General features: G+C 48.3%; 2 protein-coding genes across 8 annotated transcripts; both read left to right on the top strand.

Annotated features, from left to right (window-relative positions):
- Positions 1-10,276: 10,276 nt before the first annotated feature.
- Positions 10,277-91,990, top strand: CUEDC1 (CUE domain containing 1). 6 transcript variants are annotated; one of them, XM_090291270.1, is made up of 12 exons: positions 10,279-10,440; positions 62,527-62,646; positions 72,168-72,820; positions 77,032-77,159; positions 82,079-82,205; positions 82,904-83,096; positions 84,007-84,090; positions 85,886-85,957; positions 86,750-86,843; positions 87,536-87,594; positions 88,238-88,320; positions 90,575-91,990. In XM_090291270.1, exons 3-12 carry the CDS (start codon positions 72,473-72,475, stop codon positions 90,602-90,604), a joined length of 1,218 nt encoding a protein of 405 aa, XP_090147396.1. In that variant the 5' UTR covers positions 10,279-10,440; positions 62,527-62,646; positions 72,168-72,472; the 3' UTR covers positions 90,605-91,990. The 6 variants fall into 6 exon arrangements, with proteins under 6 accessions (XP_090147393.1, XP_090147396.1, XP_090147392.1 ...); XM_090291269.1 differs by lacking the exon at positions 10,279-10,440 and adding an exon at positions 60,457-60,557; XM_090291267.1 differs by lacking the exon at positions 62,527-62,646 and having other exon boundaries at positions 10,277-10,440; positions 88,219-88,320.
- Positions 91,991-99,877: 7,887 nt separating this feature from the next.
- Positions 99,878-104,859, top strand: MRPS23 (mitochondrial ribosomal protein S23). 2 transcript variants are annotated; one of them, XM_090292268.1, is made up of 5 exons: positions 99,878-100,341; positions 100,868-101,038; positions 103,083-103,160; positions 103,357-103,483; positions 103,869-104,859. In XM_090292268.1, the coding sequence occupies exons 1-5, from the start codon at positions 100,298-100,300 to the stop codon at positions 104,010-104,012; spliced, it is 564 nt and encodes a 187-aa protein (XP_090148394.1). In that variant the 5' UTR covers positions 99,878-100,297; the 3' UTR covers positions 104,013-104,859. The 2 variants fall into 2 exon arrangements, with proteins under 2 accessions (XP_090148394.1, XP_090148393.1); XM_090292267.1 differs by having other exon boundaries at positions 99,885-100,341; positions 103,863-104,859.
- The last annotated feature ends 37,377 nt before the right edge of the window (positions 104,860-142,236 follow it).

Here is a 142,236-nt window from a genome sequence, read left to right on the forward strand (position 1 = left end):
AGTCCTGTAAAGCTCAATTTAAAGGTTAATCCCTCATGCCCTGACCGGTGTGGTTCAGTTGGTTGGAGCGTCGTCCTGCAAACCAAAAGGTTGCCAGTTCGATTCCAGTCAGGGCACATCCCTGGGTTGCGGGTTCAGTCCCCGGTCAGGGAGCGTGGGAGAGGCAACTGATGGATATTTCTCTCCCACATTGATGTTTCTCTCCCTTTCTTTCTCTCTCCTTTCCCCTCTCTCTACAAATAAATAAAATCTTTAAAAATAAATAAATAAATAATGTTGATCCCTCTGAAACTTTCCCTGTAACCTTATGCAGTTAGTTGATTCCTCCTTGGTATACAAATTAAAGGTAATCCAGCACTGCCCTTAGAGGGAAGACTAATTCCTAAGTTTGACTATATTCATTCCAAATGTTTTGTCACATCCCCTAAATCTCTGGTTCCAGATTAGTAGGGCCATGGCAGCCTGTGGTATTTACTGACTTTCCTTCAGGAAGCCTGAAACACAAGAGGAACCAAGCACCAAGGCCAAAAATAGCAGACACAGGTCAGATGAGGCCCCCAGAAGACCCAGAGCAGGGCAGGACCAGGCATAAAAGCCGGTCAGCCAGTAGGTGCTGTGATACAGGGTTGCAATCAAGAGCAGAGGTTTGGAATCCACCAGGCCTGGGTGTAAATCCGGGTTGTGTCACTTGGAGCAAGAAAACTAACCTCTCTGGCCTAATTTTCCTTGGCTGTAAAATATGAATGATAGTTCCAAACTACTAAAGTTTTTGAGGATCTAATTCATATAAAGTGCTTAGCACAGACCCTAGTATGGAGAAGGGAGCCACAGAGTTAATGTACCCTACCTCCACCTGGTCCTCCTGTTTCCAGTTTTTGTAAGGACATCATTTAGCTCAGAGGCACCAACCAACTACATTCTCTGAAAGACCTGCAAAGGAACCGAATGGCTTCCCCGCCTCAGACAGATTTTGAGGATCGGCATCCAGCATGGGAACCAGAGCCTCATTCCAGGAAAGATAAAGTTGGTTGGAAGACACATCTCAAAAGCAGCTGGCCGGAGGTGTGGCAGGAAGGGTTCAGATTAGACCCAAGGAAGAATCGCCAGGCTGGAAGACTTGGAAAAGCTGTCATGATTATGTGCCTATCTGGGGATAGTGCATCCTGCTTCAGACAAGTTGTTCCATCCAGCTTCATTTCCCCCATCATACGCTGTATCCAGAGAAGGCACCTGTATGTACTGCTTCCCTCTGCAATCGCACCGTCCTCTCTCAGTTCTTAGAGCTTGCTGCAAGCCTGGCACAGGTCTTCTCAAGAGGACAGGAAGCGCCACCGCCTACCCAGCAGGGATGGGGAGCAGAAGCCTGACATCTTTCTCAGATCTGCTTGCTCTGCAGTCAGCTCTCATTTGCTCCACTTGCTCTCTCGACAGCACCCTGGACTCCAGCACCTGAGAGAGGGGCCCCGCAGAGCGCGCAGCAAACGTGGGTTGTGCCACGGCTAGATCAGTCAACCTCTTGTGGTACCCTAGCATCACTACTGCCAGGTCTAGCATCCGAGGCCCTCCACTCTTTAGCCTAATCTATTGTGCTTTGCAGCGCTCCTATCCGCGATTTCCCCCAGGGAAGGCTACAGTTGGAGCTGGGCTAGCGGGGAGCGGAGGCAAACCAACAACTCTGGGCGTGTCGGCCCCGCCCCGACTAGGGAATGCCGATCTCTGATTGGTTGATATCTCCTGTGTTCTGATTGGTCCGGTAGCATTACTCCTGCAGAAGTTTCTGTCTACCATGCCGCTGCACTTTCTAGACTGAACAATATTGGTACGCATTCTATGTAAGTAGAGAAAATTAAGTTCTGTGGTTTCCACAGTTGACATGCCCCAAATACAGCGTTGGCTCTCTGAAGGATGGCTGAATCTGTCCGCTTACTGTATCCTATATCCAAATCACACATGTGCGGGGGGACTGGGGAGAGGCTTGTAGGAAGCTGTTGGGGGCCGCGTTCTGCATCCCCCGTGGAGGCCACAATTAATCCTCGGTTGCCTTTCAGAAGACCCACTTTTGCTAGAACCTATCCTTTCTATCATCTACACTTATATTTAATATTTCCTTGTCTTTGGTCATACCGTTCCATATGCTAAGAATGCTTTTCTTCTCTTTTTTAAAATGTGGTTAAATACTCCTGCTCAGGAGGATCCTCTGGAGAAAAACCCAGTTGCAAGGTTTGGGCAGGAGAAAACACAGAGTGAGCCTGGAATATTTTTGAAAAGCTATACTCTTTACCCAGATTCACCTATTGTTAACATTTTATCCCTTGATTAATCACATATGGGCTCTCCCTCGCTATCTTTCTAATTTTTTTCTTGAACCATTTCCAGGTTTTATACATTATGGCCCTTACCTCTAAATACTTATGTGTGTATTTCCTAAAAACAGTGGTATGTTCTTACATCACAGGCCCGTTATTAACTTTATACATTTACATTTGTATGCTTTTTATACTTTTATTTAATGTACCATGCATATTCTAATTTTGTGAGTTGATCTTGATAGCATTTTCTCCCCTCGGGTAAGCACATGGTCTAGTATTGCATATGGTTGACCTGTCTCTTGAGTCTCCTGAAACATTCACATAACTGGCCTTTTAAAAATTAATATTACAGACCCCTGTCTTTTTTAAAAATAGGATATTCCTCATTTTGTGTTTGTCTGATGTTTCCCCATGATTAAGTTGTGAATATTCATTCTCAGCTGGAAAACTGCCGAGGCAATGTGTTCACAGGACATCATATCTGGAGGCACACGATCTCTCCCTATTCCTGGTAAATGATGCTAATTTAGATCATCCAGTCTAGGTGTTGCCCATGTTCTCTATTGTATAATTACTCTGCCCCCATTCCCCTTGCAACTAATTTGAAGTCTGTAGGGAAACACTTTAAGATTATTCAAATATCCTACTCTTCATCAAAATTTCTCCCTAGATTTAGCATCCATTGATGATCTGATGCAGTCTTTGTCTAGATGGTGGAAAGATCTCTTTGTACAAGAAATTAGGTGGAAATGTATCAAAGAAGATGGGAATGTATCAAAAGAACACAGGAGCCAGCATGTGGCCATATCTGGAACAATCTAAGCATCAAAAGAAATCATGATAAGAAATTATAAGCTATTGAAGGAAAGTAATAATCCATGAATACATAACTAAATGAATTACTGTATTTTCCTGCTCCTTTAAATCTCAGTTCAGCCTTCTGGTGAACCAGCCCTGCCATGGTAGCTGGATCCCTCTGTGCTATCACACCGACTTCGCCTCAACTCTGACCAGCCACCATCACATGACACTTCCTCGACTAGGGGATGCGCTGAACTGAGACCCCACTCTACCTCCGCCCAGCCCCAAAAGCAGCAAGCCCTGTAGGTTCAAGTGTGAGACCTGGGGCTGAGGCTCTGGACCCTGGGACCCAGTCCTGTTGTAGCCTCAGGGTCTCCTTGTCCCAACGGGCACAGTCCTGCCTCAGGGAGAGGTTTCTATTTTCTCTATTAAAGACACATCCATAGTGTGAAATCTCTCTCAAAGACATCACTCAGTCCTCTAGGGTTCTCTACCCACCACCCTCACCCTGGAACTGGCTATGATACAATCCCAGTGATGTCCTTCTGCTGAAGAATAAGACATTTTTGCCATTCCCAACAGTGCCCTGAGCCCCGCTCAGGGGCTATGCCAATGAGGTCATGCCAGCTTTCTCTCCTTCCTTCCCTCCAAGCAGGAAGGAACCCAACCAGTACACCCAAGCCCACAGGCTTCTCCACCTGTGCCCTTGCTCCCCAAGTCCCACTCAAGAATATTCATCCTGTCCACCCCCAGCCTCTTCCATGGATCTTCATTCCTGAAAAGAACCAGATCTGAACATCTGGACTAAATTAATAGAGGCAGGCCTCCTTGGAACTATAAAAATGACAATAGGTAAAACAGGCATCATTTATTGAATGCATTAGAGTGAGGAGGAGCAGACAATGCATCCAAACCACCCGAGTCCCTATCCTGGCTCTGCGAAGAAACTTGGGCAAGTTACTTAAATCTCTCTATGCCTTGGTTTCCTAATCTGTAGACAGGGTCTTGTGGCGATACCTACCACGGGGTCATTGAAGAGTAAATGAGTTAACAATGTGAATGTTAACTGGTATATGCTAAGTACTGTGTGTTTGCTTTGATAATTATTTTGATTGTGATCTCCAGGGAGGTAGTGAAGTAGTGGGCTCTAGAATCACTGGCTGGGTTTGTATCTTGTTTCTACCCCTTATTGTTGGAACTTGGGCAAGATTTTTTAAAAAGATTTTACTTATTTATTTTTAGAGAGAGGGGAAGGGAGGGAGAAAGAGAGGGAGAAAAACATCAATGTTTATTTGCCTCTTGCATACCCCCAACTGGGGACCGGGCCTGCAGCCCAGGCATGTGCCCTGACTGGGAATTGAACCAGCGACTCTTTGGTTCACAGACTGACACTCAATCCACTGAGCCACACCAGCGAGGGCAGGCAAGACTTTTGACCTCTCTATGTCTCAGTTTCCACATCTGTAGAACAGAAATGGTAATAATGCTTGCCTCTTAAGGCTTTTCTGAACCTTATATGAAATTAAATGTGCAGAAGTGCTTAAAATAAGGAGAGATACATTGTAAGTGTTCAAGAAACTTTATCATTTACTATTATTATTACTTATCTAACGAGGAGAAAGGTAATATTCTTATCATCATTTTAGAAATGTGGAAACGGAAATTCAGAGAGGTTCAGTAACTCACCCAAGGTCACCCAGCTTGAAAGTGGGTACAACAGGGATTGAGTTGTCCCTTGGTCTGACTGGCACTTAGCCACTACACTAGACTAATCAGGCAGAGAGGGAGTTTAGGAGGAGCTAAACTCTGCAGATTTGAACCTCTAAGCTTCTGTGAATTATTTGTATCAAATGCTTAACTCCAGGCTGGCTTTTCCCAGGAGCTGGTCAGGGGCAGGAGTGGGAGACCTTACTGCCTCAACTCTTGGTGTTGTCAGGAAAGTCAAAGTCAATGTTAATATTCTGTTTTGATATTCAGGCCGGAGCCTGTAACACACTTCTTCTCTGCAGATTCCTTAGTTTGGTGTTGCAGGCCATTCATTCACTGTCACAGCCCCCTCACCTTCCCAGCCTCATCTCGCTGTCTGACATCTCCCACTGTCACTGTTGCCATCCACCCTGCACTCTGGCCACAGAGGATATCACCCAAATATGCCTTAGCTTATGCTGTGGCCCAGAATGGAATGCCCTTAACCCCAGTTAAAAGGGTTCAGTTCTCAAGGCCCAGCTCAAAAGCAGCAGTTTAAGGTGCCATCTCTGACCTCTTCCCCACAAGAATTAACCCCTTCGTCCTCGTGCAGTCCCGGAACCCTCTGCTTACATCTTGATTTTAGTAAGTGTCCCACTGTGCCTTGTATTGCTTGCTAGCTGCTTCACATCCCCTGCCCCCTCAGACCTGGGGGATGAAGAAGGGTACATACTGTTCATCTTTGGGGTTGGTCATGGAACTGGACTGAAATAGCCTAAAGTACACATAGTTATGGAGGAAAGTTAGTTATGTTTAACTTTTGTCCTTCTAATCATAATTATCTCAAAAGCTAAATATATATACCATTTAAAGGAATGTATGTTCAATGGAAGAAATTTGGAAAATCTGGAAAAAAATATTAATAGCAAAGTAAAAATTATCTATAAAACCCTCCTCTAACAATTGTTAACATGTTGACATATTTTCTTCTATGTTAATAACCAAATAAAAATAAATGGGCTCATATTGCATGTACTGGTTTGTAGTCTCCCTTTCCTGAAACATATCGTAACATTTTTTATAGGCATTAAATATACTTTAAAAGCAATTTTTATGGTTACATGGAATTCCATTGATCTATGCCTACTCTCCACCTCACCACCTTGTGCAGGACAAGCTGGCAGCCTCCATCCCAAGGGAAGGACCCCTGGAGCCTCACAAACTATTACCAGTGAAGGCAAGGCACGTGGTTTTTGTGAGGACAAATCAGGCATATCTCACCCACCTGTCAGAAGTCAGCCCTTGGGCAAATATTTACTCACTCACGGGCCTGCCAGACCTTGGGCTTGGGAGGTTCAGGCACTGAGACAGAAGGCAGCCCCTATCTCCCTGGAACACACAGAGAGACCAGCTACTATATCACGTGCTATAGATAGGCTGGCAGGAGGGACAAAGGGACTGCAAGGGAGCAGTTTGTTATGCAAGAGACAAAGGTTCAGAGAGAATGCCAAAGGCATGACATTGGTGCTGGCACTCTGGGGAAGGGGGAAGGTCCCACAAAGTCTTCCCTAAATTAGGGTTGAGATTGGCAATCCCACAGGCACCCCTCTACTTATTGGCCCAGAAGGAGCTTGTTTCCTCATTTCTGGGGGAGGGGGAGTCACTGCTTCCAACTTTCACCTGTCTTTTCTTTCACAACCCCCAAGGGATAGCACCAATTCTTTCAAAGTTCCCTGAGTTTCTTAGTCAGATCGGTGAATATGGAGAAAGGAAGAGGATTACCCAAGTTATCTGGATGTTTACACCACTTTCTTTCCCACCTTGGGTCGTGTTAAGCTGCCCATTGCTGTTGGAGGAAGGGAGTGCACCTCCTGGGGGCTGGGACTATGTGGTCGATTCCTAAATTACAGGTACATGCTCTTGTGCATCATGTGTACCCCTGCATTTGTCCTGGGCTAGGGAAATCCCAGAGGGAGATGTCCTCGTTTTCCTCTGATCCAGCTGGAACCCACTCCTTCCAAGCCTGAGCCCCGCAACTCCCTCTCAGCCTCATCCTCACGGTGGAGGTGAGACATGGCAGACGTGCTTCCATCTCCCTGCGCTTAATATGCCTGGAGACTTAGCAAGAGGCTTTCCTCAGCTTCCCATGTCCTGAGTGGGAGCAAGTGACCTTAGCTGTTCTAGCCTGGGGTGGGCAGGTGGGGAGAGCATGGAAAGGAGAAGGGCTCGATCATAGGTTTAAGGGCAGGCCGGGAAGGGCCTCTCCAAGCTGTTTAATTTCATTCTCCAAACAGTAGGGAGTCACCCATCTTTTCAACAGGAGGGAGACACACATCTCTAGTCTATGCTTTAGGAAAAACTGCTGGCATTGAGGAGGATGGATTGAAAGGCAGGGGCCTGGTGGCCTGACCCAGGAATGAATGAAGACAGGGCAGAATCCAGAGAAAATCAGGAAGTAGAAAGCCCTGAGTTTACGTAGCGGTTTGAGTGTGGGAGAAAGGGTGGTGGCATGTGAAATTGGTAGCCCGGGTGAGTGGGAGGTGCCCTTCTCCAGGACAGAGATTTCTGGCAAAGGAGTATGTGGAGATGATGGATGCTAGGCTTGTCATGCTGATGGCAAGGTGACTGTAGGACAGCTTGTCCAATGGCAGCCACACATGCCAGTCAGGAGCCAGAGAGAGGGAACACGAGCAGGAATCAATCTTCAGAACACTCCACCAGACAGCAGATGCGGTAATATTATAGATAACACTACTAGCACTTACTGAACATTTCACATGCCAGGCACTGTTCTGGGCACGTCACCTGTGTGGATTTAATCCTCACCACTGTCCTTTGAGGTGGGCACTGTTGTGAGTGCCAAATACATAAGAGGAAACTGAGGCATAGAGAGAATTAGGGGTTGGTACCTGCTCCACTCTAGTCCCTCTATGAGAACATCCTGAGAATTGTGAGATTTATGGAAAAGTTAAGAGGATTGCACCCTGGAGAAGCCCCTGGGTAAGGCAGAGCTGAAGGAATGAAGGAGTTGGAAACCAAGCAGGTCAGAAGCCAAGCTGTGGGTGTGGGAGTCATTTCAAGGAGGTGTTAACTTCATCCAGGGCTGCAAGGGGACCAAGGAGTAGAATAGGGAGAGTGCCTACAGGTTGGAAAGACTGGGAGCCTACTGGAATGACAGGGAAGAAAGCCAGATTGTAGAAGACTGGGGATTAAGTGGGGACAGAAGAAGCAGAGAGAGTAGAAGTTGTTTCTTACAGGAAGAAGATGAATGGGCAAGAGGGAACTAGGGCAATGGCCTGAGGGTAGGGCAAGGCTTGGGTAGAGTTTCTTAGAAGTGGGCATCCTGTACTGCTTGTAGGTTGCAAGCAGAGAGGGTGAGGAAGAAAGGACAGTCTCCTGAAGCAGGCAGGAGGGTTGGTTGGGCTTGAAAGCAAAAGAGACATTTCATTCTCTGAGATGAGCTCTGAGATGAGCAGGGACAATGGGGGTCTAAGCCAGGGCAGAAGCTGGGGGAATAAGGGAGTGAAGGGAGGGAGGGATAAAGAGAACCTGACAACCAATAGAATTCAGGGGAAGGGACAGGAGGACTGAGATTTCCAACTGCTAAGCCAGAGGGTGAGGAGGAGGCTTGGCGAGGAAAGCGCTCCAAGTTCGAGTTCGCTTTTAGCCTCCTTGCGGTGAGGTGTCTGGGAGGCCTGCAGGTGGAGAGCCTTTGTAGGCGGCTCTGCATGAGGGCCTGGAGTGCCGGAGGGAGGTCTGGCCTGGGACCCAGGAGAACGGTTAGCTCAGAGGCAGTGGTGGGAGTTAGGGTGGTTCCCTTGGTGTCTGAAAGGCAGGAAAGGAGTCTGAGGAAAGCTTCCAGGAAGGCAGCTCTGAAAGGAAGTGCTTCAAGGAAGATCATTCATTCCAGTGACTAATTTCATTTAACTATGTTTATAATATATTAAATGCTTTAATGAGCACTCAGAGTGGAGTACAAATAGGGACAGCTTCAAGTTGGCAGATGCTTTCTCCTGGCCCCCCAAAATGCCAAGGTGACAGGGAAGATCTTGCAAGTAAGCAGAAGAGTGGCCGATGAACTGCATGGTGGGCAAGTGTAAGGTAACACACATGACAACGTGATGTAGACAGCCAGAAATGAAGATAAATCCCGAGCTCTCAGCCACAATTTCAGGACAGGAGCCAGGAGTCAGCATGGAGGCATGGGTCAGTCCCTCTAGATTAAATATCTTTAACCTGGGATTGATGGGATCACCCGTCACTCCCCAAATTGAATGTACCAACAAGCGAAGGAGCCAGGGAAAGGGGATGGGAGAGAGGAGATACCCCGAGGGGTCTGGGATCCAGCTCTGGAACTCCACTCTACATGCTGCCTTAAGGAGGGTGTGGTTCTGAGGTTTCTCCCCCTCCCGGGTTCCCAATATGCTGAAGGAACTTACTCTTGACATGTAAATGATGGAAACACATGGTGTCTGGGTGCTTTGGTTTGTGGTTTTTACCATCAGGTCTCTGTGGCTGAGCATGTTGATTTGTCTCTGCAGAACTAGGGGACTGCAAGGGAGAGGGCTCCTCCTTGAGGGCTGGGCCCAGATGAGCAAGTGGGTCCCCAAGGCAGGCTTATCCAGGAGGAGGGCACAGACCCTTTGCGAGAGGTATGGGGCACGGCTGCAACTGCATTCTGGCCTTCACCCCCCTCAGATCCCCTATGTAGCTCCTCTTCGGAGCAGCGGCTTGGTGATCACCACGTGCCCCCCCTCCCCCTCCCCCCAGAGTGGAGTTTTAAACCAAACCACATGGAAAAAGAATAGTCAAAGTTGATTTCCCATTTATTGTTCAAGTTTTGAAGTTTTGCGGAAAACCTTCTCAGGTCTCAGAAGCCCCTGAAATGGCCAGGGATGCTGGGGAGGCAAAGGGGAGATGGCAGGTGGCAGCTGACGGTGTGAACGGGTAATAATTGATTTCCCGACATCCTTCCTACCACCTCCTCTGACTTCGCCTTTCCATTTTATTTTGTTTCCTTTCCTGAGCTCTAACTCCCAGGGGGCCGCCTCTCCCCTGCACCTCAGCTGTCCCAGGCTCCTAACCTTCTGCGGGTTCCCCTCGGAGACGAGGTCTTCCCGCCCCACTCCCTCCCGGGTGCGCTGTCCCATCGCCGCTCCCCGAGCCTTTAGGGGCAGGACGCCAGGCACCAAGGCTCTGCCCGGGATACCGAGGCTCCTCGCTCATGCCCTCCTGGCCTCCAGCAGGGGAGGGACATCACGGCTGGGGTTTTCCTGACCTTCACCCGGCGACCCCCTAGCCCCCGCCTCCGTGTTGCTTTCCTGTTGTCGCCCCTCTCTCGAATGGGTCGGGCGTCGGAGAGGGTCTTGGGGGCGCCGCCGCCACCGCCGGGCCCCCGCCCCGCCCGCAGCCCCGCTCCTCCCCGCGCGGCCCCACTTGTGGCCCCGCCGGCAGGCGCGCAAGGACAGCTGCATTTCTAGCCGCCCGCCTCTAGGAAGCCGGCCTCGCCTCGCTTTCTCCGCCTCCCGCGCCTCAGCCGCGCCGCCGCGCCGGGCCCGCTGCCGCTGCCGCGGGATCGCCGCCCCTCCCCCAGCCCGCCGGCCCCACTGGCCCGCGGGGCGCGGACGCGCGTGGCGGGTGCTCGGTAAGACCTCCCTTTCGTCCCCAGGCGCGGCCCCAGCCGGCCGCCCCTCTCGCCATCCCGGCCCCGGCCCGGCGGCCCCACCTTCTCGGTACCGATCGCCGAAGCACCGCCGGGAGGGCTGGGCCAGCATGAGTTTGATTCCCGGTGCTGCTGCCGCGGCTCCCCGGGAGCCCATGCCGCCCAGCCGCGTGCGACAGGTCCCGGGCTCGCTTCCCTCCCGAGACCCCACCTCATTCCCGGCCGTGGGCGCGCGGGGCGTGCGGGCCTCTGGGGACTGGGAACGGGGCGCGGAATTAAAGGGTGGGCGCGGGGCAGGGCAGCGAGGCCTCCCCCCAGCGGGCGCCGCCCGGGGTCCCTTATGTGACCGCTCCCCCTTTTGTGTGGGCGCCCCTCCCCGCTTTGCCCGGGTCCGGGGGCCCTGGCTGGTTGGCGACGGCTGGCTGGGGCGCTCGCTGGGGGAAGAGCTCCTTTTAGGAGGATGGGAGGTTCACTTCCTGCCCCCGCCGAAGTCACAGGTCGGCTCAGCCTGAGCTGGTCCCACCCGGTCCCCTGAGAGCCGCATCTCCAGGCGTCTGGGCTACAGAAAGTTCAGAAAGCACTGTCCCCGCCCCTGCTCCCCCCGCCCCTCCGTCTCCCTGTGCCCCGGGCTCTAAGCTCTGGGGGGTTGGTGTTTGGGTTAATTCATTCCTTCCTCTTCATTTTCTCCTTGTATTGTTGCCTGACACCTAGGAAAGGCTTGTCTATTTCTTTCCCCCGTAAAAGAAGTTTTAGTTCCTGTAAGTTTATACTGAACTTAAGTTCCATAAGAGGAGTTTATTTTAGGGGGAGAGAGGTTTTTTTAAAATTTTTCTTCTTTATTCTTCTTCCTTCTTCTTCTAGTGTACGGTGGGGGGAATGACTAGGAGTTTAGAAATAAAATGTACTAGAGGGGACACAGAATATAGGAAGATCCTCTCACTCCTCACCTGACCCTCAGGCAGGAGCATCGCCAAAGATTCTGGGTGATGGGACAGCGGGAACAAGCCTTCCTGTTGGTTATCCTGCCACACTCTGAACCACCTAGCCCAAGAGAAAGGACTCAGGAAGATTTTCTGGTCTTGCATCTCTTTTCTTTGTCAAGGAGGCTCATCTTTACAGTCTGGGTGGAGTTAGCTATAGGTAGGTGTGCCTCAAGGAGGTGAAGGACACCAGGAATTCTCTCATGGAGGAAGTCATCTCGCCATGAGATTGGACCTCTGTGGGATTAAGTGTGAAATCGGGCCCTCTCTGCAGTTGGGGGTCAATGCCATTGGAACCTCAGTTTGAATGGCGGGTGGCATCTCTGGGATGGAGAGAAAAACCTGGTTTAGATTACCAGGAAGCTGGAGCCTGTGAGCAGGAGGGTTGGGTTTGAAAGCCCCTGTCCTCTGTCTGCAGCTGGAAGGAGCGGGAGACAGGGGTACAAGAGTGGGGCCTCAGGGGCGGGCACATCCTTGAATAGGAGAGAGACCTTGGAGAGCTGAGTATGGCCTAGAGATGATAAGATGAATAGGGGATATCTGGGGGCCAGGGGTTGGGATCATGGCCCCCTTTGAGAATTGGGTGAAAACTCTTAACTCCCCCCACCCTGCCCCAAACATGCACATAATGCAAAGACACATTCTATATGCAATATCAGAGAGTTACTGTACTCCTTGGAACTGGGACCCTATGAAGACCCCCTGGTCTAGAGTCTGTGGTCCAACCTAGGCCTTTCAGAACAATTCCCTCCTTTGTGGCCCGCTGGTCAGTGAGTAATCCCGGAGTGTGAAGAGTAGACCTCTCAGGAGGCCCTTCCTCCTGTCCTTCTGATGTCACTTTGGGCTTGTGGCCATGGAGGCCTATAAACTCTGGACTAGATTCCAGGCTTCTACAGCTAGCCAGAGGATGGGGCAGATGTGGAACCCTTCTCCAGGGGCTAATTTTGCTGTCTTTCTGGTGGGAAGGCTCTGGGCACTGAGCTGGGGCCACAGGACTATTGAATTCGATGTAAATACAGGGATAAGGTAAGGTTGTTTCAGCTGTGTATAGGATCCAGGTGCTTGAAGAGCTCCAGCTCATTCTTGGGAAAAAAGGGGTTGAGGTAGGAGAAAGTGCTCAGTGGAAAGTGTAATTGTGAAAGTTGCACCTCCTTTTGAGGAGGTCTTGAGGTAGAGTTGTCTAAGACCAGGGTCTACATATTATAGGTTCCTTAGGTTCCTGTGGACTTTAAAAGGCACATGGAGGCCAGAGAAGATGACTGTCACCATCCCAGTACATCCGAGGAGGTCTGGCCTGCCTTTTGTTTCTGAGCCAAAGCTCACTGTGCCCTGGCTGCCACTCAGGTGTCTGTGACATCTACCCTCGCTGGGGGTCTGGAAGAGCCTTTGGTAGAGTCTGCCATCTGCAACTTCTTTGCCTTGGTAATGAGAAGCCCTTCTGAGGCTCAAGTGCCCCCAGACAGTGAGCTCAGGGGGATTTTTCTTTGTTTAAATAGCAAGCACAGTGTTTGGCATATAGTAGCATTCACACTTGTTTCTTCCTTCAGAGCTTCCTACATTTACTCTGATGGATTATTCCCATCCTGGCAATAAGCAACATAGGCAGGAGCATTCTAAAACCTTGGAGGCAGGAAGCTGCAAGTCAGACAGGGATCACCTCGGACTACACAAGGTGTCCTGGAGGAGGCGGTGCCTCTGTTTTGTTGGCTCTTAGACTTCTGGAAAGTGAGAGCCACAGAGGGCCTTGGAGATGCTGTGATCCAACGATCCCTGCCTTCTGACTTGGAAGTTGTCTTAGTGGGATGTAAGGTCCTGTGTCAGTGACTAAAAATTCACATTTCTCAGTGGCCAGGACTTGTCTGTCTGCTACTGCCCGGGCTGCCACAGGTTGGTGAGTTTAGGTTGCTGGTTTGAGTTGGCTTACTCAGCGCTTCTCTGGTCCCCTCTGCTTCTGGCCTCCCAGTTAGTACCTCCGATGTGTCAGAGCAATATGTGCGCTCCTCGTAATGCAGCCATTGCGCTTATCTTTAAAACAGGTCATAATGATGAATACAGTAATACTGCCTGTAAACATAAACTCCCTTTCCGTAAAATGTGCCCATTTCACTTTCATTATGGTGGCACCACGTGTCTTTGAGGAGTGATTGGTGGCATAAAGGAGTTCCAGCTCCATTGGTCGAACCTCCACCCCTAGAGGCAATTCAGCCGCTGTATGCCCATTTCCGCACAGTTTAGTGGCTTAGAGCACAGACTTTGAAGTTACGCATCCTCAGTTAGAACCCCAACTTTCCGTCTTACTCTGTGACTTTGTGCCTCACTTTCTCAGCTCGAGGAAGAGTTAAAGGAGATCTAACATGTTTGCCAGACGAAGGGTAAGCATTCCTTTTGTAAATTACATCTGTATTCCTTATAAAACGATCCCCCCGATAAATCTTTCACCCACTTGACACCATATATAGTTATCAAAATATTATTGACTATATTTCTTTTGCTGTACTTGACATCCCCGTGACTAGTTTATAACTGCCAATGTGTACTTTTTAAACCTTTCACCTTTTTTACCCAGACTCCCAAACTCCCTCCTATCTGGCAACCAAGAGTAAACATTTCTGGAGTAGACACCGTTATTTTTATTTGTGCAGGCGGTGCTACCGTTCTGAGTCTCCTTATTGTCAAGGAAAATCTTTGGCAAAAACCGTGGAGGCTGAGTCTGGAGGGCTGGGCTGGGGTGGGGTGCGGCTTGCTCTTAAATTATGAGCAGAGAGGATCGCACAGAGGGAAGCTGGGGAGCCTGAAATGTCAAGGGGGATGGGTAGAGAAGCACAGTTGGGGGCAGAATTACTCAGCATTTATAGCCTTGCTATGGAACCAACTCTTCTCCCTTCTCTTTGGAGAATTTGCCTTAAAGGTTGGTAGAGGTAAGGTGGGGAGAGGATCATAATCATGAGGACAGGTGAATGACTTTTTATGTTAATGCTGACATTGGTCCTGGAGGAACAGGGCAAAGGGGTCCTGGAGGATGGGGGTCTTGTGGCAGGGGAGGGGGACAAGAGTGGAAGCTGCAGGTGGTGGGTGGGGAGTTCTGTAAAATAATAGGCTTGGGAAATAATAACTCTTAACACTCACTGAGCACTTGCTATGGGTCAGACCCTGTTCCAAATGTTTCTCATGGATCAGCTCATTTAATCCTCACAAGACCCCATGAGACCTCTCTTTTTCAGTGACAAAAGAGACATAAAGAGGTTAAATAACTTACCCAAGACCACATAACTAGAAAATGGCAGAGCCAGGATTTGAGCCTAAGAGGCCCAGGCTACAGAGTGTACATCCTTCAAGAAATTCTCAGAGAGACCCCTACTGAGCTGGGGGAATGGAGGGAGGTGGTGGTGGTGGTGGGAATTGGAGGGGTTTGATGCTCTGCCTGAAGGGCTGTCAATGTCTAGGCACCATTGGAACATGTCTGGAGGGTTCAGGCTAGCACAGGCTGCTGAGAATCCCTGGCCAAGTACCAGACACTACTGGAACCTATCCCTGAGTACAAAGGTCCCTAAGACATGGCCTCTGCCTGCAAGATGCTTACAGTCTAGTAGGGGAGATAAATACATTAGCCTAGAACTCCAGTTGCCATGGCAAGTGCTGCAGTGAAGCAGAACACTGAGGAAAGGGTGCTTTGCCATCCAGAAGAGTTGGGGCAGGGAAGGCTTCTTGGAAGAGGGGCACTTGGGCTGAGTGAGGGTCAAGGTGGCTGCTATTTCTGCGGCTTTTGATCTGACCATGGGGCAGTGACATTATTCTCCTACTCCGTGAACTCAGAGTGTAACCTAGGATCACATTTTCTGGATCAGGCAGGAACTGGGAAGTGTGGTTGGCTTCCTTGATGTCTTTGTGGTTTTTAATAGTCACTGCCTGTAATGCCTGCAGTGAATATGCTGAAGAAGAAATAAAAATCTCGTAAGAGTTACTGCCCAGAACACAGTGATTCACTCCTGTCTGCGTACTTAGAAGGATAACCAGAGGCAAATGAATGCAAGCCGTGGAAGAAGGATTCCAGTAAGGTATGAGGACAAGGTTCCAGATAGGATGTGAGAGCAAGTGACTCAGGAGCAGAGGGGAATGGCCTCCCCCAAAGGTCTTTAGAAATGGGAACCAATTGCATTTGTCTTTGTGGTTTAAGAGGTTTCATCTGGAGACAGGAAGATGAAATAGATACCCAGAGAGGTCTGTGTTGGCTCAGTGATATAAGGGTCAAAGGAGCTGGAACTTTTGAGCTAGGAGGTTGCTGGTATCTGGCCTAACCACTCATTTTACCATTGAAGTAACTGAAGAATGCCCAGTAATGAGAGGCTCACCCATTAATTAATGAGCCAAGACACAAACCAAATCCGCCCAAAAAGGGGAGGGGGGTTCCCCTGCTCTGATCCCGATCAGAGGGGATGCTTCCTGGGAGTTCCCCACAGCCCTCGAGGATGGAGCCCAACCAAGCCTTGTGAAGAGGGCTGTAGAAAACCTGTATCAACCATTTGTCTGGCTGTTGAAACTAGAGAAAGCATCCGCTCCTACTCAGATGTTCCTGAGAATGGTGTGCCCCGTTGGAGCTAGAGGCCATCTCATGTACCCTGCCGGCCCAGTACCTAGAAGAGTTTCAGGCGCATATATGGGACCCTCTAGAACTTTTGCTGAATGAAGAATAAATAGCAGACAGTCCAAAAGCTATTTTTCACCCGTCAGTTGTGGGGCCAATACATTTACCCTTCCAATTCTGTTTTGCTTCAGCCAGAAGTAGTATTATTCTATAATACGCCCCCAGCAACAGAGAAGGGTGCCCAAAATGGTGCTGGAGGCAAGGGTAATCAACAAAATACAGTTTAAGATCTTTCCCAAAATGTAGAGTTCTTTGAAGGATCATTAGGGGCTGACGTTATGTTCATTTATAGTGACTTGCTTTATTTGTTTGTTTTAGTTTTTTTGATTGTTGTTCCTTGCACAGAAGTAAAGGTTGCATTTTTCAAATTTAGGAAAATGTAGTATGGCAATCTACTATCCAGAATGCCTATAGAGATCTCCAAAAAGAACAAGGCTTGCTCGCAGAAGAGAATCTTATTAAGGATGAGCCAAATAAGAACCGATGCTGGACAATAAGTTTAAAATACCGGGTGGCGAACTGCAGTTCCTAGGGTGAATTTAAATCGACTTGTGGAAATTGAAGAGAAGCAGCCGCAGAAAACATTATGGCATGAACTCTTGCTTCCTCCTCTAACCCTGTCATCCCTTATTCATTAAGGAAGCATTAGGTTCTAGGGGGGCACCTACAGGGCTCCGTTTCTTCGGGTGACCAACAAGCTGGACTTGGAGGTCTTCTGAGGAGAAGATTCTCTGCGGTCATGTAGGATGATCAGGCGTAGGAAATGATTTCATTTTGTTCAGATTTGAGATTAGTTTTGGTTTCAGGCTGTACCAGGAGCTGAGAGAGTGAGCTGGGAACAGTGAGAGGAGGGTGAGCTGGGAGAGAGTTTCACCATTGGTTGTTATCAGCTGCTGGCAAGGTGGGTGGGCAGAGGGAGGAAGGAGATAAGTCAGAGATGGACTCGGGGAGGCAGCCCACTGAGTGTGCATCAGGAGACGGGGCTGGGTGGTGAGGGAGGGACTGTGTCAAGGTGTCAGCAGGCGTGCACAGGACAAAGCTCCGTGCAGTTACGGGATTACTGAGCCACAGGCTCGGAGGACGTGCGGAAGCTGTAAAACATTTTCTGGATAAGGGGGGTTTTCCATGAGAGGGTGTAGACCTGAGAGGCAAGCAAAGTGTTACCCAACTGTGCAGTATTTTCTTGCATTTGACTTTCCTTAAAGGGGAAAAAAAAAAGGTCCAATTAAGGTTTGCGAGCTGATGATAGTTGAGAACTTGCAGACCTTTGCAAGTTGGTGCATCCTCTAAGAGCCTCAAGCTGTCGTTTTTCATGAGGTGGTCTGGGGCCAGTCTGGTTGTTTCCCAGGGCATCATTATCCTAGAAGATCAGCCGTTTCCTCCCCTGCCTGGTTCTGGGGGAGGCCTGCGCAGATGTCTCATTCCACTTCAGCAGTAGGAGAGCTTCGCTACATTGTATTTCTCACAGTTGTAAATTCATATGATTTCTAAAAGAGAGAATCATTGAATCTTAAAGCCGGAAAGGATTTTGAAGATCATCCAGATGGCTCCTAGAGGAATTTGTGGTCCTGGGCCATTAAGCACCTGGAAAAGACCTATGGTATGTGGTTAAAAACACCAAGTCAGACCGCCCTTGTCTTAATCCAGCCTCTGCTAGTCGCTGCTGTGTTCTTGGGCAATTTACTCAATCTGAGTTCCCTGATCCACCCAATGGGAATAATAATAGTCCCTAGGGGTTGTTGGATGAGGATTCAATACTTATAAAGCCCTGAGCACAATGTTTGGCATATTATAAGCCCTCAATAAATGTTAAGTGCTGCTGCTGTTGTTATTACTATTATTTCATAAAGTCCATGGCTGGTGTGGTAGAGCCAGGGCTACAACGCTAGACTCTTTTTATCCCTAGCTCTCTCCAGCATGGCCATGAGGTTATTTCAACACAGTCTTGAAATACATGTTCATGAAAGCGCTTATGTAGAAATCTCATGAGCGTTCATAGAGTTAGATGAGTTTAATCCATTTATTAGATATAATTAAACTTTGGGCATGAGGTTGTATGTTTACATCCTTTGTTTCCACAAAAATAATGTACTCATGTTTAGAACTTCCAATCTGTTACCTCTACTGGAAGGGTTGGGGTGATTTTAGATGTTTTTACCGAGCAGTTCTTTTCAAATTGGAAACCTCCACTTCAATGAGTGTGGTGGCACACAGGCTTTGGGTGTAATGGAAATATTTCTGTAGCCTGTCTGCTATTTATCAAGGGTGAAGACAGTGCATGTTTTTTTAAAAATGTGGGCTTGGCAGAAGTCCACATGTCTTAGGCTGTGCATACACTCCCAAGTGATTTGCTCTGACCTTTTTGCAAATCGCTGACAGCCTAGGGAGTAGGGGCCTCCCCAGGGAGCCCTTTTAGTCTGAAACATTGTTGAGGCCAGTGTGATCCTCAGCCTTTGGGGTCTTTTGACACCTTGGGTAGGGTGGCACCCACTCCTGTAAGGCCTAGTTGGTGTATTTTCTTGAAATCTGAAAACAAATAGAAATTAATTTTGTTTGACAGATCCTGCAGCACTCCCTTGAGATCTTGCTGGTCTCTGGGGGTTACAGAATTGAAATGTGTTTTTGATGCTGATCCATGGGACTTCTCAAATTTCCATGCCTGAGGGAGGAGGGGTTTTAAAGTGTGAAATTGGTGTGTGTTTGTAATTTGTGTGTGTGCAATGTGGAGCTCAAGGGCAGAGATTCAAGTCCTGGCTGAGTAGCATCATCCCAATACACCAAAATTGTGGGTTCGATCCCTGATCAGGGTGTATACAAGAATCAATGAATGTATAAATAAGTGGAACAACAAATCGATATTTCTCTCTGTCTTTCTCTCTCCCTTCCTCTCTTTCTAAAAGTTAATCAATAAATAAAAAAATTAAAAGACCAGAGATCCAGTCTCAACTCAGATATGCATGGACTGTGTCATTCTGGACAGATTACTTAACTTCTTAATTTGTACTTTCCTTGAGGTTAATCTATTATTATACTCACAATAAGAAGTGGCTATTGAACTCATCAATTAAACCGAGCTGGTAATAATCACTCCCTATGCACAGGATTGTTGTGAACGTCTAATAATAGTAGTTAATACTTATTACATGCATACTGCATGCCAGGAACCTTTCTAAGCATTTTAAGAGTATTAACTTATTTACTCAAACCGACAAATATAGTATTATCACCACCTTACATATAAGGAGAACAAGATGCAAAGGGTTAAGTCAAGTTGCCCAAGGCCACACAGCTAGTGAGTTGTGGAGCTGAGATCACACTCAGCCAGGCTGCTGAGTCCGAACAAGGAGCTGAGGAGAGGCCTTTATAACGCTGCAGTGTTGTGCTTATTCTATGACAGTTTCTCTTGCTTGAGCTGAGGGAGGGATAAGCTGAGCCTGGAGGTAGATTAACTGTACAGATCACAGTGTTGGAAAGAATGAGGAGACGGAGCATATGAGAGCTTTTTTTGGAGTTATATGGAAACAGCTGTTTCTAAGTTTGGGACAGAGCTGAAGAGAGCCAGCAGGGACAGAGAAGGACGTTTTCTTGGGTTCATTTTTACTATCTGCTCTGAGGGATTGGGCCGTCTGCAGATTTGAGCGCCACGTGTCTCCTCTCCTATCACGTTTTATTTGGAAGCCTGTCTTTAAATCCTAACTCAGCCCAAAGCTGTGACAGCTTTAGAATCTTAGAAAACCACCAAGCATAGTGAATTCTTGGGATATTAAAGGGAAGGTGAAGGATGAGCTTTTTTAGTGGAATTTCTGTTACTGCATTTCTATGAAGTGAGTATGGGGACGAGCCATGGAGAGGTTCATGCTCCACAGAGAGAGGATTGGGAACTTGGGTGACTTCCCTTTTTCTCATGAGTTCAATTTAATAAGAGAATGAATCATCCTATTAGCTTTCATGCTGGAAGAGAAAAAAGAAAGGAGAGAGTGAGTGAGATGGCATTTGACTGAAACCAGAAGCCTTCTGTGTCCTCCCAGGGCAGAGGCCAGCCGGACGCACAGGCCCTTGGGATTCCAGCCAAGGGTGAGGTCCCTCCAGGGCCTTTGGGAAGGATTCCCAGCTTCCTGTCCCTGCCACCCTCAGCCCTCTCCATCCCTGTGAGGTTTGGGACATGAACTTTAGGGGAAATTAATAGGAGTGTGTCATTTTCTAATAACAAACTACTGGGGAAATTCACACAGCGGTGATAATAGACACTAACATAAAAGTTTATTACATGAAAATAGACAATTCAAAAATAGTCTTTGACCTTCAGAGATGTGAATGGCTACTCATACTGACCAGTGAAGTTGGCAGGGGCCCTCCCCGTGCTAGTGCTTGACCCTGGGACATTTGGGGGACCTCTGGTTCTCTTCTAGGACTCCAGAAAGGAGCCATCCAGGAGGGAGTGCTTCCTACCCACCAAGCCCCACCGCCCAGTTGCTCTGTTCTCTGAGTTTGCTGGGAGGCTGGGGAGCACATCCTTTTCTGAGCCACTCTTTGTGACCTTTCTGTGGACCTTAATTTGGATTCTGAGCTGAGGCTGCTGTCCCCAGACAGATGTAAAGATGGCCTCAGAGGAAGAGGTGGCAAGAAAACGCTCTCCGTCTGACCAACCTTCCGGAAGCCCGACATAGGCACGTTAATAGGGTGGTTGTGTTTTCAGACTCTTGCTGGTTTCTTGGCACACGTTTCTCAGGGCGTTTGCTTTTTCTCAGCAATGCCCCTGGGCCCTCACTCCTGCCTCAATTTCCTTCCTGCCCCTCATCATCAGCAGCTACTATTAATAGCTCCCATTTGTAGGAGGACTTAACTCAGTGTCAAGCACTTTGCTTAATGTAATTGAGTCTTGATACCAAACCTGTGAGCCAAGGACTATGGTCATCTGAGATGTGAGAACTGAGGCTGAGGGCTAAGCGGTAAAGTACAGTAAGTCTTCACTTAACATCATCCATAAGTTCTTGGAACTGTGGTGAAATAACAGATAACTAGACCAATTGATATAAACAAGAGTTAAGTTCCTCCAGCATCTCATCAACGTTGTAACGAAATGACATGGAACAAAACGACAATGTTATTTGAGGACCACTTATACCTTTGTCCCAATAACACAGCCACTTCCTGGGTGAGATTTTTTTTTTTCGTTTCTTTGTTTGAAACTTTTGTTGTGAAAATGTTCAAACAGACACAAAAGTAGAGAGCCTAGTATAGTAAATTCCCACACACCCACCGCCAAGCTTCACTCATTATGGAAAAGCCCCAGCTGCAGTGCTTGTATGGCGATGGCATGTAGCAGACACCTGTGTGTGAACTAGAAGAGGGGACCCTTTCTCCTGGGTACACAGCTTGGTAAGCAGAGCACGGGCTGGATTCGAGCCCCACTCACCCCTCTGCATGGGCATCCTGTGCAGTGAACAGTGCACACAGCTGTACCTGGCAACCTTGCCTGCCTAACTGGCATCTAGCTTCTGGCGTAAAGAGGCGTGCAGCGAGACAGCAGTTCCTGACAGTGATGATTTCTCTGGTTGGTCCTTAACGGTGTGGTGTAAGGGACAGAAAAGCTCAGTTGTTGGGGATTTTGGCGGCTAAAATAAATTAGGCAGGGGGGTGAGTCCCAGAGAAGATACTTCTGCAGAGGATGGGCAGGGCAGCTGAGCTGTGCCTTGTGCTACTTCGGTTTTCTACCGGCCACCTGCTCTCTCGATGACTCCTCCTTGATGCTCTGTCTCCTCTGTTCTGTGCCCTGGGCAAGGGAAACACTGTGTGTGGCCATGAGGCTGGCAGGAGGGGAGCTGGTAGAGCCCAGGGTGTGAAAGCCTGGTATGAATTCACTCTTGGCTGCCACCCTCTTAGAGTCCCAGGGACAAGCTGTCTTTGTCTCCTGGCAGCTTACCTTTTCTCCAGGCTCAGTTTAGCCAATGGCAGGGTGGGAGGTCCTGCTTTCACGCCTATACAACTGTTCCTTTTAGTCCCAAAGTGGGGGCTGGGGGAGTCATCAGATAGGGAGCTTCTTAAGGGGAGGGGGCGTTAGGTCATTTTTACTCTTGTGCTCTTGGCTGTACCCATTACAGCATCTGGCATTGGTGCTCTAGAAATATTTGTTAAATAAATGAATGTTAAACAAACAAATGTAGCATCCTACAGACCAGAGCAGTGTGCTGAAGGGCCCAGGTTGAAGAATTGGTCCGCTTCAGTCTGGAGAAGCTAGACTATGCTGTGTTAATAATCAAGTCCAGACATCCCAGTAGCTTGACACAGTCTAGATTAAATTTGTGCTTTTGGAAGGTCTGATGTGGGTTAGGGCTATCCTCCTCCACCTGGAGCCACACCTTGCGGAATATGGGGCCTTCAGGGTTACCCCAGACGGGGAAGAGAGGGACAGAGGCAGCCCCTGGCCTTTGACTGCCTTGGCAAGGAACTGACACCTGTACTTCCATCTTCATTTTATTGGCCAGAACTAGTCACACGGCTCCAACGTAGCTGCAAGGGAGACTGGGAAATGTAGAGGGCGAAGGGCTGTCTTGACTGTCTTGACGGTGTCAAGGGGAGGATTTTGTATTTCTTATCCCTGGCTTTAGTCCTTGGGAGTACTTCTGGCTAATCACTTATCCTCAGCTAGGATTTTTTTACACTTAAGGAAGGGAACACCTGTCACTTCCTTTAATCCGGGGAAGCAGACACGGGATGGCACTGAAGGAAAGTCACATAGCAGAGATGGAAGCTCTTCTTTAGGACATGTTGGTCATGTGACATTCATTGAGTCACTTCACTTCTGTGAGCCTCTTTCCTCATCTCTAAAAGGAGGATAATAATCCAGCCCATCTTTTAGTTCAGACTTTAGTGGTTGCAAGTAACAGAAACCAGCGTGAGCTATTTGAAGCCACAGGGGAATGGAAGAACCAAGGCAGGAAACATGACAGACCTTCTAAGGGCCTGGAGCCGCAGGGCGCCACTGCTTCTGTGTTACTCCGGACGTCATGGCGGTCAGCTCCCAACGCCACCAGCCTCATTCTTGACTCAATAGTGTCTCAGAACCCTGATTCAAATTCCTGGGAAGAGAATCTGATTGGCCCATTTGTGTCAGCGGTTTCCTGTTGGTCCAATCAGCTGTAGCCTGGAGGACCACCATGGCTTGGGGGGGCCTTCCCCCGTGAATGGGGCAAGAGGCACTCCTCAAAAAGGTGCCCAAGCTCACCTCAGGTTGATTTGATAATATCTCTAAGAAAGCTGCATAAATGTGAGCTGGCTACACCTGGGATTTCTCCTTAGGAATCCTAGAAGTTGTTGCCCTGCCCTGAAGGGGGATGAGAGAGATTATAATGCTATGTGAGAGAATTTAAAAGTCTTGGTGGAGGCAGGGGAGCTGTTTGTTGGAAGGTCGTGGAGCAGGGACCTGAGAGGGTGAGCTGGACAAGCAAGGGGTATTGCCAGTGGCCAAGCTAGCTTTATAGGCCATTAGGCCATTACATTGTAAAAGAGAGAGTACTTTGAGGCTGCTCTCACCTAGGTAAATATGGATGCTTCTGTGGTTGAAACTGTGTGATGTGGAAAGGATGTTTGCCCTGATTATGCACTTTGATCCTTGTCCAACCGACTGCCCCAGCTGGCTGTGTGAATGTGGGCAAGTCACTTCACCTGTCTGGGCTTCGTTCTGCTCTGTGAGGGTTCTGTGCGTGCACATCTGCACGTGTCTGTGTGTTGTGGGGATGAAGGCGTGGAGTCCAGAATTAGACGGTGGAGTCTGAATGCTTGTTCTCCATTTCCTAGCTGGATGACCTGGGGGGGTTTCTTAACTTCCTTGAGTCTCCATTTCCGCGCTTGTGAAATGAAGGTATTTGTAGTCCTACCTCATATGGTTACTGTGGGGATTACATGAAAAGAAGGCTCAATAAAATATCGGCAAATTAATAATCAGATTATTAATAAAAGGTAAAACTGGCCGATTCTAAGGCCCTGTGGCTGTGTAGTAATACTGTGTCCCGACCTTGTGAGAGTTGGAATGAACAGGAGGGCTTGATAGGGGCCGGTGGGGATGCAGGAAGAGGCCTGAGAGAGGCTAGGAAGCTGGAGGTCAGGAGACCGCTGACAGAGAGGCAAGTCTAGCAGGCTGCCAGCACCGGGAGGTGCAGCGTGGTGCAGACACAGCCCCCAGGGCCTGTGGCTCCTCCTCCCCCTGCCCCGTCCTGCTTCCCAGCCACTGTGGCCGGGGCCCAGCGATTTGTTGAATTCCAGATGACTGTAGACACTTAAAAGTTTAGTGGCTCCTTCACCTCACTCCTGGGCCTAAAACCAGGTCCAGGTTTGGGATTCAAGTGCTTCCTGCTGTGAAACTGCAGAGCCTGGAGAGTTAAAAAATAAATGAAGGAACCCTCCTGACCACAGAGCAATTTGAGGGCTGAATTATTTAGAGGCTCAGCTCCCTCTGGCTTCTTCTGGGGGAAGGGACAAGGGAGGAATGTGGGGCCAGCGAGAGCTGAAGATCCCTGGGGCTGAGGCAGGGCCGGGAGAGGGGAGACAGGAGATGCGGTCAGGCCTGGTCCTCTGCCTCTGCCACTCAGGCCCTGCTGGGCCCTGCTTGGCTCTGGGGCAGGGTGATAATGAATTACATAAATAAGCCATCGCCATTAGCAGGTGGATGAGTGTGGGTGAGGAGGCAGGGCCACATGGGAGGCCGGTGTTGCTGGGCCAGCCTCCTCTCTCTGCCTGACCCCGAGGTCTCTGCCCCTAGAAGGCAGCAGGCAGGTCAAGTCACCGGCCTTTCTCTGGGGAGCCTCTGGGATGGCTCAGGGAAGAGCTTTAATCTTCTTTCATTCCCTTTAGGATTATGTTTTCAACTGAGGACTTGATGAAAATTGACGCAAGGACTTTATGAATATCAGTGTTTCCAACAATACAATATACAGATGATGTATTATTGAATCCTACACCTGAAACCTGTATAATTTTATTAGTGTCAGCCCAGTCAATTCAAGAAATAAATTTTTAAAAATAAAATAAATGAAATGAAATAGGGGAGAAAAATCAGCATTTTCAGCAGTTGTGGGGGCTTAAGAGAGGGGTGGTGGGGGGCAGTAGGGTCCCCCAGAAGGAAGTCAGGGCTAGTTCCTGGCCTGAGGCCTGCTCTGGGCCGCCAAAGTGGCCGGTGGCCATGGCAACCCCGGCCCTGGACTGGGGTAAACACAGCTCTCAAAGGGGGCCTTGTTCCTTGTGGGAGCCCTTCAGTGCCAGCCTGCTGGCGTTCTCAAACCTAGGGGGAAAGGGAGGGCAGCTGGGAGGGTGCAGGCCCGTTGTGAGGAACTGTCACTCTGGGTTCTCCTCCTCTCTCCTGCTCCGGGCGTGTTTCCTGGAGGCCCCGTTTCCAAAGCTCCAGCTTCTGGAGAATGAAAAGAAACGTAAGCATCAGGAATGTGTTCGGTCTCTAGGCAACGGTATGTGTGTGTCTGTGTGTGTGTGTCACTGAGGGAGGGAAGGAAGCTTGAAAAAAGTCGCTGTCCCGCTGGTCACCTAGGCTGATTCAATAAACTGGCCAGGACCACCTGAAGCAGATCATTATGGCTTGCTCATCCTGTTGGCAATGAAGATCAAACAAGTATCATCTCAGAAAAAAAGAAACCCTAAATCATTCATTATATGCAGTGTAACCACATTGTCAATTTACATTCTTATGTATTAGCCCATGAATCTTAGTGAGAAATCTGACTTGAGAGCTTAAATAGCCTTTGCTGACTTCGGGGGAGCTTGGTCCCTAGATTCGCCGCCCATCAGTTGGCCTTTAAGCTAACTCAAGTATAAACATCAGGAAGGAGGGCATGTCTGCTCTCTAAGCACGTAGGTCACTTACAAGGCATTTTCTCTACATTTGCTACTGAATGAGTGGGTGATGAATGCATTTCCACTTCTTAGGGATGACAGGGGTTAATAACCCCCTCTTCTCCCTTGACACTGCCACCTCAGGTGTGTGGAGGAGAGGCGGTAGGACACAGACCCAACCACCCCTGGGAATGCTGGCCAGGCCTACCTCAGTCAGCTCTCCAGATCCTCCTGGGGATCCTTAAGGGGGATGTGGGAAAAGATCCTAGACTTGGGGCTCAGAAAGGAGCTGATTCTGGGTCTGCATATATGCATTCTCAAATCACTGTCAGCCTGAGGACACCGGCCGTGTCCAGCCTGGTAGACTGGCGTTCCTACCACTGCTGCTGACCCCCAGCCTCACGCCTTCCATTCTGGTTGGGAGTGGCGGGGTCGGGGTTGGGGGCTCAGTGAACTGGCGTATACACAGCTGGCACCCTGTCTGTGCAGTGGGTTCCTCACACCCAAGGGAGAATCCTGAAGGGGGTCTCATTCAGAGCTTGGACCAAGATCAGGTGGCTAGGTTCTGATGGACCCCTATCTCTTCTGCCAATGTGTGCCCCACCCCTGCCCTGCCCTGCCCTTTGAAATGTGGAAGTGTGGAAGTTCTTCCTTGTCACATGCTGTTGAATTTGGGCTGTTGGAAGTGGCTTCTTCATCTGAAGTAGGGGTGAAGGAGGCTCAATAACTTTCCAGACTTTTCCAATGAGCATAAAAAAGGAGGAACCTCATGGAGCACTGTCTGGAACTTTGTGGAGAGAGGAAAAAAAGAAGATATAGTTCGTGCTTCTGGAGAGATTCTGAATGACCGAGCCAACACCTTAAAAGAACATTAAGGACTTCTAAAGTGACAGGCATTCATGTTTACTTGTGAAATTTGGACCAGAATCAGAATGTGTGTGTGGGGTGGTGCCCAGGCATGGGTGAGTTTTATAAGCTTCCCGGGTGTTTCTCAGGTGGCACCAGGAGATGCTTTTGTCCCCCTGGAGACATTGGTAGTGTCTAAAGATATTTCTGGTTGTCACAACTGGGGATGGCGGTGCTACTGGCATTTGTGGGTAGAGGCCAGGGATCTTGCTGCTAAACATCTTCCAACAGACAGGACAAGCCCCCAAACAGAGAATTATCTGGCCCCAAATGGCAATGGTGCCCAAGGTTGAGAAACCCTATGTTAGTGCCTGAAGATTTGTTTTAAGCACAATTCTGAGAGAGGGAAGGATATGGTTGAGGGGAGAGGAGTGAGGGGCAGGGAGGGTTATGATGTAGGGAAATGGCCCATGGCAGAGCTGGGAGCTAGGAGAATATGATGTGATTTTTGCAAAAGAGAAAGAGGTTCATGGTTTTATCAGAGTCATCTGAGATCCAGAGGGGTTTCGAGCCTGATGCTCCCTGGAGTTGGGCTGGCATCTTGTGCAGACACTTTTGGTCGGGGTATCAAGCCCCTCTGACTAGGTTTGCTGTGTATGTCGGTAACCCTCGGGTCTTTTTCTGCCTTGTGTGAGTGAAGTACCATCAGCTTCAAATGCCCAGTCCAACCCTGAGGCCGACTTTCCCTAAGTCAGTGCCTATGTGAACTCTCTTTCCCTTTGGCTCCAGGAACAGGCAGTGTGCCCTTTGCCTTAGTTAACAGAGGCGTGGCCCGTTCTATCATGTATTCCCTGCTTCTCAGAGACGGAGGAGAAAAGGCCCTGGCTCCTGAGTCCATGCTCTATGCCCACTTCCTGATGGAGCCTGGCACATGGCAGCTGCTCCATAAATGAATGCATGAGTGAACCCCCTGAATGAACAGGAGGTCTGGGGTTATACTGATAATTGCCCCTTTCATAAGTACATAGTCCTTCAGTCTTGTGCCAGTAAGAAGAATTAGGAATAACTGAGATTGGTAATAAAGAGGTCTCTACTGTCAAGAATTTTCAGGAAATAGGAGAGGTAACCTGAGGGTTACCTGAGGGCAGTAGGGACTGTTTCCTTTTGGAGGTAAGCTGCTCGTGGCCCTTTCTCGCTGCGGGAGTGGCGACCAATGGGCCATTTCTGCCCTCCTGGAGAGACCCATGTTACACCCCTTCCTCAGAGGTTTCTAGCTCTTAGGTTCTCAGCACTCACTCTTTTTTTAAGAAGTGGAAAGTGCTGTCCTAACACGTGTGTGTAGTAATCCTCCCAGGGCATCACTGTCCAAGACCCCGCTGTAGCCTGGCACGAGCAGAGTCAAGGCAGTGCACACTTTTCTCAGAACATCTCTTCTCGGATATGGTTATAGCTGGATTGCTCTGGATGTTTGCAAATGTTTCTGAGCTGTTTTTCTCTGCCTTCTGCCAAGCCCTTGGGATAGAAAGGGCTTCCATTTCTTCAACTCCAGAAGAAAGGGCCCTTGGGTATTTCAGTCTCAGACTACAGTAGGGAAAGGTGTGTTGGAAGGGCTGTCTGTGAGCTGAGCCCAATGGAGCTTCCGGCCCCGGCCTCATCTGCCCCAGTGCGTTTGTCCAATCAGAGCCTTGCTCCTCAAAGTCTGTCCTGGTCCAGCCATACCAACCAGCCAGATTAGAAATGGAGAGTCTCAGGCCCAAGGCAGTCTGCACTTTAACCAGATTCCCCAGGTTGGGTCGTGTGCACATTCGGGTTCGAGAAGCACTGTGGTAGAAAACTGCATGCCGGAGGCCCTGTTTGAGGGTCGCATGTGCCCCTGTCTTTGCAGAATCCCTGGGAATGGTGCTTTTCAAACTATCTGAAGTGAAAGTCGTTTTTGTTTTTGTTTTTCACTATTCAGGGATGAATTTTCATATGTGGTCTCAATGAGCATGAGCAGTCTGCACAAGTGCAACAGTGACTAGTCTATGCATACCCCTCTCTCCAAAGTGGAAGTCCATGGTCACATGTTCAGATGCTATAGCAATGTCAAATTGTTAGAAATGTCTCTAAATCCTTACTTTTCCCCCGGTACTTAAAGGACTCATAACTAGAGAGTCTGTGGATGGTCTGTGGTCTCGCTTGTAGTGGCCCTGGTCTAGAGCCCCATCTTTTAGGGCCAGGTAGACCCCAGCTTAAATCCTGGCTCTGTCACTTACTTGCTGTGTGTTCTTGAGCAGATAATTAACTACTCTGAGCCTTCATTTTGTGCTCTGGAAGTCAGAGATGATAAGGGCCCTGCCTCCTAGGGCTGAGGTGAGGATTACATAAGATAAATGTGGGGAAAGCGCGGAGGGCAGCGCACAGAACGTGCACTTGATGGTACTGGCGCTCACATGTGGGCAGCAGCGCCGTTGCCATTGTTGGCTGCCTTGGAGCATCTGAAAATGAAGACAGTGGCCTCAGTTAAGGGATGCCTTTGTTTTAAGACAGACAATGGTCTTAAAACTGTAGTAAATTAGTTTGGAATAGAAACTTTTCCTCCCTGCTAATTTCTGATCGTTTGGGGCTTCTGGTAATGAGTTTTCTTCTATGTAGATTCAAGCAAAATCTGGGATCTGATTGGGACAACGACGGAAATTGTGTTTATGTGATGGAAAGAAGTAATAAACATCTTGTGGGAAACCCCTTTTACCCTGCAGGACCCAGCTGTTCAGCCTTTCACTCCCCTCCCCCACGGTGTATCTCCTGGTGCCCTCTCCCCAAGCAGGTTGGGTGGGATTTAGTGCCAAGTTGCCAAATTCTGAACTGCCTTTGCTCCTTTTCTGGAGAAGCTCATGCCGCCCTCTTGGCTGTTCTTCAAAGCAAGGAGGTGAAGTGAAACAGCAGAGGACTCAGATCAGAAGTTCTGTGTTCTAGAGTCAACTTGGCAAACCTTGTTGGCCCATGGTTCTTAACCTCTTTCTGGGTCCCAGACCCCTTTGATAATCTAAAGAGAACTTTGACATCCCTCTTCCACCCTGAAAAGTGCATGCGCACACGAATACCTTAAATGGTGCAGTTGATCTCAGGGGAGGGAGGGGTCCATCGATCTCATCAAAACCTGGAGGACCCTTGGCTAAGAATCTTCTATCAGCTTGTAAGCTCCATGAGGCTTGTTTCTGGTGTTCTAGAATATCTGAGTGACCCTCAGCAGGGTGGAGGTTAAATGCACAGGCTTTCTAATCAGGGTGCCGGAGGTCTGAATCAGTCGTCTGCTACTTGCTAGTTTGCTGACCTTGGGTAAGTACTGATCTCCTCGAAGCCTCAGTCTCCCCATCTATAAAGTGGGAATAAGAATAGTACCTATCTTCATAGGATAGTCGTGACATTAGACGAGGTTATATCTGTCAGATGCTTATGTTGCATTATTGTTGTTTAGCCTGCAGAACGTCCCATTGCCCTCTGAGAACTTGAGACTTTCCTTTGGATGGGAGGAAAGTGGACCCCTTGATCATGCCTCTGGGAAATTTGCAGGGCTGGAGAGCCGGTGGAGCAAGGCTCCCACGAGCCCTCTAATTCCAGCTGCTCCTGTTCAATAATTTCCATGTACTGTTGTTGGTTTTGGCTCCCCGCACAGAGATCCCTGCCTCTGGAGCTTCCCTGAAACTAGACGCCCAACCCAGAGCGTGTGGGGAGGAGAGAAATGAAAAACGGAGAAGCAGACTTTTTTTCTCTCTCCTTAATTAACTCTGACTCTTTTGCTCCTCCGGCTTTCGGAGGCTGCAACCCCAGCAATTAGTGGGCGTGTTAACTGGGGTCAGGGCAGTGGCAGGGCTTCAGGGAGCTGCTGGGGACAGTGCCGAGGAGGAGGAAGTGCCTCGCAGGCGCTGAATGAGCGCTTGGCCTCCTGCTGCCCTGGCCCTTCTGCCCCTGGATGCCCCATTTTAGCGGAGCTGCCCAGAAGCCCAGGGCCACTCTGCCAGTCACAGCAGCACGCTCTGGCTCAGCTGTTGCGTGAGAATGAGGAGGAGCTAAAGGATTCCAAACATCGGCCCCCACTGGGCCCTTAATTACATTAAGGCACAAAGCACAGTGCAGGCTGGCTGCTCGGCTGCAGTGCCGGGTCTGTCCTGGGGAACAATTGCCCTTCTGTTCTCACAGCCTGTTTTCCCCCAGCTGCGCCTCCCTTTCATCTTGGCCTCTTTCTCAGGGATGAAGGCTCGTTCCCAAGAGGGTGGAATCTCGGTTCTAACCTTCTTACTTCTTCCCTGGTTTCCTTGGTTTTGTTTGCTCCTCTTTTCCCCTTTCTCCCCTGGGCCGGCCCTCTCCCTCTGGCTCTCCAGACCCCATGTGGCCTGCAGCAGCTTCTGAGCCCCGTTTCATACATTCCTGAGGCAGCCCTATCTGATCCTGTGTTAGGGCGGATCAGTGAATGGTTTGAAAAAAGTTAATGTGCTTGTCTGATTTTGCTTCTCATTTGCATGTTGTCATGAAAAGGAAGCAAAGTGCCCCCACTTCCTAATGACACCCCACTAATCATAATGACACCCCACTAATCATAGTGACACCGTCCATTTGTTTAGAGTTGGGTAGTTTTTAGAAGGACGGTTCCTTACATTCCTCTGCAGACATTTCCATGCGGTAGCTAGGATGGATACCGAGGCCCTTCCTGCCTCCTTGGCATCATGAGCATGGGCCTTTTTCAGTTCTCCCCAGGGTCTCAGCAGAAATGCCAGCAGCAGGAAGACATCCTCGAGGGGCCCCGTCAGTGATGGTGAACTTGAGCACCTTGCCCTGAGCCTTGAGTGAGGGACCCCTGAGAACTTGCATTTTTAATCTCTCTTATTTGTGCCCCTTCCCCAGCTTCAAGGGATGAGGATGTCACTTTTTTCCCATTTTAGTGTTGAACTATTCCAGATGCTTAGGTCTTTAGAATTTCCAGAGAAGAAAATTTCTAGTCCAGTGTCTCCCCGCCTGGCACAGGATGCAGGCCTCTTGACCTTATGCTGCAGGCCTGTCAGGATGCCACTTTGTGGACCTGAGCTTCCGTGTCCAGCTTGGGGCGGCAACAGGCCTGCAGCCCCAACCAGATTCCTGCTTGTGCCTCTGGGCCAGCCACAGGCAGCCACACCTAGACAGCTGGGGAACTGCTGAGCTGCGGGGAGGATCTTTGCCTGCAGTACCAGGTCTTGTTCAGGCAGAGAAGCCCCTGCCATTAGTTTTCTTTTAGAGACAGCTGATGGAGTTCTTATTCTTTAAACCCTGTCCTTATCCACATTTGCACATGGCTTAGGGACCTGCCATTTCCCCCTCCCATTGACATTCCCAAGAGGCTCCTGAGCCCCATATGGTGAAGTTCGTCTATTTTATATCTTTGTGCTGGAGTGGGGGGAGGTATATAGTGAGCAGGAATCCTCATCTGCTCAGGGTCTCAGTGGGGCATCAGACCCCAAAGTGGCAGTTGTCTTCTGCTTCTCTGCCTGGGGCGGAGCCCCTGACTGGGCTGTGTTTCACTTTGGCATCTTTCCCCCAAATCTTAAGAGCATTTTAAGGGCTAATGGGCTTTTTGTTATGTTCCCTGGAGAATTTCAGCCCCTTGGAAAGGGTACGCACTGGCTTGCTTGTCCGGAGGCCTATGGATTGTAGCTGCGTCTGTTCCATGTTGTGGCGTGGGCTGCCTGGGGTGAGGATGGGGGTGTATGCCATCACAGCGGGTTTTCACCCCGACTTCCCACACACACTGAGTTTAGTTAGAATATGTTCCTATTGTCCCTGTGTAGTTTATATGTTCATTCAAGGAAAGGAAAATGCTTAACTTCCAACACAAAGTGATTATTCTGATCACTTAAAAACTGCCATGGATAACATTTGGGTGTATTTCCTTCTGTTTTCTTTTTTTTTTTCAATGTGCAGAGATTTAAAAAAAAATAGTTGTGCTCTTCTGATTATGTCCTTTTGTATACAGTAGTCCTTCTCTATATCGCGGTTCATTTATCGCGGCCTCACTGTATTGCAGGATTTTAAAAAATATTATATTTAATTATTTATCGTGGATTTTTTGCTATATCGCGGGATTTTGTCGTACTGTATACATATGTTAAAGTTACGTAGGTTTAAGAGTGTAGAATAAATGTAAGGTTCCTACTTCGTGGGGGGTACTGGAATGTAATACCTGTGATAAGTGAGGGAATACTGTATAGCTTTTTCATGTAATGCCTAATTAGCATTTTTAATGACGTGGTAAGATTTTAAAACATTTTAAATGGCTGTCTACTATTTTGTCCAGTGAAATATTGGCTATACTGTTGCTTACCTGAGCACTTCCCTATTGTTGGCTGCTCCCTTCCCAACTAGTCTTCGTGCCTCAGAACTTTATGGAGCATGACAGTCAGGAGCCATTTGTTTGGGTTTTGTTGGGATAAAATTAATTCAGAGTGGGGCCTCTGCCAAGGTCAGTGCCTTGGCAAGAAGGGGGCCTGGCTGGGGCTCTTAGCCTGGTGTATTCATTCCTCACACCCCTAGTCCTGAAAGTGTGGCACTCATTTCTAGTGGCCTTTGGTTGCTTCAAGAAGCTTCTGGTGGCTTATGCAGGGGGGAGGCATTGGGATGCCGGTTCAGGTTCGCTCTCAGGGCCCATTGATGCATTGGTTGAATCTCATCTTCAGCCTTGGGCCTGGCATGCTGACCCAGCTGCCAGGAACATGCTGCTGTGACTCAGCTTGGTCTCCTTCCTTGAGTGCTGGGTTTTTAGAGTCATTCTATCCCTCAGACAGAGCCTTCCCCCAAAGGCTGCTGGGTATTCACCCTGAAGTTATCAGGTGCTATCCACCCTTTCTCAGAGGGACTGGGGACTTCAGCGACCTGGGCTGCCAGAAACTGCCTGGGGCCAGTGCCTTGCTGAGTCACCTGAATGTCAGGAGAGACATTCCCAATGTCTCTTAATTACACTTCTAATGATGATAATGATTTGTAATCAGTATAATGATAATAAGCATTTTCCTTTGTTCCTGGAGACCCAAAGCCCCTTTCAATTCTGTTGATTTCTATCCTTTTTCCTTTCTTCCCTGTCCTAGTGAAAGGGTAAATTGAGGACTGAGAGATATAAGACTTTTGAGCTGCAATGTAAGGAAGTGGGAAGGATTGGCCAGGTTTGGGTTCCAGTCCTGGCTCCGTCCTCTTAAGTTCTGTTGTCACTTGTGCACTGAGCCTCAGTTTTCTCATCTACCCACTGGAAACAATGCTGCCCGACTTACAAAGTTGATGTGAGGATCCAATGAGAGTATTTCTGTAAAATCCTCTGGCACATAGTAGGCGCCCAGTCAGTGCTGTTTTGTGATGTTGTTCAGAGTCACAAAATGCACCAATCTCAAAGCCGAAAGGGACTTGCCTGCCAGCCCCCTCCCCTCCCTGCTCATATTTCCTGGAGTCCCTTCAACTGTGCACTTACCTAGCCAGCTCCAGGCAGGAAGCTTTCCTGCTTGGCTGATCAGAGGAGTCTGGCTGATGAGAGTTGCTATTGTTTTCAGCTCCTTCTGGCTGGGACATCCTGCCAAGTCAGGCCATGTTCGCCTACACGCCGCTCATCCAAGTGAAAGTAACTAGGGCCCTTTCCTTCTGGCTTTTCCCCTGGATGGTGTTGAGAAGGCAACTCCACGTGAATGTGTAGGGTGTGGTGTCATGATTAATTTGCCAGTGAGTCTTTGTGGCCACACTTGTCTGCAGGCTCTTGCTAGAACGCAAAAAGCCAACAGGAAGCCAAAGAGAGAGTCATCTGAGGACACACTTTGGTTCTGGGTCCTTGTACCCTAGTCTGAGGTCGTATAGTTGACTGTCTGCTTCCAGGAGGCAGTGGACTCTAGCCTGGCTAGACAGAGCTGGCCTTTGAGACTGCCTTTATAAGAATCTTAAAAACTTTCCAGCCATCTGCCCAAGACCTTGAGTTTTGGGTACCATTCCTCTTGAGGCTGTGGACCAGCTGCACTGGCCTCCTCCCCTGGGAACTAGTTGGAAATGCAGAATCTTGGACCTCACACCAAACCTACTGAGTCAGAACTTGGACTTAAGCAAGACCCTTAGGAGACCTGTACACATTGCTAAAGGTCGAAAAGCGCTCATTTAAAGTTTTTATTTATTTTTAGACAGAGGTGAAAGGAGGGGGGAGAGGGAGAGAAACATTGATGTGAGAGAGAAACATCAATTGGTTGCCTCTTGTATGTGCCCCAAATGGGGACTGAACCCGCAACCTGGACATGTGGCCTAACTGGGAATTGAACCAGCAACCTTTCGTTCTGCGGGATGATGTCCAACCAACTGAGCCACACCTATCAGGGTGAGAAGCATTGATTTAAAGCACAGTTCTCAGCCAGAGGCCCACATTAGCATCATCTAGAGAGCTATTAAAAATGTACTAGAAACTACAGCCAGGCAGGGACATTGTATGGAAAGCAAAAATGCAGAGCAGAATGCAGCTGCTGGAGCAGGGTCTTTATTTCTTCCGCTGATGGTCCCAAGTGCCTGCACGTTGCCCCCCGCACAGCAGGCACCTTACATTTTTGCTTGTGAAGGTAGATGCAAACAGTCTGAAATAAAGTATTTTAGAAAACCAAATCCATACCTGAACCATGTTTATCCAGTAGTATAAAAATTTGTCAATGTCATTTCCTATCTCTACAGGTTAAAAGAACCATAAGCATGTCAATAGAGATAGAAAGATAAAACACTGATGCCATGATAAAAATACTGTACACTACAAAATGATAGGATTTTAAAAAATAAACCATAGCAAGGAGGGTGATAGCTAAAAGGTACAGGTTTTTTGGTTTATTTATTTCTTTCTTGATGGGATGAAAATATGCTAAAATTTACTGTGGTGATGGTTTTAAAAACCATTGAATCATACCAAAAACAATTGAATTATATACTTTAAGTGACTGAATCATATGGTATGTGAATTATATCTCAATAAAATAGTATTTTTAAAAAATTGTACTGACTTCCTAGGTCCCACCCAGACCACTGAATCAGAATCCCTGAGGGTAAATCTGGGCATTAGTATTAAAAAAGAAAACACTTTCCTAGCTGATTTTAATGGGCAGCTGGATTTAGACTCCTGTCTTTGGGAGGATAGTCATGATGGTAATAGTTGCTGATTGAATTCCTACTCTGCAGGAAGAGCTTTATTCTTATCTAGATTCTTCTTTCCAAATCTTAAAAGTGTTAGGGCTCTCACTATCTTATGTGTAAGCAATGGGGCTGGAACTGTCTGCCCTGGGGCATCTTTTGCCATTACTTAGCTGTAACAGAAGCTCATAATGGTTTAGAAGGGACTGGTTCTCTTTGGAAAATCCGGCAGGGGATTCTTTTTTTTTTTTCAGAGGATTCTCTTCTGGCTCCATTTCAAGGATACTTTCAGACTGTGGTTTTAGGATCATTCAGTGTGATGAAAATCACAGTGGCTTTTAGTCCTTGGGTTCCTCTGTCTCCTAGAATGAAGAAACGGAAGGCAAGGTCAGTGTCAGACGAGCTGCAAACAAATGATAGAGAAATCTTAAGGAAAGGCCATATTTCCAAAGGTCACAGAGACCTGACCCAGCTCTATTTATTTTGAACTAACTATGTGAGTTTGAGCAACTCATTTTATATCAGTCTGTACCCAAGCTCCACACTTGCCAGAGGAGTGAGGGGTGACTCTTACTGCTCTTTCCAGTCCTGCAAATCTGAGCTGTAAGATAAAGCGGGAGGAAACCTAAGGCATTGTCCAGAAGCGAGCCAAACGGTGAACCCCAAGTCTTTTGCGCTCAGAGCAGCTGGGAGGCCCGAGTCATAGAAAGCACAGGAGTGTGCAGCTGCTCTGCCCACACAGGAAGTCCACAGAACCCTGCAACAGAACCTCCAGGGAGTTGGGAGCCTGCAGAGAAAGCCAGTGACAAGCACAGAGAAAATGGGCCAGATAGAGAAATAGCCCTTTCTTTTCCTATTTTGAACCACGTCCAAACTTAACTTCTAAGTTCGAATAAGGATTTGAAAGTCAGACTGAGGCTTACAGAATCTAAATCCAGGTTGTTCTGTATAGCTTCCTTATAAAGTCATGGACTGTCTGTGTTTAGGGAATGGAATGAGTGAGTGAATGTTCCACTGCTTTTTTTCACTGCTTTTCTTTTTAAGAAAGCTCTTGGCCCTTGCATTGTACAGCCCCTTGCAGTTCATAGGGGCTTTTAATGTATTTCACTGTATGGTTAGGCCCTGCACCAATGCTTTGGGGTTGGGAGGGTGTGTGGGGTGACCCCCATCTTATAGCAGAGGAAACACAGCCTCACACATGCTAAGTGAGAACCTTGAGGTCCCTCAGAGAATTAGGGGCAGAGCCTGGACTTGAATCTGAGTCTTCTGACTCCAAGCACAGCACCCTTTTTGTTTCATCAGCCCGTCCCTATGGACTCTGTCTCCTAGCCCTGCAGGGCGTGAAGTTGGGAACTGTTAATGGCCTTGGATAGATGTAGCTCATAAAGTATAATCAATTTCCAGTGACCTGTATGTGTATTTTAAAACAATGCCTTCCTTTTTAAATTATATAACCAACAAACAACTACATTATTTTTATTAAAGATTTTAAATAATACAAATAGAAAGCTCCTTTGGCTACCCCCTCTCCCAATCCCATCCCACTCTTCAGAGGTAACCACTGATGACAGTTTGATATGAATCTTCCTAGCCCTTTTAACAAAATGCACTTTTATGTGTGTTACTAATGGATTATTATAATCCCCAACCACCTTGTTTGCTTTAATTGCTAGTTGTGTGTGCGTGAGGAGAAAGAAAACATTCTAATATTACCTTTAGCCAGATAAAAAACCAGGATGGTAAATCAGCCAGACTGATGGTTTAGAGCAGTGACTCTCCAACCTGGATGTGCATAGAAATCACCCAAGATGAAAATGCAGATTGTGATTCAGTAGGTTTGGAATGGGTCCTAGGACCCTGCATTTCTTTCTTTCTTTTTTTTTTTTTTTTTAATTTTATTGATTGATTTTAGAGGTATGGGGGAAGAGAGAGAGAGAGAGCGAGAGAGAGAGAGAGATTTGTTTTTCCACTTACTGTTGCATTCATTGGCTTAATCTTGTATGCTCCCTGACTGAGGATCGAACCCATAACCTTGGTGTATCGGGACAATGCTGTAACCAGCTGAGCTACCCGGCCCGGGCCATGACCCTACGTTTCTAATAAGGTCCCAGTTGGGGCAGATGCTGCTGGCTGCAGGCCACACTTCGAGTAGGGAGGGTTTACAGCACAAGCTCTGGAATCAAACAGACCCCTGGGATTTTCATTGCTAGCTGACTGAGCTGGACAAGCGTATAAGTTTTCTATGCTTGTAAATTGGGGATAAGAATGACACCTTACCCACAGGGATTGTTGTGAAAACAAATGAGTGGGGGCCTTTGAAGCACTTAGACCTGTGCCTGACACATAGTGAGTGCTTAATAAATACCAGTTATTTGCATCATCTAGGAAAAAAACATACCATAAAGTTGTCCAAGCCCAACAGAAGACACTTGCTGGTTAGCTATGGGGCTCTTTATGCTGATACACTTCTCCATTATTCATTTAATATCATCATTATCATCATCATCAGGATTTTTAATATGCCTTCTATGGTATTATTCCCATTTACTTGTGGGGAAACTGAGGCTCAGGGAGTTTGATGTCTTAACCAGATCCAGACAGCTAAGAAGGAGCAGAAACAAACTTACGCCTAGGTTCCAGGTCTAATGCTTATCATATACACTGTAGCTGCCTTCTCCTGAGAACTTACCACGTGCGTGGCCCAGTAGGTCTGTTGGTGGCGTGGAAGTTACAGCCTTTGAACGTGGCTCCAGGAGAGGGACACAACAGGCTTCAACCTTTTTTTGCCTCCATACCTGTTAAAAGAATTTTGAAGATTTTTATCCCCTTATACATTAAAAAATTCACATATAAAATTTTTTTTTATCATAGCTAAGTAGAGTACATTTCCAGGCTTATTGCATGTCATCTACTTGCTTAGAATATATATTTTTCATAGCCTTACAATGGCAGATTCAGCCCATGGAGTTATGGAAATTGCCGGCTGTAATTCCTACTTGGCCAAGCTGGACCTTGTGGTTAGAGCCATCAGCCAAATCATATTTTATGTCAGAAAAAGTCAAACTCCTCTTTTTGATTTCAATAAATGTGTTAAACAGGTGTCCCTGTGGCAGATTCCTTCCTTCCTAATTCAAATCCTGAAATGAACAGGTGGGTATATAAGACAGATAAGGCTCCATCCTCCTCCCAGGAGTGTGGCATTCTCCAGTCATCTCTTTTGTGGCTTTTACACCCCAGGGAAGATCAAGAGGATACAGTTGGATAGCCAGGAGTGGTCCTTTCCTTTAGGAAGGATTTAGGGGGGCCATTATGAAAGGAGTACAGGTAGACCAGATGGTCCCCAACACCTCAGTTTAAAGAAGGATTCCATATGGAAGTGGAGATTTTGGAAATAGAGCTCAGACACCCCCAGGAAGCCCCCAGTTTCCCAAATGTACCCTGGTGGGAAGACCATTGAACCAGAAGCCTCTTGGAGATGCCACCCAGGGTTTTTGCTCAAGGTTCACTCTGGAGCCTGTAGGGATTTGGGAATCTTTCGCTAGAACTAGAACTGAGTCTGTTCCTCCCACAGGCTCCCTGGTGACACCTTGGATGCATGCCTTATGTTTCTTCCCAGCCCATCTTCTCTCAGTGACATGGTAGGAGCTCACACTATAATAATGCCTCCCTGTTACAGAAAAACTGGGGCCCAGAACAGGGACTTCATGGCCACAGAGCAGTCCACATGTCCCACCAAGAAAGCCAGCTGGCCTTCCCAGGGGAGGTATCACAAGGCGAAAAAGCCTTGGCTGGGTCAGGAGAGCAGGTCTTCAGAGTCCGGCCCAGGCCTCAGGGCAAGTTGCTTGCCTTCTGCCATCCTCAGCATCTCTATCTGTTACGTGGGCTGATGTGGCAGGCGTTGAGCCTGGTGTTCACAGGCTTTGAAGTTGGGCAGCTGTGTTTGAGTACCAGCTGCTTGACTTTGGGCAAATGACTTGCCCCTGTGTGCCTGTCTCTTCCATCGGTAAACAGCGGTAAGAGTCGTCTCCCTCATGGGATGGTTGAGAGGATAAACGAGACGATGGCTGTTTAGTGCCTGGTCCACACAACATGCTCAGTACTTAGTGTTGTTACGCTTAATTTTTGTCCTCTGTAGGAATTATAGTCAGAAAAAGACTGAGTGGAGTGAAGGCCTGGGTGAGACTCTTCAAGGGCAGGGCTGTGCGAGTGTGTGGCATTGTTCCCAGGACCACAACATGTTCGAAGAAGCGCTTAATCCATGTCCCCAATGACCAATGACCGGCAAGAGCAAGCCAGGGGGCTCTTATTACAGCTCTTGAGCCCCTGCCATCTACTGAGCCTACTGTTGGCGTTTCCCTCAGGCCTTCATCCAGGAGCATTTCAAGCCTCTGGCCTTCTTGATGCCCTGCAGGGATGAGGGCTGCCCCCTACTGCTCCCCACATTTGCTCTTACCTAATGGCTTTGAGAGTGCCATGCTTTGGTGGGTGGTGGGGTAGGGACGGGGACGCTGTTGGAAACCTGGGGCTGCCCAGCCTCCTCTGCATAGTCTAGGTCCCCGTGCCCTCTGTGTGACTGGACACAGGCGCTCCGCTCAGTCCCCTTTCTGTCTTAAAGCTGCCCTGTCTCAGTTTCTTGTGGGCCACTCCCAACAGATGTCTTATGAACAGATGTCTTGTCTCCACCTCTCCTCCCTTCCCCTTAGGAATTTTGTCATCTTTTCTTACAAACTTGCAACTGGAAGTTACTCTCCTGCCCTTCTCAGTCTCAGAGGAGCAAATAGTGAAACAAAACAAGCATTCCAAGGCACCGGGAAGCTTTGGTGTTTCAAGGAATCCCTTTGCAAGCAAAGAATCCTTTTGTAAAGTGAATAATCACTCACTTTGGATCTCTCTTTGGGATTTTTTGTTGTTGTTCAGGATCTTTCTCAAGAGTGGGGGCCACCCTCTTTACTAACTGAAAGGGCTCCTGGTAAGGCTTCTAGATCTTCTGATTACCTTTAATCTTCCCGCTGTCTTCCTGTCAGGCCTCTAGCCCGCCAACATCCATCATGCGGGCCCGGAAGGTGGTGACAGGCTTGTGTTTCTCCCTCTGTTCCTCTGCTTAGCCAATCGCGTCTCCATGGAAACAGGTGCAGCCTTTGTGTTGCCTTTGCTTTGGGCAAATCGATGCCCACCGAAGGTTTTTCTTTGCTCTCTAGCCCCCTCCTCTTTTGGGGATCAAAGAGGGGAGGTGGGGATAGTGCAAGGATTGACAGGAGGCCTTGGGGTGGCCTGGAACACCCTGGGTGGAAAGCTATGGTCAGTTCCAGCCAGGGACTCTATGGTGTGGCACCTGGCCTGGCCTGCCCTGTGTGGTCATGCCTGGTGCATCATGAGGCTATCAGATGGAGCTAAGTGTGCAATGGTTTATAGACTCTCTCAGTCCCCCTGGGTCCCCTCATTAGGGCAGCTGCTGGCCACTTGGGTTGGGACACTGAGTGATGACGAGTCACCAGCTCTGATTCTTTGGTGGGGCCTTGAGGATGAGGCCTTTAACCTTTCTGGGCCTTGGTTTCTTCTGCGGGGGTCGAGAGGTTTTGAACCTCATTGGTAATGCAGCTCCTTTTACTTTTTTTTTTTTTCTTTTTACCGACCGTCGCGACACCTCCTTTTACTTTAAGGAAACCCCACATCTGGATAAACTCTGCAAACTTATCATCACGTGATTGTTTTAGGATGAATAGTAAATCCTGTGTTTGAGTCAAACAGTGAAGCCTGCTTTGAAATGAAACATTCAGAAACAGGAACTTCTCTTTAGACTGAGCATCTTGCTCGTAATCTAGCCCCCACAGGTTCCCCCACCCTCTGCCTAGGGTGTTCTACGTTCCAGTCCAGCCACAGCCTATTGGGGGAGCCTTCTGTTCCGGGCCAAAGCACAGACATTGACTTGAGCAACCCGGGGGCAGCCCAGGTCTGCCCTGCATCCTCATGGGACCTCAGTGTTTCAGCAGCAAGTGGGCGACGGTGCCCCATGTAGGACGGGGTTTCTGGAGACCAGGCAGCAGTTTTCTGCTTGAGCTTTTTGCCTGCCACACTACCCACAGCTATCTCCATCGCTGCTGGTTTGAGAACCTACGACACCCAACAGGGGAACTGTAGACTTTTAGCAATACCGCACCAGTGCTAACTTTAACGCAGTCACGTTAACCTCAGTGATTAAATCCACCAACTCCACACTTCATTTTAATATCTGATCTCTCTAAGCCCATCTGCTTGTTAAATTTAGCAAAGGAAATGTTTAGCCTCAGATTTTGCATTGTTTAAGAGCCTCCCTTGAGACTGGAGCCAAGCCGAGCTGCCCAAGGAGACTTCTGTGCATGTTAGGGGATGCTCTGGTGGTGGTAAAGGTCAAGTTGTTCAATCTCCTGCCTGCAGAATTGGCAGCAGATGGAGCTGCCACTTCTGGGGAATCTGTCCCGGGATGTGAACTCTGTAACGCCTCTTTACAGTTAAGAAGTTTCTCCTAGAATCTAACTGAAATCCCATTTTATTTTGTCTGTCTTTAAGAAAGAGGACAGAGAGCAATTGTCTTGAACGCTTGACTCAGAAACCCTTAACTCTCTACCCAGCCTTGGCCAAACACTTCCAGTCTTTGAGGGTTGCCCCCTTGCTTTCTTTCCTTCCGGCAGAACCATGCCCGACTTTGCTGTTGGTAAGACGGGGAGAAAAGTAGCTGCCTCACTGGGCTGGTATGAAAATTAAATACTTTGGGGATGTACCTTGCCGAGTGCATTGCATATGGTTTATTTTCAGTTACTCTAGTTGACTTAGAATACATTTTCTTTCCCGCCTGCTTTTGTGCTGTTCAGGATTCCTGCTTTTTATTCACAGCCTCTTCTGAGTAAAGCCCCCTGGGCTAGTGCCACATGCTCCTCACTGGCCTATTCCTGGGCCCAGAGAGGTTAGGTAGGGGAGAAGCGAGCCGCAGTCCTCTGCTGCTCCCCAACCAGAGGACCAGGAGACTTGGACACGGGAGCAAAGAGCCTTTTTGGGTCAAGGCCCTGGATGGCATTATATTTGTCCCTGTTTCCAGATTGACCTTCAAGAGTTCCTCCCTGGGACCGCCGACTCCCGGGCTCTCCCAAATGGATGCAGCAGTGTCCTTGGTACCCGATTGACAGGAACCTGTGGCAGAGACAAACTGCTCTTACTCCTGTGGACAGCCACCTGGATCAGTGCTTTGCCCAAAGGATAAAGTATGGAGTTGCTGTGACTCCAAAGCCACAGAGAGTGAGGATTTCCGAGGTAGCTATTTTTTTTTTCCAGATTAAAAATATCTTCCTCTCTTTGAACCACAGATATCAGAGCAGAGTCGTTGAGCACAAGGATTATGGAGCCAGACTGCCTGGTTCTTGCCCAGCTCGGCCACTGTGGGCACACCTACCTCTCCATGTCTCACTTTTCTCTTTGGCACATAAGAAGTGCTTTAAAAACATGTTTTCTGTAATTTCCCTAGAGTTCTGAAAAAGTTGCCTAGTGGAGCTCTTTGATTTAAAATTTCCTACCCTCCCTTTCTCCTGATCAGCATAAACCTACATGTTGCTCACCTGCTCTATGCTTGCTCATTGCTGGGCTCTGAGCTAGGTGTTGAGGACAGAGAGCTAAATGAAACAAAAATTAAATAAAATCCCTGCCCTCCAGGTGGGTTCTGTCTGTTGGGGCCACCAACTGGCACCCTAGTGATTGTGATATCATGTGACTAGCGCTACCATGTTGATTTGCAGAAGGAGTAAGAATCTAATGGGCTGAGGCTGTGTGCCCATGAGCCAACGAGTGAATCTGGGAAGACTTCCTGGAGGAGAGGGTCTGAAGTCTGAATCGTGAAATAAAGAGTCACAGTGGGTCAGGGAGCAGAACCAGGGAAATGTGCTGGGGTGTGGTGGTGGCCACTGGGAGTAGCACTCCAGGATGAAGTCATCAGTGCTGATGCTCTTTTCCTCCCCTGCTGGACTCTGGGCACCCTGGGTACTTTACAGCCCCTGTGTCCCCTGCCTCACCCTCCACCGTCCTCCCCTCTTAGATGGTGATCTGCTGCCCACTTCTGGGGTAGTGTCTCTTCAGTAGGAGTGACCCAGAATACTCAAACCTCTCTGACTTGCTTGGGCTTGGAGGATGGGGATTGTGTGCATCAGGAGATGCTGATTCAGTAGGGGCCCCAGGCTTTTGTCTTTCTAGAGCTCCTCAGGGAGCCTGCTGTACCCTCCCGCTGAGATCGCTGCTCCTGAGAGCCCGTGTGTATTTTGGGTTTCCCCACCGGGCACTGACGGGGCTTCCCTGCCCGGCTTCTTGCAGGTTCTTTAACTTTTGCACAGCGGCATTATTGCTCTTAGTTTTTTTTCTAAAATTGGCTCTAGTGTTCTTTCTTCTCACCTTCTATTCTGCCAAAAGGGATCTCTACTATCTTGTTCTTTGGCTTAGACAGCAAAACTGGGACACAAAGAAGTAAAAGTTGCCTCAGGTCCCAGAGAAGCTTGCTTAAAATGTCTGGCAGAGGCCTAAGTGTCCAGAGCCCTACATGTTTGAGGAAATGGGACAGGGGTGTGCCCCTCAGACATACCACCTTGTCTTTACGAGGCAGTGTCTTCTTGTCTCCCTCCAGGGGGGTCCAGGCCTGCACTGTCACAACCACTGTTCTGCTGCTCTGACTTCTTGCCTGGATACCTGTTCTTCTAACAATATCTGCCCATAAACCCTGTCCCCAAGTACAGACAGGGTGGTTTCACTAGGGAACAGTGAAGTCTGCGACTGGCTGCCAAACCTTTATGGCTACACCAGGGTGTGACCACGACTGTGTGTGCTTGCTGGAGGGCACTGACACCTGTGTCTCAGCAGAGGTTGTGTGTGTGTACACACACCAGGCAGTGGTCTCTGGGGCTGGAGGGGGGCTGTGTTTGGCTGCCTCCCTCCCCCCAGAGCCCCTTCTGCACGCTCCTATTATAATTCATCCTGAGTCTCCGTGAAGAAAAGAGATTTTTATCTTGTGCCATTCTGGCATACAGTACCTACTCATTAAGAGGTCTTTGACTGATGGTAAATGAATGAGTGGATGTCACGGGGGTACTTGTGAATGAAGCAGATTCAGTTCACCCGGAACATGCAGCAGGCGACCTCCCGGGTAATGTGGGGTCCCTGGAATGTGCCTCTGCCTTTAAGACCTGATAAGATAGAGGGAGACAGAAAGTGACAAAGAGCCACATTAAGGCCACTAAATACTCTGTCTCCTCTTTCAGACCACCAGAACACTTGGAAGTGCTAGAGGTGGTCTGGAAGAGCAGAGAGAGATCAATACTGGCTAGAGTTACCAGAGACTCCCTCGTGGAAAGGAGGAACTTGAGTGAGGTCTTGAAAGATGAACAGGGCTTGTTTGGGAGGACCGAGGAACGATGCAGATCAGGATTCTAGTGTGGTCCTGGAACGTGTGGCATCAGCGTCTCCCCAGATCTTGTTGGATATGCAAAATTTGGGGCTCCACCCCTGATCTAGGAGCTTTGAGGGTACAGGCTAGCAATGTCCCATAGGTCACCCTGCTGCTTATTGAGTGCGGTGACCGCTGATGCAGAAAAAGAAAGGGGTCTGATGCTTACATGAGAGACTGGGGAGCTGGGAAGCGACCTGGCTTGTTTTAAATTTCTATTGGTGGCACAGACAAGGGGGAGAAGAGAAGACAAACTAGGAGGCGTCAAAGGAAGCTGGGGACCTCAGCTGGATTGGTGGTGGCCGTGGGAACAGGGAGCAAAGCCAGGTGGTCCTGCAAAGGGAGAGTGGACAAGCTTGGTGCCTGCCACATTGATCTTGTGCCACAGTGAAGAGCACTGTTTTCTTTAAAATGTTTAAAAATGGCCTGTCCCCTCTCACACTGGTATATGCTCATTGTGGAAAAATTTAAGAAAGAAAAAAGGGGAGTGCACAGAATTCCACCGTTGACACAGCTATTGACACATTAGGCTATTTCCTTCTGGTCCTTTATCCTATGCGTTTTTTCTTTATGTCGTTGAAAGCATATCGTATACATTAGTTTGCATCCTGCGTCCTTTGCTTAACAAAATAAGCCTTTCCTGATGAGCTTCCAGGCTGTCTCCTTTATTGTCACAGGGGCCTCATAAACGGGGCAAGACTGTGCTGGTTGAGAAGAAGTAACTGAGGGTCAGAGAGAAAAGGAAACTTGCCCTGTGAACTTAAGACAGTTGGGAAGTCTATAGTCAAATGGCCTGGTTCTTCAACTCATAAATTATAAGAAAAAAAGGGGCTAAACAGGGAATCTGTAGATTAAAATAGGTTTAAAAGACAAACAACATTCAGGATTATCCTGTTCAGGGATGTACATTTGAGTGACAAAGAAATGCTACAAAAATCAGCTGGTGGCACGTGGACAGGGCTTTGAAGTGGCTGGTGAAGTTTCCTTTCTGGACAGGAATGGTTATAAAGGTGTGTGCCTTATTCAGTCAATTCATTCATTAAACTTACATGTGTTTTGTGCAGTTTTCTATACCCGTTTTATTATTATTATTATTTCTTTAAAAAGGTTAAAAGGAATGAGGAACTTGCTCCCTGTAGCAGAGCCAGGACCAGAAGCCAGGTTCCCCACTTCTCCCCCCCGGGTTTTCAATTCCCATCGTTCCCACACTTTGTGGGTTGTGGATTCACTCCCTTCCCACACTCCAGCCCTGATTCTGGGGTTTGCTGGAAACCCTGCAGAGTTATAGCTCCTTTTGGTTGACTTTTGGGGCCAAGCTGAGACAACTTGGTGGGGGACAATGGTGATGTCCCTTTGACTCAAATGGGGAAATTCTTTAGGAGGTTGGTTCAATTAAGAGGGAAGGTGTCTCAGCCGTTTTGTATCATCGTATTGGTGGGTGTTGCAGGGGTGGGAGGTGCTTGACCCGCTTTCCTCTCTCTGGTTAGTTCAGAGATACAGGCCCAGACACCCAGCCCATCATCTGCATTCTCAGAACCCCTTTCCATTCTTTTCCGTAGGCTGACCCATCAGGTTCCTTGAAATGATGTTTTTTTCTTTAATAAACACACACACACACACACACACACACACACACACAACACACAACCCCCCCCCCCGTCTCATCAGGTTCCTTGAAATGATGTTTTTTTCTTTAATAAACACACACACGCACACACACACACACAACCCCCCGCCCCCCATCCCATCAGGTTCCTTGAAATGATGTTTTTTTCTTTAATAAACACACACACACACACACACACACACACACACCTGTCCCATCAGTTTCCTTGAAATGATGTTCTTTTCTTTAATAAACACACACACACACACACACACACACACACACACACCTGTCCCATCAGTTTCCTTGAAATGATGTTCTTTTCTTTAATAAACACACACACACACACACACACACACACACCCTGTCCCATCAGGTTCCTTTTTCCTCTGACTCCTTCCTATTGCTCTGGAGAGGCCCCAGGAGGCAGTGCCTGGGCCAACGTGGGGCACACCCTGGAGCCTGGAGTGGGGACCGTGGGTGAACCCTGACAATGCTCAGCACCCCCTTCCTCCTGGCAAAGCAAACTGAAGGGCATTGGGTCCTGTGCATGTTGAAACCTGGACTTGGGCTCCGAAGGGGACTTCTTCTCTCTGCCTGGGGTGTCAGGTTTCATGGGAAGAAGGTCAAAGCTTTGATCTCCGATAAAGGGGACCTAGTGCCCACTCTAGCTCTGCCTGCCCTGGAGAGGGGGTCTTCACACTTACCCACCCTTCCCAGAAGGATGTAAAAGGGCTCCCCTGTTGGGGATCAACAGTTCACAGTCCTTGGTCTCCCCCAGATAACTGTAATACAGCTCTCCAATCTTCATACCGCTAAGGAGGAGGGCTCCCGTTTGGGTTCTAGAACAGCGCTGCCTGATAGAATCTCCTGCGATGCAGGAAATGTACTGTTCAATGGGATGGCCATTCGCCTCGGTGGCTACTGAACCCTTGAAGTGTGGTGATGACACTGAGGATCGGAGCTGTAAATTTATTTACTTTCCATGAATTAAGAGTTAAATTTATACTGTCACATGTGACTAGCCCCTACCTTATTGGGCAGTACCGTTTTATGGGCAGGTCTCTGTGAAAGGCCAGAAGTGGCCTAGGTGAGAGGTTTCAGAGCCGCCTGCCTCCTTGTCCAGTGCACACGTCCACACATGACAGATTCCAGGAAGGCCTTGGATACAACACCCTTTTACCACAGAGTCCACTGTTTACATATTCCTATCTTGAGTGAGGCAGAGCTGCTACTGACCACAGATGTGCCCCCCCCCCCCCGGCTTCTCTGTCCTCCACAGCTGGAGATAAGCAGGGTAAGAGCTCAGGCACCCATGTACCTGAGAAGCCTGCATTCAACAGTCACAGCCTCCAGACCTGGGGTCCCAGCCTGGTGTCCCCATGCTCCTCTCTTTGCCTTTCTCCTTTGGGAAGAAAGAGTCTGGTATCGGTCGGTGCCTGGTAACTGGTGGACAGGCCACGCCTGTGTGAAGAAGGCCCAGTTACCAGGGAGGCCAGCCCACGCTGGCAGTTTCGATCTTATTTCCTATTCTGGATGGAAATGCTTGGCCTTGAGTAAGAGGGGTTTTCACTTTCTGCGAGAAGGTGGAGGCGGGGGCAGCTTTTGGTTTCTTTTTATATATGTATTTCTTTTTGAGCAAGGTGGGTGGTGGGACTGAACGGACACTAAGGTATTTACAAGATGAGTGGGTCTTCCTAGTCCCCTCCACCCCCACTGTCCCACTGCCTAGCACCTGGGAGTGCACTGTGATATTTATTAAATGATTGATGAATGAATGAGATTTCTGCCTGCCAGAGCACCCTCTAGGACAGACTGCTGCTTATTCTCTCTCTCTCTCTTTCTCCTGATCTTCCCTTCCTATCCCCCTGAAGTATAAGCAAACCATCTCACTGCCGCCCCATCCAAGGCTCTTAAGTGCAGGCTTCATTTTCTAACACACTAAGCTTTTCTAATGTATCATAATCCAGCTATTACAAATGTCTCAGAAAATATCCCTGCGCCGCCATCTCCCTCAGCCTGGTGGCATGTGTGACTCTGCAGACCATGTGAACAGTCCCCATCAACAGGGATGCCATTGTCCCCTGGCCCACTCCATGCAGATGGGGACAGAGCTCCTCTGTGCAGGCAGGATTTCCTGTGTGCTGGTTGCCGTCTCTCTGAATAGTCCAAGTAGTGCCCCCTTCTGCCCGGGGAGTCACAGTCTCTTCTGTAACCCAGAGCCTCACCCTGCCTGATATCTCTTTCTTTCCTTTTATTGTAATAAATTATGCAAAGCAAAAAATTTACCATTTTGACCATTTTAAGTGGCAATTCAGTAGCATTGTTATATTTACAATGGTGTACAGCCGTCACTCAGAACCTAGGTCTTTCTGACTCTGAGATTTGTGCTCAGATGCCTCCATTACCCTGCCTCTTCACTGAGCTGTTTTTCCTGCACTAGTGATAGTTTCAAATTCGATTCGATACCTCATACATTAATGAGGGCCTGCTCTGTAGTAGGTGCTACTTGGGTAGAAAAATGAACAAATTGTGGTTTCAGCCCTCAAAAAACTTACATATTATTTTAAGAGCTTAAAGTCTATGGCAGGAACTCAATAAATAATTATTGAATCAACAGTAATATAGAGTACATCTTGGGTTAGTTTACAGATATCCACAATCCCAGTCAGATAATGATGCAGCTCATAAAGTAGGCACACATAAAATCCTTTAGGAATTTAAAGAAGGGAGAGAATACCTCTTTTTGAAAAAATCAGGGAAAAGCAAGTTGAGTGTAATTTTTGAGATGAACCTCAAAGAATGGTAGGGATTTTGACAGGTAGAGATGGTGAGTTAGTTCCCATCCGACATTTTCTTGGGGTATAAACTGAACCTGCTGCCCACTGGTTGATTCTTACAACTGACCCTGTGCCCCTGCTTTGTTTCTCTTTGTAATTTCACTTCTCAATGATGTTTACCACTGAGAACTCAGAAATGGAATTTTATTATAATGAACATAGTTAGTCTCAAGAGACCACTCTGAAAAAGTATGATCTCTAATCTCCTCTTCGATATTACCTTTATCTTTATTGTAGAATTCTCGCTTGTACTTCTAATACACCTGACTGAGAATCTAAACTTGGTTATCCAAGCATTCTCTTAGACTTAAGTGTAAAACAGAATTTATCACATCCCCATTCTCTCTTCAATGTGAGCTCCCAACTTTCCAACCACCTGATCTGCTTGACATCTCATGGTGGTAACAAGGATGGTCACTTTCACTGTATTTTATTATTAGGGAAAGGATAGGGGATCGGTCTAGAGTTCTGTGTTAAAAGGTGACCTTGGATGCCAGGATCTTTTGTTGTTGACTCACTTTGGGATCTTGGGCAGTAACATAATTGCCATCAATTTCCTGATGAAGAAAAGGCAACTTGGCTTTCTTTGTATGAGCAGACAGATCAGTGTCGGAGATAATTAAATTGTAATGCACCTTGGGGTCCAAAGATGGGAGGCCTTGTGTAAACATCACTATGCTGTTGCTGTTGTCACAGGGGTGTGATAATGTAATGTCTGTTTACAAATTGGTTTCAGTTGAAAGAGACAATATGTACCTGAGCCAACTGTTAGGGCTATTTTTTTCCCAGCACAATTTATAAAGTGCTTTTTGCCACACCCAGAATTTGCAGGACTGAAGAACTTGCATGTTTAAGTTGTGGTTTTTTAGAATGAATGAATAAACAATAGCACTCCAAATTGAAGAGTACGAACACTGTCAGACCTTCCTTACTAATTTGCTTTCTCTTCTCATGCAAGTCATTGCACCTCTCTTCTTTGTTTCTCTGTCTGTAAGATATTGCTCAGTTGGCCAGGATATCTTCAATACGAGTAAGGTAATGTGTGTGGAACCCTTTCAGCTGCAGCATCATTGAAAAGCATTTATTCAGCACTTACGTGATGTTGCACAAAAATAATTGTAAAGACTAGATCCCTGCCTTGCCTGCTAGATTATATTCTAATATCTTCTTAAAAATGAAGGAACTAGGCAGCTAAGGGGAGCAATAATTTGAATGTTATCTTTGTGTTATGTGATACAAATAACAGTGTATAAATAATTAAGAAGAACTGATATGGAAAGAAATTCGGTTTTCAAGATGAAGCTCACATAAAAAATATGGAGCTAAGTGATTGGAAAGTTCTCGCCTCTCTGGAACTAAGTCCTACAGGAACCTTTTTCCTGTAATGAAACTGTCAAGCACTGTCTACTGGGACCCAAGCAAGGAGAGGATTCTGGTATTTAGGTTTCTGTCACTGTCTCTTCTCCCCTCAACAAAACTAATACAACTAAGGCTCAGACATTAAGGTGTAAGACTCCAAAGGAAGAAAAAGGCCTTTGTTTTAGAGAGGGTGCTCCAGGGCAGTAGGTAGTTGCCCCTTCATTCTCTGAACATTGTAGTCAAACATAATATGCCTTTGTGAGAATCATGTGTATGTGAATCATCTGAGGAACTTTCATAAGTCTGTTTACATCTGACTTCCCCATCTCTTAAATGCTTTGAAGAGTTAGCCCCAGAGAGAAGAATGCCATTTGCTTCCCCAATGCTGGGTGAAGGAGGTGATTCTCCAGGTTACTTACTAAAGGATTCCCTGTTTCTTCTCAGTCACACACACACACACACACACACACACACACACACACACACACACACACACACTTTTCTTTATAGAGGGGTAGTGAAACCTGCCAGGAAATTAATTAAAGTGGCTATTATTTGTGCTTCTCTACATAGTCAGGGCACATCAGAGAAGGAAAACTCTGACTCCAAAAAACCTCCGCTGCCTTGCGGCATACCTCTTCAGGGGAAAGGCTAAGGGAGTAAACCCCGACAGAAAATCCGGAGCCGGAGTCCCTAAGGCGGTTTGACGTTGTAGTCAACACCAGCAACTCCTGCGGCGCACCTGAAGCCAAGCTGTATTGACTCCGTCTTTCCCTTGGACCCTTCAGCTGCGAAGAGAGGGGGGGTCTGCTGCATGGGCAACAGCAGACCCTCCATATCACCCTGCCCAGGCTCTGTAGCTTCAGCTTCACTGGAGAGGACACTCCAGCGTCATCGCAAGATGTCGATTCAACACGGGAGGAGACAGATACCGTGTCACTCCCGAGTCGGACTGCACAACCATTCTCGGCGGTGCAGATGGACTCTTGGGAAGCTACACCATCGTCTCTCGAGACGGACGGCTGCCAACGACGACGACAGCCGTCACTATCCATTTCTAGACCTTATTCATCATCCCAAACAGAAACTCTGTGCCCATGAAACAAAACTCTCCATTCCCCTCTGCCCTCAGCCCCTGGCCCCTCTATTTTAATTTCTGTCTCTATGAATTTGTCTCTTGAAGCACTTCATAAAAGTGCAGTCATACAGTACTTGTCCTTTTGTGTCTGGCTTCTATCATTTAGCATGTTTTCAAGGTTCTTCTATGTTGTAGCATATACCAGAATTTCATTCCTTTTTATGGCTGAATAATATTCTGTTACATGTATATTCCACACTTAGTTTACCCGTTCACCTATTGACTGACACTTAGGCCATTGTGAATACTGTGGCTATGAACACGCATGTATGCATATCTGTTTGAATCACAGCTTTCCATTCTCTTGGGTATAGATTTAGGAGTGGAACTGCTGGGTCATAGGGTAATTCTAGGTTTAACTTTTTGAGGAACCACCCAACTTTTCCGCAGCAGCTGTACTATTTTATATTCCCACCAGCAGTGTAACATTGTTTTTTAATTCTTAATTTTAAGCTACAGAAATAATGCATGTTTGTTGTAAAAACTTCAAAGGATGCAGAGGTGCATGAAGCAAACAGTGTGCAATCCTGCTCCTTAGACAACTGCCACTTAGTATATGCTGTGTTTCCACCCAAACATCTTCGTCTTCCTGTGCATATCCAAACATAACAAGGACAATCGAACAAATGTGTTGTGTGCATGTGGCTCTGCAACGTGGTTTTTCATGGCACTACACACCAAGGTCTTGGCTGCTTGCCTTTCCATTTCGTGGATGTACCTTGTGTTCTTCATTCGTTACTGGGTGTTGAGTGAAAAGAAGGAAATGTTCCTTTTTTTAAAAATATGCTGTATTGATTATGCTGTTACAGTGGTCCCAATTTCTTTTCCCTTTGTCCCCCTCCACCCAGTGACATCCCTCCCTCCAGTTGTCCCCCCCTTAGTCCATGCCCATTGGTTGTGCATATAGTTCTTCTCAACATCTTCCTATCTACTCCACTCCCTCCTACTATGCTTCTTAATTCCTGCATCATCTCCCTCCCTTCCCCTCTTCCCCCCTCCCTGTTGACCTCCCCCCAAAATGTTCTCCATACCTATAATTCTTTTCTCACTCTTGATGCCTACTTAGTTTGCTTTTGTTTTGATTCCCTAGCTTCTGTTGTTGGTTGTTGTGATACAGTTTTCATTTTAATGTTCATAGTTCTGATCCTCTTTCTCCTAAACAATCCCATTAACATTTCCTATAACAGTGGTTTGGATCTGATGAACTCCTTCAGTTTTACTTTGTCCTGGAAGCACTTTCTCTGCCCTTCTGTTCTGAATGACAGCTTCGCTGGATAGAGTAATCGTGGTTGTAGGTTTTTGCTTTTCATTACTTTGAATATTTCTTGCCAGTCTCTTCTTGCCTGTAGAGTTCCTTTTGAGAAATCAGCTCATAGTCTTATTGGGACCCCTTTGTATGTAATTCTCTTCTTCTGTCTTGCTGCTTTTAAGATTCTCTCTTTATCCTTAATTTTTGACATTTTGATTATAATGTGTCTTGGTGTGGTTCTCCCTGGGTCCAGTTTTTTTGGAACTCTCTGTGCTTCCTGGACCTCTAAGTATATTTCCTTCCCCAAGTTGGGGAAGTTCTGCTTCATTATTTTTTCACGTAACTTTTCAATTTCTAGTTCTTCTTCTTCACCTCTGGCAACCCTTTGATTCGGATGTAGGCCTGCTTACAGCTGTCCCATAGGTTTCTGAGCCTCTCCTCATTCTCCTCACTTTTCGTTTCCTCTTTCTGCACTGGTTGACTGTTCCTTCCCTAGGTTCTGATTTGTTGATTTGATCTTTGGTTTTCCTGCCCTCACCACTAGTTTCGTGTGTGTTTTCATTCATTTCAGCAGGACTAGCCTTCATTCCTTCCCTATCTTGTTTAAGATCTGCTGTTAGGTCTGTAAGCATTTTTATAACCAAAGCTCTGAACTGAGCCTCAGAAAGATTTCCTATCTGCTGGTCCCTTAGATTAGATATTTGCTGTCTGGTCAGCTGTGTGATTGGGATCTCTATCATGACCCCTGCCATCCTGACAGTTTTGTGTTTACCTTTGCTTCCTGGGTGGGGCTGTCACACCTCCTATGCTATAGGGGGTGGAGCCCCGTGCACTCTTCACTACCGGATGACCCTTCTCACCACACTCTGGCGTTTTGTGTGAGGGTGGGGGTCCAAGATGGATTCCTGCTGTTCACTCTCTGCTGAGAGAGAGGGAGCCTCCTCTTCCATCCCCACCTCCTCTGGGCCTCACAGTACGAGGCAATGGGAGTCTGCCTTCCCCGGTGTTGGAATTGCGAGCTGACAGATTTGGTCTGCAGCTGGGGGTGCTCCCGAGGCGCTTATCGCCTGCTCTTAAATATGAATGTCTGTGTTTACCGCTGTCCCGCTGCTGTTGCTGCAGCTACCGCCGGCAGCACAGCTTGACCTCTCTGCCCCGGCTTCACCCCTCCTACCCGTCCAGATGAGCATCACTTCTTTATAACTTCATACATTGGACTTCCATGTATCTTTATTTTCTGGAACTTCTTGTTATTTCTGGTTTTGCGGTAGTTGTATTCCTTCTTAGTTGTGGAGGGAGATGGAGCGTGTCAGTCTAGGCCTCCATCTTGGCTGGAAGTCACCTTTTTTTCTTTTTTAAAAATATTTTATTTTTTTAATTTTAGAGAGAGGAGAAGGGAGAGAGAGAGAGGGAAAGAAACATTGATCAGTTGCCTCTCACACATCCCCAACTGGGGGCCTGGCCTGCAACCCAGGCATGTGCCCCGACCGGTAATCGAACCCGCGATTCTTAGTTCGCAGACCAGCACTCAATCCACTGAGCCACACCAGCCAGGGCACAAACCAACGTACACTCATGGCTTGGCACACGTGGGCCACCATTTCCCCAGCTTGCAACGTCTTTGAGGAATGTGAGCTGAGCTTGGCACTGGGGAGGCCATGCAAGCCCAGAACCACCTTCCCTGCTAGTCTCAACTTTTCCCAAGGTGTTCTCCACTCCCAGGGCAGCTAAACTAAGCTGAGCTGTGAGCTTCTTTGTAAAGGCGAGCCACCCACCTGGCCTGAGCTAGCTGGCAGATTGGACAGGCACACCCTCCCCTCTGGGAGTCTCCTCCAAAGTAAGGGAGCAATGTAGAGCTTAGTGGAGGGGTGAGCAGGAGCTGGAGAGAGAGAAAGCCGTAGCTACCAGCAGGCTGGGCTCCAGTTACAGGGTTTCTCTTTGAGGCTATGAGAAGGTGCTTGGGGAACCATCAAGGCGTGCAGTCCCCTCACAGATGCTGTGAAAGACCCAGCTTAGTCCGTCAAAAAGACCCCCTTTCAAACCAAAGACCGGTCTGTCTTTCACCAGCACCTTTTCCTCCAGAGCCCCAGGCAGCTGGTGGGAGAGTACAGAGAGGCCTGGGAAGTCCACAAACAGCATAATCAGCCCCTGCGTCTTGGCCACCTGACTCTGTTTATCGCTTCCTGTCCCCAAAAGCCCTTTACAGACAGAGAGGCTTTGAGGGGGGTGAGCTGGACCTGGTGGGTGGCCTGCCCCTGCCAGGCAGAGGTCCCACTACACAGCTGGAAAGCACAGCTTCCCTGACCAGGCCACCCCCTACAGTGGAGCGGAGGGAAGTTGGGACAGTCCGGTCTGAGAGTGTGAGAAGACCCCCCCAAAGGAAGGCAGTCCCCCAGAGAGCTGTTTACTTTGTAATTGACAAAGGGCAAGAGTCCCATTTCTCCCAATTTCCTCATGGGCTGGAGGTTAAGCTCTAATGAGGAGCAGGAGGGGAGCAGAGTGAAACCTTAGCCTCGGACTGACCCCCACGAGGTGGGGAGGGGTGCAGGGCCCATTCCCAGGGGTGTAGGAACAGCCCTGGTGCCAAGGGCCTGTGGGGCTTGCTCAAAGCCTTTTTATTCTTGTTGTTTGTATTACATTTTTAAAAATAGACTTTTCCTTGTCGACTGACTTGTCTCCGTAAAAACACTTTGCCCTGGCCAGTGTTTCCAGGCCGCAGGGGGTGCCTGGGAGGGCTGTTCCTTGCTCGTGCCTTGCACCTGGGAGACACTGGGGACACATGGCACCTACGTGATTGGAAGAGGGATGCTGTATTTTGAGAAGGGGGGTTCGTGTAGGAAGGCAGTCTTCCCAGAGCTGGAGTTGCCCCTCCCAGCCGGACGTGGGGGGCATCATTCATCTCTGGGACCTGGGGCCCCCACCATGGTTGCGGTACAGGCCTGAGTTCCCAGTCTTCCTCTGCTGCCTTTCTGCTTCCTTCCTTCGCTTGGCTTCCCTGACTCGGAAGACGTTTGACCACAGAGCCCCGTGGACAGACCCCCAACTGGAAGGCCTCCCTGACTTGAAAAGCAGTGGAGCTAGCGTGGCTGGTATCCTCTCTCCGTGTGGACCCACTGGGTGTGAGGGCCATGGGTGTGCTGCTGCCTTCCCTCAGGGCCCTGTAGGCTGATTTCCACGATTTCCATGTGGGACCTGTGTGTGTCTGAGCCTGTGCCTTTGGTTGTGCAAGGCTGAGCCTGCCCCACCCTCCCAGCTCCTTCCTGAAAGTGAAATGCTCCAGTCCTTGCTCAAGAACAAAGGCCCCAAGCTCAGCCCTGCATGTTAATGATTTTCGAGTGTGGCCACTTCCTCCTGCCAGGCCTTGACTCACTCAGGCGGTTGCCGGTGTGGTTGGGACGGAAACACAACTTGACCAGAGCCCAGTCTGGGGCAGGGAGGCCCTGCGGGGTGGGAGTGGGGGCTCAGGTCCCCTCTGGGCCTGGGATGGCTGTGGGGCTGAGGAGGCCTGCGGTGGGCATGCCCAGCTCTGCGCTGGGTGCACCCACTCTTTCTCCATCTCTCTGCTGCTGGGTCTGCTCCACACCGTGCTTCTCTCCTGCCTCGGCTGCCTAGAGGTGGGACCTTGCCAGGCTGCCTCTGTATTCCCAGCCCTTCCGGAGCCTGAGTTTCTCTCTTTGCCCCATGCAGAGTTGTAGAGGCTCACCACTGCGAATTGGGTGATGGTGTGGTGAGGGGTTGGGAGTGTGGGCTTTGGGGTAGAATCTTGACTCCACCGCTTCCTGGCTGTGAGACTGTGGGCAAGTTATTTAATTCCTCTGTGCCTCAATTTCCTCACTGCAAATACCATTTCCTGCCTCGCATTTCTGTTGTGAGGGTTGTGTGTAGGTAAAGTGCCTCACACAGTACCAGGGAGAGTCCCCTGCTGTGGGGCACATACCCAGCCTAGAGCCTGGCTGAATAGAAAGGGCTTGTGGACCCGTTCCCAGCATTGTAAACTGTTAAGCGCTATACACATGTAAAACAATGATTTGGGGCAGTCAGTGTGCTCAGAGTGAGAGAATGATCTATTCCAGGGTTTTTAGATGACGAGGGTCAACAGACTCTGGGTACAGTTCACAGATTTTTCCCACTGTACACCCTTCCCCTTTGGTTCTTTTGCGCACGGGCATGAGCGCACACAGGTTCACCACACGCAAAGATCGCATGAATCAGAATTCACCCAGTGTCCAGGGGCCATGGCTCTGAGAACCCCCACATTCCCCATTCACGGGCTCATAGAGCTTAAAGGATGAGCGAGTCATGTATCTGCCACTAGCGAGCAGTGCTTGCGCACTAGCTGAACTCGGGTTTGAATGGTGCTCTCCAGGAGCCAAGGAAATAAGGAATGTCTGGCTGCTTTTGGAAGGTGCTGGCTACTGCTGGACGCTTCCCCTGGCGTCACCTCATACTCTTTAAGTCTGGATAACTTTGTAACCTGCCTGTAGGCTAGAGCCCTTTTGGCCACACCCTCTCTTTGACCTGCCCCTCATTCCCATTCTATGGCAGGAAGAAGGGACAGGGTCCACACATCCCAGGCTGCTGCTTCCCTGTGACAGACAGAGCTGGATGAGTCTGGGCTTGTGAGGTGACTTGGCAGTGCCTTTGTTTGATGACTGTTGACTAAGCTCAGGTGTGGGACCCAGTGTTTACAGAATCTGGCTGGCTCAGTCTGAAATGAAGAAAATAGATATTCGTAGGGGCAGGGAGGTGTCATGGGTAATCCAAAGGCATTTGTTTAGGGCTTGGAGCCAGAGCAAGGTATTTTTGCAGATCTTCCTAGATCAAACAGTTAGGAACTCTTTTTAAATGTGTGCCTACAGTGTGTATTGGCTGGTACAGGGACTGAAGAGTCCATGAAACTCAGTTCATACACCTACGGACCATGTGGGGACTCAGTTCAGACCCTGAGGATGTTAGGGGTGAAAGGGGTGCTTGGAGATTATACCATCCTCCCCTCCCATTTTTCAGGTGGGAACCTGAAGGTCCAGGAGGAAAAATGACTTGCCTAATGTTGCTTGGCTGGTTTGTGTTGGAGCTAAAACCAGAATCCAGGGCTCTGAACTGAATCACCCTGTAAGGTAATGGTCCTCACACTTCACTGGGCATCAGCCTAACCTTGGGAGCTTGTTAACATGCAGATTCCCAGGCCATGCCTCCAGAGATTCTGATTTAATAGTGGGATGGAGAATGTGGGTTCTTAGCAAACACCTCGGGGGAGTCTGATGAAGTCTCACCACCCTCTGAGGTGCAACACTATAGTGCAGGGCGCATTTGCTTCTTAGACCGATGGGGAAGGACATTTTCATTTCCAGAAGAGCAGCTTGGTAGCAGTGGGGGAAACAAGCAGAGGGACAAACAGCTGGGAGATGAGAGCATATGGGGTTAAAGTCAGGCTTGAAAACACTTGCAAGTACCTGCTGTGTCAGGAGACTTGGCAAGTACCCTGGTATCTGCCCTGTACAGCCATGCAGTTTGGATATGGCACAGTCCCGGACAGCCTCTGGGTCACACAGAACTCAGCGTCCCTACCTGTAAAATGGCTCCGATAAAGACAGAAGGCGGTAATCTACAGTACTCGGTTATCATGAGGATTAACTGACGTCATGCACCAGGAACACTGCCTAGCACTTAGTAAATGGTAGGTTCTCTGATTACACGTAATTGCTGGGTGCAGGGGGGTGAGGGCAGGCTTCTACTTAATGTCGTTATAGAATGGGCTTCTGCTGAGGATTTCATATGAGGAAAGGAATCTGGTTCTGTAGCTAAACAAAGGGCACAGGGCCTTCCAGCCACTTCCTCCTGCAGAGGCGTCATTATGGTTTGTACCTAATGCAGTGGTGCCTTTCTCTGACCCTGATGCATCCTCTCACCCCCACCCATGCCCCTGCTTCCCCTGTCAGGGTGGGGTGGGGTGGGTGGCGGTTCAGTGATGAGAAAGGTCAGATCAGTCTACTGGGACTACTTCCCTCTATTTTCTAGAGGCAGAGACTGAGGCCCCCTGAAGGCAAAGAAGGCAGGTTAGGAGACCCCTAGGAGCCCCTGCCTCCTCCTCCTGACTGTGAGACTTGAGGGCTAGGCCTAGGCTCTTCCTGGGCCTCCCTTCCAGGCGCTGATCCTTCAGGCAACCAGGAAGCCGATGCCTTGGCCAGGCTTCCCAGTCTGGCCAGTTTTGCTGCAAGTCAGGTCAGCCCAACCTCACTGTTGCTGTACCAGGTGCTGTGAAAGCTATTCTGGGCAAAGATGGGGAGGAGATAGGGATCTGGGGCCATATCTGGCTCTGCTGTCAGATAGTGAAGGGAGTGGCTTGCAGGGTGGGCTGTGGGAAGGATGAGGGGGCTGTCAGTGCACATTACTACGGGTTTAGGGGACTGGCTGAAATTTCAAAAACACAGCTTCAGAGTTGGGTGGAGAGAGAAGTGGACTGAGTCCCCGGGCTGGATGCGAGAGTTCAGGAAAAATCTAAAGCAGGTGTCTCTGCCCTGTGGCTGGAGGCCTGAGACTAGCACGTGGCACTGTGTGTGTGTGTGTGTTAATGGGTTTGAGTGAGCTAGTACTTGGGGCACACATAGGCCCAGGAGCTGGTCTGGAGTGTGCAGGTGTGTGCACCCACACAGGGAGAGAGCACTGGCTGAGGAGTCTTGGGATCGGGGTTCAAATCCCAGCTCTGTGGCTGTTGCGTTCTGTGATCTTTGGCAGCACGCACCATCTGGAAGTGAGAACAGGAGGTTTCTTCCTGCCTTCTTAACCACGGCCTCTCCAGAGGGCCTGTGTAGGCACGTGGGTATGTAGCGGCGAGGTCATGTGGAAGAGGCAGGGCTGCAGGTGGCGAGAGAAGGCCTGGCAGCTGGCCTCTGGGCACCCCTATGGCAGCTGTGGAAGGGGAGCTGTGGTGCTACATGGGCAGAGAAGGGTAGGAATGGCAGAGGAGAAGAGGGAGCAGCCAGTGACTGGAGGAAGAAGCTGGCCTGGTAAGTGGCTCTAAACAATCTCATCTGCTGTCTGGGCTGGGCCCTTCTGGCTGGGCTAGAATTTCTGATGGTGTCCTGGCTGCCTGAGTCAGGGTGGTGCTACTCCCAACCGCAGCTGCCTCCTGCTCTTTTTTTCTTTTAAATTCTTCTAGAAGTATTTTTTTTTAAGACTTTATTTATTTATTTTTAGAGAGAGGGGAAAGAAGGAAGGGAAACATCAATCGATTGCCTCTCCTGTGGCCTGGACTGGAAATCAAACCTGCGACCTTTCACTTTCCAGGACGATGCCCAACCAATTGAGCCACATAGGTCAGGGCACCTCCTGCTCTTTTGAAGCTCAGGGCCAACCACCCCGACCCCAGGCCTCTGTTCCCAGCCCTGGGCTTGCCCCAGGCAGCACTTCTGAGAAGGCCACTCTGCCTGTGTGCCTTGTGCCTGTGCTACTGTCTCCAAGGGGTCAGGCCCCTGTCAGACCACCCACTGTCCTTCAGCTCCAGCAGGAGAGGGGGGCCTTGGCAACCCAGGGCCCGTGGAATATTACAGATACTTCATTTCTCCTTCCCTAGGAAGCTTCTCTAGGGGCAGAGTATGGGCAGGAATGGAGCTGTTGGCCCAGCTCCCTGCTCCACTCAGCAGCTCCAAAGCCCCGTAACCCGAGGTCCTGGAGGCCCCAAAGGGGAAGACTTTGTGCTGCATATGCTCCCCCTTCAGGGCTGGAGTCAGGACCATAATCCCAGGCCTGACTCCTGGGCCCTCTAGACTCAGCCCCATAGATGATGTGGCTTTGGAGCCTGTGTGTGCCCATCACAGGAGCTCCCTTGGGAGCCCATCTGAGGAGGTGCAGGTATCCCATGCTACAGGGGAGGAAACTCACTTGCAGAAGGTCTCTCGGCCCCCTGCCCCCATGGAGTGGGGGTCAAGGTGTAAGCTGAGCTTGGCCCCACCTTAACCACTGTGCTCTGTGGCCTCTTACCCCACACTCAGTCCCAGTAAAAGCAACTCATGGTTCCCCCTCCACACAGAGCTTCCTAGCCAGACCTGACCCCACTCTGCCCTAGTGGGCCCTCCATGCTGTAGTCTGACCTCTGAAAAAGCTGTGGCTGCGGCCATCACCTTGCCCACTGGGCCTTATTCTCCCTGGCAACCCCACCAGGAAGTGGACGTGAGGGACACAGTGAACCATGGGAGGAGCCTAGCCTGGTCCCACTGAGGCAGGACTGGAGAAGGCCTTTGATATTAGTTGGGGCAGGAAGGATTGAGTTGAGGTTCTAAGGATTATAAATGTTTTAAAACCCTGCAGGCTTTATCGTTCACCTTTTTCTTAAGATTTTTTTCTATCATTCAGTTTTTGTTTGGGTTTTATTTTATTTTATTTTTTAAGTAGACAATATAAGGTAGAGATTAAGAAGAGCAGGGACTATGGGGTGGAGCAGACCATTGGAATTCAAATTTTGTCTGTCACAGACTGTGGCCCTACATGAGCTATTTAAACTCTCTGAGCCTCAGTTTCCTATTCTGTAAAGTGGGTATAATACTTCATTTACTGTGGGGCTTTCCATGCCAAGTGCCTGGAAAGGACGTGGCACATAGTAAGTGCTTATAGATATTTTCTGTAATTATTATTAAAAAGTAATTCATGTTCATTGCAGATAATGCAAAAAAACATGAAAAAACCCACTGGCAAGACTGTTACTTTGATATTCTTTATAGATTATTTGCTTATGTTATTTTAAAATTAATAAATAAATATGAAACAAAATTTAAAAGATATACAAGGATTTACAGAGAAAAGTTTCCCTGATCTGTCTCTTATGACTAATGCTCCCCACTAGCAGCCTGTATTATTATTTTCCTGTGACTCTTTTCAGAGTGATCTCTCTCTCCCTCTCCATCCATACACAAACCACAATGCACTGCAGCATACAGGCTCAGTTTGTTTTATTGTATTCCACTTTATTGCACTTTGCAGGTGCTGAATTGTTTACAAATTGAAGGCAAGATCCTCCACCAGCAAAAAGATTACGACTCACTTAATTGCGGTAGTCACTTTATTGTGGTGGTCTGGAGCCGAGCCCACAGTAGCTCCGAGGTATGTCTACAGTGACTATACCCATGTTTGTGTCTGGCATTGTTCCCCTTAGCAATACGTCTTGGGCATAGAGACATACAGAGGTGCCTCATTTTACTTTACCGTTGTATAGTGTTCCATTAAATATAATATGAATTCCATGGAAATGGAATTAGGATCAGTGGGTAGGTGCAAAGAACTATGTGTTAGTGGGGGTGGGGTGGGGAGGGAGCAGGAGTTGGGACTTCTGTTCCCAGGACCCTCCTCCACTGCTCACCCTGAGCACTCATCCCTAATTTTGTTTCTTTGGCCTGGATTCCCTGGGCATGCTCAGATACTAAATTACAATAAATACTGACTGTGGTGTCACTGACTGGCCACCTGTCCCAGGGGCCCAGAGACATCTTCTGGGGCTGTCCAGACATCAGGGCTCAGCCCCCAGACCCTGGAGGCCTCACCTGTGGAGGGTCATTCACCCTAACTGCCTGAAGGAGAGGCCGAGGGCGGGGCAGCTGGCTCCTCTTTCCCAAGGGGCTGGGCCTGGGCCAGGAGGAGCTCACGGCTGGATCCAGCCCAGCCTCACAGCCATGCGCCTGAGCTGCCGGTGATCCCCTTCTCCCAGGTTAGGCCTGGTCTGCACACCGTCAGGCCAGCCTCGAGGGCCTGCTCAGACCTAGGGCTTCCAGCTGAGGCAGTGTGGTGGTTGGATCTCCTCCAGGCATCTGCATTGAGTGTCTTGGCTGAGCTGGTAATGTTTGTGAATGGAGAGAGGGATTGTTATGGAAACAGTTCCAACCATCTCAGGTGGAGGTGGGAACAAACAGTTGTCAAGTCCTGGCAACTTGATAACCTTGGTGGGGTGGGAAAAAGATTATTGTAAGGAAACTACCAGGGTTCTTACTTCCTAATGAAATTTTTTGTGAAGACTCCTCCCTTCTTCCCCCAGCCTGTCCAGGGGCACCTGTGCCCAGTTAGTGACTCAATTCAGTTCACAGTTACTGAGTTTCTGCTGCCCGGTCCAATGCTCAGCTCCAGGGACCTCAGAGGGGTGGGCAAGCCCATAGATTAAGAATGTTGACTCTGGAATCACACTTCCTGGGCTCAAATATCAGCTTGGCCACTTAGCTGTGTGACCTTGAACAAGTTACTCTACTCTGCTGTGCCTCATTTTTCTATCTGTAAAGAGGAAATAGTGGTGGGTACTAAGTACTTCACAGGGTTGTAGAGAGAATGCAGAGTTAACATGCAGAATGTGCTTGGAATAGCAGTTGGCACATCAAGAGACAGGCAGTAGGTTATGTTGCCATTATTATTATTATTACCGTTAGCTACCAAGATGAGCCAAACAAATGACATGGTCCTCGTGCCTGAGGACCTTCATCTGGGATCTTTTCAACTGGAAGGCAGAGTTGGGCTTCTCGATTGTGCCTTTTATGGCAGCCAAGCCTGACAGTTGGGCCTCAGAAGCAGACGTGAATGATGGTGTCCTTAGGACTGAGGCTGCGGGGCCAGTCCTTTCACAGGTGACCTTATTACTTTCCTTTGACACCTCTTGCCTTAGTCCTTGCCCGACAGCTCCCATCAGCTACAGACCTGGCCACAGGAGGGAGAGAAAAAAATTAGGAGAGAACATTTCTTTTTTCCCTTTTTCTATTTTTTCAGTTCCTCACCTGTGGATATGTTTATTGATTTGAGAGAGAGGAAGGGGGAGGGAGAAACATCAATGTGAGAGAGAAACATTGATTGGTGGCCTCCTATATGCGCCCCGACTGGGGATCAAAACTGTAACCCAGGTGTGTGTCCTGACTGGGAATTGAACCCACAACCTTTTGGTGTACGGGACGGCAGTCCAACCAACTGAGCCACCTGGCAAGGGCTTTACCCTTTTTTTTCTTCTACAGATTTTTTTCTGGGGAGAAGGACTTTTTTTCCCTGCCCCACCCTTGTTTTAGACTAAATGATGGGGGATGGCCCAGAGAGGCAAATGGCTAACCCAAGGTCACACAGCAGAGCATGGCAGAGCTGAATCTGTCTCTGCGTCTCTCCCTCTCCTCTCAGGTCCAACCAGGCCTCCTTTCCCCAACAGCTGTGCCCAAGGGTCCTCTCTGTTCTTACTGACTCACGCCCCACCCTGGAGTTGGACGCAGGGGTGGCCGCCCAGGTGCCCCAGGCACCTCGGGAACAAGGATGGCTTTGCTGCGGCCGCGACAGCTGTGGCCGTTGGAGTTTCCATTAAGCCATTTCCGCGCCTTGGGTAGAAGGAGGAGGCTCAGCATTTAAAGGTCGCCGGCTTTTGAAGCTGCAGCGACATTAATAGCTTGGGAAGAAAACAAGCCTGTGCGGAGGCAGAAGGACAGGACGCCTCTGTCACTCAGGGCTGTCCCCTCCTCCTCCCTGCTGGAAGCTCACACAAGGACACACACACACTTACACACTCACACACGCACACACACACGCAGACCCCGAGAGCCTCTCTCTGTCTATCCCCCTGTCCCTTCATTTCTCCCCCTTTTGGCGCCTTTCCAGCTCAGAAGCCAATAAGTTCCCTGTGCCCTGCCCCCCACCACATCTGAGGTGACAATTGGACAAAGATGCAGCTGCCCCGGGCCCAGCAGCCTCTCCATTAATGATGCCATTACCCACTTGAGGTTTCCCCAGAACTTAACCATGGTTACACAAGCGTCCCAGGGGTCATATGACCTCATTCTGGCCCTGCTGGCTTTTGCAGCCTGGATTCCTGATGAGACAAAGTTAGCCGGGGCCTCCTCTTCTTGTACGGGAAATGAAAGGGCTGGCAAGCAGGATGTGTCTTGCCTGCCAGTTCTAACCACTGGGTAGTGGCTTGCCCAGAGCCCTTTGTTAAAAAAAAGTTCTGAGGACATGAATACCTGGATGGATTAGTGATGTCTGCCAAGGACATGGGATAGAAATGAATGGCATGTGTGCCTTGTATGTCCTACCTTGAAAATAAATTATTTTGAAACTCTCGAATCTTGGATTCTAAGGCCCCTAGGGTGGTTGGGTGGCTCCTTTCCCTTTTAGTTAGTCCAAGTGTGGGGGTGGGGCAGATTCTTGGTTTCTAAGAGAGAAGATGCTCTGTCAGCCCTTTCCTTAGAAGCAGACGTGGCCTGAGCCCTGAGACACCACCTAGTGGCCCTGTGCAATGGCACTGGACTGGGCCCAGGTCTGAGATAAGAGACAGAGAGTCCCTTTGCAGGCTGAGATCAAAGCAATGCCAGATGGATCACTAGATCCTATCTATCCCTTGTTCCTGTCCCTGGGGGATTTTCAGAGAAGGAAGCCAGGGGTGTGTAGGGATGAAGATGGCCTGGGGCAGTCCCATCCCTTTTCAGATGAATGAGGTGGAGGGGTGGGGGCAGGGACGTGCTGGCAGTTGGGTGGGGTGGGTGTAAGAGAATGTGAGCACTCAAGAATGACTCCTAAGTGTTTGGCCTGAGGCAAATGGAGTTGCCATTAACAGGTGGAGAAGGTGGGGAGGAGCAGGCTGGGGTTGGAAGAAATCACAAAGGTGGAGGACCTGTTATGTTGCAGCTGCTCTTGAACATCCAAATGGATGCAGCAGGTTGGGTGGACAAGTATGGAGTTGAAGGGTGTGTTCCAAGGGACCATAAGGTGAGACAATATGGGGGCCAGTATTCAGTGTGGAGTTGGTACAGGTATTTAAAGCTGTGGGATTGGATAATATTGCTCAAGGTGTGAATAGTCGGGGAAAAGGGCTAAGACCCGAGGCTGAGGCCCCACCAGCCTATCTCATTGGGTGTTTACTATGCTCCAGGCACCTTGTAAGATTTATCACAACGTCTCTGCTAGGTTGGTATTCCTCCTATTTTTGTAAATGAAGAAGCTGAGGTTCAGAGAAGTGAAATGATTTCTCCAAGTCACACAATCTTATTAGGTTCAGGCAGAACAAAAACCTAGAACTCTGGCTCCAGGGCTCTCACATCACTGGGGTGGACCCTGCCTGGCCCTGCAGGACACTGGCTGGGATGACTTTGGACAAGGTCAAGAGAACAACACTGGGGCAGCTTGCCCACCTCTCCTGGCCAGGAGGGAGTGACTCAGGCCTTGGCTGCCTACTCAGGCCTGGAGTGAGGCTTGGCCATTTGCCACCCCCTGCTGGGCCTGGATTCCTAAGTGAAAGGCCTGGCTCCCTGGGGCCTGGGGGAGGACAGGTGTGGGGTTTCTGTTTCCTAGTCCCCAAGTCACTGACAACTGTGAGTTCAGGAGAACCTTTGAGTCAGCCTTCAAGATGTCTAACGAGCTCAGTGGGTTTGATTCACTTCCTTCTTCGGAAGCCAGTCAGGGTTATGTTTCCCTGCCAGTGCCCAGCACCTGGGGTTCAGAGAGGTGAAGTGGTTTCCCCAAGGTCACAGAGCCAGCTTTGGGGCACAGCCAAGAGACAACCCTCCCCCTCCCTTCCCCAGGGCTGTCTGGGTCACATTTCCTCTGCTGGAATGTCATCCAGGCTATGCCGGCCTCTTGAGCCTGGGGCACACATGGCTGCCTTTTGAGGCTCCCTGGCTCTTAGCCCTGCAAGCCTGACTTGGCACTTTTGGCTCTTAGGTAGTAGGTTCCTAATTCTGGCCTCTTTCTGCACCAGCTGTGTGACTTTGTCCAAGTTACCTAACTTTTCTGAACTGGTTTCCACAGCTATGAAATGGAGAGCTCTATCTCTGGAGTTGTTTAAAAAAAAAAAAAAAAAAAAAAAGAAAGCACCTGGCACAGCTTATAAACCTAAATCTCCTGCCTTAATTCTTTCATGCGTTTTAAGTTGCTTTTCATTTGAGCAGTGCTGGTTGCAAAAGGTGGCCTGGGACAGAGAGGACTCATCTTGCTCCCAGTCACAAGAGCCACACCTCAGCCCTGGCCTCAGATTGCACTTGAATTTAGTGAGAGGGGCAGGGGGAGGGTCCTCGGAGGCCTTACAGTCCCACCTGGTGTGAATTATAGGCAGCCTGGCTTAGGAGTCTGGGAGACCTTGTGGAGTCCTGTGAAAGCATATTTATGTAGACTAAATCCTGCATTTGCCATTATTGTTTCTGAGCCACTTTCTCCTCCTGCACAGAACCGCCCTTGGATGGAAAAGTCTGGGCTTTGCCACAGCTGGCTCTGTGTCCTTGGGCAACTCCCTCCTAGTCTTGCGTCTCAACTCTTCATCCGTATTGTGGAGCAGGGTGTGAGGCTGGCTTAGAGTCGTCAGCTGTTCCCATGTCACGGCACACACAAAGTACTTTTTCAAAGCTGTGCACCTGCGGTAAATGGAAGCGCCTTCTTGACCTGTCGTGTCTCCAGCTGTCCAGGCCAGCCAGGCTTCCCCTGGGGCTTCAAGGACCAGAATCTCCTTCTGGAGGGAATTCCAGGTGTTGACATTCTGATGGGGGCAGGGTGGGGAAGGATCCCTTAAAATGCTCCACCCCATCTACTCAGGGTGGCAGTGTGGCCAGTATCAACTGCTCCTGGCTCTCTGCTAGTCTTCTGGGGCAGTGGCAACAGCAGTCACAGAGCTAACCATGTTCCAGGCACTGGGCTGAGGAATATCTGGTTCAATTCTCTTGGAAGCTCCGTACATATGGATGAAGACATTGGGCACAGAGAAGAGATGAGACTTGTAGGTCCCACAGCAGCCGGGGAATGACCACAGGAATCGCAGCTGGGTCTGAACCAGTGCACTTACTGCAAATGGTAAGTGTGTGAGAATGTCTCTCCAGGGCTTCCTAACACTCAGAGAGGCCCAGAGGTTGGGTCCAGAGGACTATTAATGGTTTTCACTCCACCAGGGATGGGCGAGCTCCTGGCTTCTTTCTCTAAGGGATTTCCCTTTGCAGAATAAGAGCTGTGTCCTCCATCTCTCTCACTAAATTACTTGGGGGCGGGGGTGGGGAGGGGCACAGGGAGATGGTGGTGCCAGAGGCCGTTAGCACTAGGCACTGACCCCTGTGTGTGATGACATCAAGATAGAAAGCAGCAGCCCAGGACACTGGTTTCTGGGGCCTCCTGGCCCTGAGGTCCTTGTTCAAGGCCTCAGAGCAGGTTCCAGAGTGTAGGCTACCTTCCTGTGTTCATTCTCATAACGGAATTCTTGGACTGATCGTTTGAAGTCATCCTTATGTGTCTCCTTGTGAAATGGCTTGGCCTTTCTGGGCTGTGACTTGCTCATCTGGGAGGTGATGGGGAGGAGGAGGTTGCATCATACATAAATCATGCTTCACCCAATCCATAGAATACTACTCATGCATTAAAAATGGTGGGGACTTCCAGCCAAGATGGAGGCCTAGACTGACATGCTCCGTTTCCCTCCACAACTAAGAAGGAATACAACTACTGCAAAACGAGAAATAACTAGAAGTTCTAGAAAATAAATGGAAGTACACGTATGAAGTTATAAACAAGTGGTGCTTGTCTGGACGGGTAGGAGGGGTGAAGTCAGGGAGGAGAGGTCAAGCAGTGCTGTTCACGGCAACAGCAGTGATGGCAGCAGGACAGTGGTAAGCACAGACACCCGTATTTAAGGGGAGGTGAGAAGCGCCTGGGGAGCACCCCCAGCTGCAGACCAGACCCGTCAGTTTACGATTCCAAAGCCAGGGAAGGCAGACCTCCATTGCCTTGGACTGTGAGGCCCGGAGGGGGTGGGGACGGAGGAGGAGGCTCCCGGTCTCTCAGTGGAGAGTGAATGGCAAGAAACCATCTTGGACCCCCACCGGTGCAGAAAATGCCAGCATGGTGAGATGAGTTGCCCGGTTGTGATGAGTGCATGGGGTTCCGCCCCCTATAGCATAGGAGGTGTGACAGCCCCACCCAGGAAGCAAAGGTAAACACAAAACTGTCAGGATGGCAGGGGTCATGATAGAGATCCCAATCACACAGCTGACCAGACAGCAAATATCTAATCTAAGGGACCAGCAGATAGGAAATCTCTCTGAGGCACAGTTCAGAGCTTTGGTTATAAAAATGCTTACAGACCTAATAGCAGATCTTAAACAAGATGGGAAAGGAATGAAGGCTAGTCCTGCTGAAATGAATGAAAACAAATATGAAACTAGTGGTGAGGGCAAGAAAATAAGGGATCAAATCAACAAATCAGAACAAAGGGAAGGAACAGTCAATCAGTGCAGAAAGAGGAAACGAAAAGTGAGGAGAATGAGGAGAGGCTCAGAAACCTACAGGACAGCTATAAGCGTGCCAACATCTGCATCACAGGGTTGCCAGAGGTGAAGAAGAAGAACTAGATATTGAAAAATTATGTGAAAAAATAATGAAGCAGAACTTCCCTAACTTGGGGAAGGAAATAGGCTTACAGGTCCAGGAAGCACAGAGAGTTCCAAAAAATCTGGACCCAGGGAGAACCACACCAAGACACATTATAATCAAAATGTCAAAAATTAAGGATAAAGAGAGAATCTTAAAAGCAGCAAGACAGAAGAAGAGAATTACATACAAAGGGGTCCCAATAAGACTCTCAACTGATTTCTCGAAAGAAACTCTGCAGGCAAGAAGGGACTGGCAAGAAATATTCAAAGTAATGAAAAGCAAAAACCTACAACCACGATTACTCTATCCAGCGAAGCTGTCATTCAGAACAGAAGGGCAGAGAAAGTGCTTCCAGGACAAAGTAAAACTGAAGGAGTTCATCAGATCCAAACCACTGTTATAGGAAATGTTAAAGGGACTTGTTTAGGAGAAAGAGGATCAGAACTATGAACATTAAAATGAAAACTGTATCACAGCAACCAACAACAAAAGCTAGGGAATCAAAACAAAGGCAAACTAAGTAGGCAACGAGAGTGGGAAAAGAATGATAGGTATGGGGAACATTATGGGGGGAGGTCAGCAGGGAGGGGGAAGGGGGGAAAGGAAGGGAGATGGTACAGGAATTAAGCATAGTAGGAGGGAGTGGAGTAGATAGAAAGATGTTGAGAAGAACTATGTACAACCAATGGGCATGGACTAAGGGGGGGGACAACTGGAGGGTGGGATGTCACTGGGTGGAGGGGAACAAAGGGAAGAGAAATTGGGGCAACTGTAACAGCATAATAAATAAAGCATATTAAAAAAATGGTGGAGTAGATCTATATGCTCTGACATGGGCAGATGACTGTAATAAATTATTAAGTGGAAAATATAAGTTGCAAAGTAGAATTTATGGTTTGATCCCATTTCAGTAAAGTAAATTTATACATATGGTAGTAAATGCATAGACAAGTATGTTGATGTAGATATACCAGAATGTTAACTGGTTTTCTCTGGCAATGGGAGGGGATTATAGTTCTGTGACACCAGTGTTGGGAGTGCTGGGGGGCTCTGTGGGGTCTCTGTGCTTCTAGTTTCCCATTCTTGAGTCCAGCCCAACTCCCTGAGACTAGGCAGACACCCACCCAGCGAGCCCCAGAACAGGACCCCTGGACCATTCCCATGTCCCTCCAAGGAGGTGGAGGTGAGAATCTCAGCATGGTGTCTCCAGAAGGCATTGGGGGATAGTATGGGTTCCTGTTTTACCTTTGAGGAGACTGACCTGTTGGGACCAAGAGCATCAGTGGCAGTGATGGGTGTTCTGACCCGGGGTGAGGGAGGGACACTGAACCTTCCTCACCCCCCTGGCCTCCTCTTCCTTACAGCGTTGACTCCTGAGATCGTGACAAGGGAGGTCATCCCACTGAGTGCTCATGCCGACATTTCCTTGTCAGCTGTTCAGATAATGACCCAAGTCCTAAAAAAGGGAAAACAGGTTTACACCTCTTTCATCAAACTTAAGAATATCCTGCAATAGAACAGGCCCTTAAAATAAAGCTGCCACATTTGTATAATTAACAAAATTACTGTAAAAACTTGGGATACGTGTGAGAAAGTCAGAACTTAATGACTTTAGGCACGTTCAACTCTCAATTGGCTTCGCTAGTAGAAATGTGACCTTGGCAGCTATTTACATGCCGGGATCTGAGTGGGCTGGACAGTGTTCTGTCACAGATGTAAAGGAGCCCTGCGCAGATTGGGCACCATGATGTGGGACCACAATGGTGGGACCCAGAGGTGGCAAAATGAGAAAAGCAGGGACTGGATGGGGTTAGAGACGGGAGAGGCAGGACGTCACCTATACAGAGCCCCTCTTGCCCCAATCAGGTCCCCAAGGGTCTCTGGCAATGTGTGTAGTGGTTGAGACCAGTGGCTGCCAGGCAATAGTCCTGGGTTCAAATTCCAGCTCCTCCCCTTTCTCAAAGTCTATACCTCAGTTTTCCCGTCTCCGAGACAGATACTAGCACCGGCCTCGTGGCGGTGTCTTGCGTTAGCCCACACAGAACACTTAGGATGGTGCCTGGCACAGAGTGAGAGCCAACTGGTAAAGCGCTCCTGTGTCACTCAAGAACTGTGGCTATTTCATTATTGCAGTTGGAGGAAGCGGAAGGCCGCAGTTCTCCCGTCGGGTGGGCGTGGCAGGGGTCTCCCTAATCCCCTTGGCCATCACCCTGAGCTACACAGTTTGTTGCATTCTTGCATTCTGCTCCTGACTCTGTGTCCCTCGGTTTCAGGTGTGACCGGCTGTGAAGCTGCCCCAGGATGCCCCGAGGGTGTGGATGACCAGCCGTCCAGCCCCCCCCACAGCCTAGGTCCGGATGCCGCCGCCCAGGAGGACCGCTCCCTGAGGGCCGCCCGTGGTGCCCTAGCTGCCTGCCGCGGGGACCCCTCTTGTCCGGTCCCCACCTGGCTGCCCAGGGGCCAGGGAAGGTGCGCGAGCAGCTTCCCCGCTGAGCACGCACGCGCGGTGACGGCGCAGGGACCCGGAGGAAGGGACTTGGCACCCGAGGGCACCACCTTCGCTCAACGGCTCGGCAAAATGACCAGCCTGTTCCGCCGGAGCAGTGGCGGAGGTGGGGGCGGAGGTGGTGGTGGGGGCGGCTCCGCCGGCGCGCGCGGGGCCGGGGACAGTGCGACGGCCGCCTCGCAGGAGCTCAACAACAGCCGGCCAGCGCGGCAGGTGCGCCGCCTCGAGTTCAACCAGGCCATGGATGACTTCAAGACCATGTTCCCCAACATGGATTACGATATCATTGAGTGCGTGCTGCGCGCCAACAGTGGTGCTGTGGACGCCACCATCGACCAGCTGCTGCAGATGAACCTGGAGGGTGGCGGGGGCGGCGTCTATGAAGACAGCTCCGACTCGGAGGACAGCATCCCCCCGGAGGTAGGGTGGCCCTGGTGATGCACTGGGAGCTCCAGCACTATTTGAACCTTAGAGGGCTTGGGTTCTACTCCTGCATGGGTTCTAACTAGCGAGCAGCCTTATTTCCCGTAGGGAAATGGTACCCAGTTCAGTCAGTGGCCTTATTTTGGGGGCAGGAATCATGCAGTCATTCAACAAGCACTGAGCGCCTACTCAGAGGTATGCCAGGCATGGTGCTAGACCCTGGGTCAGGGGTCCTCAGAATCAAGGAGCTGGTTAAAAAGGCAGACACCTGGGTCCATCCAGCACAGTGAAGGTCAATCCAGGCTGGAGCCTCCTAGTCTGTATTTTTCATGAAATGGTACTCTTAAACCTCTGGGTATCCACCTTGGTCAAGTCGGACAAAGTTTCTGCCCTCACAGAGTTTGCAGTGCAGCGGAGAATGGGGACCAGAGTCAGGCAATGACGGCCTGGAGTGGTAAGTGCTAGGATGGGAGAAACGGAAGCAGGAGAGGATGGGATGGCTTCCCAGAGGTGGGGATGGCTAAGCTGAGACCGAAAAGAAGAGTGAGGGCAAAGGTGTGCAGGCAGAGGGAACAGCTGTACAAAAGCTGTGAGGTGACGTAGGGCATGAATCGCTGGGGAACTGGCAATAGGACCATGTGTCAGGACCCCCAAGTGAGCAGAGACCAGGAGGTTGATGATGCGGCCTTACTCTGGGAGAGTGGGGCTGTGTCCCCAGAGCATAGGGGGCCACGGAAGAGGAGTGACATCAGACTTCCTCTGGCTGAGCCGTGGTGGAGGGAAACCTAAGCCCTCCTCTCCTCACTCCAGGGAGGAGGATGGGGGAGAGGCAACGCCCCCACTGCATCAAGGCCCACCTGCTGGGTGTGGCCGATCCTCCCTGGCCCCGTCGAAGGGTTCAGTACACATTTGTTCCCCCAGTCTCTGTAGGACCTGCAGTGCTGGGTGCAGATGGGCACATAGTCTTTCAGTGAGAAGGTCACTGTCTGTAGGGGCATGTGAGACAGGCAGCCAGGGATGGAAGGACCGACTGGATGGGATTCAGCTCTGCTCTTCATTGAGTCCCAGCCTGTGCCAGGCCCTATCCTCCAGCTTTAGATATATCACCTCTTCTAGTCTTTCCCAGCTTTGTGAGGTGGCATTATTATGGCCTCATTTCTAGTGAGAAAACCTAGATCCAGATGTGGTCTCAGGGTCGTACTCAGCACAGCCCTGCAGGCAGCCAGTGTCCGCCAATCCATCCAGCAGGGCGAAGAAGCCCACTGGCTTCACTTAGTGAGTGCTGCCTGGGATTCCTCTCTCCAGGTAGGAGAGAGGCTCTGTGGGCAATGACGTCTGGCTCATCCCTGTGCCACCTGCAGCACCTGGGACAGTCCTGGCACATAGCAGGCACTCAGGGAATATTGTGAAGTGAATAAATGTCGCTACTGTCTTTATACAGTTTTCTTCAGTCTCCTTCCCCTGGAGACCATTGGATTCTTTGACCTGCCTAGATTAGCAAGTGCAGGCAGTATTGGAAAGCCAAGATTTTCTTTGTGAAAAAGAAGGGTGAGTGTATGTATGAATGTGTGTTTGCAGATACATCCTTTACGTGTGAGCTGGAAGGAAGGCTCTCTGCAGACTCTGACCCTTCTGCAGTCTCATCTGTTCTGACAGTGTGGCTGGGAGGATACTCTTTCCTCCTTTGGCCACCACACCCACAGCCCTGAGCACCTCTGCAAGGCTTCGGCGTCCCCTAGAGAGGCCTGCACTGTGTGTGCTTTTGCTTTTCTAAGAATCGTGCTTTCCAGATTGAGTCCCTTCTCAGCCCCCCTCCTGGGCTGTTTCCCCAACCCCCTATGTTTGGAGCTCTGCCTGGGCCCTTCACGGGCAGCTCCTGAGCCAGCGGAAAGTGCTTCGGAAAATTTATGAGCAGCAGCTGGAATGACAATAACTGCTGACTGGAAAAAGCCCCCTCCCTGGGGGGTGATGGATGGTGGGCTGGCCCTAGGGGTACCCTTGCCACAGAGAAACATCTTCTGTCAGATAAATGGCCAGACCCTGACCCTTAGAGCACCTGGTAGGCATCCATCACCCACGCTGAATTAAGCAGGAGGCCACAGAGCCGGAAACTTCAACACCTTCAGGGCTAGAAGGACAACCTCACTGTGGCTGGTGGGGTTGCGAGGAGAGAGGAAGGGGGAGTCCAGAAACATGGCTGGAGTTACTCTCCATGGAGGCTGGGATCAGCCTTTCTGGAGCGTGCCTGGCCCACTGCCTACCTCTTTGGCGGTTCCTTTCTACTCCAGGAGCCTCTGTTAAATGCCTGGTTCTTGCCACCCGAAGGCATAGGAGCGGCTGAGAAACGAGGGGTCCTGCTGGTGCAACTGTGGAGGCCTGACCTCCCTCAATCTGGGGGGCCAACTGCTTGGGAAACCCCCAAATAGCTTCCTTATGGGAACAATTCCCACTGAGCTCTTCCTGCCTCCCTCATCTCACCCAGACTAACCTCAGTGGGGACACACCAGACCAGCCGCTGCGGGAGGAGGGGCTCAGCCTCCACAGGGTGGCCTCAAGGCCCCAGCCTGGAACCCGGTCCTTCAGAGCAGCGGCACCTGAGAGCGAGGAATAGGGCTGGGGGGGGTGGGCGTGGCAGCAGTGTGGGCGCCAGATGTGCCAGGTAGTTGCTGAGTTGCTGTCCTGTGCCGGGCCCCAGGGTTTGCCCATGAACGGAAATGGGGCTGACAGTGTTCTCTCTCTCTCTCTCTTTTTTACTTCTTGTGGAAATTTGAGGTAGACAGAGCAGTGGCCCACGAAGCAGTAACATTCTTCTTCTTCTGCAAGAGCATCTGTTTTAATACTTTCCGCCTCAAAGAAAAGAACGTTAGTGCATTCCAGGGCAGGAGGCCTCCTTGGGTCAGGCTGGCTGTGTATGCACAAAGCGGGGCGGTGTGTGTGTGTGTGTGTGTGCGCACGTGTGCGTGTTCTGTGCTCACTCCCCACCTGCCCATCTATCTGCCAGGTGTCACTGCGAGACTCGGTGCCTGGGCACGACCAGGCCCAGAGCAGGGATGGGCCAGTGCAGCCCGGCCCAGTCCAGGCTTGCAGAGGCAGAGCAGAGTCGGTTTAGCGGTGACTTCTGCAAACTCACCTGAGGTTAAAACATGGGGCCTGGGGACTCTGGGGCTGCTTGATGGCCTCGGAGCCCTTCCCATGTTCTTGGGTCTCAGAGGAGATGGAAACAGAGCTGGGCAGGAGAGGAGAGAGGAGCAGGAAGCTAAGATACAGGCTGGTTGGGATTGTATGACCTGAGTTCTCCTGGTTATGGCTGCCTTCTGCCCCAGACTCCAGTATGGACCTTCGGGGAATGGCCCAGGTTAGTCCATGTAGCAGGAACCCTGGCCTTTGTCCATCCCTTGGCCTCTCCCTGTCCCTCATTCTGGGTCCTGGATGAAAAAAGGAGTCTGGGAGGGAGAGCCATCCAGGGCACCTACCTAGCCACTGTCCACCCTGAGAATCCACGCTGGGAATGCAGGCATTGTGGCTGAAGGACGGACCCTTGCTTTGGAGACCATGTCCAAATTGAGATTCAGTTCTAAAAACACCCTGTGGCTTTTGGCCATGTCACTTAGTCAGCCTGGGCCTCAGTTTCCTCATCGGTAAAATGGGGGTAACATTCCATATCCTGCCTGGCTAAGTTGTTTGAGGTTAAGGCAAGATAATCCATGTGGAAGTACTTTGAGAGAGAGTGCAACAATAACACGTATGTAGAAGAATCCATGAATTATAAGTGGGCAGTTTAGTGATGTTCTCAAGCACCCAGATAAGAAACATCAGTGGAGCCTGGAAGCCCCCTTGTGCCCCTTCATGGTCTTCCCCACCCACACAGCGGTCACGCTGCTCTGACTTCTATCACGGTATTTTGCTTTGCTTGTTTTTGAACCTTACTTGGGTGAATAATGCTGCTCTGAACATTGTTTTCGGGACATGTGCCTTCATGTCTGTTGAAGAATTGTAGGGTCAGGGGTAGCCATGCGTATAGCTTCAGTATACAAAGCCAGACTGTTTTTGCAAAGTGTTGGCTGTTAACAGTTTACATTCCCACCGGCAGTGGCAGAGTTCCCTTACTACACCCCTCCTCACCCACACTGGGTTTTGTAGAAATGTTATTCCAATGCAAGGAAGAGGACGGGCTGTAACTATTTCTTTCTTTCTTCTCCCTGCTATAGATCCTGGAAAGGACTTTGGAACCTACTAGCTCCGATGAAGAGCCCCCACCTGTGTACTCCCCGCCAGCCTACCACATGCACATGTTCGACAGGCCTTACCCGCTGGCTCCCCCAACACCACCTCCCCGGTGAGAATCCACCTCCCCTCAGAGCACAAGGCAGCAGGGAAGGTATCAGAGGTTGGGGTTGAGTAGAAATACTGTGGGAATCTTGGCTGGACCCCTCAGCAAGAACATGCTTCTACTGTAGCAAGAAACATTTCAGTTAGATACCAAGGAGAACTTTCAAGAGCAAACATTCACTAAATTCCTGCTGTAGGCCAGGTGCTATGCTGAACACCATATGGGACACAGAGTCAAGGCTCAGCCTCTGCTTTAGCCAATAGTCAAGGGATATGCAGGGCAGGAATGACAGCCACGTGGGATGTGTCCTGACATTTCCCCTCCTGGGCCCATGGCAAACGTTACTAATTGATCACCGTGCTCTGTCCTGCTCAGTTGAGACAGAACCTCAGAATCTTCCTCAACACAGTATTCCCAGGCAGTCATCAGTAGTTGATGGGATGGACATGCCTTTGCCATCTCTGGTCTAGGAATGTGTGGGGAATTTTTAAAGTAATGGGAGCAAGTAAGTCTCTTTTTCTGGGATAGTTTAATCATGGAGGCAGGGGAGTAGATTGCTAGGTTCTTGGAGACTTCTTCCAGGCCAGGGGCTCTGTAATTTGGAAATATAACATTAAACTGGTTGCCAGCTGGGTCTCATGGGTCTCCGAAGTGATTGTTTCTCTGGGCTTCGTGTGTGTAGTAGGGCTTGCTGGAGCCCAGGTGTCGCTTTGTCCTAAAGCTGCTATTCCTTTGAATGACTCAGGCCTAGAGTGGTGAGGGGTGGGGGGAAGTGATGGGGCAGGGGACTTGTTCTACTGGATCTTATTTTCTGGGGATCTTGGGAGCCTCAGACACTGATAGTGGAGAACTCTGTTACCATACTGGTACAGACAATAAAACAGCTACCATTGACAAAGCACTGGAAACCATCACATTCAAATCTGCTAACAACTTCTGAGGAAGGCACTGTGGTCATCCATATTTTACAGATGAGGAGACTGAGCCCAGGAGAGGTATCATAACTTCCCCAAGACTACATAGCTGGGATTTGAACCCAGGTCATTTGACTCTAAAACCACTACTTTTTATTGCTGTGTCCTGTTGCCTCCCAGGTGAGAAAATTCTCTGTGGTTGAACCTCAGGGAGCTGATAGAGGCCTAGGAGATTATGAAGGGAGGTAGGGGAGCAATGTTTTGAGTCACGGACAGGAGCAAAGCTAGGGTCCTTTTATCACAGAAGTACTAGGAAGCTGTAATGAAGTGGGAGGCAGGGAGTAAGTAGGAGGATCTGGATGAGACCTTGGCATGACTTTCAGCCTGGAATGGGGATAAATGATTCCCCTTTGACTTTTTAAAATTTTTATCCCAAGTTGCTTTTGCAAATGGTTCAGTTTCTGTTAGGCAGAGTGGTTCTACCCATTTTTCAGAAGCGAACATTGAGGCCACAAGGGACAGGACCCCAGTGTAAACCTGGTGTAGGTATCCTGGCCATGTCCTCCCTCCCATACTCTGGCTGTGTGTTCAGTTGCTGTGGGTGGGGTAGGGCTGGGGGCAGGGGCAAGGGCAGGGCAGCCCAGTGATGGGAGCTTCGGCAGGGAGCGAGGTGACCTGAGCAGTAGACCAAGACTCAGGTGTTCTCCTTCAGGCCCTGTGACTTTAGACGAGTGTCTGACCCAGAAATCAAGGCTTTACTAGGCTGGGAGTGGATACAGGGAAGGGAACTTGAGTTGTGGCATTTGCCAGAGCAGAGTGCTCTCTACCCCCTTCCTTCAGCTGCCTAACTTCTGATTCTTCAGGTGCCTTTGTTATGTAGCCTTTGGTCCACTACTTAATGGTTAGGAGCTTTGTTTGCCTCATCTGTGAGATGGGAATGGTAGTCCCCGCCCCAGCACTGCTGGAAGGATTGAATGAGAGTTGTGTGTGGAGCACTCAGCAGGGTGCCAGGCATGGATCAGGTCTACTACCATCCTCAGTTCACTGCTCCTCCCACCCCTGCTGCATGGCTGGCTTCTGGGCTTGAACACTGAACACAGAGACCAGTGGTGAGGCTCCCCTAGAGGCCAGTGTTCCAAAAGGCAGGGCCAGCCTCTGAGCGTGTGCCCCTTTGTTCCAGGATGGCCCTGCTAGGCCCAGATCCACCCCTGGGCCATTTTGAGTCTCTCTATCCAGGGCATTCATTTCTGCATTTATTGAGTCAGGTGCAGGATGTAGGTGCTGAATCATGTGTGTGATACAGCAAAGAATACAGCACAGTCTGGACACTGCCACCCCCCCCCCCCCCCCAGGAGATCAGAGTCCAGGGGAGGAGTAGACCTGGGGGCAGGAGTGCAGCGAAGGTTGCCTAGAGGAGCTGACCTCCAAGCTGTGACCTGGTGAAGTGTAGGAGAGGGCATTGCAGGCAAAGAGGGAACTGTCTGGGGACCTCCAGGAAGCATGGAATGGCTGTGTGAGGCTAGAGAGGTGAGCAGGTCTTGGGGTCCTCGTGGGTCCTTCGAAGAGGTGTACCTTATCCCACAGCCAGTGGGTTTAAGCTGGAGGTTGCTATGATCAGGTTAGTGTTTTAGGCTCCCCCTCTGGCTGCTGGTGGAGATCAGACTTGAGTAGGAGGTTGGGGGAGGAATGGCCCAGCACCTTTCTGTCCCTCAAGCCACTGGAGTGTCAGAGATTGCAAGTGGGGCTTGTCCCGCTGGGGCAGAGAGGCAGGGTGATACCAGGAGCGTGTGCCAGGAGTGCCGGGATCCCTGGGCCCAGGTTTTGCCTGAACAGTCTGGGTGCTCTAGGAGGGGGCCTGACCCATCTGGGCCTCCGTGCCGAGGCTCAATCACAAATCCTGCCCAGAAGGTGTGACTCTGAAGTCCTTCTGAGGTCTGATGTTCCATGGGGAAACCTGGAGGTCTGATTGGAAGTGAAGTTCTAATTTGGGGGTCCAAGGGCAGGCTCAGGGCCAGGAGAGCCTCCCCAGCCTTCTCTCTCCCTCCCCTCCCCCAGCCTGTCCTTTCCTCGATCTTGTGAATAGAAGACTGGCTCTGAAACCCAGAGGCATCCTTCCACACAGGCCACCTGCCATTTCCCCCTTGAAATGACAGCCTTGGAAGTTTTTTATTTGCCTCTCGGCTCATTTCTGACATTCCTTTCTGACCACAATGGAGTTGCCTGGGCTGCCCGGGCTCAGGGCCCCCTGTCTCTCACAGCTATGGCTGACCTCATCTCCGCTGGTGCCAGGGCCAGGGGCCTGGAGCAGGCTGGGCCTGCCCTTCCTGCAGGACCGCTGGCCGACAGCAAGGGAAACTCTGCTGAGGATTGGGCGACCACTCCCCACCCCCCTCCCCTCTTGGGTCCTCGGTAAAATGCCTAGAGGAGTCTGGGGCTCTCCCTCTGCAGCTTTCCTGGGTGGCTCTAGGTGTGTTTGAGTTGAGGTGGGCACACATGACCCAGATAAAGACACTGAAGCCCCAGGAAGGGTGAAAAGCCTGGAGAACGTTCCTCTATGCTGGGAATCATCAGAGGTGGTCTTCCAGTCCCCGAGCGATGGGACACCCTCTCCCCTGCCTCTCAGGCCCTTGGGAAAATTGAAGCTTCCCACAGTGACAGAAGACGGCAGAGTGATATAGGGAGAAAGCTGCCTAAGAACCGGTGCAGGATTGTGATGCAAACTCTTCTGCAGACCATCCCATCTGCACAGCCTGGGGGTGGAGGAGGCGTTCTGGGGTTCCCTTGGCTCCAGTCTGCCTGTGCTGCTCCCACCCCGCACTTAGCAGCTTGTTATCCCGTCTGCTGCCGCCCCCGCCCCTCCTCCTGCCCCCCCTCACCACGCCACCAGCCCAAAATAGAAAAGGAAAGGAAGTTATTTCCATAGGCAGCAGCAGCCCAGCCGGAAAAGCTCCCCTCCAGTGAGGGGGCCGCGGGATTCCTGGAGCTGGAGACCAAATCAAAGCCAGGCCCCAGAGCCAGAGTGGCCCCCACCGCCCCCAGCTTCGCTGCCTTCTGCGTGTGTCACTTCCCTGATTCAGCAGAACACGTGTCCTGCGGTTGCCACGCTGCAGGCACTGAGAAGTTGTGGGGAGGGCCTGGTGGGGCCCCTGGCTGCCCTCAGGCCCAGGGCAGAAGGGCAGGAGTCTGGGGATCAGGGAGGACCCAGGCTACTGCCTTTCTTCCTCTCCTTCCCACCTGGCAGTTGGCCTCCTGCCAGGCCTCTTGCCCATGAAGAGTGGCTCCTGAGCGTCCCTGGAACAAGAACCCTTCTGCTCCCGCGCCTCAGGGTGCCTTTTCAGAACATTGTTCCAGACAGCCTGGTGAGGGACTCCCACCTGTGCTGGCAGCAAGGCAGCAGTTTCTAGATGAGGATCGTGAATCCCAGAGGGGAGCAGGTCTCACCCAAGACCACCCTGCTGGCCTGTGGCAGTGCCAGAACTGGAGCCGGGATTTGCTCTACTCTCTAGGGGTCCTGGTGTCCCCATGTCCTCCCGCCCCCATGTACCAACATTCATGAGGGCTGGGCTCTTGTGGCTTATCTGTCTGTTCATTTGGAGCTTACCTGTTACTCAGCAGCCATACGCTCACACTGTGCCAGGTGCTCATGATAGACGCATAAAAGGATGTGATCCCTGCTGTCTTCAGAGGATGTTCATAAACATCTGTCTAAACCCACAATGGCCAGCGCAAGCCATGAACAGAGAGCTCTACAGGCTTAGGGACCTTGAGGGCGCTGTGGTTGGAGCGCAGTGAATGTCCTGTGCAGCAGGAGCCCAGGCCAGAGCCAGAGGTCAGGAGTCAGCTGAGGCCTGGCTGAACAGAGGAACTAGAGCGCTGGGCCGTTGTGAAGGAAGCAGCGGGGGGCCGTGGGAAGCAGGAGTGCCATTCTGAGCAAGGTCCTGGTGGGATGGGCCAGGACGCCCGTGTTTTGGCCTGACTCTTCCTTCCTCATTGTCTGCTTTCGCCCTCCAGCATCGATGTGCTGGGCTCCACAACCCCCTCCAGCCAGCGGCACTATCGGAACTGGAACCCACCCCTGCTGGGCAACCTCCCAGATGACTTTCTCCGCATCCTGCCCCAGCAGCTGGACAGTGTACAGGTAAAGGGGGATGCCTCCACCTGCCTGTGCGGCATCTCTGCCTGCCCACACAGTGTGGGACAGCCCACTTCTCTTTCTGATGTTTAAGCACAGGATGAGCTATTTCTGTTGCCCTGGGTTTATAGGGAAAGAATGCTGAACCCAAAGCCTCGTTTCCCGTCTGGGCCTGGAGATTTCCTGTTCCACCCGGGGAAGGTGACAGCCCCTAGGAGACTCCAGGCTTGAGGGAGGTGGCCATAGGGCCAGCCAATGGCAGGGGACCAGAGCGCCCTCCTTTCTTCCCTCTCTTGGGAAAGGGCGAGAGGCCCGCCTCTTCTCAGAGGTGGTCATGTCCCAAGGAGCTCTTGTAGAGGGTGTCACCCTGAGACAGCTGGTGCAGGGAGAGTTTGGGAATCACGTGTAGGTGACTGAGCAGTTTGCAGACCACTTCTCAGAATTATTCATGTTGTAGATAAAGAGATGGGGTGGTCCAAGAGAAAGGAAAAATTGTTGTTAGGCCCTTGCTGTTTCCTCTGCAGAGAGGACTCCAGCCATGCAGTGGAGTTGGGCCTATGAGTAGACCTGGAAAAGACATGCAGGCCCCAGGGTGCGGCTAGAAGGTCCTGGGAAAGGACACGTGTGCACCCAGATGTGCTCGGGTGTCTGTACAACGTGCACCCTTGTGAATAGGCATTCAACATGCTTACTCCCCTCCTCAGGGCAACCCTGGGGGCTCTAAGCCCACAAGCAGAGAGGGAGGCCTGCCCCCCACAACTGGGCCTGGGACCCGGGACCAGGAGAGCCGCTGGAAGCAGTACCTGGAGGACGAGAGGATTGCGCTCTTCTTGCAGAATGAGGAATTCATGAAGGAGCTGCAGCGCAACAGAGACTTCCTGCTGGCCCTGGAGAGAGGTGGTGCACCGCGTGGGGCACTGCGGCCGCCCCTCTGTGGCCGGCGCTGACTGTGGCCTTGGGGCTCAGGAGAGGCAGGGAGCTGGAGGCCATGGGCAGCCTCCGAAAGGCTGAGACATGGTCCCCATCCCATGGTTCTTGTGGGAGCCCCAGAATCCTTGCCAAACAGGGAGCTGTGATAGCTCCCCCTTTTCCTACCCCCATATTCAGTGGAAGAGAGGTGTGCCTTCTTTGGCCCTCTTCTTCCTCCCACACATCTGCTCTGTGCCAGGCACTGGCCTTGGCATGATGTGCCTGGAGCTCCAGGAACAGTGACTGGTTCATGGGTGCCAGTGTGGGAGCCTCCCCAAGGGGAGGATGTCAGAGCAGGGCTTCTTCAGTTTGGAGTGTATGTGGGTTGTCTTTGGCCTGGGGACCTTGCTGCCTTTCCCCTTTGGGGTGAGAGTGTGTTTGCGGTGGAGTCTAGTAAGAGAGCTGTGAGAGGTCTGTCCTGTGCGGGGCACAGTGGCAGAGAGAGAGTGTGTGTGTGTGTGTGTGTGTGTGTGTGTGTGTGTGTGTGTGTGTGTGACCGACAGCGTGCCATCGGGGAGGAATAAGGTGTTCAGGGAGAGGGTAGGCTGAGACCAAGGCCCAAGGCAGGCCCTAGCTCTGTAGCAAAAGGTCTTTTGAACATTTCCCATTGAATGAAGGGGTTCGACTATATGATCTCTCAGGGTCCCCCTAATTCTGAGGTTCTGCTCTTCCAGGGCAGTAATTTCTATGGTATCGCTGGATCCTTGACAGCCAGCAGACGTGGGTGCACGTATTTTATGTGTGCTTGTGTGCGAGTCTGGGGGTTTGGTCTCCAACCACTGCCTAGGGTCTCCGCCCAGCCACTAACATCCCTGACTTGAGTGTGGTCCTTTTCCAGATCGATTGAAATACGAGGCCCAGAAATCCAAGTCCAGCAGTGTGGCTGTGGGGAATGACCTTGGCTTTCCCTCTCCTGCCCCAGGTAACCTTGCCTTCCTAGGAGAGAGGTCTGGAGAACAACAGGACTCACACCCCAGCTGTGCTTTGCATATTTGGAGTTGGGGGAAGGGGGAGGAAGTGGGCTGGTGGTAGGGTTCTGTCCCCCCACCGCACTCACTGTGCAGTGAGATGTCCCCTCCACTTAGCAGCCCTGAGTTCTTACAATCCAGGAGCTGCTGGAGCCCACAGCTGCAGTTGGCGAACAGGCTGTCTGAACTCCTAGGAGATGTCTGGAACATGAGCAAGAATGGGACATGCCACACCACATAATGTCCCATGTGGGGAGGAGGGGCAAGGACTCAGAGACTTACAGGCCTTGGTCTCTGCCCTGAGGGAGCTTACGGAGATACATCCAAGAAACGGGTAGAACAAACCAGTGAAGCTGAGGATACACTGCTGATTATAACAAATGCATTGGGAGGGGAAGGGCAGGGTAAGTCTGGGAAGGGGTCACTGATTCCTTTGTTCAGTAGTTAGAGACTCTCTGCTATGGGACAGGCCCTGCTCTCATATTAGAGGAAGAAAATTTTGAGCTTCATGTGCAATATAAGGTAAGAAGCAAGAATTGCCTCAAGAGAGGGCCAGATCCCCCCCAGGAACTGCAAGAGGCTGGAGGAGGGCCAGGGGTGGACAACAGCCTGTTGGGCTGCACAGACAAAGGTCAAGGTGGGGCAGAGAGGCCCAGAGACCCCTGTTCCACACTTGACTTCTGGACGTGGCCTATATATGTGCGTAGTGGCCCCTCATTAGCCAGCGCCCTCCGCTCACACACAGGCTGCCCGTCTCAGAGACAGAACCCGCAGACCTTACGTGGTGCAGCGGAGTGGGGGCAGGGGCTGGAAGGCTGGGGAACTCGGCTGATCCTGGCTCGGAGAAAATCCTGTGGAACTGATTCATAAGCAACAGGCTGGGCGCTCAGGCCCCACCAGATGCGCATCGGAGGGTTTTAACAGCAGCTTCTGTCCTTGATCCTGAATTAACTACAGATACCAGGGCTGCTGGGATGGGTCAGAATGACTCACAGGGGACTTAGCCAACAAGGTGACTTGGATTAGCCGAGTTGCAGGGGAGTGAGCAGGGGCTTTAAAAGGGTAGTAAGAGACCCAAGTGGGTGCTTAGAAAAGTGGGAGCCTCTGGGTGGCCCACTGAGCTCTGACGTTCTTGTTTCTACTCCTTGTCTCAGCAGTCAGAAACTCCGTGTCTGGGGGAGTAATGGAGTGGGCTGGCCCTGGAGGGAAGGAGACGGGAACCACCAGGGGTGAATGCCTCTGTACCCTGCACCTTCCTTTGGTTGCCTCATTAGCGCTCACACCTTGTGGGATGCCAGCAGGCCAGCCACGTGCTGGTGAATGTTTAATAGCCAGGAGGGGGGCAGGGGAAGGCCAGGTGGGCAGTGTCTGGTGGCCTGCATGGTGTAAAAAACTCCTACCGTGGCTGATTTCAAGCTGCCAATGTGACTTCAGGGACGTGGGGCTGGTCAGAGAAGCAGCCGGTCGGGAGCCCGTGGGAGCCGTTTCTCTGCACACACAGCAGACCCTGGCGCTGTCCTGTTCCTCTCTTTACAGAGGAGGAAACTAGTGCTCAGGTGGGGAAAGAAGTGCTTCCCCAAACCCCAAGTGTCCCTGCTTTAAGCTCCATCCCGCTCTTTGCTTCCTTCCTCAAACAGCAGGGTCAGGCTGAACCCCAGGCCTTTGGGGCAGCCCCGCCCCTTGCCCCTGGGGCCTTGGGCAGCCACTCTCCCTCTCCAGCTGGCCCTCAGAGGTGTCTCCCCCTTCCAGGAACCAGTGACGCCAACCCTGCTGTGTCTGAAGATGCCTTATTCAGGGACAAGTTGAAACACATGGGCAAATGTGAGTGCAGCCCATGGCCCCCTCCCAGATCTTCTCAGACAGGCCCTGTGGCCTCATGGAAGGGAGGGAACCACCCGGAATTTTTAATGCAACTGACTCCTGGTGAACTGAAGTGACATTTTAATCGCAGTCTGGCTCCCTCAGCCTTCTTGCCTCATTTCCCTTTGCTGCTGAGTCTGGATACAAATTAAGTTTTAAATCCTCTTGAGCCAGCTGTCTGCAGAAGAATAATGTGCTGCATTCCCCCCACCCCCAAAAGTTTTAGTGTTCACATTCTCTGTAGCTTGAGGGGGCTTAGCTGGGCCTGAGTGGGGAGAGGTCTTCGCTAAACCCACTCTCTGCAGGTGGGAGGCCTTTGGGGCCCGTGACTTCTTCCCACAAAGCCCCTCCCTTCCCCTCCCCTCCCCACCCTGCCCCACAGATACACAACCATGTGTGAATGAGGCTGCCATCCTTTCAGGCTCCATTTCAGGGAAAATCTGGGATTAGTTACGGAAATCCCAGACCAACTCTGGAGGTGGCTAGGGGCGGGAGGTAGGCGGGAGAGAAAGCCAAGATGCATTGCTGTTTGTCGAGCTGAGAAGGAATACCTAGATCTCAGGCTGCCAGCTGTCCCAGCTCCCGGTAGCCTCTGCTGCCCCTGCAGGCCAACCCAGGACGGCAGCCTCATGCCCCTGGGGCATCACCTCCCCAGCTCCCTGGGCTCCTGGGCCACCCTATCCATCGGCCCCCAGCCCCGATGGGCAGTTACTGGTGATCTGGCTGCTGGCTCACAGGTCTCTCTGCCCCTAGCCACTCAGAGGAAGCTGTTTGAACTGGCCAGGGCCTTCTCGGAGAAGACCAAGATGAGGAAGTCAAAGAGGAAACACTTGTTGAAGCATCAGTCGTATCCTTTCTGGCCCGGCACTGGGTGGGGACGGTGCATTCTAAGGGCATCAAGACCCTGGGTTGGGGGCCCCAAGGCTGCACACTGCCGCAGCAGCAGGGCCAGGCTCTGTGGCCCTCCCCTCTCCGTGAGCCCCGCTGCCAGCCTGCTGCCCTGTCTATGCCAATCTCTACCACCATGACCAGGCCTGGGGAGAGGGCCAGCGTCTCCCAAATCCCTTCTTCCTCCTGGAGGCTCAGGAATTGTCCCGAGCTTTTGTACTTTTTGTCTGGAGTAAACTACATCTTGGGAGAAAACTTGGTTCTTCCACTGAAATCAGCAAACCTTCCCCTGATGTCTCCAGTTGAACTGATGCTCAGGTCCTTCTGCCTCATTTCAAGCATTTTCACCCAGGCACCTATCCATGCTTGTCAGACAAGGCCCAGGATATTAGAAGCGGAACAGCCAAAGGGGAACAGGGACAAAGTCGCTTCTCTGTTCCCAGGATGGGAGCTGAGAGTCAGGGCCTGGCTGCTCCGCTGACGCCAAGACAAGGAGCCTGGGGGAGATACTGGGGAGTGTTGGGGGGATAAGGCCAGTGTGGTGGAAGCCTCCTGAGCTTGGAGCGGGTGGTGGAGGGCTAAGGGCGGGGAGTAGGAGTACCATGGCAGTGCCCACCCATCCTGGGACAGTTTTCCTGAATGGCGGGGCAGGCTGGGGGCTGCTGCGTCAACAGCCAATCTCCTGGACGACGTGGAGGGCCACCCCTACGGTAAGGCACAGAGGGTGAGGAAGCTTGATTTTTAAGTTGCCTGTGATCAGCGGACCCAACCTGGGGGACACATCAAGGAGTGGTGGGCAGGTGACCCAAAGAAATGGGTCCTCCCACTTGGACCGTATTGCCTCTTCCTTCCTTCCACTCCTGAAAGGGAGCCCCAGCCACACCTCCACTTAGAGCTCTACCTGCAGCACAAAGTGCCAGGTGCTGTTGCTAAGGAATATTCTCTGGGGTGTGAGGAGCAGACAGGCTTCAACTTGAGAATCAGGCTCTGGGCAGGTTCAGTCTCTGGGCCCAGAGGCCTGTCAGCAGTCACCCAGTCACCCCCCGCCCCCAAAGGCCACATGGACAGAAGATGCTGCCTCAGACCCTACCAGGCCCACCGCCAAGCCCTGATCCCTGTGCCTCAGAGACAAGGACCATCGGTGGTCAGGAGACATCCAGAAACGAGGTCGTGAAGGGCCTTGGAGGCCATCTGGATAGTCCAACTTCCCTGTCCCACCTGATAGACGAGGAAATGGAGGGAAGGTCTTGTCCAAGGTCTTGGAGCTCAGTGATGGAGCCAGGGTAGCAGACGGGTGTCCTAATCCCCATTGTGCCCTGCTGCCTTCCCACCAGACCCACACACTTCCCCCAGGACTCAGCATGTGCCCTGGAAAACAAGAGGAGCTCTCCTGCTCAGCCTGGGACCTGCCTGAGCAAGGACCTGCGGGGCGGAGGGTAAGGCGGCTTCCCTCTGCTTTTCAGATGAAGACTTCCGGGGAAGGCGACAGGAGGGGCCCAAGGTCGAGGAAGCTCTAAGGGAAGGACAGTAGGAGGTAAGGCCCAGGGGGTGGGTGCCCAAGGCCAGGGCTGCCACACCCCACATCTCAAGTGTCTTCCCAGGAGTCCAAAAGCATCAGGCTCAGGAAAGGAGATAGTGCAGACCTCGCGCTTCTTCCCTCATCTGTGGCGGCAGGATGTGGCTTCTGCATGGAAACTAGTCTTTTGCATTTCTTTTACTTGCTTATGTATCCACTTGATGAAATATAATCATACCTCCGATGCCAGATGCTGGGAACAGGAAAAAAATAGTCAGCTTTGATTTTGAAGTTTACAGCCTCATTGAGGAACGAGTCCGGGACACACAGCACACTGAGAGGACAATGTCAGAAAAACAGGGGTCGCCTCACCCTGGCTGTGTGCACACCGAACTCTCCCATTGGCGGCTTGGGGTGGGTGCTGTAGCATTTGACCCAGCCAGATGAGGAAACAGACCCTCACAGGGCAGCTCTGCTTTTCCTCCTCTCTTCTGTGCATCCCTTGGGGAGAAAACAGAGTGTCAGTACCTCCTCCAGGACTCGGTAGCCTCTGTCACTCTTCCAGCCCCCCCTCACGCCCCCCCCCCCCGAAACTGCCTGCCTGTCCTTCCCCCAGCTGTTGTCCTGGTCCCAGGGGCCAGCATCTACAAGGCTTTCTTGAGCTGATGGTGTGGCAGGTATGGCCCTGTTTCAGACTGTGCAGAAGCACTTCCTGCCCTCAGGATAGTGGTCATGGAGGTGAGGTAAACCAGCGTGCAGAGGACGCAGCCAGGAACAATTACCAGCGCCCTCTCCCTGCAGCCTGGGCGGCTGCCTTCACATCACCTCTGGTTGACTCCCCATCCCGTCCTGCACCAGGCACTTCCAGACCCGCTTGTTCTCCCAGGCTTTTCTCACCCACAGGGCTGTACCCGTACTTCTCACTTCTCCAGAAGGCACACATAAAGCCACAGGGAAGGCCCCCCACTCCCGCTCAGTCTTGCTGCTCTCTCCCATGGGTTCCCAGGAAAAACGTGTCTAGTCCAAAGCCACCCCTGCATCAGGACCTTGCCCATTGCTTCTTTCTCTCCTGAGTCTTCCAGCTTTTCCTTTTCCTCAAGTCCACATCCTCGTGTTCCCCATCTTAAAAATCACCCACCTTGCAAAAAAAAAACTGGCATCGCCCTTCACCCATCGCAAGCTGGCGGCCTAGCAGCCCCTCCCACCACCCCCAGTGCACAGCTGCCAGCATCAGGCCCTTTTCCTGTGCCGTGCCCTCTGGTGCTCTCTTCAGCATGCTGTGCCCATTGTCTTTTTTGAAACTGCCCTCCCTTTGCTCCCGTGGCCCCAGAATCCTGGGCCTTCTTCCTCTCAACTCTGTTCTTGGGATCCATTTTGGTCTCCCATTCTCCTCCTATTCCCTCAATCCCAGGTCTCCTGGTAGCTCTGTCCTTGAAATCCCACTCCCATGGCAGGGCCAGGTCACCGCCCTCTTTTACAGCATCAGCAATGCTCTGCATCTGGCTTCAAAATCGGAATCTCCATCTCAGTCTGTCTCCCCCATCTGCTTTGTAACCCCAGCTGTGCCCACGATGGTCTTTCTAGCTCTAGATGTCAACTCACGGAAGGCCAGTCTCTCCCCTTGACTTCCCCATTTTGTTTCTCTTCCTTCCTTTTTTTTTTTCCTATCATCTGGTTAACAGCCACTGGTCTCTTCACTGCCCCTACTCTGTTCATCCCATCACTAGAACACTTGAGTTCCACTTATCCTTGTCCTCTGAGTGGGTCTTCTGAGTACTAAAGGCTTATGGACTCCTCAGGCTGGCACATGGGGCTCACCAAATTCTGACCCCAATTTACTTTGCTGCTGCTACAGGTGCCCTTATGACAGACTGGGCTGGGCACTTCCCCATCTCTCAGCCCTTCCCATACAGTGGCTTCCACCAGAATTCCAGTCCCCTGCTCCATCTCTAGCTGCCAGAGTCCCTGATGTTCTGCAAGCTGGACTGTTTCTAGGAACTTGGAGTGTGTGTATGTGTCTGTCTGCATGACCCCAGGAAGAGTTCCCAGGATGACATCGAGTCCCCAAAGGAAGGAGAGGGTAGCTTCTGCCCAAAACCATCTCTCCAGGAGCGAGTGATGAAGGACCACTGGGCTTCATTGAAAAATACTCTCACATCCCTTTCCCTTACTAGATGAGAGCAGTTCCTCGTTGCTGGAGATGACCTGCCCTGGTGGAGGCCGCAAGAGCAATACCGGCCCCGCTGAAGAGCCTTGCTGCCGATGGACAGATGGTGCTTGACTACGAGGCCCACCCACTCTCTGGCCCCAGTCCAGCCCAGACACTGCCACTTTCCATGGGACTTAGAACTTCGGAGTTGCATGCTGTGATTGGAGAAAGGATGTGAGGGGGGAGGGGGTGTGACAGCCAACCAGGGCTCCTTTGTAAACCAGGCTGTTCTATGGGCCATGAGTGAAAATGCAGGATCCAACCCTCTTCTTAAAAAAACAAACAAGCAAACAAAAAATCCAGAAACAGGCAAAGGTTGGAGACTCCTTGGCCTGAAGCGGGAGTCCCTGCCTCTTACCCTTCCCAACCTTCTGGGCCACAGACAATGCCTGATTCCCTATCCCATCCCCAACTCCCTTCTGGGCACTTTGAACCCTTGAATCCCACTGCCTCCTGCATCTCAGCCTTTTCCCGGGGCTGCTGACCCTGGGCACAGCCCCTGCTCAGAGCTCCAGGGGGAGAGCCCTGGGCGGTCACTGGCCCCCTCTGAGGAGTGATGGGCCATCAAAGAGAGGTATCTGCTGACTGCCCTGCCTGGGCCCCTCTGGCCCCCTCTGTTAGGGGCTGGCACGCCCCCACCAGGGATGGGGCGGGTGGCCACCCTGCAGCTGGAGGACTCTGGTTAGGCAGGAGTAGTATGGAGCAAGGTGAAGAGGTTGCCAGTCTGGGCGGGAGCGTCTGGGACAGAAGGGCTTGCTGGGTGCCCCTTGCCAAGAGCGAGGTGGATGATCCGAGCAGGAAAACTCCAGTTCTACGAACCCTTCCCGGCACCAACCACTGCCAATGGGAGGGAGACTGCCCGGTCTCCCTGACCCCACCGTTGGGATGGGAATGCGCCGACCTCTCGGGAGATCCGGGAATCCTGGGCAGCCCGAGGTTTCGGCCACCCCCACCCCCACCCACACCCACCGAGTTTGGAAGCAGCCCAACCGCGCAGGGCTAGCAGTGGGAGCCAAGTCTTTGCGGGGCCTGGGTGGCCTCAAGTCACCCCGAGAAGATGAGGGCGTGGCGGGCGCTCGGGACCGCAGGCGGAGGCGACACCCAGAACGCGCCTCATTCCGCTCGCGCTGCTCTGTGCGGGAGGGGCTGGAGGCGTCGCAGCCGCCAAGCTTGACCAAGTTTGGAAGCACTCGGTGCCGGCCCTGCCCAGCAGCGGTCGCCCGCCCTCCGCTGCGTCCCGGGACTGGGATGTGGCCCTCAGCCCGAGCCACAGCTGGGTCTGACCCCTAGGGGCTGGGGAGGGGCCTCTGGCTCTGGCTTGGGCCCCTCTCCGCGCCAGGACTTGGCGCACCGCGGGAAAGCCCCAGCCCCACGTGTGTGTGTGTGCTCGCGTGTGTGTTGCTGTTAGTTTGGGTGGTTTTTTTTTTTTTCCTTCCCTTTTTTCCCCTTCTATGTTTGGATTTTCTCTTGGGGCTGTTTCATAGGAATTCCTGTAATAAAGACTTGGTGTTCTCTTGGTGCTCTGATGTGGCCGGCGCGTGGGCTGAACCTCCCCCCGCCCCCCGCAGGGTTTGACCCCTGGGGCCCCGCGTCGCATCCCCCCCCCCCCTTTAAGCAGCAGCATCTGTAAGGCCCAAAGGGCTCAGACCTCTGCAATGCACATAAGAGGTGACACCTGCTGCCACCTTGCCAATGTGCTGGCTTTGCTCTCTGAGGTCGCCTTCCTGTTTACCCTGGGAAAGCAAATCATTTGCTGATAGGAAATCCAGTTTCTGGCAAAAGCTCCAGCTTGTCACCTTCCTAGATAAACAGAAAGCTCTGGAAAAAAAGGCAGACTGGAGGCTGGAAGTGTGTTCGATCCTAGACTTCAAAGGACCCGCAGACATCTTCCAGTTCAAATATCGCTAGTTTCCCCCTACTCTCCAGCCCAGCTGGACTGCCTCCCACGCCAGGAAACTCGCTGCCAAAAGAGGAAGCTGGTGCCCTTTCCAGACAGGGCAGTTCTCAAGATTAAAAAGTTCTTCCTATGTTGAGCCCAAAGACCTCCTTGTGACTTCTACCTACACATCTTGTTTCTGGGCCCCAGGTCACCCAGGCCAAAGCCACCACTCTTCCCCCTGATGCCATGCTTGCACTCAGTGGCTGGACTCCTTGAGGATAAACCAGGCAGGCTCCTGCTGTCCCTACAAAGAGGGTCTCTCCACAACCCCGTTAGACGGAGGTGGGCATGTAAATAGGCATACCTGGGACAGCTGGTGATGTTCCAGCCATGCTGTTTGGACCTGGGCAACCCAAGATTACCCTCTAACCCTAGCTCTGTGCATTCTCTACTGACAGCCACGGACCAGTGTAATCCCAGGAACAAAGCACCAGCACCTCCGCCCTTATTAGAAATGATACTTCTCAGCCCCTCCCCAGTCCTACTGAAGCAGCAACTCTGGGAGTGCAGCCCAGCAACCAGTGATTCTGATGCTCACTCAAGTTTGGGGGTCACGCTGCCAGGCCAGTACCTGATTAGCTTTAAAAAAATTATCCTGATGCTCAGTACCCCAGACAAATCAATATCCAGGGGGTGGTTTCTTTTAAAACACCTCTGGTAATTCAAGTTTGTAACCTAATTTGAGAACCAGCACTAAGCAATCTGTTAGGTGTTTCATGTTAGCCCAATTAATCTTGCCCAATAAACGGCCCCTTTACAGATGAGATAATGATAGTTCAGAAAGGTTAAATAACTTATCCAACATCACAGAGTTAGCAAGGTGTGAGGCCAGAAAACAGCCCAGGGCCACCCGAGTCCTGAACCCGTATTTCTTCTATCTGCGGCTGCTCAAAGTGTGCTCTGTGAGCCAGCAGCACTGACATCACCTGGGAGCCTGTCGGAAGTGCGTGTAATCGGGCCCCCCTCCAGGTCTCCTGAACCTGAACCTGAACCTGGGGTATATTTTAACAAGCCCTCCAGAGGGTTCTGATACAAGCTCACGTGTGAGAACCATAGTTCTACAGCCTTGCTGCTCCAAGTTTGGTCTGTGGACCGGCAGTATCAGTATCATCTGTGAGCTTGTTAGAAACACAGATTTTCAGACTTGACCTCAGTCCTACTGAAACAAAATGTGCATTTTAACAAAACTTCCATCAGTGACTTGTATGCACATTAACACTTGAGAAACTATTCTCGAACACTGGTTTTCTGATGCTTGGATCCCATCCCCAGAGGTTCTGGCTTAATTGGTTTGGGATGTAGCCTGGGAATCAAATTGTAAAAGCTCCTCGGGTGACTTGTATATGTGACAAAGTTTGAGAACCACTCACCGTTTTGCCTGTTAGTATAGATGAGATGGACAGTGATTGGAACCAGAGAGGAGGGTGTGGGGAGAGAAGGCAAAGAAAGCTTACCACATCCAACAGGAGCGCAGAAGAGGGCAGATGAGCAGTGTGTACAGATCCCAGGAAGGAGGCGGGCGGGCTGGGCCATATGACCATTCCAGCCATCTGCCCTCACATACCAGGCTCATCTGCAAATCCCAGGCTCTCAGTATGCACAAGGTGATACAGATTCATCTCCTGCAAAAACGCTGAGTTCCCCTCCCCTCCCGTATGCTTCGCTGTCCCCAGGGCTCAGCCCCAACCTGAGAGGAAGTCATGGAGTCTGGAGAAGGCTGTGCCCAGAAGAACTGGTCTGTTTGTTACCAGCCTGGGGTTTTAAACCTCCCTCTGTTCTTTGAGGCACCTGGTAGGGGGCTGAGGTTGGAGGAAAGACAGGAGAAAATCTTGGTTGGCAGAAGGCAGAAGGCAGGCAAGGTATGGGATAATGAAGATGATAGATGATTATGAGTGCTTGCTGTATGCTAGTCACTTTTCTGGAGTGCTTTAAGTACTTTATTTTACCTAATCCCCACAACTATCACATAAAGTCAGTATTATTGCTCCCATTTCACAGAACAGGAAACTGAGCCACAGAAATGTTACAGTCCTTACTCAACATCACCCTTGGCAAGTGGTATAATACCTGGATTCGAACCCTGGCAGCTGAACTCCAGAACTGGTGCCTAAACACTAAACTATATACTGGGGTGGGGAAGCAGGTAGTAAGACCTAGAATGCCTGCATTGATGCAATTTGTGGAGCACAGAAAGGCCCGCCTGTTTGAAAACATCTCTATAGTGGTACATATCCAACAGTGTGCCTGGAGCTCATCTATTAGCATTCTTTATCTGGTTTAAAAAACAGTCTTTTAGCATTTCCATTAAATGGCAAATATGCTACTGAGAGAGAAGCACATGAACTCCTTTTGCCCATTACCACAGCATAGATTAATCTGTTGGATTAGCTGGCTGGGTCAGCTTGAGGAAGGTTTGGAAATTTCTGGATGAGCCCTGCAGGGGACAGGGGTTGAAGGGGACTGTGCAAATCTACTGCCACCTGGTGGTTATCTCTCAGAAGTGGCAGTCACTGGCCACTGAGAGGCCAAACACCGTTGTCCCAGAAGGAAGACCCACATACCTGTTTGGCCTGAGGCCAAACAAAGGGACTTGACTCTGTTCACATGCCTTAGGTTTTGTAAAATTTGCAGAACAAATATATTTTTGTACTTTTTTTTTTCTTCTTAAAAGAGCCACTCAGATTATACAAGCTTCAGACCCTACACGAGCAGCACTTCCCCTGCTTGTCATTTCTAGAGAGTAGAGAGTCACAATTTCTTATCAGGTCAAAAGGATTATTCCAGGGACTCTGATGCAAGGAGCTGTGAAGCCCATACAAACTCAGCACAAGCCTGCCTTGCTATTTAAAGTGTGGTCTGTGGGTATAGTCACCACTGATATCAACCTGGAAGCCTGTCAGCAATGCAGAGTTTCAGGTCTTACTCCAGACCTCCCACGTCAGAATCTGCATTTCCCAAGAATCCCAGTAGGTTCCGGTGCCCATTACAGATTGAGTTGCTTTGCCTTCCAGAAGAAAAGAAGGGCCCACGCCAACCCAGAAATGTCGCCTTCAAGGGTCTCATCCCTGCTGGGAAAACTTCAACAGAGTGATTCCAATCATAAAAGGCCAGAGTGTTGCTCCAAGCTCAGCCAGCTCCTGTTTCCTTGGCTACAAAAGGAGCCACAATGATACAGCCCTCCTCAGGCAGGTGTGGACTCTGATTCTCCTTGGGGGCAGGGTTGCTGTTTGCTAAAGAAATGAATGGGTAGCCATGTGACAATGCCTTGCAAATTGCTAGGTGTGATTTAATTGTAGGTGTGGTTCAGAAATAGTGTGATTTATTGCTCTTAGGCATGGAATGGTCAGAAATGTTATTATCACTCCTATTTATGGAGCAGTTACTACACAGCAGGCAGTGTTCTAAGCACTCGGCAGGTACACACCCCACTGACTCCTCACAGTAAGGCTATGGTGGGTGCTAGGATTATGCCCATTTTACAGATGACAAAACTGAGGCCTAGAGGTTTGTAAAAGGGATCTACCCATCAGTGAGGCAGAGAGGACAGCCAGAACTGGAAATGACCAGATCCATGGTGGGGTGGAGGGCTGTTTTCATTCAGCCACAGCTTCCTCCCTAGGAGTGTATCTGGGGAAGGCAGGCGGCAAGAGAGAGCTGGGACAGCTGCTCCCTCATTTGTCCTGACTTGGCTTTATTCATCCGTGCTGTTCACTAGAAAACTCTTACTAATGGCCAGCTCTGGACCAAGCATCAGGCTATGCGTGAGAGGCAGAGGTAAGAGCCCTGGTTCCTGCTCTCAGAGAGGCCCATTCAGACAGACTCAGACAAGTACACAGAGTTACAGCACCGAGTTGTGAGAGCAATAAGCTGAGGGAGGAAGGGAGGGAGCAGGTCCTGGGGACACATTCACCCAGCCTGAGTGTGCGCAGGGCAACAGCCTGGAGGTGAGACACGGCACCCCCTCCCTGAACACCTCTCTCCTTGGTCTTCATCCTCCTGCTTCTTTACTGTGTGCGAATATATACTATTGCTTTTCTCTTCTTTTAAAGCAACAGCTGATGTCCCCTGATCCTGGCTTTGTGCCAAAGGAGAGTAACAGCAATATTAATGACTTTATCAATATGCTGGGAGTTCCACTTACCAAAGCTGTTTTGCTGTTGGGGGTGTCCTTCCACTTTTTGTCTGATAAACTCCTGGGACTATTTACGAAGATGTGGGCAGAGTGGAGGGAAGCCACAAGGCATGGCCTACACCCCAAGGCTAGTGACAGAGGGAAGGAACAGTGACTGGAACCTGGTGAGAGAGAGCTGTGTGAAGAGGCCTCGTGGTGGGAGCTGGGACTTTTATGTTCCTGGACTGTGCAGGGAGGGAGCCAGGGAAATGGAGTCTGACTTCACTCTCCTCTTTCCTTCCACTCCCCTGCCAATGCCTCCCATTGGCAGTACCAACTGCAACTCAACTGGAAGCAGAGGGCAAGGGGCTGGGGTGGGGAGTGGTCCATTCAAGTCAGCTTCCTGGGGCCCAGAACAGGGTGAGGAAGGGCACAGAGTGCATTTGGCTCTAGATGGGCCAACGAACGCTATTCAGTACAAGTACTTATCAATGTTATGGGCTGAATGGGGTCCCTCCAAAATTCGTATGTTGAAGTCCTATCCCCCTGTACCTCAGGATGTGACTGTATTTGGAGACAGAGTCTTTAGAGAGTCAGAAGAAACTGACCTGCCAACACCTTGATCTTGGCTTCTAGCCTCGAGAATCGTGAGAAAATACATTTCTGTTGTGTAAGCCACCCAGTCTGTAGTATTTTGTTACTGCAGCCCTAGCCAACTTTACAATCAACAAGCCGTCAGCGTATAAGTTATCAGTTATGAATTTGCTTCTCTGTCTCACCCATCGGACAGTCAGCTTCTCTAGGACTCATCACGGGGTCAGGTAGATGCTTAGATGTTTGTGAAATGAATGGATCCCTTAACAATAAAACAATAAGGCAATCTATAAAATATCATCAAAATGATGCAGTTCCAGGTGGCAATCCGTGGTTTACAGGATACAACAGCAGTAGTGATGCTATAACATCCGTAAGACTTGTTAATCATGAGGACTCACTATGTGCGCTGCAATCAGTGGTTTATAAGAACGATCACTTTTGCCCTTGCACAAGCCACATAGATATTTGGTACCACCATCCACATTTTAACGTATGGGGAAACAGGCTTGAAAAGTTATAGAAATTGCCCAAGGTGACACCATGAGTGGGCACATCTACAGTGTGATGCAGTGGGACCAAAATGGGGCTGAACATCATAGTGAAAGGAATATGACCTTTCAGAGAATTTATAAGCTCTCTTTCCTCATCTGTAAGATTGTTAGAACATTACCTGTGGCATCAGGTGGTTGAACAATTGAAAGAGATAATCCGGGATCCTGGTACAGTGCATGGCATGAGTGCATCAGCCCCTTGAAGCCTTGGAGGCTGTGCTGAGAAGAAAGCAAGCCCCTACTGTCTGCCCCAGCAGCCCAACAGCTTCCTCCTAAATTATGAATGAACACGCCCTGGGGCACACACTTCCTGTTGTAGGCTCAGAGGGTTCCCAATCCATCTTGCCCCCATATCTCCATGGTTCCCTTACTCTACCCGCCAACATTCTGCCTTTGGTCACAGAAAGATTAGATATGATGCTGGAGGGGAAACTTGAAAGGCTCAGAAGAGGAAGGGGCTTCTCCAAGATGGATCTAGAGAGAAACTTCATGCCTTGCAATTCTGCCCCTATTGAGCGTTTGAGTCTTTGGGTTCCCTCCCTGAACTTGGAATAAGCCCTTCTAATTCTTTAGCAGCTATAAAGGCAAGTGGCCTAGTGGGGCAGGCCTGAGTGGGAGAAGGGAAGTGTGTTTGTGGTCTGTGCTGACAACTATCTCTGAATTGGACAGAATCAGAAACTTGTTATGAGGCCTGGGAAGACTATACTTAGCTGGGAGTAGGTTGCTCACCCTCCCGCAAAGTCTTCTAGGCCTTTCTATGGCTGGGAGACAAGCCTCCATCCACTCTCAGCCCAGCAGCCAGAGCTGTGCTCTCTCTTCTCTGCTCCAAAGGGCCCTGAGGCAGCAGTGTCACCCACCTCTCAGTTTAGCCCTAGCCTCAAATCACCCCGTCCCCCGCCCTTGGGGCCACTTGTGCCTGACCTTCTCTGTTACCCAGTCTCCAGCTTGAGGCAGAGCTAAGGAGGTACTGTGGAGTTCTGGAAAGGGCCCAGGCTGGGCTGGAAGCCTGGCTGTCAGTTAACCTATCAGCCAAGTTACTTAACCCCCTGAGGCCTCACTTTCTAATCTATAAAGAAGATAATAATAGCCACCTTGTGGGTAGGTGTGTGGATTGTGAGATAACACAAACCAGCAGTAACTGCTCATTACACATTCCTTTCCTCCTCACCAGCCTCCCCTAGAGCAGGAGGACTCTGGGATAACGTGATGCTCCATCTTGCTGACAAAGACAATGGGCTCCTGAGAGACATTTTGTGTGTATGTGATTCAAAACATTTCACTGGATTAGAAACTTCAAATATAAATACAAACTCTTTACAGGTCAAACTCTGAGGGATAAAGAAAAAACATTCTCCCTTCCCCTTCTGCAATTTTACTAGAGATAAGTAATGTTCACAGCCTCGTGTGTCCTTCCACAAGTTCCTATCCTCATATAAACACAAACGCACATACTGTAAAGTGTTCTTTTTTTTCTTTTAACATATTAGGGTCCCACTAAAGGCGTTTCTCTGAAACTCCCTTTTCCATTCAGTTACGTCATGGGTATTCATCTAGGTAAATACATACAGAGCTAATTCGTTTATTTTAATGGCTTCATAGGATTTCATAGAATATATGAACCATAATTTTCCAGCCAGATTCTTTTTTTCTTGCCACCACAAACAATGCTGCAACGATGATCCCTGCACAATCCCATGAAATTGTGCTTTAATTTCTATGGAGGTACTTTACCCGAAGTATGATTATTGGGCCAAAAGGTAACCCTGAGAGGTTACTTTCCCCCGAATTTTGAGTTTCCTTCTCGGAATCTGTTTATTCCAGACACTCTTAACTTTCCAAGCTCCAAGGAGGAGCGAGGCAGCGACGCCACCCGGGGAGAAAACACTAGTTGCTGGCAGCATCCCCATTAGCACAGTGCAGGCGGCGCTCCAACGCCCAAGGGCTTAGTGGGAAGCACTGAACAGCTAGGACTCCAGCGTGACCCTGCGCAAGTGCCTGCCCCTCCCCGCGCCTTGCTGTCCTTCTGCGTAGCCTGTGACTCCAACCAAGGTGAAGCGCAGCTGGGGCCTAGTGCTGGAGACCTTCTGGTTGGCTCTCCCAGGATGTGGGCTGCGCCTTCCACCTCCCTCCGCGTCATCTTCCCACCTCGCGGCCCCACCTAACAGGAGTTAGCCCAGCGAGGCCGGAAAGGGTAAAGCAACCACTAGAATTAATCCCTCCCCGCGATCGGTCATTTATTACACGTGCCCGGCTGTGGCTCGCTCCCGCCCTTTCTGCTCGGCGATCGAGTGCTCCTGTCTGAACCTGGCAAGTTCACGAGCAGCGCGCTAGTTCGGCGCATCCTTTGCTTCTGCCTGGCTCCGGTCGGCCGCTGGGGCTGTAGTGTAAACCCGAGATCCTTCGCTCAGCCAGCACCCGACGCCGTCTTTGCCTGCCGCTGGCGCTTCCGGTTCCGGTCGCCACGAACCTACCTGGGGCAGAGGCCCGGCCATGGCGGGGAGCCGGCTGGAAACCGTGGGCAGCCTTTTCTCGCGGTGCGTGTTCGGAGCCGCGGTGGGTTGAGGGTGCCTCTCCCGGGCGGGGGCTCTCGGCTTGGGTGAGCAGGGCGAGGCGTTCTCCAGGGTGCGGTGTCCGAGCCAGGGAGGTCCATCGGTGCTCTCTCCTGCTTCTGAGTAGGTGTGCTTGGTGTCGCTCCTTGAATTTATCTTTCATATTCAAGATTGCACCTCTTCCTTCCCCGATTGGAGACCTAAAGAGAGGAAGAGAGGTAGAGGCTTGATGGGCTGGGCTGGACCTTTGCATTTGAAGTGACGGGAATGGGGCGAGGGGGTGGCACGCACAGACTAACGTAGAAGGATCGAACGCCCCGGGCTTTGTCAGGTTGGTTTAAAATATAGGAACGACTTACCCGTAGGCAGGGAACGCCCCTGCAATGCCCTCCTCCCAGTTCTGGGTTGCGGACTCAGTGATCCCGCTGATGTCCCAGACTGTGGTTAGACCGGTTCAGGGGCTTAGACAAGCTGCTGTGACCGACTGGCCTTTGTTCTTTCCTTCCTTAAGGACTCGGGACCTCATTCGGGCTGGGGTGTTGAAGGAGAAGCCCCTCTGGTTTGACATATACAAGGCCTTTCCGCCGCTGAGGGAGCCGGTCTTCCGAAGGCCCCGCTTGCGATACGGCAAAGCCAAAGCTCTCATCCAGGACATCTTCTACCCCGAGGATCAGATTCGAGCGTGAGTGCGATAGAGCGCAGCAGAACCGCAGAAGGGGGAGTGGGAGGGGCGTAGCTAGGAGGCTGGTCACTTAAATAGGAATTGAGTCAGGGCTTGCCCTATGGAGAAGGGCTTGTAAATTGAGCCAAGTTAGGGAATCAGTGCTCTCCCCCATGTGAGAGAAACAGAAGTTCTGAATAGTAAAACATGGAGCCCAGCAATTATAGCTACACCTCTGTTTTGTAGCAGGCATGATGCTAAGCACTTAAGCCACATTATATGATTTTGGCCTTACTCTGACCTTGCAAGGTTGGTATCCTTCTCTCCGTGTTAGTCATGTGGCCTCTGAGGCATAAGGAGGTCAACAGACGGGGAATTCACTGACAAAGCCCTTTCCCTCCAACGCTTATCAGTTAGTTTTAGTACCCGGAATTTGTATCGTTTCTTTTCTCTTAAATGTTAAGATCAGAGATTGTGCCTAATTGAACTTAACACATATCCCTTATCCTTACCCTTATTCCTGGATGTAAGAAAACAGAATTTGTAAAGTAATTATATCCTCTGTTGAGGTTCAGGCACCTTTCATTGGAGGATGCCCCCACCCGCCACCCCCCCCAGGGTATGTTTCTGCACTACTTGGAAATTTTCAGGGTAGGACACAAGATTTTTTAAACACTTTTCTGCTCAGGTCCATTGGATACATGTAGTCAGCATGCTTTCCACGTTCATTTTTACATTAAAATCATTTGTACTTCTGTGTGGATAGCAGTTGGAACTGGGTGATAGCTGATTGGACAATATTTTATAGCTCTCTGTTTTATTACTGTAAATGCCAAAATAATAACACCCTTTAAATAAATAGTTTTTTTGAACATTTATCTTTGTGGCTTTTTTTGGGGGGGTGTCTGTTTTAAAATTTTAAGAATTTATAACTACAAAATACATTCCAGATGTATCAAAACTAAATGTAAAGAAGTAAAATCATAAAAATACTAGAAGAAAACATGGGAGAACTTAAAAAATAGTCCGAATGATAGAGGCCTTTCTAAGAGTGACATAAAATCCAGAAATATAAAGGAAAATATTAACATTTTCTGCACACACGCAAAAATACTATAAGAAAAATCAAAACTCAGCCCACGTACGTGGGAAAAAATTTGCAGCATGTATGACAAAGGGCTAATTTCCTATTTTTACTGCTATCAAGTTTGTTAGTCAATAAGAACAAGACCACCGAATGGGAAAATTGGCAGATGGACAGGTCACAGAAAAGGAAATTCAGCTTGCTTTTAAGCATGATAAGATGCCCAATCTGTTTCATAAGAAAAGCCAAGACTACCATGAGTTGTAAATTTTGACCTATCAAATTGACGGAGACCATAAAGTTGGAAGATATAATTTGGTCAGGGTATGGGGAACTAGGCACATTGCTGGTGAGAGTATAAATTGGTGCAACTACTTTGGAAAGCATTTTGGCAATTGGGGAGGCCACATTACAAGTACACATACCTTTGACCCAGTAATACCATTTTTATGAATTTCTTCCACAGACTTATTTGCACAGTGCACTAAGAAATAGAGATAAAGGTAAATCATTATAGTACTGTTTAGAGTAGCAAAAGACTGGAAACAATATACATGCACCGATTTGAAATGCTCTCTTAAGAAATACCAGTAAAAAGAGGCAAGATGTAAAATAGATTTTACTGTCCTTGAGGTTAAACAATGTGGCTGGAGATGGAATAATAGATGCCTATATGCTTGTATGTTAGTAGAATATTCCTGGATGGATATACAGGAAACTGGTTAGTGTTACTTACTGTGAAGGGAACTGGGGAATTCGGGTGTAGAGGTGAGGGGGGGGGTGTTACTTTGCACTGGATGGATACCTTTGTGTAACATTTGGCAGATTTACCATGTGCATACATTACTTGTCTAAAGACAAAAACCAAAAACTGTTAGGCTCAGGCTACATAGGTCATGTAGCCTAAGCAGTTATTTCTTGGTCTGCTCTTGGCCATGATCTGTAACTGGAGATTTATTTTGTGTTGTTTGTATTTCCCAGGAAATTTTATTCAGCCTATGGATCTGGTCAAAAAGCTTTTGACCTGTTCAATCCAAATTTCAAGTCTACCTGTCAACGGTAAGCCATTTTATAAACTGTGGGTGACTTTATTTTTTTAAGAATTTAGTTATCAGTTTGAGGAGCTTTGTTGAATTGCACTAGAGGAAAACAGTGTTCCTGTGGGAAGATCTGTTAAGGGAATGCTTTACACTATGTAGCAGCATGTCTTGATAACTCAGTATACAAACCTAAGATGTGACTGTTGAAATTCCAGGTTTGTGGAGAAGTACATTGAGCTACAGAAACTTGGAGAAACAGACGAAGAGAAATTATTTGTGGAAACAGGGAAGGCTTTATTGGCAGAAGGTGTGATTTTAAGACGAGTAGGAGAGACAAGGGCTGTAAGTATTTTATTATCAAAATTGTTGTTAGGATTAGTTGTCTGTCTGTCAGAGGTTAAAGAAAGGCTTGGTTTTCTTCCCCCAACTTTGGCTCATGTTCCTATACTCCAGGTCAAATACTGTTAGATGGAATATACTGGAATTTTGTGGTTGTGACTGAGACTTGGAACAAGTGAGTTGCCATTAGGGTTTTTAAAATTGTGCCTCTGTGGAGATTTTTATCATTTGATTGGTTGTTATAATAGAATTTGACCTAAAATATTAATGTTAAATGTTTGACTCAGCGATAGAAGGAGCCTAAGTCATATAGATAGCTTCAGCCAACTACTTGAGTGAAAATATAACATCTGTGTGACATACTTATGTCTGGTCTTCTAAGCAACAGGTTGGTCACATTTCCTGGAAATCTGAACCCACGGGTGTCAAACCTCAAACTGAGTTGGAAAAAAATCAGCTCCTGAAAGAAGTTCCACAGGACCAGCAGTTGGAGGCAACTGAAGAGCAGCCGAAAGGTCTCTCACCTCCCTGAAGCATTTGTATACCATGTATACTGACGTCCGAACGGTATTCACTCGATGAATGTGGAACAGTTTTTAAGAGTTTCTGGATTTCTAAGGCGTTATGTTTGCCTTCTTTTAGTTCCTATTTCTAGGTTGTCATACAGCTCAGTATCATGGTTTGAAAGAAGCAGTTATGTGAACTTCTATGTTAGGACAGTATTAAAGAATTCCCAAGCTGCTTAGAAAGTGAATTTACTTTAAAATTATAAATAGCACATGGAATCTTCTATATGTATTGTTTAAATGGGACTCATTCTGAGTAGGTTTGCTTGCATTTTGGTGTTAACATGTGCTCTGGCTACATTTGATTCTCAGGTATGTTTCTCTTCTCTGGATCCGTCAGACTTTTACTTACACATATGTGGTCTTTGGTCATTTGTTTCTGTGTGCAGATAGTCTGTGTAGTACTATTTGCTATAGAAATATTGATCTTCAACTTGAGAGGCCAAACTGACTTGTGCTTTGTGGAAACAGAAAGTGAGGACCTCTCACTGAAAATAGCCAAAGGCCAAAACTGTGCTGGAGACAGTTACCATGGGCCTGCACGGAGAGGCTTGGTGAGTGAGTGAATGATCGCATCCAGCTCAAGACTGACTCCAGATGACATCTCTCGGAGCGCCAGAAGGGGGCAGCCAATTTAGATGATGTTCACCACCAGCATCCACCTGCCTCCCTGGTGTTGAGGTGTGCTCACAAGTCTAACCAACTGTCCTGCTTTTATTAAGTAAACAAAATGTCCCTCTGAGATGGTCACCATTGTATTTGTGATCAAGCCAGTGTGTTTCAGCTACTAGTAATAAACTGCTTGAGAAATTCCTTATTTGAAAACTCGTGTAGTTTTTCTACCCTGTGTTCTTTGTGTACAGGTGATTCAGTCTCCTGGTGGACTCCGATGGGGCGCACATCCCACAGCCTGTACCCATGCTCGCACATGGTCGCTCAAATAATGGAAGGTGGACAAGTACGTGAGGCAAAAGCAATTCTCACCTGTGCTGCTGCTTCACCCCTCCCTACCCCCCATCCCGCCATACGCACACCTTTATCACTCTGCGATTCCTCTTGTTTGGGGAATGCTTTGCTTTTAGATGGGGAAGTACATTTCGCCTGTTCAACAACATTAGGCAACCACAGGGTTCCCAATACTTGGCCAGGCCTTGGCGGAGGCAGGTGGAGGAGATGGTTGTATTCTCAGAAAAACAATACCAGTCAGTCACTCATTACTTTTCTAAACTTTATGTTTCTGGATGGTGAAGAGGTTTCTAAAAAGCTATTTTTTGCATAATTCTTTAAAAAGTTATACATGCACATGATTCAAAACTTAAAGATGAGAAGCCAGTCTCCCACCCCTGTCCCCCAGCCACCCATATTTTTTCTCCACTAAGGCCACTGCTATCACCTTTCCCTGTCCAGAAATATTTTGGGCATTTATATGGGGACACTGCATACTGTCCTGTACCTTGTTTTCCCTCTTAAGATGTCTCAGAGATCCTTAGTGTGGATGCGTAGTGATTTAGTCAGTGCCCAGTTGACAGGTGTGCTGTTCCTATATTTTCTTGTGCAGCACATAGGCTAGTATAGCTATTGGGTGCATTCTTAGCGCCGGTATTGCTGGGTCAAGGAATAGCTCATCTTCAGTTACTGTCCTCCGTGAAAACTTAGCTTACCCGCCCCCCAGCAGTGAGGAGAATGCCTGCTCCCCACACCCTCACCAGTACATTATCATGTCGTTAAACCAGACTGGGAACCCTGGCTGGTTTGGCTCAGTGGATTGAGCGTCGGCCTGCGAGCTAAGTGTCGCTGGTTCGATCTTCCAGTCAGGGCACATCAGAGAAGGAAAACTCTGATTCCAAAAAACCTCCGCTGCCTTGCGGCATACCTCTTCAGGGGAAAGGCTAAGGGAGTAAACCCCGACAGAAAATCCGGAGCCGGAGTCCCTAAGGCGGTTTGACGTTGTAGTCAACACCGGCAACTCCTGCGGCGCACCTGAAGCCAAGCTGTATTGACTCCGTCTTTCCCTTGGATCCTTCAGCTGCGAAGAGAGGGGGGGTCTGCTGCATGGGCAACAGCAGACCCTCCATATCACCCTGCCCAGGCTCTGTAGCTTCAGCTTCACTGGAGAGGACACTCCAGCGTCATCGCAAGATGTCGATTCAACACGGGAGGAGACAGATACCGTGTCACTCCTGAGTCGGACTGCACAGCCATTCTCGGCGTTGCAGATAGACTCTTAAGAAGCTACACCATCGTCTCTCGAGACGGATGGCTGCCGACGAAACCAGACTGGGACTCCGGCGAGGAAGGCCCAAGCCTGGAAGTGGGGGAGGCTTTCCCTTACAGCAAACCGTCCTTAGGGTGACCCTCTGTGATCGGAGCCTAGTGAACAGGGTGAAGCATACTTGGGGAATTCAGAACTCTTCCCACTGGTGGGGTGGCCCTTCACCCTGCTGTTCGGTGAGAATGAAAGTGGAACCTCATCCTTGCTGTTAAGGAGCTTTAAAATCTAATGGGAAAACTAGAGTGACTTTCAAAATAATAAGATGAACAGGAATCCTTGTAAATCATGATATAATCGTATGGCAGAGAGTTGGGGAGATAGCGTGGCTCCGGACTATTCAGGAGCATTACACGGAGAGCCCTGCAGGGTGTGCAGGACATGGGGCCTGGAAGTGCACGTGCTGCTGCTTCTGCCAGGGGCCCCAACCCTGCGCCTCCACTGTCTTTAGCAACCTTCCTATCACTGTCCTTTTCAAGGGGTACCTCTGCTCAGAATTTCTACCTAATGTTCACATCAATCTCAAGCCCCTTCTTCGAGCCTCTTCCAGACGGCACTCACGTCACTGCCCTTGGCACGTCGGCCTGCTCCTGCCTGGTTTACCCTGGGCTTCTGTTCCAGAGAGGTAGCTGTTCTCCCCACTTCAGAGTGTGAACAAGGGTAGAAATTCTTATCCGTACCCACCGAAGCGTTCAACGCCCTTTCGGGAGCAGACCCTCCACGTGGCTTGGCTGAGCCGACCGGCAGCTGTGCTGGTTACAGTGACGTTTGTGTGAGACGAGCCTGAAGGCCTGGGTTCTAGTTCTGGCTACTCCAGTTTTTACTGGTGTGACCTCATGCCTGTCACTGTCTCTCAGACTACAGAATAGGGGTAATGTTGGCCTCCTGGGCTTCCAGTTAGTATTGTGAGAATTAATTGATAGAATGAATGCAATGACTCTGAGGGAGCAGTGGAAAGTGGGTTTGAACAGGTACGATGGGGTTTGCTCATGGAGGCCTCAGTAACTACAGGAGTTCAGCTGGGTATAAGCAATTGGAAAGCTGTGTCGGGTCAAAGAAAGGTTTGCCCAGATGTGATATAAAGAATGTGGTTGGGGGCGTGGGCAGTGAGAGCAGGAATAGGAGATATGATGGAGAGACTGTTCTCTGAGTAGCCGTTCCAACTGGAGGCAGAGATTCCAAGGTTACAGGCCTGCGTGACCAGAACGATAGCATCACTAACAAGCAGGTGGGGAAGAGAGCTTCGGTTCTTTACCTCCTGAGTTAGATGGTGCAGTGTTCTTCGGGCAGACAGATAGGGGTTTGATGTCTGGGAGATGAGGAGGAAGCATTGGAGCCGGGAGAATAAATGAGCTGTCCGAGGGGAGTGTAGAGAGACACAGATGTTGGGGGCTGATCCTGGTGAATGCTCTCAGTTAAAGGACAGGAGGAAGAAGAAAGCCAACCAAGAAAACGAGTCCCGCCCTGGCCTGTGTGGCTCAGGTGGCTGGGCATGGTCCAGCAAAGCGAAAGGTCGTGGTTTGATTCCCGTGTCAGGAGACATGCCTACTTCACAGGTTCAGTCCCCTGCTATGGTGTGCGCAAGAGGCAGCTGATCGATGTCTCTCACATTGATATCTCCTTCTTACTTCCTTCCCTCTCTAAAAATAAATAAAATCTTAAAAAACAAAACAGGTCCCACATCTTCCATCATCTAAATAGCAAGGCCCGTTTAAGTGGTCTTAGCATTCTTTTTTTGCTTTGCTAATCCTTGATTTATGTGGCCTTAAAAAGCAAGCCCAATCCTTTTTGTAATTTTGTATAATACTTAGTGTCATATTCTCAGATACTGAAAATGTTATTACAGAAAAATCTGTGCCTCCAAGGGCTTTGTAATTTTGTTAAAACGATACCTTTCTCTAAATAAATGATAGCTCGCCACTTAAAAACGTTTCGTGGATTAAAAAACAAACGAACAAACAAAAGACCAAAGTCATTCCAGTGGGATGATAAGATTTTCTCCGTGAGGCTAGCCCTGGTGCCTGCCTGTGCTCTTGGGAATCCAGATGAGGCTCGCGAGAGTGTGGGGCCTCATCCGTCCTTCCTGGCTCTCAGCTGTGACTGAGCCTGACTCAGAATCCGGCTGGTAGTTTTCCTGACTAACAGGAGCGAGGGGTACGTGACATAACATGGCTCAGAGAGTGAAAGCAAGCTGGCTTCAGCGCCAGGACTGTAGAGCTAGGAACAAGAAAAGGTGAGTCGCGTAAGGGGGTGGGAGGTGAGGTCATCACTGTCCTGTGTTCATGGTCTCTGCTCCTGAGCTCTCTCCCAGCACAGCCGACAGGTGGAGGACTGACTGGCTAGTTAGTCATGTGTTTGAGCCTTCGAGGGTGCTCAGTGAGACACTTGAGCAGGTTCAGTGAGCAGCTTGGTCGAGGTCACCTTGGCTGGTGGAGGAAGGGCACCTGTTCTCCTGTGGAAAAGACAGGAAATGGCTTTCATGTCACTCCTAGGGTAGCGCTCACTGTGGCAGGCGGGTCTCTGATTGGATGAGCCCAGCACTGGAGATGCTGAGCCAGACAAGTGGTTATTGCTGCAGCTCGCAAATGAGGAGGTTGCTAAGGGGAAGGCAAAGGAGGCAGGAAGTTAAATGTTATGTCCCCTTCAAAACCGGGCCCCCTCCATCTGTGCAGATTAGACAGGGGACTTTGGTTGAATGCTAGCTGACAATGAAATTACATTTTGGGTCTGGTTTTCCCCTCGATGGATGCATTTCCTGGACTGGAACTTAAATGTCAGTCACCTGACCTTCTAGTGGCTCAGTTCTTTTAATTAAAAGATGGTTCTAAGCAACATCCAGTAGTGGTCGCTTTATTATTTATCAAGCATTTTCCTTCCAGCTGTTAGTGAAAGGTCAATGGCTTCAGCGGATGCTTTGTTTTTGGTGAGCCGCTCAGATGAAAAAGATATACAATCAATCCCTGCTCCCTCCTGTTTGCTGATGGGCAGGACACTGTTTAATAGTCATTGTGGCATTTAGGATCGCAGGCTTCTGAATCATGCAGAAAAGTGCATGTGCATCCCTTGCTACCGAACATTTCTCCAAAAGTAAACACCAGGTTGTGATTATGCTTAATAATGAGATATTGATTGTTTGAAAATGTCAGGGCCTGGCTGGACCCTTAGCCCCAGCACCACTAGATGGCGCTGCACTATCATGCTGTTCAACTACAATAATTTTATTTCTTTGCCTCGGGGTACCTTGCCTTTCAAGGTTGGTGAGTGTCCTTGTAAAATAACGTTCTGGCTGGGATTTAGAAAGCTGAGGTCCTGGAGTGTGTGGGATAGGGTAGAGGTGGGGGCGGTTAGGCTGCAGGACAAATGACAAAAGCCTGGGGGGTTGGGGGCAGGAACCAGACTGTTTGCACCACAATAGGAGCAGGAGCGGAAGGAGCTAACTGTGCTGAGCCCCAGGAGACTGCCCAGAGCAGTGTTTTCTTACCTGCTCCAGTCACTGACACAGCTGAGAATTTGCTGTGCGGGACCGAGGGAGAGAGCGGGCGGCGGGCAGGGAGGCAGTGGGGAGCAGTGGAAAGAGCCCAGGCTTTGGAGAGACAGACCTGGGTTTGAAACCCTGATTGATTGCTTTGTCTCGTGACATTAGGTGAGTGGGTGAATAACGTGAGCCTCAATTTCCTTATCTGTAAAACCGGAATACTCACATTTACCTCATCAAGTTGTTATATGGATTAAATGAGAACAAGAACAAAAACATGCCTGGCACGGAGTCAGTCTTCGCTCTCAGTGCTTGGAAGGCACTCAGACACTGTTGATTCCCAGGGGGTGTAGACGAACGTGCATTAAATTGAAATGAAGAAGAAACGAAAACCTGCTATTGTGTACCTTTTCACTAGTCCCTTGTTTAACCACTCATCTTCTCTCACGCCCCTCCCTCCAAGTCGTTGCCACTTACTGAAGTGACAAAAATAAATTTTGGACAGCTCTCAGAACAGTGAAAGCATAAGAAAAACCAGCACTCTGACATGCAAAAAGTAGGGGAAAAATTTAAACACAAGAAGCGTTTAAATAGCCCCTTAGGCCTTGACCAGGTAGCTCAATTGGTTAGAGTGTCGTCCTGTTAAGCCAAGGTTGCAGGTTTGATGCCCAGTCAGGGTCGATACAAGAAGCAACCAATGAATTCATAAACCAGTGGGACAACAAATTGATGTTTCTCTCTCCCTCGCAAATCAATCAATAAATTAAACAAACAAACAGAACTTTGTGAGCTCTCAAACCTTCCACAATTCCACAAAATAAAGGTGCAGGGAAGAAGAAAAAGTGCGGAGCTGCTGGTGCTGGGCTTTCCCCGAAGGAGAGCAGAACCAGGAGTTAGGGGATCAGCAGGGAAGTCCGCAAGGATGACGGCCTTGTCTCTGCCTGCTACGGAATTCCATAGGAAATGCTGGATTGTTCTTCAAACTGCTTCCTGGGGTGCTAGGTTTAAACCCTAAGCATGCTCAAAATATTATCTTTTGAATATTCAACACACAGAGAGGATGATCCTGAACTTTTATCACTAGCCTCCAGTGACTCCTGCCAAGTGAGGTGAAACGGCCCTTCTCTGTCTCAGCAGTGGCCCACGGCCTCCCCACCCTTCTGGAGCTCATCCCCTGCCCTGGCATAGATGTCACTTTGCTTTTTCATGGCTTCTAGCCGCCTCAGGCTATAATTCAAGGGACAATGGTTTTGTTACCACTGCTGCTGGGTTCTGACAGTGTGGGCAGGACCCCCGTTTTCAGACTGGGGGAAGGGAAGGCTGGGTGCCTGGTGTCTGGCTCACCTAAGTGAGTGTGCCTGAGCCCCTTCTCCTGCTTTCCCTGTCCAGCACGTCATACCCTGCCTCTTGTCAGAACAGGAAGCAGCCGGTTTAGTCCCAGAAAACTCCAGTTTAAATCCGAACACCGAGCTTGCCTTGGGCAACCATGCCGAATCCCTAACGTTTCCACCTTGGGATATGCGAGAAGAGAAAGGGGCCCTGGGAGACAGGCCAGATGGGGAGGAGGGGTCTGGTAACCTGAGCTACAGGCAGATAAAGGGCACCAGAATGTTCCACAGTCCTGCTGCATTCTAGCCATGTCTCGTCAGACTTTCTGGGCAACCAGTTAACCTCCAACACAGAGTGTTCTCAAGATTGCAACTATTTATTCCTTCCCTTTTGATGACTGAAGTGCCTTGACTAGCTTCTTAAAATAGCCACTCTGAGTACCTGTAAAGGCAAGAAGTTCAAATTAAGGAAAGTCTCATCCGCAGGACTTAGTTCCCCTGAGCTGTTGGCCACTAATAATGAATATTAATGAAAGATGGATGACAGATGCTTATTGCTCAGCTGACACATACATTGCTAAACTCCAAAGTGGTTAATTTAAGATCTAAAGGACTTGTACTTTATTCTCACATTGAAGAGAATAAAACTTTCAAGGTATAATCAAGATTTCTTCTACATGAGAACTCAATGGCCCATCGGCAATGTCCGCTTTAAAAAAATAAAGGAGAATCGAATGTACCATCATTACTTACTGACATTTTAAAAATACCTCCTTTAGGCCCTGGCTGGTATGGCTCAGTTGATTGAGTGTCACCCACAAACTGAAAGGTCACAGGTTCGATTCCTGATCAGAGCAGATGCCTGGGTTGCAGGTTCTGTCCCCAGTTGGGGTGCGTATGAAAGGCAGCCAATGACGTTTCTCTTCCATGTCAATGGTTCTCTCCCTCTCTCTTTCCCTTCCCCTCTCTCTAAACCCTCTCTCCCTTCCTCTCTCTTTAAAAGCAATGAAAAAAAAAAAAATGTCCTCAGGTGAGGATGAAAATAGCTCCTTTAGCCCCAAACTGAGGCAGTTGATGGCACAGGGCAGTAGACGGAGCACTGGCTGAGGCTTCTGGAGACCCCAGCCTGCCCCGGCTTATCTACTGATTGGCTGTGTGACTTGGAACGTTAGTACGCCTTTCTAGCCATTTGTTACATAAGGCAGTTGAACTATAAGACCTCAGAAGTCCTATTCTTTAGGTCTATGGGTTCAAGAAGAGTGAAAAGCTGTGGAGAGCAAGCACATTTCAAGACTTATTTACATACTTTTCACTTTTTAAATTTTGACTGTGGAAGCACTCATAAAAGTAGAATAGAACGATCCTCCAGATGTCCATCACGTAGACACAACCATTATTAATATTTTGCTGTATTTGCTCACATATATATATATATATTTTGGAAGGATTTTAAAGCAAGCCCAGACGTGACTTCTCACCCAAGGCTTCAGCCTGCTTTTCTTACATCAACACAAAACCATTAGAAAGTTTAACAAAGTGGTCATTAACAGTAGTTACTTAATGTCACTTAATAACCAGTCCATATCCAAATATCCTCGCAGTCCCCTGCACAGGCCCTCCACCTCCTCCTGCCACAATCCTGTTCCTGGGGCCGAGCACTGGTCCCCGTTCCTGTTTTCCGTGCCTCTGGTGATGACCCTCACACAGACAATTGCCACGTACACCAGCGAACACCACCACACCTTGTTTCCCCAGCTGCAGTCATTGTCGCCTCACTTCTGTGACGGTAGCTGACGACTGAACAAATGTAGACTCTCCCTCCCTTCTACTTTAGTTCCTCTGTGTTGTAATATGTACTCAGTTCTGTTTTGGGTTGAATTGTGTCCCCTGCAAAAGATCATGTTGAAGTTCTCATTGCTGGTGCCTGTGAATGTGACCTTATTAGGCAACAGGGTCTTTGCTGATATAATCACGTTAAGATGAGGTCATGCTGGATTAGACTGGGCCCAAAATACAATGACTGGAGTCCATAGAAAGAGAGAGAGATTGGGAAACAGACACACTCACAGAGAGAAGATGGCCACGTGATGACAGAGGCAGAGATTGGAGTGATGCAGGCACAGCAGCCCCCCCCCACCTTATCTGCGGGATACAGCCCAAGATCTCCCGCAGATGCCTGAAACCGCGGATGGTACCAAACCCTATATATACTGTTTTTTCTTAAACGTATGGACCTTTGGTGAAGTTTAACTTATAAATTAGGCACCCTAAGAGATTAACCACAGCTACTACTAATAAAACAGAACAATTACACTATAATAAAAGTTACGTGAATGTGGCATTATTAAAGTAAAGTAAGGGTTACCACTGTGATGCCTCAACCATGAATCTGATAGCAGTGATTCCAGACTGCTGGCCTCCAGAGCTGTGGGAGAACAGGTTCCGTGGTTTTAAGGCACTCGATGCGTGGCAGTTGGTTATGGCATCCCCAGGAGACGAACATGGTTCCTCTGCCTTTGGAGCATTGCCATCAGGGAAAAACTCAATTTTCTACCTCCTTATGTAGGAAAAATCCAGTTTTCTCTACTGTTTGTTTCTTCCCTGTGAGTCTTCTGTACTATCTCATAAAACACTTCCCTTCCAGTCACCAAATGTGTGGGTTCTTTTCCCCCCAAAACAAGGAATTCTCTGCGACACCAGCTGGGTATCCTATCATTTAATTCAATTCTTATACTACCCAGAGACCCCACAGGTTATGGGCTCAGTCTGCAAGATTTCCACCCCCCAGGTATACACAGACACACTTTAAATGCCAGTTGCAAGCCCAGGGTATCCCTGGGGCCTCTGACCCACTGGCTATAGATTGGAGGTTCCAGCGACCCTCTCCTTGGGTTCCGTTAATTTGCTAGAGTGGCTCACAGGACTCAGGGAAACACTTACTTACACTTACCAACTTATTAAAGGATATTATAAAGATAAGCGTGAACATCCAGGTGGGAGAGATGTGTAAGGGATGTGGGAATGGGTGCGGGGTGTGCTGGGAGCAGAGACCAGTATAGACTTCTTATTACAAATCACAATATCACAGTTACACGATGCCTCTATTTCTTGTTTCAGCAACTACCTCTTGACTCCCTACTTTGTAATACGAGCATAAGAAGCAAACACTCCACAGACAGCTGGCTGGACCCAGGGTCTGAGAAGTCCGAGTGACCACAGGTGGCGCTTGGTGGAGGGTGGGGCCTTCTGATCTCAGGACCATAACTCTTCCATCTTCTAAGCCTGTAGAGGGCCTTAAAGGTGTGTCCTCAGCTCTGTGTCCCAGAAGCAGGGTCAGGAGTCCTGCCCAGGGTCAGGGTTATGTCGTGGCCGTCCAGGCACCAGCCCCAGGGGCTGCCTGTTTCCCTCTTGCTTCAGCAGGCCTGTTGCTCTGGAAACATCCCAGACACTGACAGTGGAGGAGGGTCCCTCAGAGAGCAGCTTCTTCTGAGTCCTGCAGTGACATTAAGCCATTGGCCTGCATTAGGGGCTGCTAGGAAGGGTTTTTGTTTTTGTTTTTTTTTTTCCTGTGGGAATGTTATTCACCACCTTTCACATCGGGATTGGAAGAAAACCAGGGCTGTGTCAAACAACTGGAGGGTTTTCTTCCATGGTTTGGCAAATTTGGTATCTTAGTTTCTGTCTTAGCTTTGGCTATGAGGAAACAGAAATTTATAGTCATGTGCAGTTCCAATAGAGGAGATTATGATGGCATTGGCTTTAAATATTATGAAATACTTCAGGTATACAAAAATTACACACAGTATATGTATAACAAATATCTACCTGCTCACCACCCAGCTTCAGAGGCAAAATTTAACACAAATGAAGCCCTCTGTGGATCCATTCTCCGTCTCCCCACTCTTGTCGTAAACGTCTGCATGGATTTGCTGTTTCTCCTTCCCATTCAAAAAGAAAAAGTAAATTTTCTTCAAATGTATGCATTTTTAATAAACAGACAGTATTGTTTTGCTTGTTTCAAAACATCATAGAAATGATTTCATACTATATGTATCCCTCCGTAATTTGTTCTTTTTACTCAAGAATTTTACTTTGAAACTTACCTGTGTTGATACATGTAGCTCTAGTTAATCCATTTTCACTGCTGTATAGTATTCTACTATAAGGTAGAATTAGATAGTGTTTAAGAGCATGGCCCTGGGGCCAGACTGCCAGGGTTCAAACTCTAGTTCTGCCAGTTACTACTAGTTCTATGATGTTGGGCAAATGACTTAACCTCTCTCTGCATAAGTTTCCTCATCTCCAAAACTGGGCTAATGATAGCCCCTACCTCACAGAGTTGATGGGAAGATTCAATAATTTAATAGCCGTAAAGCATTTAAAATATACGTGGTACATTGTGTATGCTTTTTAAGAGCTGGCTATCATTGTTATATATTTACCTGCTGGTGGACATTATTTTCCAGTTTTTTTTTTTTTTTGCTGTCTCTAGGATATTGTGTGCAGGGAACATTGCGCTACCTATTTCTTTGTGCAAGTGTGTAGGAAATAGTTCCTCTGAGTCAGGGCATACACTTAGGAGTGGGATTGTGGGGCTGTTTGGTGTGCCCACCCTTAGGTTTCTGGGTGATGCCAAGATGCTCTCTAGAACAGTTGTGCACAAGTGTACCCATTGCTCCCACCCTGGCCCATTCTTGTTATATTTAAAAAACATTTATTGATTGATTTGAGAGAGAGAGGAAGGAAGAGAGTGGGAGAGAGAGAGATAGACAGAAACATTGGTTTGTCGTTCCACTTGTTTATGCATTCATTTGTTGATTCTTGTATGTGCCCTGACTGGGGATTGAACCCGCAGATAACCTTGGTGTATCGGGATGACATTCTAACCAGCTGAGTTACCTGGCCAGAGCTCTTGGTGTTGTCTTTTTTTACACTACTTTTGCTTAAATTTTCTTTAATCTTTCTCTCCCTTTGCTCCAATGTCCCCTGCTACTTATTTTTTATGCCAGTATAAAAGTCTGTCCAGAAGGTATCCAGCTACATAATATGAAAAATAGACAATTATTGAAGAAGATACAAGATTCAAGAAACATTGTACATTGTACAACCAGTCCCCTTCAAAGTAGGCACCTTGGGACCTCACATAGTTCTCCCAGTTACCATCAGCTGCCCTGTCATGTTTTTCAGAATCCCATTGACAGTCTGAAATCTCTTCCTTTTCAAAAGTAATTTTGGTTTTGGGGAAAGCCAGAAGTCACAGGGCACCAAATCTAGGCTGTGGGGGGTGGGGAGGTAAGTCGCCTGGGTGATTTGCTGTTTCACCAAAAAACTGCACGAGATGTGATGCATGAGTGGGCACATTATTGTGACGAAGCTGCCAGTCACCAGGTGCCCATACCTGTGACCTTCTGAATCATCTGAATGGTTTCTGTGGAGGAATGCTCAAGCTTAACACAAAATTTGATGCAGATTGGTTGTTCTGCTCTCTCAGTCATTTTGAATGCCACAGCCACACAGTACATGTGCTCACTCAATGGTGGCTACCACCCCCACTGATTAGTACAGTGAAGTCATCATTGTTCACGCATGCGCATTCCAGTCCACTCTCCTTGGCTGCCAGGTTACATCAACGTCATGAAAACTGTTCCCATTATATTAATAATGGCTGGAGTTTTTCCAGACAGACTTTGTCTTACACTTCTGTTAGCATTCTTTTGTCTATTCACCCTCCTTTTTCTTTTGAATGAAACAGACTATAAATACATAAAAATTAGGCAGAGCCCCACAGAATAGAAAGCACAATACACAGGGGCTACCTGCTGCTCAGCCCTGGACCTGCAGGTTTCCTGGCTCTCAGGATTTGTTAAGGTTGCTGTCAGTGATGCCTAACGTTTGCTGAGTGCTTCCTATGTGATAGATGGTCTACATATATTACCTTGTTCAATTGCACAGCAAGCCCATGAAACAGGGTTATTCCCCGAACCTTGATTCTAGTGAGGCAGGATGATGCCAGAGACTATACTCTTAATCAGGGCCTCCTACAGGGCTGCCATGTGAGGCAGCTCAGGCTGCACATTGCACAACTGTAGGGGGCACCATTTGCATGAACTACAATGTGATGGCGCCCCTTGGAGTTGTGCAGTGCAGTGGCCCTGGCCTTCTGCTAAGAGCAAGCTTACGGAAAATGCTTTCTACCTGTTTGACAGGCTTAGAGGGTAGACTCCACTACCCACTTGAGGGCCTTTTCTGCTCTGGATTTATAGGCCTTTCTTAAGGTCATGGTTGTTCATATTTTATAAGCCTATTGACATGAGAGCCCTCCCACCTACATAAACATTTGTTTAGGGAGGGAGAACCCCGCATGGGCCCCGCTGGCTGACACTAGCCTTGTAAGGGCACTGACTCGGCTGCTGCTCGTGGCTTTCCTCCTTGGCCACCGCAGACTTATTGAGCAATATATTATGTGTGCCTCACTCTGATGATGTGTTATGGATAAATCATTAAGGAGGCAGCTCACTGCGGTGATGTATTGGTGTAATAGATCATCAGAGCGAAGTCTTCTGCCGACATACGGGCTGGCTCAAAGGGTGGTGTCATTCAGGGAAGAATTAGCCCAGCAGCAGATCTGGCTTAATTACAGGATAAAAGGTTTGTGAATGATAGGCTGAAGGCTGCGGCACCAGCATTTTGATTCTTGATGTAAAAATATAATTGGGCTTCCTGAGAGAGTTTGATTATTTTCAAACAGCCTTCTGCTTTATCCCCAAAGCACAACTTGCCATGTGGCTGCAGGGGTACCTTCGATCAGGTGGGTCTCCCAGCCCTGTCCACATCTGAATTATTGTTGTCCTTTCAATTTGTAAGTCACAGAACGAGCTCAGGGAGATAAAATCCAGGAGGCCTGCCTTTGAGGTCTTCAGAATGATGTCCTTAGCAGTCAGAGCATTGGAATTGAGTGACTTATTCAAATCATCATCAACCAGAGCCATGGTTCTCCACCAGGTCTGTGTGCACATGTGGGGAAGCGGGGACAGCCTCGTGAGCGTGTGTCTGAGGACATCCGTGTCTCAGGGATAATAGTAATCATCATGATTATCAGGCACTTAACATTGTGCTAACGGCTCTGCATGTATTATTTAATCTCATTTAATCCCTACGACAACATTGGGAGACAGGCATTATTATTATTATTATTGTCATTTTCCAGCTGAGAAAATCAGCCAAGCACAGGCATTATCGGCCAAAGTTGTAAAGCTGCTCAGTGGCACAGCCAGTGAGCCTGACGCTGGGGTGACTCTCACAATCTTCCCTTCCCACCTCCAGAGACTCACTTCCTTTGGGGACCCGAAACCATCTCCTCTGGGAACTGCAGACCTTAATGAGCACAACTAAAGTCATGTTTGTTGAAAACTGATCATTTTAGGTCAAACTTCAAGTATTAGTAGGCTCTCAAATTTGGTCTGAGTCGGTTCTTTCTTTCTTTTTTATTATCCTCACTGAGGATATGTTTATTGATGTTTTTAGACAGAGGGGAAGGGAGAGAGAAACATTGATGTGAGAGGGAAACATCAGTCAGTTGGCTCTCGCGTGCATGCCGATGGGGAATCGAACTTGTAGCCCAGGTATGAGCAACCTTCTGGTGTACGGAACGATGCTCCAACCAGCTGAGCCACCCAGCCAGGGCTGAGTCGATTATTTCTTGAGAAACTTGTAGGATGAGACTTCTTAGCAATGGCAGGCTAAAAACTCTTTGGACCAACTCTCCCACTGGAGAGAGCTGTAAACACTGTCTAAAATCTTTTTTGAAGTCTTCTTAAATAGGTTTAAACTGCTGACAAGGTAGTAAGAAATGATGAGGTCAATAGGGGCAAAGGAACAGGAACCAGAGAGGGGAATGAGCACAGAGGCCACTTTTGCCCTGAGGGCTACTGATCCTGGATGGTCTTGCAGCCCACTGGGAAGAGAAGGCAGAATGGAAGCCAGGAGCCAGGCCAAGGAGAGGAGGCCCTCTCCATAGTCAGCTGGGACCCTCGGCGCTATATCTTTGGATGAGGGTGACCTGGAAGGAGAGCAGCCTTCACGCAGCGTTACAACGCAGGTTCTGATTGCCCAGATCGTCCAGGTGCAGGAAATCAAAGGCCTTGGAACCGGTTTAAGATTGGCCCAGACCGCTACGGCTCCAACACATTAGGGAAGCCGGTCTCTGGGCGTAGGTACTTTCACACTGGGCCTCATATTATTCTTATAAAAAAATTTAAAAATACTAGACTATGGTCAATGATTACCAGGCACGGAAGGAAATCCCACTCCATGAGTGAGAACCAGCAAAAGCAGGCAGTGGAACCAGATCTATAGACTTGAGATATTGGATTCATCAGACTACAAACAATAAATGACTTTTCTTCCTTATTATGTTTAAATAAGTAAAAGATACGCTTGAAAATATCTCCAGAGAACAGAAAACAATAAAAAAAGAAGCTGTAAAGAGGACAAATATGCAGCTCTCTAGCCACTGTTCTCCCCTCCCACTCCTCCCTCCTGTCCCCAAAAGAAGAAAGAAATTCTGGGCAGCAGAATTCCATGTGCAAATCTCACTTAACTTGGTATTAAGCAAACTATGAAGGATATTGTCCTACCTGCAATACGTTTATTTTCAACAAAGCATGGTAAAATAGAACTTCCTTTGGGCTTTTATTTGTGACTTTAAAAATTAGAATTAGAATTTTATTATTAATATGGGAGGAATAAATACTTTTAGGCAAACTGACTGGATGATCTTAAAAACGGACAACAGATAATATACCACACCCTTATCCCACAAAAAATGGGGGGATATACAACCTCACATTTTAAAATTGTCATATGAAATATATTAAAGTTGATACATAAACTGTGAGTGGCTATGATGCTATAATATATATATTACATTGCTAAAAATCTTTAGGATATTGGATATAACACCATAGTTAAAAACAGAGGCTCTTGCCCTGGCTGATGTATCTATCTCAGTGCGTTGAGTGCCAGCCTGTCAACCTAAAGGTTGCCGGTTCGATTCTTGGTCACGGCACATGCCTGGGTTTTGGACCAGGTCCCTAAGCCACTGATCAATGTTTCTCTCACACATCTGATCTTTCTCTCCATTTCTTTCTCCCTCCCTTCTCCTCTTTCTAAAAAATAAATAAAAAATAAAAAATAAAAATACAGACTCTTTCCTCAGACAGACTGGGTTGGGGTCTGAGCTCTGACACATTTTGTAATCTTGGGCAAATCAATGTAATTTCTCAGAGCCTCTATTTGCTCAGCTGCAAAATGGAGGTTAAAAATAGCTTTGCACCTATTTCAAGAGGTTGTTGGAGTCAACAGAGACCCTGAATGGAAAGAGCTTTGCGTTTGTCTGACCCATGAAACTTGCTATTGTGACTTCAGCTTCTTGGAATAACATCACAGCATCCAGGTGAAGTTGGCATTTGTGTTTTGCTTGCACTGAAATACAGGAAGGCTTTACGTGAAGAGATTGATTCCTTATGTGTGGCTAGTCAGAAAAACTATCTTCCCATGAAAACTTGATGAGACTTCATTCCTGGGGACTGACTCAGGGCCGCTGGGGCTTGGCCATTTCCAGTGAGCCTGTTGATAGAGGAGCCACTTCTTCCGGCCTCTAAAATCAAGGCCATCTCCTTGTGAAGGGTAGAAATCCAGGCGAGATAAGATTGATAATCCTGCATTGCAGACTTTATTAAAGATGTCCAGATTAAAAATTGGGTTGTCTGTCAATCAATCAGCCTGTTTCCTCCGTTTTTCTCTGTCATTTACTAAAAATATTCCTGTGTAACACTGAACCCCTGTAGACATCATAAATGCTAATTTCTCTTTCCCTTTTGAAGGACAAACGTGGTCATGTTCCCTAACCAAAGTCCCTGGATTTGTCCTTGTCTTGCTAAAGGCTTTACTATTATTTAAAAATTTCCAAAGTCATGATTTCAAGTGAGCAAAAAGGGCACATGAATGGAAGTCATCAATGAAGTGAGGTTGAGGCTGCATTCCTCTTTCTCTGGGTAATTTTCCTGAATCCTGGTGAGAGGGGACAGGTTGGAGACAGCTAACCTGGAGGTCATTTGAAGGGTTAACTAATGATCCGTAGGTTGCTGAACAGTTGTTGGGGTTCCTTGTGTCAAGGAACCCAGTCAGCTTCATTTGAATTTCTCAGTATTTCTACCTGAGCTTGGGGGGTGGCTTAGGTTGGGTTCCCTAGAAACAGACTCTGGGATGGAGAGCTCATGCAAAACTCTAATTATGAGTGTTCTTGGGGGCAAGGAAGGCAGGGCTAGGCAGAGGGAGAAGATGTCCCCTAACATGGTTGTCACAGAGACTTCAGCAAGTAGGATGGCCCTTCAGAGCTGTCCCAAGGTATGGGAGATGGGCCTTTGCATCCCCCCATCAGCCAGTCTTTGGCCAGGGCATCCCTGGGGGAGGGTGTACCTTGGGTAAAGCAATATCCAGTGAAGGATGAAGCTCTGAGCCAACAGCAGCTGATATTCTCAGCCTCTGGGGGATAGATGGGTGGCCCTGAAGAGTAGGATCTTGGTGGACAGTATCGGTGACAGACAATCCTCTGAGCTGCTCAGATTCACTTGCTTCTCATAGTAAGGTTACTCCATCTCTAATGGCTTCTCTAGGATTGTGGATTGTGTCCTAGGGAAATTGACCAGAGAAGGGTTAGTGGGACGAACTATAGCTCCCAATACTCATTTGATCCCAAGACTGATACTCAATATGCCTCTTCTCCATCATCTGTACTAGATTTTTCTTACCCTTGGCTAGTGTCTTTGCTGGTCTAAGTGGCTTTAAAAAAAGATTTTATTTATTTATAGAGAGAGGAGAAGAGAGAGAGAGGAGAGAAATATCAATCAGTTGCCTCTCACACGCCCCCAACTGGGGACCTGGCCTGCAACCCAGGCATGTGCCCTGACTGGGAATCTACCTGGGGACCTTTCAGTTTGCTGGACAATGCTCAACCCAGTGAGCCACACCACTCAGGTCTGGTCAAAGTGGCTTGTTTGGTGGGATGACCCAGACTCTCATTCCTGAGGGTTCTGACCTTTTGGCTACCATGCACTTTTAGAGCCGTGACTGCTGGACTTGTTCATGTATCATTAAAACGGCAGGCAAACACCAAGAAATGCCCCAGTGGATCATCTGGGTGCAAATGTATTCTTTCCTGCCTCCAAGTACCAGTAGCCATGGCTCACACTGACATGTGCTGAGCTGACCCATCTATGAACTTGGCTTGTATTTTCCCCTCCTCTGTCAGCTGGCCACAAGGGACATGCAGCCATAGGTGAGAGGCGAGGTGTATGACATGGGCGTCTGACCTACATGTTCCCGCGGCTCACTGTGCTAATCCTGAATGTCCCCCTTCCGTCTTATGAGGAGTCTCTGCTGGTCCTGCCTGCCCTTGTGAACAGGTGAATCTGACAAAATCCAGTTTTGGTTGCCTGGTCACTTGGTGTCACTTGGTCAGGCACCCCACCTGTACCGGGGTCTTGGAGCTGCTTTCCAATTGGTGTGTAGTTTTTCCTGCAGGTGTCATGGCTGGCTTCAGAACTGTAGGGATTGATAATATTCTTTTCTCAGGTATGAATTTTTAAAAAATTGTTTCTTGATTTTTAAAACCCACCTCCAATCTGTTATGGAATGGTTTGGGATTCGTCGTCGTCGGCAGCCGTCCGTCTCGAGAGACGATGGTGTAGCTTCTTAAGAGTCTATCTGCACCGCCGAGAATGGCTGTGCAGTCCGACTCGGGAGTGACACGGTATCTGTCTCCTCCCGTGTTGAATCGACATCTTGCGATGACACTGGAGTGTCCTCTCCAGTGGAGCTGAAGCTACAGAGCCTGGGCAGGGTGATATGGAGGGTCTGCTGTTGCCCATGCAGCAGACCCCCCCCTCTCTTCGCAGCTGAAGGGCCCAAGGGAAAGACGGAGTCAATACAGCTTGGCTTCAGGTGCGCCGCAGGAGTTGCCGGTGTTGACTACAACGTCAAACCGCCTTAGGGACTCCGGCTCCGGATTTTCTGTCGGGGTTTACTCCCTTAGCCTTTCCCCTGAAGAGGTATGCCGCAAGGCAGCGGAGGTTTTTTGGAGTCAGAGTTTTCCTTCTCTGATGTGCCCTGACTGGAAGATCGAACCAGCGACACTTAGCTCGCAGGCCGACGCTCAATCCACTGAGCCAAACCAGCCAGGGTTGTGCTGCACGTACTATATGCATATTATAACATAGGGAAGCTCTTATAAAATCGATATTGCCATGGACTGAAGGCTTATGCCCCAGCCCCCAGCTCCCATTAATCTGATGAAATCCTAACCGCAATGTGACGGTGTTATGAGATGGGGCCTTTGGGAAGTGGTTAGGTCATGAGTGGAGCTCCGGTGAATGGGACCAGAGCTCTTACAAAAGAGACCCCAGAGGGATCCCTTGCCCTTCCGCCATGTAGGGCAGAAGATGGAGAGAGGATGGTTGTCTATGAATCAGGAGGTGGCTCTCACCAGACACTGCAGCTACTGGCATGTTGATCTTGGACTTGTTTGTAAGCCAGCCAGTCTATGGTATGCTTTTACAGCAGCTCAAATGGGCTGAGACAGATGTGCACATTTATGACCATTTTATGGAAATGAGGTAGCTTACTTGCAAAATTCCCAGAAGGAGAATCTAATCGGCCAACACTGGGGTCAGCTGTTCACTCCTGGCCCAGTCAGCAGTGACCAACAGGGTGGATGTGGACTGGGCAGACATTTCACCACCACTGGGCCTGTTTCCGGGCTTCTCCTTGTTTCCTTCCCTGGTATTTATTGAGCCAACTGCGACACGCAGCCAGCAAGCGTGTGGGGAGAAGGACATGGTGGACAGGTAGAGGAAAGGCCTTTGAAGGCAGGCAACCTGGGTTTGAACTGACTGTGATTTTCCGCAGGTCCCTGATGTGTGAGGCTGGTTCATCACTTAGCTAAGGGCTGTGAGGAGGAAATGCCTTCTGGACGAGGAGTACCAGTGCATGCCTGGCACAAAGCAGGCCTTCCACACGCCTTGGTTGTGAACCGTGCGCTCAGGCTTCTCCTCCAAGATCACGCCCCGGGAACATTCTGGCGTGGGGACCCTGGAGCTGCCACAGCACAGGCTCATTGCTGCGGAAGTCATTGACAAAGGCCTCCTGCCTTCCCTCTCCAGCTGAGCTGATAGAACCAGGCACAGTCCATGGAGCACTGTCTTCATAGCCAGGGGCTCCTCAACTCTTCCCGTGACCTTGGAGTTCAGCTCCCAGGGTGTTTCCTCACAGGCCTGGCCTTTCCACTAAGACCCATCTCCCCTCGCCACAGGCCTCTCCACAAACCCACTTGGATATGCACTAATGCCATTATCTTCCTGAAATTAAAATCAAGCCTCAGCCTATAATGTTTCACAGAGAGGGAATTGGGGTTATATATTCCTTCATTGAGCCGTATTCTATTTCAGTCATAGCATTTAATTATGATTGGTATGTTAGTGCCCACCGGAGCATAACAAATTGTCATTATGTTATTCTGCTGAGTCTAATTTAATTGGCAAGTTGTCACAAAAGCAATTATCCGTCATTTATTTTGTTGCCATAACCACATCTAGAAGAGCACCTGCTGTCTGCGAGGAGAAATGCACCACAGTCTCAGCCCTGGCTCCGAGCCACTTAGCTGACACAAAGACATTGCTTCCCCTTCTGATTTAAAAATATGTTCCTCATTTCCTGCTGCGGCCTCATGAATCCTCCTGGGGGGTGGGGGGTGGGGGGTGGGAGCTTAGAGTGCCAAAGAAAATTCATGGGCTGGGACCTCTCCTGGGACCCCACTGGGAGGCTGGAGGTCAGCCCCGCTCTGTCAGGGCATGGGTGGGAGGCAGCAGGAAGAAGGGACTGTGGAGGGTCCTGGCCCTGACTCCTCGGGCTTTGCTCTGCCAGCTGTTTCAGCTGCCACCCCAGTGATGGATTTATAAATATTTGTTGCTCTTTTCTCCCGAGGCACGCCATGTGCTCACTCCCTGGGAAGCAGAATTGGTCGGCTATTTCACTGCAGAGAGGGACCCTGAGGCCCTGGGCACCGAGGCCCTGAGGCCCGAGGGAAGTCTGGGAAGAAGACAGAACTACAATGAAGAGCTCCAACGCTGTCCCTGTTCCTGAAACAAGCATACACAGGCAAAACCAAGGTCGCAGTCTGTGCCTCTGGGTGCCATAAACATTTCTCAGAGTCCTGTTTCACATGGCACACCCGCAGTGGGGACTGGGTGAGGAAGAGGGCAGGGGGCAAAGAGGGAAAAGGGGAGAGAAGAGCCACCAGACCACCTGCCCACATTTGAGAAGCTGAGACAGAAATTGCCCCCTTTCCCAGGAGCCTCTGATTCCAAAGGCTTTGGGGGGCCCTGTGTTTGCCCCCTCCAGCTAGTCACCTCCTCATGCTTGAATAATATTCCCCACACTCAAGACCAATAAGACTGTTGTGAGTGAGGAAGCAGACGCAAGCAAAGTTGTCCCTGATGTTTTTCTGCCCTGAAAGGGGAAGAGTCATTCCTAAGGGAATATGCAGCCTGCAGGTCTGTCTCTCCCAAGGGCTGGAATCAGGTGCAATAATGACTAATCTTGTTCTTGCTTCCACTTTGCTCTTAGTAGCAGAGGCAACAAAAGGCTCGTTAAAAACAAAAACAAACCCCCAAACAACAACTGCTAGGTTGCAAAAAGGAAGAAAGAACCAGACCTTCAAATCAAGCGCTTTTCCCTCTGGGTCAGTCAGCTCTAATTCCCAGGCTACCTATTTGGGGACATTGGAAAATTACCAGCTTCCGGAACACAGGCAGTTCATTTCTTGTAACTCTTGAAAAGAAAAATCTCTCATTGTAATTGCTGACTAAAAATAAACCAGGGATGTGTCAGGTTCCTTCCTCCGGGACCAGCATTATCCCTAAGGACCGTTCCTCATGGCTTTGGAGAAGTCATTCTTGCCGCCATGAAAGCCACCGGAGCAAAATGGTCACGATCCCTACTCATTGTGGGAGGCCCCGTTGCGTCTCATGGACCAGAACTTATATAGTTGATAACACAGCAGGATCAAGTTTAATGTGCAGGGAGGAGGCTGGGCATGATGGCCCGCTGGGCTCAGTTGTGGTAGAGGGCGGTGCTTGATTACAAGTGAGCATGTAAGTGAGCTTGAACTCTCTGAAAAGCAAGTTGACAAAATGGGTCAAGAGCCACACAAAATATCCATTGCCTCTGACCCAGGAATTCCACTTAGGATAAACAAATTGCCTCAAAAAGAGAAGAAAGATGTTTGCTCTGGTGTTATTTAGCAGCACAAAAACAAAATCTGTGCTGAAAGCAAAGTGACTTAGAGCGCGGGTCTCTAAGTCCATGGATGTTGATAGAGTTGCTTTGTGATCTCTGGGAGGGATGTTGCATCATGAGGAATTCTTTATGCGATTTCACTAAATAAGCATTTATTGAACACCGTACTGGATGGAGCTAGGTTATGTGTGTATATAAGTACAAATGAGACACAATCCCTCCTATGTTAGCTTCCTATTGCAGATGTAACATAGTATCTCCAATTTAGTGGCTTAAACAATACATACTTATCATCTTACAGCTCTGGAGGTCAGAAGTCTGGAATGGGTCTCAGTGGGCTAAAAGCGAGATATCAGGAGGGCTGGGTACCTTTCTCAAAGCTCTAGGGGAGAAACTGTTTCCTTGCTTTTTCCAGTATCTAGAGCCTGCCGGCACTCCTTGGCTTGCTGCCCCATTCCTCCATCTTCAAAGCGGAATCCTTTTCACATTGCATTTCTCTGACCTTCTTCTGTAGTCACAGCTCTCTCTGACTCTCCTCTTTTGTCTCCCTGTTCCACTGTTAAGGACACGTAGGATGCCTTGGGCCCGCCTGGATAATAAAGGATAATCTCCCTATTTTAAGGTTGATTAGCAACCTTAATTCCCCTTTGCCACTTAATACAACATAGTCACAGGTTCAGGGGATTAGGACATGAATATCTTTTGGTGATGGTGGGGCATTTTTATGCAAATCACACTCCAGGCCAGGAGCTTACAATTTAGTGAGACGGACATGTGAACACATCTTTAGAGTATATGGCAGAGTGCCACAACCAGCCAGCAAGATCTGGAGAGGTAGGATGCATATTCGTAAATAATCCAGAGATTCCTTGCTGGGAAGCTAGATGTTTCACTCTCTTTTCCTCTTCCTTCTTGCACCAATTCTTCGCTGTGGTCAGTTATCCTCCCTACTGTTTCATAATCGCCATATGCTCTTTTCTAGTCCTGCACCTTTGCTTATTGCCACCCCTACCTAGCTGCTCTTGTTTCTTCTTGCTCCCTACCCACATCCCACCACCCATCAAAATCCAGATCAATTCCCGCATTCTCCATGATTCTTCTCTGACCCCCCGCCTCACCTAGGAAGTCCATTACACTTATATTCTCAATTACATTGTCTTCTAAAATGTACTAAGTAGTCGGTCTCATGTGTTGTTGTTTCAATTTTAGTGTGTTCATATGTCTCAGCTAGTTTTTAATCACTCTGATGTCAGGGATCATGTGTCATAAATCTTCTGTCACCCTGGCACGGTGGTGACAAACAAAAGTTTGCTGACTTGTTCTGCTCCAGCCATTCTTTGAACAAACGGAGCACTCACAAAAGTGCTGGACCCCGGGAACAGACAAAGGGAGTCCTGTTATAAAGGAACTCTCATCAAGAGGGGGAGACTGACAGACAAACCATTGGGTTATGATATGACATGACAAGAGCTAGAATAGAATTATACATAGGAGGGCTTCTGGGTCAGCTCGTGGGTGGATCAAGGAAGGCTTTCAGAGGGGATGTTTGAGCTGAATTTTGAAGGATGAGTAGGAGTGAGCTAGATAAGGGATGTGGGAGAAAGGTTCTATTCCAAGAGGAGGAGGGACATTGAAAGCAGAACAAAGAAATAGACTGAATTATGGAAAAGCTACTACCTCTTTCTCTACCAGATATAAAGTATAATAGATACTAAATGCAGCCTGACTTCATTTTCCTGGCCTCCCAGCACAAACTTGCTGCTGTAGTCACTTAAATATCCTCTCTGTTCTAGTCACTGGGTGCTTTTTCCTACCTAGTCCCACCCCTTTGCCCATTAACTTGGAAGAAGTGGTGAAAGCTGGCGTTCACAAGTGAAACTGATAGGGAAGGCATAACAATGGCCAAGTCCCACTAAGCCAAAAGGCTAATGATAAAGCCTATGACAGACAGTAAACAATATCCTTCATAAATAACTTGATAAGGGAAGACAAAACTTTAAAAAAGTGAACAAAAGATATGAACAAAGCATTAACATTTTACAGGTGAGAGAATACAAATGACCGATAAGCATATGAAAAGACACTCTACTTGTAGTCAAGGAAATGAAAAATCAAACAACAATTAATAAAATGTTTACTCATCAGATTGGCAAAAATTAAAGATTGGTAACATCCAGTGTTGTCAAGTGCACGGGTAGACAGGGCCTGTCATACTTGTACATCGCTAAACTCTTTTGGGAAAGTAATTCCAAGGTGGCTGTTAGAAGTGAAAATGAACACATTCTTTGATTCCAATTTTGAGAATGTATTCTACAGGAATAATAACATTAGTATAACACATATGTAATGTATACAATATATATACAATTAGATATATATACACAATAAGATGTATGTATATATTCTTACAAGATTGACTCTATTTATAGTAGCAAAAGCTGGATCCAATCAGAATTTTCCGTCAATAGAGAAATGTTGACTAAATTATACTACTAGAGAGTGTTATAGAACAGACTATTAGATAGAATATTTTGGAGTTATTAAAGAATTTGATCCATATATGTTGACCTGGAGGAATCCCCATGACACCATAATATAATGTTAAGTAGCAAGAGCAATGTTAAAGCCTGTGAGAGGGAGGGGGAGACATAATGGGGAATGATTTGTACATTTGAATGATTTTTTTAAAAGATATAGAAGGCTATATATACTTTAGGATGTTAAAATTGATTATCTCAACTGACTGGAATTGAAGGGAAGACAGTAAATTAAAAATTTTGTATTGTTTGACTTATTACAACAGGCACAAATGATTTTAAATTGCAAATATTAATAACATTTTTTAAAAAGTACTGAATAAAGAGTTCAGCAGGGTCTGGGTGTTAAGGAGTTGAGGAATAATTTGTGTGGGCAAGCCCCTGAATTCAGGCCTATTTGCTTCGCCCTGGCTTCTCTTCTATTGAAATGAGCTAATTAAACAAACGTGAGATAGTTTTCAATTCCTTGGTTAAATGCATTTGGATCCTGGGATAAAACAGCATCATTTACATATGCAATGACCCTCTCTTTATATCAGTGAACTCCAATAATAAATTAATTAGAGCCATTCAATCCCAACCTGCCTCCCCGGGGAAGGCCTTTCTTTGGGTGCACACAGCTGTCTGAATCAGGCTGGGGCGAGGTGTATTGTTAACACTTCTATTCATGAGTAGCAGGGTGAGCCCGGTGTCAGCTCCCGCATCGGAAGTTGTTTGAGCACTTTCTGCACGTTTCCAAGGCTCAACTAGTAAATATCTGCCCAGTTGACCAAGAGGAAAGCCATTTGCATCTCAGCTCCCTGCTTCTTAGCTACACTGGCAGAAACCCTTTCTTCTGGGCCTGAGTTACTTCAGAGGTCACCCTCCTACAGTCACCATGGCAACTCCCTTCAGGGTATGACAGGGGGCTGAGGAAAAGGGTCAGAAACTTACCAGGGGGCCCCAGGAGAAAGCCACTTTCACAGAGAGGGATTTCAAAGCCTTGGACTATTGGGCTGCTATATGGAGCGCTGCTTTATATAGGATACATTAATTCTGGGAAATTTGCTCCAGGTCTTTTTCTTCTTCTTCTTCTTTTTTTTTTTTTGAGTAAAATTTTGTAATTTTATTTTAAATGCACAGTGGAGTTCCCTATATTGAGAACCCTGTTGTGAATTCTTTTGTAAGGTGAACAAAAACCACTATTATTCTTTTAGTGCGTGCATAGATGTTCAAAGTTCAGCACACCTGTGTTTCGGGGTCTGGAAGGTGGGAGGTAGCAGTGTGGGTGAGAGCTGGGGGGGACTCCCCTTGAGTAATGTTTTAAGTGATATGTGGGTGCTGTCTTAAGTTGAGTTGTATGGAAAGAAAAGCCTGGGCCAAGTACTCGTGCGCAAAGTGGTTTATAAATATTGGGGAGATATTTTAGATTTATAAAGGAACAGCACTACTGAAGGGGATTCCTCCCCAGTTCTCACCCACACTGCTACCTCCCATGTTCTGGGACGTAGACCACAGGGCTCCCACCGGGGCCTGTGTTGTGAAACGTTTACATCTACATCTCAGAGGCAGATGGAGCTCATCCAAGTAAATCTCTAGAGCACCCTAAACTGAGATCAAAGATAATAGAACAAAGGGGGAAAAAAGTTGAAAAGGAGATTCCAATGAATGGAAATCTTGTAAGATTAACATTAAAGAGATAAATGCAAATGTAATGTGAAGTTAATTTCATTATGGTTATCCATATAACGGAATATTATATGGCCACTAAAAATAATGTTGAATAATAATAATGACAGAAAAAAGTTTGTGATGATTTGCTTATAAAAGGAGGTTGCAATATTTACAAAAAATGTTTTGAAAGATGTTCTAAAATGGTGATGCTGCTGATCCCTCTAGAGGTGGGATTATGCTTGATTTTTATTCTCTGTTTTTGCTCATCTCTATTACTCTTTATGTAGAAATTGGAATTGATGAAAAAATGCAGTCACCGGTATTTTTGGTTATTGTCTTTTTATTTTTATTTTTTATTTTTGCTTCAGCTGTGTAGGGAAAATATAGCTTAAAAACATTCTAAATCTGAATGCATCTTGTAACAGTTTCAAAATATAAGAACCCAAAATGTACAGAACTGTTAATCAACAATGATCAGTAGTTGATAAAAAAAAAAAAGACAGAAAATCAGTAAGGTTCTAGAAACTTAAACAATACTGTCAACCAGCTGACAAACCTAATGACATTTGTAGAACACTATCCTGTAAAAGGGTGAAATAGATCACCTTTCTAAGTGCACAGGGATCTTCACCAACATAGACCATATACAGGGCATGCACAGAAGAACCAATAACTTGAAAGGAACTGACAGAACAGAGAGTATGTTCTCTGACCATGATACAATTAGAGTAGATTTTAATAATAAGGGGGTATATAAAATATCTTCCTAATATTTGACAATTAAACAACAATTAGATAATCTTTGGATCAAAGAAGAAATCGCAAATATATATTTTAATTAATTTATTTATTTTTAGAGGAGGGGGAAAGAGGAAGGAGGAGAGGGAGAGAAACATCAATGTGTGGTTGCCTCTTCCGTGCCCCCAACTGGGGACCTTGGCCTGCAACACAGACATGTGCCCTGACTGGGAATTGAACTGGTAACCCCTTGGTTGGCAGGCTGGTGCTCAATCCACTGAGCTACACCAGCCAGGGCAAAATCATAAACATTTTTAGGTGGGTGATAATGAAAGCAACTTAGAATATCTGGGATGCTACTAAAATGCAGCTTATATAGAAATAAGAAAGCTTTGACATGAATGACTTAAGCCTTCACTTTGAGGAGAAAAATAAAAGAAAAATAAACTAAAAAAAGTAAATGGAGAAATTATAAAGATGAGTGCAGAAACTATAAACAAATGGTAGAGAAAATAAATGGAAACAAGAGCTATTTAAAAAAATAATGAGTAAAAGTGATAAACTTCTAGCTAGAATGATAAAAAAAAACATTGAGCAGACACAAATTACCAACACCAAGTATGAAAGAGGGAACATCATTATACAGCCTATATGCTTTAAAATGATAAGGAAATAATATGAATAACTTTATGTCAATAAATTCAATAACGTAAGAAAGATTTATGAATTTCTAAGACACAAATTACCAAAACTGCCCTGGCTAGGTGGTTCAGTTGGTGTCATCCTGGACACCAAAGACAGGTAGTGGGTTTCATCCCCACTCAGGGCACATACCTAGGTTGCAGGTTTAATCTCTGGTCAGGGTGCATAGGGAAGGCAACCAATCAATATTTCTCCCTCACATCGATGTTTCTCTGTCCCTCCCTCCCTTCCCCTCTCTCCAGAATCAGTGAATATATGCTTGGGTGAGGATTAAAAACAATTTTTTTAAGTAACCAAAATTGACTCAAGAAGAAATAAAAAATCCAAATAAACATACTTCTATTACATAAGTTAAATTTATAATTTGAAAAGACTTCCTATAATGAAAACTCAAGGTTCACACAGTCTCATTGGTGAATTATATCAAACATTAAGGAAGAAATACCAATCTTTTTATCAGAAAAAGAGAAGACTTCACAACTCACTTTATTAAGATAGCATATCTGCTATCCTAACCAAAGACATTACAAGGAAAGAAAACTACAGAACAACATCCCTTGTGAACATATGCAAAATTCTTGGCAAAACATTAAGAAATCAAATCCAGAAAGGTATAAAAGGAAAATATATCATGACCTAGTGGGGTTTATTCCAGGAAGGCATGGTTGGTTTAATATTTGAAAATAAATTAGTGTAATTAACCTTATTAACAGAATAAAGGAGAAAAACTACATGGTCCTCTCAATAGAAAAATATAGTTGATAAAATTTCCCCATTTATGATAGATACTCTTAGAAAACTATAAATAGAAGGAAACTTTGTGAACCTGATGAAATGCACTTAAGAAAAACCGAAAGGGTCTATCTGGGCTGCTCTTACTAACTGCTATCTTTGCTAATGTTAAAATGTAGCACAGTCTTTTGCAGACCAGCTGTAAGCAGGATGAGTTGGACAGGAATAAGTGGGATAAGTGTAGCAAACTGCAAAGAAAAAATAAAATCAACATACAATGGACCAAATAGTGTATAAAAACTGTGGCTAAGCCTCCCTTTGGGGAGACAGAACTTTGGCTATGAATCTCCTCTCCTTGAATTGCTCTAAGTAAATAAAACTACCTTGTGACCAAAAAGGAGAAATAAATAAAAGGAAAAAGAATAACCTGGAGTGAACATCACACTTGATGGTGAGACATTGAGTACTGTCTCCCTCAGACTTGGAAAAAGCCAGGATGAATACTTTCACCACATCTACTCAACACTGTATTGTGCTAAAGGTTGTAGCAGGTGCAAGAAGGCAAAGCAAGCCCCCTCCCCCAACAAAACAAAACAAAACAAAACAAAACACAAAAAATGAGAAAACATGCGCATAGATGAAAACTTAGAAATAAAGCCAGTCTGGTCACAGATGACATGATTCTTTTAAATGTAGACCACCCTAAGGATAGTTATAAGAACTAATAAGTGAGCTTAGAAAGATTTCAGGATCCAAGGTCTATTATGTGCAAAAATAAATTCTATTTCTATATACTAGCAACAAACACTTGGAAATAAAGCTTTAAAAATGTCATGTATAACAGCATCAAAAATATTAAATTCATAGGGATATATTTGATGAAAGATGTGCCAGACACAAAAATTTTTTTAAAGTGTTGAAAGAAATTTAAAAAAAAATTAAATAAATGAAAGATAGATGATATTTGCTGTGGACTAAATTGTGTTGCCCCCTAAAATTCATATTTTGAACCCCTAATCCCCCAATGTGATTATATTTATAGATGGAGCCTCCAAGGAAGTAGCTAAAATTAAATGAGCTCAAAGGATTGGAAGCTCTGATCTGATATGATTGGTGTCCAAATGGAGGAGACATTAGAATATTCTCCCTCCCCCCTTTTCCTCTCTCTCCCCCTTGCCCTTTCCCTTCCCTGCACAAAGAAATGTGAGCACACAGCCAGATGGCTTCAGAATAAAACCTACTTTGCCAGCATCTTGATCTTGGGTTTCTCAGCCTCCAGAACTGTGAGAAATCAATTTCTGTCATTTAGCTATCCGGTCTGTGGTATTGTGTTACGGCAGCCCAAACGTGCTGAAGACAATGTTCATGGCTTAGAAGACTCAGTACTGTTAAGTTCAACCCAGATTGATCTATAGAGTCAACACAATCCCAATTAAAATTCCAGAAGACATTTTTATAGAAATTAGCAAGTTATTTCTAAACTTTATATGAAAATTCTAAGGACCTAAAATAGCCAAAACACCTTTGAAGGAAAAAACAAACTTGGAAAACATACTACCCGATTTTAAGACCTTATCATATAGCCACGGTAACCAAGACAGTGCGGTACTGAAGTAAAGATCACCATATGGAAAAATGGACCATAACAGGAAGCCGAGAACTAGACCAGCACATATGGGACCAATTGATTCTCAACAAAGCTGCCAACGCATGTTAAGACTGAGGACTTTTGCTCTGGCCAGCGTGTCTCAGTTGGTCAGGAGTTCTCCTGCAAAGTGAAAGGTCGCCAGTTCAATCCCCTGTCAGGGTACATGCCTAAATTGCGGGTTTGGTCCCTACTCAGGGAGCTTACAAGAAGCAATCAATCAATATTCCTCTCTCACATAACTGATGTTTCTCTCCTTCTCTTTCTCCCTTACTTCCCCTCTCTCTAAAAATAAATAAACAAAATCTTTAAAAAAGATTGAGAACTTTCAGTTACCTAATGGCACTATCACAAGAGTGTAAGCCAGAATCCAGTCAAGGGACAGAATTTATACCAATAATATGAACAGGGACATTTAATATAAAGAAGTACAGTAATATTAAAAAAAAGGCGATTCACTATTTAAAAAGGTAAAAAAGAATGCTAAGATATAACAAAGGCAGTAACTGCAGGAAGAATCTACTATCCCAGGGCTGAGGTAAAAGGGAATAAGGAAGGGGCTTAAAAAATTAGAAGGGGAGCTGTGTAGGGCTGTGATTTAGATCCTTGAGGAGGGGGCATGGCTGCCACCCCTGTGGGCTACTGCAGTGACAAAGAACATGGCTGGAGCCAGGGCAGCCCACCTCTGCGGTACACACAGCTCCTCTTGCTGCTCCATGCAAAAATAGAACAATGGAAGAAAACAAGCACCTCCTCTTCCAGCCTTGCAATGCGTCTCCAATATCCTCCACTGACAAAGCACATCATCAAGCCAGCTGGCAAAGGAGAAATACTATCTTCAGAGTCACAAAGTTGCAGAATCACAAAGCAAAGCAAAGAGAGGTAGGAAATTTACAACCGGAACAAAGGTAAAAAGAAACCACAGAAAGTGGGAGAGAAGATTTGCCCCATGTATATCTGTCAAAGGACTCATCTACAGACTATATAAGGAACACCGACAAATCAATAAAGGAAAAATACAGATAACCCAATAGAAAAATGGGCAAAGGACTAGTACCGGCACATTGCAAAAGAAAATTTCTGAAAAGCCAATGAATATCTTAAAATGGCTTCCCAGAAATGCAAATTAAAACTACAATGTGATACCACTATACACCCACCAGGATGGCTAACATGGAAGAGATGGTAGATTGACCTTGGTATCCAGTGACTTTGGTAAATTACTTATTAATTCTGAAGCATCCTCAATATCTTTTTTTGATTTTTTATATGCCCAATTATGTTGACTGTGAATAATGACATTATGCTTCATGCATTTTGAAGCTCTGTTGTTAGGTGTATAAATATTTATGATTGTTATGTCCTCATGATGAATTTACTCTTTTATTATTATGAAATGTCTCTTCTCTTATTCTTGGTAATATTCCTGCTCTGAATTCTACTTTGTCTGATATTTTAGAGCAATTCCTGTTTTGTTTTGCTAAGCATTAGCATGGTGTGTTTTTTGCATCCTTTTACTTTTAACCTATTTGTTTTTTATACTTAAAGCAGATTCTTTGTTTAAAAAATATATATATATATATAGTTGTGTCTTGCTTTCCTATCTAATCTGACAATCTCTGCCTTCTAATTGGGGCTGTTGATTGATGAGGTTAGGTTTAAATATACCATTTTGCTATTTGTTTCCTATGTGTGCCATCTATTCTTTGTTCCTTTATTTCTATTTTAATGCTTTCTTTTGTATTAAATAAGTATTTTTTTTTTACCATTTCATTTATCACCTTTATTAGCTTACTAGCTAAACCTCTTTGCTTTGTTCTTTTAGTGGTTGCTTCAGGATTTGTAATGTATACCTTTAAGTTATCACAATCTACCTTCAAGAAATGTCCCACCACTTGACATATGGTGTAAGAACGTTATAACACTAGGCTTCAAGTCTCCCCTCCTAGTTTGTGTGCTATTGTTGTCATACATTTCACTTCTACATGTATTAGAAACTCTACAATGCATGGTTATTATTATTGCTTTAAACTGTCAATTAGCTTTCAGGAGACTTAAATATAATAAAACAAGACTTTTATATTTACCTACATATTTGCTATTTCTGGGGCTCATCCTTCCTTTGTGTAAATCCAAATTTTCTCTTGGTATAATTTTTATGCGGCCTGAAAAACCTACTTCAAGATTTCATTGGCCTGGTGGTTTGCTGATGATGACTTCTCTCAGCTTTCGTATGTCTGTAAAGGTCTTTATTTTATTTTCATTTTTGAAAGGTATTTTCTCTGTGCATAGAAATGTAGACTAGTAGTTATTTCTCTCACACCTTAAAGATGTCACTCAACTATCTTCTCATTTGCATTGTTTATGGTGAAAAGTCTGCTGTAATTCTTATCGTTCTTCTGTCTGTTATGTCTTTTTTTCCTCTAGCTGCTAAGGTTTTTTCTTTATTACTGGTTTTAAGTAATATGATGATGATATGGCTTGATGTAGTATTCTTAAAGTTTTTTGTTCTTGGGCTTCTTGTATCTGTGGGTTTTTAGTTGGTATCAAATTTGGAAAAATGTTGGCCATTATTTCTTCAAATTATTTTGTCCCTCCCTTTCTTTTCTCTCCTTTTTGGATTCCAGATACTATGTTTGATGTGTGCTCCTGCTCATTGACACCAAGTTCAGTTGTTTTGGTCTTTTTTTCCGTCGGTGTTTCACTTTGCATTGCTTTTGTTGCTGTATCTTAAGGTTCATTAATCTTTTCTTCTGCAGTGATTCCACCCAGAGTATTTTTGATTCCAGTTGTGCTTTAAAAAAAATATTTTCCACATCTTTTCTCATTATGATCATATTTTCCTATCTCTTCTTGAACATATGAAGTGTCTTATTTTAATACCCTGTCTACAAACCTTATCATCTGTGTCATTTCTGGTGTTTGGCTTTTCTGTTCATTTGTGATCATATATTCCAGCTTCTTTCATGCTTGGTAATATTTGAATTCTTCCCTCTACTGTGCCTGAATCTGATTCCCTAACACTTCAACCTGTTGATCCTAATTCTATCCTTTAGAGTTATGTCAACTCTGTAGCACTTTTCTTCATAGCATTTCTCAGCCTTTTAAATGCCACACTTACTTGTGTGATCATTTGATCAAAGTCGGTCCTTCTCACCAGACTCCCTGTATGGTGCAAGCTCCAGAATGGTCATAGCTGCCACGAAGTCCCAGTGTAGTACACAGGTCTGATGCACTGGAAGTTCTTGATAAGTATTTGTGAATGAGTGAATGAATGAATGCTTGGCTTTGATGTCTGGTACCTTTAAAGCTACCTGCTCTAAATTTGGAATTTGTGGTTTCAGATTTCAGAATTTGGCTCTTTGTCTTGAGACATGACAACCAATCATAATTATAAGCCTTATTTGGATCCTGATTCTAGTAAATAAGATAATCAGGATAAGTTAACACTGCCTGAATATTTGATGATATTTAGGAATTATTGCTTTTTTTTTAGGTTGAGCATAGTATGGTGACAATAGTTTTAAAAAGACTTTACCATATATATGTATATATGTATTTTTATAGCTAAAATAAAATATTTGGGATTTGCTTCATAATAATTGATGGGGAAGGAGAAAATGGTGGAGTACACATGAAACAAAATTGGCCATGAGTTGATAATTATTGAATCTGGGAAAAGGATATAGTACTTGTATAGGGTTGATTATACTCTGAAATGTTCCCTTATAAACATTCTTTTTAAAAAAGAACTTCAACTCTTTGTTGAACAAAAGTTGCAAGGGCAGAGGTGGCATGGGTATTCCAGATGGAAGAGGTGTGGGTGAGAGAGAGAGAGGGTTCAAAAGACCCACCAAGCCTCCTGGAGGCTGCTAAAACGGGGATGTCTCTGACAAACTGAGGTGCTTCTGCCGGCAGTTTTCTTTTCGTTTGTCTCCTTATGTATTTATCAATCAATTGCTTTCATTTTAATAAAAAGAACAGTCATAATGAAGACGCAAATCTTACAGCCTATCTCAAGCAGGATGTAATTTAAAAAAAAAAAGAAGCCCTTTAAGCAACAATTCCCCCCTTCCAAGACCTCATTCACCCCAGGCTCCCTGGTGACTTGCTGATTTTTTTTTTTTTGACAGCCCTTTGAAATAGGAACTCAAAGCAGGGGCTCAGGTGGCACTGCTGGGCCTTCCTGCCTCACACCCACCTGGTTATTCCCTGACAGCAACTTAGTGTCTTTAGGATTCAAGGTGGTCATCGCCAGTCCTTTCTGACCTCTTTATGCAGGGGCTGCTGGGAGGGGACTTCTAAGTGGTGTTAGGGTGTTAGGATGTTGGCTGTTACATAGAACCTAGCCCGGGATCCTCCTGCTCTTTTCAGTGCGCAGGTCTCAGACCATTTCTGCAGGTGTGAAAGGAATGATTTCTCATCCTCAGACCCTCTCGTTCTCCATTGCTGTGGTCCTCACATATGTACATTCTACAGGTGGGTACTTCTGTAAGATCTGACCAAGAGAAAGTGGTGTTTTAGGAAAATCAGGTCACCCAGAGCAAGATTTTATCTTAACTTCCTCTGGGTCTTCCTTCATCTACCATAATCATTTCTGTCTCAATCAATATCTTTTCTGCTTAGATATGAAAGCTAAGGGAACACAGGCATTTGGAGGGAGCAAAGATGCATTAATATGCTTGGAGTGGCAGAATTTTAATACCAGCAGACTAGACAATGGAATGAAAAAAATTCTAGAAAAATGATTTCCATGTCAAACTTTTCAATTAGATGTTAAAGCAAAAACTCATGATGGATTTTTCCAATTTGAAGACCAACAGTTATTTTCCACTTCTAAAGTAAAACATCCCGTTTGAAAATGATTGGAAAATACAAAAAGAAGAAGGAGAAGAAAAGAAGAAACCCTAGCTGTGGTTTCAGCACCCAAACACAAGCACACCTACATTTATGTCTATTTTATTCCACTAATTCCTCTAGTTTTTCAATGCACAGTCCCCGTCATCTTGTGCCGATGGTTGAAAGTCTGGGATACACAAATTTCTATGTAGCTGTCATTTCCAGCCTTGCTACAGAACACCGCCACGCTATCACGCGCTCTTCATAAGTGGCGCGCTGCCATATGGTTCCCCAGAAGAGGGACCTGATTTCTCTCTCTCTCTCCCTCTATAAATGGGTAGGGTGTGTCTATTTTTGCTGTTTTGTTTTTCCTCTTATAAATAACACCATAGCAAACATCTTTTTCTGTATCTGGAGCCATTTCCTTAGGCTCCTACCCCAGAAATAGGATTTCTGAGGCAGACATGATGGATATTTCTATGGCTCTTAACTCATTTAGCTAATTGGCTTTTCAACGATTTTGCATGAATCTATGCTCCCACAGGAGTTCTGATTTGAGTCTCTAAATTTCCTGTGACATTGTCCCATCCACCACACCTTCTAGAGCAGGTATTTTTCCGTTCAGATATAAACTTTAAAGGTTCGGACACCTGAGACAACAGCCGCTCCTGTTTCAAGCGTTCTGGTTCTTCTGGAAATATGTATAAAAGCAGTCTCATCTGCACTATGTGCTTGTAGCCTGTCCGTGTTCTCCTACCAGTCTTGTCTTAGACCACCAGTGGTCATTCCTGCCCTTTCCTCCTCGGGGCAATGTCCTTACCTAAAGGTCCTGCAGCAATTCAGAAGCCATTTGGCCATGCTGGACCCTGCCTGGTCCCCACTTCAGTCTGTGGCTGCTTTGGCAACTCCCCAGTTTGAGTTTCTTCTCATGCTTCTCAGTCTGGCAGAGTGGAAGGATGAGCACCGAGTAGGGGGTTAAGAGCTCACTCTAGTTCCCTGTCACCTAAGTGGCCATCCTGCTCCCCGGAGGATAGGAAATGGAGTTGTTTTCAGACTCCTCCAACTCTAACCGCCCCCAAAGGAGAAAAACATCCTCTCAAACACCCCCTGCTTCCTTTGATACAAAAGAGAAAGGAAAAGAGAGATTAAAATACTTAGAAGTATCTGATCTTCCCCCTCTTTTGGAAGGCTCCTAATAGAGGAAAGCAGACAGACATCTGTGAGCGTTTAGAGAGCAGAAAAAGAAACAAGCCTGTCAGGTGGTTGGCAGCCTGTGTGCCGTGGGGACCCAGTTTCTGTCCTGATTATATTGTTTGGTTCTGCCCAGGGGAGAGGCAGATCGACTGTAGATGCAGAAGGAGGGGAATGCTATGGGGCTGAGGGAGGGCTTCTCCATTTTAATTCGACTAACTTTGAGAGTGAGTTCAAGTTTTGTGGCAAACGTTACTCCAGGGCAGGAATTTGGAGGTCTGGAAAATGCAAAAAAAAAAAGGCTGGGAAAGATGGTAGACTGTGCATAGACCTGGAGAAGAAGGCGCAGGAACATAGCGATGGCTCCTGGGGATGGAAAGGAGCGCAGTGGTTCAGCATGGGAGGCTGGGAAATATTTGATGTGACGATGATGACAGTGATGATGATGATGATGATGATGATGATGATGATGGCTATGGTAATGACAGTGATGACTGTAGCTAACATTTCTTGAGTGCTTATTATGTCCCAGGTACTGTCCAAAACACTTTACATAGACTTACTCTTTATTCTTCACTATAAACTTATATGAAAATGGCTATTATTGGCTTCATTTATAGATGAGCAAACTGAGACACAGAGAGGGTATGTGATGAGGCTGATAGAGTTGGTCTGTGAATAATCTGGGGCAATTAGATCAACTGGAGCCTGAAGGTATGGGAGAGAAGGGAGGTAGGGATGGCAAATGATCTTTCTGGGTGCCCAGTCATCTAAGCCCCAAATCTGGGAGTTTCCCTGGACTTGTACCTCTCTCTTCAGTCCAGGGTATCCCTCAGCACTGCTTCATCCATGACTTGCCTGAACTGTTGCATTAACTTCCCAACTAATGAGCTGTTTTCAGCAACCCCCATCCATCTTTTATATCACCCGCCACGTCCCCCCCCCCCCCCCCCAGTAATCCTCCTTAGGCTTCCTTGCACCTTGTAAATACCTATATTTAGTATACCGAATGGTAATTGCAAGTTTACATGGTTGTCTATCTGGCCAGGTGTTTGTTGAATGAAAGAACAAGGTCATAGCCAAGGAGAGGAATTTCCATTTGAAGTCAGAGAGTGTAAATCAGCTGACATTACCCTAAATGTTCATTTCTCTGAATATATTTGGAACAATAAATGGTAGAGACTGATGACATGATACAGTAGATAGAAAATCTAACGATGGATCAATATTTTCGAGACTGAGAAGACTGAGGCATTATTGCTCTTGTTCTAGAGATAGGCCTGTCTAGTAGGTCATTCGTGCCAGACAAAGCCCAGAGCCAAGACCACATCTCTGAAATCACTTATGGGGTTAGCCAGTTGCATGGAGGGATAGCTGGTGTGGAACAATTCATCCCTGCCATCAACGCACATTTACTGAGCAGCTACTATGTGCATGCCAGGTACTATACTGGGAAGTGGGGATATAGCAGTGAATAAAACAAAGCTTTTAGATATATATGTTAAGTGGTGATAAATGCTACAAATATATCACGGGAAGGAGGAAAGGATTGGGTGAGGTTTTTATCTTCTATAGAGTGGTCAGGGAGGGCCTCTGCTAAGATGAGCAGAGACTTAATGAAGTGACAGAAGCAGTTCCGTGGTGGCTTGGGGTCAGAGATTTCAGGACGAGAGAACAGTAAGCGCAAAGGCCCTGAGGCAGAATCACGATCATCACACTCCCAAGAG

This window comes from Furipterus horrens, unplaced genomic scaffold (genome assembly GCF_987537825.1).
Source record: "Furipterus horrens unplaced genomic scaffold, mFurHor1.1.pri manual_scaffold_11, whole genome shotgun sequence".
NCBI lineage: Eukaryota > Metazoa > Chordata > Mammalia > Chiroptera > Furipteridae > Furipterus > Furipterus horrens.

What these genes read in the sequence shown, in the direction of transcription:
- CUEDC1 (XM_090291270.1), top strand. Translation starts at nt 72,473, where the DNA reads ATGACCAGCCTGTTCCGCCGGAGCAGTGGCGGAGGTGGGGGCGGAGGT. An exon ending in GTTGAAACACATGGGCAAAT is followed by an intron (nt 85,958 to 86,749) that starts GTGAGTGCAGCC and finishes CTCTGCCCCTAG; the next exon opens with CCACTCAGAGGAAGCTGTTT. An exon ending in CACTTGTTGAAGCATCAGTC is followed by an intron (nt 86,844 to 87,535) that starts GTATCCTTTCTG and finishes ATGGCGGGGCAG; the next exon opens with GCTGGGGGCTGCTGCGTCAA.
- MRPS23 (XM_090292267.1), top strand. Translation starts at nt 100,298, where the DNA reads ATGGCGGGGAGCCGGCTGGAAACCGTGGGCAGCCTTTTCTCGCG. An exon ending in GTGGGCAGCCTTTTCTCGCG is followed by an intron (nt 100,342 to 100,867) that starts GTGCGTGTTCGG and finishes TCCTTCCTTAAG; the next exon opens with GACTCGGGACCTCATTCGGG. An exon ending in GAGTAGGAGAGACAAGGGCT is followed by an intron (nt 103,484 to 103,862) that starts GTAAGTATTTTA and finishes TGGTCTTCTAAG; the next exon opens with CAACAGGTTGGTCACATTTC.